The sequence below is a fragment of the Chelonia mydas genome, chromosome 25 (genome assembly GCF_015237465.2).
Source record: "Chelonia mydas isolate rCheMyd1 chromosome 25, rCheMyd1.pri.v2, whole genome shotgun sequence".
Lineage (NCBI taxonomy): Eukaryota > Metazoa > Chordata > Testudines > Cheloniidae > Chelonia > Chelonia mydas.
Genome location: NC_057858.1, coordinates 10044330 through 10183818, shown reverse-complemented (window position 1 = coordinate 10183818; position 139489 = coordinate 10044330). Strand labels below are relative to the sequence as shown.

Here is a 139489-nt window from a genome sequence, read left to right as displayed (position 1 = left end):
CGGGAGGAGTTGATCAGTGGGGCGGGCAGGAGGCGCTGGGAGGGAGGGTGAGAGCTTGACTGCCACTGGGTGCTAAGCACCTGCTAATTGGTGCCTATGAGTTCAAGTGTAAGAGATAAAGTTAGAAATGGGTACAAGCAAATGAATGGGAAAATGCATCGACAATTTCATCTGACAAGGCTTTGTTCAAGATGGCTTTTCCCACCCACAGTCTTCTGGCAAACTGATGCCTGACTCCCTCCTCCATCAGGATCTCTCCTAGAGGCCCAAACAGGGCCAGCCCTAGACCAAATTGTGCCCCAGGTGAGGAGTGTCTTTGGTGCTCTTCTCTATTTGTTAAACTTTTGAATACCTTAGTTTTTATTCGCAAAAAGAACAGGAGGACTTGTGGCACCTTAGAGACTAACAAATTTATTTGAGCATAAGCTTTCGTGAGCTACGGCCTACTTGAGCTGTAGCTCACGAAAGCTTATGCTCAAATAAATTTGTTAGTCTCTAAGGTGCCACAAGTTCTCCTGTTCTTTTTGCGAATACAGACTAACACAGCGGCTACTCTGAAACCTGTCCTTAGTTTTTTATTGCATTTGTAGCTCATTTCACCACTTTGCTGCGTGATTTGCATGCATGATTTATCCCTGTTCACAATATCACAGCTGGGGTCTCACTGAACTGCAGCTAGTTCTTTATCTCACTGACTGACTGGCGACATCCCGCCCCTTATCTACCCGCGAGGGCGTGGCTGACACCATTCTAGGAGGCTCAAGGAAAATGTCGTTTTCAGAAAGTCTGGAAAGTTCTATGAGATTCTACAAAGGTCCAGAACATTCTAGGAGGTCAATGGAAAAAAATACCTGGAACATTTTACTTCAAACGTTCTATTTTCCCTTTTGTCACTAACAACAAAAACAGCCCCCCGAGCCTGGTGCCCCCCCAAGCCTGGCACCCCCACTGGGTCATCGCCTGGGCCGTATGCCCCTAAATCCGGCCCTGGGCCCAAAGTTGCTAGTTTCTTTGTCTTTATAGGCAACAGAGCTAACTTGGGGTTCCCTGCCGTTTCTTTTTATAGTCCATTGAATCTTTGAAATGGATTCTTCTGAAAGATAACCCCACCCTTGAGTAAAGCTCCTTCAAGCTGTGAGGAAGACGACATGGAGTCTGGTGATGAAGGATGCTCCATGCTCTTACTTCTCCCACTTGCGTTTGCTGAAATGCAAATTGTTCTGTTTCCTGCCATCTCCTCCCCCTGCTGTCTTGATGGTTCTGTTTACTACTTATATGTAAATTGCGGTAAACCCACATTCCTTTGTTTGGGATAGATCCTGTTTAACAGCTTTTTGCCGAGGCAGGGCTGTCTAGTTTTGAACAAGTAAAGTCATACAGGGGGAATTCATAACTTTACGTATAATGTCGCTACGTACTTTTCACCGGGATGTTATTGACCAGCAAGTGATTCGTTTTCACACGATTCCTCACAAGGCATATTTTATACAAAGGTTAGGACAATCGTGTGGAGGGTGTGAATCCAGGGTGCTTTGGGTGTAAAAGGCCCACTTCAGCAGTACCTAGGCCTTGGGACCTTGTGCTGGGCCATCCACACAGAGCTGAATTTCACCAGAACTGAGCTGAGTTGACTCCAGCTTCTGAGCCCTGGTGGAGAAGGAGCGAATCAGCTACTATGACAACAGCCTCCCCCCCCCCCCAAAAAAGGGGGGGGAACAACGTCCAAAACCCATGGCAGCAAGTCTCTGGCTCTGGATTGTGCTAGTGAGCGCAGTAAAAGCGTCGGACGTTCCCGCTCGAGCTGGAGTTTGAGCTCTGAAGCCTGGGTAGGAGGGTGGGTTTCAGAGCCAGAGTTCCAGCCCTGGCCAGAACAGCTACACGGCTATGTTTAGCAGACTAGCATGAACCCCATCAACCCGAGTCTGTAGCGCCGGTTTCTGATGCTCGCTGCTGCCGGGTTTTTGGGGTGGCTTTTTTTTTTTGGCTGTGTAGATAACCTTAACAGCTCCCACCATTTCCCTCAGTTTCTCACGGTGGGCTCTGATTTTTCCCATCGGGACATGCAGGCCTGATTCTGATCCCAGTTATCAATCTGGAGTCACTCCAGTGATGCCAACACAGGCATTGAAATCAACAGAGCTACTCTGGTTTTACAGCAGCGTAGCAGAGCAAAGGAAGGGCCAGACTGGCTCAGACCAAGGGTCCATCTAGACCAGTAACTTGTCTCTGACAGTGGCCAGCTACAGAGGAAGAGGCAAGAAACCTTGACATGGCTAATTATGGAATAAGCACCTCCAGAGGAATCTTCTTCCTAACCCCTATTAGTTAGGGGATTGATTATGACCTGAAGCAGACAGGATTCAAAATGATTTGGAAGGGATGTAAACCAATCTGCTATAACCTTGCATATTCTCATTATGTGCATAGATGTCCAATCCCTTGTTTTAAATCCTGCTAAACTCCTGTCCTTGATAATATCATGTGGCAATGAGTTCCACAGGCCAACCGAGCATTTTGTTCTAAAAGTATTTTCTTTCATCAGAGATCAGAAATTGGCTCATAATCTTACTATTGAAACTGACCAGAGCAGCAAAACCCTTTGATTACATACAGATGGGTCCTGAAACTTGTGCAGTTTTTTGCATTTTCCAGGCTGATCCAAAGGACTGGGATTTGACTTCCCTCCGGAGCATGCTGCTGAATGAGGAGCAGTAAACATCCTCATTCCCTTTCACAAAGGGGCTGGGAAATGCAGGGGATGTGTAGTTCAGAAAGAGGGCTCCTTCAGGCAAATTCGAGGCAGGCAATTTTCCCAGCATGCCACCAGTGTTCACCTGCCAAGTTACCATGGGGTCATGGTTTAAATTCAGAATAAGATGTCGTCCCCCCCCCCGCCCCCGACCACATGGCATCCTGATTGCAGGAGAGGAAAAATCAGAGCTGGATGCAGCATCAAGGCAAGTCACATAGACCGTTAGCTCTGCAGTCACCTTTGTTTATCCCAGGCTGTCCTTAAGGGCCAAGCTGGTGTCAGGCCACCTATCTTTCTGCCTGTCAAGCCCCAGCCGCCCAGGACTGCTTGCTGGAAGAGAGAGTCTCACTTCTTCCTCCCCTTTTGTTTTTGAAATAAGCCTCTGGTAGCGGGAGCAGGTGGATTTGGGCGCACACAATGTAGCCATGCTGGGGGAGAAGAGAGGCCAGTTTACCTCCTTAGTGGCTGTTGGGCTGTCTCGGGGAGTTTGTGGGTGTGTCGGCCATTCGCATGGAAAACCCACCAGCTCCAAGCCAGGAGGACTCTCTACAGTCACAAGCCGAGTGCTTAGTGCCAAAGTCCCGATTATGGGTCTGCCAGGAGGCCCCAGTCCTGATCCCCCATCCTGCCAGGTGCTGTAGGGAGAGGCAGTCCTGTTGTTTGGCTTATCCTTGGGGCAAGGATAAGGATAGCTGGGGTTGGTCCTGCTTTGAGCAGGGGGTTAGAGTAGATGACCTCCTGAGGTCCCTTCCAGCCCTGACATTCGATGACTGTCTCTTGCTCTCTTCGGTGCCCAGCCCGAGGAGGTCCTGGCCCATGGCGAAGGCTCCCCGCCCTACCAGTTAATAATAGTAACTAACCCATTCCAGAGGCTGTTTTCCCACCGTGGGGATCTTTGGCCTAAACGCAGGCTGCCAAACCAGCTTCTGCCTTCCAGAGACTGCTTTCTGCTTTCACGATCTGTTGTCTGTCGCTAGAGACCGGCTCAGGTTTTAAGTGACATTAAGCAGGCCCCCTCAGCCCCTCGCTAATCAAGAGAAACGGGCAAACAAAACGGCCGCCTGTCGAGAGGAACAGACGCAACCTCTGGGCCTCGTCAAGTGCGTGTGCTCTGTGGGACATTAGCGCATAACGCACCCGGTGGAGACTCTGGTGGGTTCCTGTAGGCCCGTCATTAAGGGAGCTAGAGACAATTCAGCTTAAAGTCTTCTGCAATAAGATCACGGTGCATAAAATTGGTTGCACTCCTATGGCATCTTCCACTGGTGGATCTCCAAGTTCCTTTACTGTCAGCCTCGGCCTTGTTCTCACTTACTCCATTCCTGGGCTTGGGGCTTCTGCAAAGGTGGCTTTAAGCCTCAGGGCTGCTCCAACTTACATTCTGGTTCCCATGGCCCTGTATGGGCCTTGGGCAGCAGGGAATAGCCGTGGCACGGTGAGTCCTGGCCATGTGCCCAGCCTGCCCCTGATGCCAGACCCTGTGCTGGAGTCTGGGGCCGGAGTTGGAGGGGACACCCTTATACCCGCTTGATGCTGGCTGGAGAGGCCCCAGCACAGAGGGTGTTCAGGGAGGGCACGTGTGCCTAAAACCCAGACTGACTGAGCCCTCGTCCGCCAGGTTAACCCCAGGCAGCAGGGGGACCTGAGCTTTGTCAGCCGGAGTTTGTGCGGAAGGGCTGGGACTGGTTCCTGATCAGTGGCGCTGGAACGAGGGGCGCTGCTGGGGTGTGGGAGCACCCCCTGGCTTGATGTAATAATAGCAACCACGTGCCCGGCCTCCCTCACGTACAGCGCTCGCCGTTTGGTTCAATAGCTTTCAGCATCCCTGCTTTAAAGACCTTTTCAGCACCCCTGTTCCTGACCCGACTGGCCCATCCCCAGCAACAGCCGGTGCCACTCTCCTTATGACTAGTGGCTTCGCCTTTCCAGGCAGGAGGCCCGTCCCCTTGGGTGCAAACCCATCTGCCCCATACCATGGAATGGCGGTTTTCCCCCGGCGCCTCAACACTCCCCCACCCCCCCGCCACAAAGCCCTTTAGTTTCCATCTGCTCCAATCAGTGTGTTGGTGGTGGGGGCTGGGGGGGGCTCTTCCTGCATAGCATCGATCCAGGCCTCAGGAATCCTGCAAACAGTTTGCAAAGAGGGAGTCCTCGGTGAGCTGGGGAGGGGGCACCAGGGGTTGAGACCAGCCGACTGACCTACTCATGTTTGCTGATCTCATGTGTAAAAAAGAACAGGAGAACTTGTGGCACCTTAGAGACTAACACATTTATTAGAGCATCAGCTTTCCTGGGCTACAGCCCACTTTGTCAGATGCACAGAATGGAACATATCGTAAGATCTCCTGCGTGGTGCCTTTCCTTCCCCCGCCCCCCGTCACCCAGAGCTCCTTTCCCCCTCCAGGCTCCAAGGGGATGAGCTATGGATGCGGCAGGACAGATGCCCGCCCCCAAAAAGGGCCGAACTTGGGGGAGAAGTATGTGCCTTGTTTCCATGGGAACAGGCGGAGGAAAGTTTCTTGGGCAGCAGCTCACCTCTGACCCTTGAGATGAGCTCAGAGGTGAAAGAGCGGCTGGTACCCATCATACTACCCCCCTTCCTCTGATTACCACGGGTGGGGGGATTCATGGGTAGCCCACAACCCGCCTGCCCTAGAAAGCCAGATCCACCCCTCCCTGGCTGAGAGGAGATGAGGCAAACAACAGGAGATTCAAATCCCCTCATTAGAGGAGAGTCCGAGGGCTTTTCTTGTTCCCATTGCTGCGTTTCAAGTCGTGGATGATCCTGATGCTTCGTTCTGCAGCTGAACGAATATATTCTCCCCCCCCCTTCCCCTGGCCCATCTCTCTCCCCAGAGATAAAAAGCGTCCATTGTTCTGAAAAACATCAGGGCTCTGCTGAAGCCATAGAAGGGCTGGGAGGGTTTTTTTTTTTTTGAGGAGTTTAATGCCACAAGGGACCATTCCATCATAATTTCTCAGAGTCGCGAGACACCCCGGCACCGCCCCCCACCCTAGCAGGCGGCAGGTCTTCTCCCCTCGGGTGTATGGAATGGGGGATCCCCACAAACAGGGGGAACGGTTTGTCTTTGAATGGAAATACCCACTGCAAACAGGTTGTGGGGGCGGGGGGCCCCATGCGGAAGAGAGAGGAGCAGAGCGGTTTGCAGAAGAAACGGAGATAGAGATAGAAAGAGATAGAGATTTGCAGATAGAGACGCCGCTATCAGCCAGCTCTGGTCTTTTGTCGCGTCTACAGTGGGGAGGGCGCCCAGGGGGACGGAATCCAAATCAAAGCACCAACCGCTCTGAACGCACCAGACACAGAAACGCGCTTCATAAAAACAGCCCAGCGCTGTGGAGGAATAGATTAACCAGCTCCTGACACGCAGGGCCCTTAAAGCAGACGCAGCCTTTGGTCTGTGTGTCTGCGGGGCTCTCTTTTCTCTGCTCCTCTGAGCTTTCTCCCTCCAGTTCTCCCCTTTCCTCCCTCCCCCTTCCTTTCCCTTGTCCTCTATTTCTTCTTTCTCTTCTCTCTCACTAGCTCCGGCACAATGGCTGCCGAGCTCTGTACCACGCAATCCCTGCCCCAAGGAACATGCATGCAATCCGTCTTCCTCGCTCTTTCCCTCCCTAATTTCTTTTTGCTCCTTGCTTCCTTCTGGCACATCAGGGGTTAATCTGAATTGAGCACTTGCACCCAAAGAGAGGTTGAAGGAGGCAAAGACTCCTTCCCCAGCTCCCTGCCCCAGAGGAGGGGGTTTTGTCTATTTCTCCCTTTGCCAGATGCACAGAGCGAGGGAGAGCCTGGGCAGCCAGAGAGATGAACGTGATCATTTGGCCCTGCCGCTGTCTCTTGGCTTCCTTAGTCTGTTTCTGCAAAGAAGAAGAGAATTGTTGCTGGAAGATCTGCCCTAGCTCGACCAAAAGGTGCGGGCTGGATGCAGGAATCTCCACATCTGCTGGAGACAGGCTCAAAATGAAACCCCGGACTTAAATAGGCCTGGATGTTGGATCTGAGCTCCACCCCCGGCTCCTATTCTGGGATGGGCTGAGCCAAAAAGCCCAGATCCGGACAAGCCCCGTTTGCAGAATCTAAGGGATATTTCATATGATGCTGCATCCTCCCCACTGCTTCTACATGAAAGGGCACTTGCTTGCTTTCTCTCTCTGTGTTGGCCCCCTGGGGACTCCAGTTCCATTTCAGAGCTGTCAGTGCAGGTGGGCTCTCAGTCATGAGGGCAGGAGCTGACTGATGGCCCGGCGCTGCTGGGAGATGCTACTCCCAATTGGGATCGATGGGAAAGGTTGAGCAGAGACCAGAGGAGAGCACATGTCTGCTCATGGCTGGTTAATCAATCCCCAGAGCATGGAGCGTTTGATCCTGCTGATACAGGTTCGAGCCCCCTTTGGGGCATCTCTGTCTAGCCCTATAAGGCAACCACAGGTGAACGGCGCCAGTCCAGAAGCCCCGGCTGTACCTTCCAACCAACCTGAGGGAGATGAGGACACCCCAACTCGCCTCCCTCCTCAGATTCCTTCCCTCTTCAGCCAAACCCTAATGAGGCTAGAGGGAGAGTCTGAGCTGCTCCCTGGGTCATAGTGTGGGGCGGGCAGACAGGCGGTGGGAGCATGCAGGTCCCCTGCCCCAGAGAACGGGCAAAGTAAGATGGATGCAAGGCAAGAGAGGGGGACCGAGGTGGGTTACTGGGGAAGTGAGGGGAGCAAGGAGTCTGGGATGGATTTGGATTTAAGTGGAGATCTGAAGGAGGAGAGAAAGTATGTCCTCGGAGACACCCATTTCTCTAGCTAGCTATCCTTCCCCATGTACATCTATCTATCCCAGGGGTGGGCAAACTACGGCCCAGGGGCTGCATCCGGGCCTCCAGATGTTTTAATCTGGCCTTCGAGATCCTGCTGGGGAGCGGGGTCCAGGGCTTGCCCCACTCTGGCACTCCAGACAGGGAGCGGGGTTTGGGGCTTGCCCTGTCTCCCCTCTGGCTCCTACGCATAGGGGCAGCCAAGGGGCGCTGCACGCTGCCGCCCCTGCAGCTCTCGTTGGCTAGGAACCATGGCCAATGGGAGCTGCAGGGGCGGCGCCTGCGGACAGGGCAGTGCACGGAGCTGCCTGGCTGCACCTCCATGTAGGAGCCGGAGGGGGGACATACCTCAAGCAGCTCCCAGAAGCAGTGGCAAGCGCCACCTGGAGCCTGCATCCCTGACCCCCTCCTGCACCCCAATCCCCTACCCCAGCCCTGATCCTCCTCCCTCCCTCCGAATACCTCAGTCCCAGCTTGGAGCACCCTCCTGCACCCCCAACCCCTCATCCCCAGCCTCACCCCAAAGCCCACACCCCCAGCTGGAGCCCTCAGCCCCCCCCCACACCTCAACCCCCAATTTTGTGAGCATTCATGGTCCGCCATACAATTTCCATACCCAAAAGTTTGCCCACCCCCTGATCTATCCCCCTACACACGCATCCATCCATCCACCACACCCATCCATCCGTCTCCGTACACATCCTTTCATCCCCATGCACATCCATCTCTCTATCTATCCCCATGCACACCCATCTGTTTATCTAGAGGTTTATGCCACTCTCCTCAGCCTGGCAGCTGAGCCCCCCGAAGCAGAGAAGTGCCTTGAATAAAGGTGCCTAGATGAAAGCAAGCGAGGGGGATGCAGGGCGTGGCAGAGAGAGAGGATGCTGAGGTGGGTAGGGAGCAAGGGAACGAGAGCAGGGATGAGGCGCACGCCCTGGGGAGGGTGAGGAGCTAGGCTGGGCTGCGGCACAAGGCGGGGAGCCAGTGCCAAGGTTGGGGGTGGGTGGTGGGAGAGGAGGCTGGGTTTTCTGTGGTGTTTGGGCAGCCGGGAGGCGGGGGAGTTGAACTGAGGGAAGCCAAGGGTTCTAGTTGTCAGAAGCCCTATAGGCCAGGTGGTGCAGTCCCTACTGGGGAGGCTTAGGGCCACCTGGTGACCCTGTGGACTCCTGGAGCTGGGGTGTGAGACCGTAGACCTGGTGGCCGTAGATCGCCCTGGGCCCGGCTGCCGTGTTATCTATCTGCTCCAGACCTTCTTGAGACCTGGTCTCCAGGGCCTGGAACACCATGTGGTTTTGTCAGTGGTCCATCTGGAGCCTCCCCTGCCTCACCTCATTTGCATAGCGGCTCCCAGGCTGGCTCCGCTCCAATTAGCAAATCCCCCTTATTCATTCCCTCCCCCCCCCCGCCCCCAGCAACTAGCATCAGTGTCAACCGCTGGCAAGCGGCGAGCGAGCCTGCGGCGTGGGAAGAAGCTGCGTCTGTCAGGCGGCAGCAGGAGGGGAGGGAAGGACCGGGGGAGCCTCGGTGCCGTGTCACTCACCTCCCTAAAGAGCTCCCCACTCACAGGCAGCCCCCAGCAAAGCTGCAGCCCCAAATTAGCGCCGAGAGCCACCGCGCAACGGAGACGAATGCTGCTATTGAACTGGCCACTAGCAAGGGCCTTCACCCATTGCAAAGCCCCTGGCTAGTGGAGCCCTCTCCTCAGCTAATGAAACCCACGGCTACTGCAACCCTCTGGTGCCGCACAGCGGGAACCGCAGAAGCAGAAGTTCTGGGGTGTTTGGAAGTGGGTTTTGGGGGGCAGCCCAGGCTGCTCTTCGTGCCTGGGGAAAAGCCTCACGCTCCAGCTCCGTTTCCGAGGCCGGGCGCCCAAGTCGTGGCCTCAGTCACGATGCACGCACACAGGAGAGCGTGCACGCACACGCCACTGCACGAGCAGGATGGAGACCGTCGGAACAAGGGACTGCGCACAATTATCCGTGGTGCACGTGTGATTCCCTGGAGCAGGTAACTTCGGGGCGGCTTTGGCGGAGACTGAACCACTCGGCTGGAACTCGACTGCATGGGCTTAAGCAGCCACCTGGGGAAACGTTGCTGTGATCTAAGGGACACTAATATGAGAACCGTCACGCCTGATCTCCATCGGCAAGGACTGAACCCGCAACGGAGAACAGGAGCCTCCCCAGCAGATGCAGCTCTTCGGCGGCTCAGGCCGTGCGAAGTGCGATGTGGAGCGCATGCTGGACGGAAGGTTTCCTTAGCATTTGCTTTGAGTGTCCCCGAGCAACAGGCCAAGATGCGATGAGACCTGCCTCCCCCGCCCCACTGACTGGGGGGGCTCACTGCAGAGCACTGTGTGAGATCACCCAGAGCCCAGTGCATCAAAGACAGGCTGACCTTTGTACCTTTTCATTTCACCTGCCGCTCCTTTTCCCCTCCATTATCTCCCTGTGTGCCTGTGGATTTCATTTCCATATTCATGGCATTTTAATGACCCTGTGATATCTCTACGTTCTGCAATTAAATGGGGGATATTTTCCGGTTTATTATCTGCAAAGGAGAAGTTGTGGCAATTGCATAGAGGAGGGAGAGGTGTGGGTGAGGGCATTAATTACATTTCACAGGCCAGCAGCATCTGCGGGGATCCTTTTCTTTGCTTGTGCTTGGAGAGGCTGGGGCTGGAATAACCTGGAGTTCCCCTTTGGCCAAAGCTCCTACATGGATCCCTACAATGCCTCCTGCTGGGAGAGGCTGAGCACCTCTGTAGCTAGAGATACACACACATGCAAGATCTGAGCCGAACCTACCCTCATGCACCTGTGTGAACACACATAGGACCTGACCCAAGCCTCCTGCTAGTCTCGATAACAGTAATACATAACTCTCAACTTAAGCCTTCTCCTAATCTAGGGCATTTTTTATGCAGGATCTCTCTGCCCCCTGCCCCTACTTTCCTCTGCCTTACACCCTTGAATACTCCTGGGTTGAAATTAATAGAGCCCAACTGGTTGAGCTGCCAGGCTGAGTCAGCAAACTTGCTCTGCATCTATGCATAGGGGCCTAGCTCCAGGCATAAGCATGACCCAGCAGAATAGCTCTGCATCTCTCTGCAAGCTCCTAGAGTCTGATGCCCTGTTGCAGTAAATTATCCTTGAACAGTGAAAACAATTGTGGTTCCTGGATCCTGCTCTATCTAAAATGGACTCTTCCCTTTGGGCTAGCAGCTCTTCATACACATGCTCTATGGGATATGCATGTGACAGTTTTCGGAGTAGCGTTTGAAGGATATCTAGTGGTTAGAACAGGGGACGAGAAGCCAGGATGCTGGGATTCTGTTCCTGGCTCTGGTATGGGCTCGCTGTGTGACCCTGGACAAGTCGCTTCTCTCTGTGTGTCCATCTACAAAATGGTGTGAATGATACGTCCCTACGTGTAGCACATAAGCGAGTGTTGGTGAAGCGTTGTAAAGTGCCAAGTGTGATCTGTTTATCTATCTTTCAATCTAAAGTGAGTCTCAACCTTAACTGTAGCAGAGCTGCCTATCATCGTACATACTCCATTCTCTGTCTATTGTTACAGCATCCCCTGGCAGTGAGTTCCACAGGTTGACTGCGCATTGTGTGAAGAAATACGTCCTTTTGTTAGTTCTAGACCTGCTGCCTATTCATTTCATTGGGTGACCCCTGGTTCTTGCGTTCTGTGAAGAGGCAAGTAACACGCCCTTATCCACTTTCTCCACGTCAGTCATGATTGGACAGACCTCTATCCTATTCCCCCCCTCAGTTGTCTCTTTTCCAGGCTGAACAGACCCAGTCTCTTTAATCTCTCCTATGGAAGCTCTTCCATACCCCTAATCATTTGTGTTGCCTTTAATAAGTTGTCCAATGTGTATGTGGCACCCCTGTCCTCTACTAGTTGGAATCAGACTGCTCACCCATGTTTCATAGACCCCGTACTGCTAACCACGCACAGAGACTCTCTTGCCATACTACGGGCAGCCCTGCTGAAGCTGGAGCCGACTGGTCATGGTCTGCAGCACAGAGGGGGCGATGAGGTTCCTTAGTAGCCAGGGAATTGTTACAGTGAGATAGGCCTCCTGGCCATAAAGAAGAGGGGGCAGGCAGCAGCTGAGGAGAGAGCTCCGTTTCCCGCTGCTTGTGTTGATCCCACTTCCGCAGGGCGCCCTCCCCCCAGGCTTCTCCGCTGTGCAGTGATAGATGGGCCTGCAGTCGAAAACCTTGTTAAACGTTTCCACCCAGGGCAGTGCGTCAGTCGCACAGAGGGACTTTTGCAGGCACATCAGGGGAGAATCGACCCAGCTTCAGAGCTCTGGGGCTGGGCATGGCTTATGGCTAAATCCTGCCCACTCTGAACAGTGCGGGGGGGGGGAGGGGGGCTGGATTGACTGAGGGCAGCGAGGCCAAGCCAAGGGCTGGATTTAGCAAGGCCTGTGCTTGCCATTCTTTGCTGCTCCCTCACCCCAGGGAGGAGCCGGCTTCCCTCATCTATTTTCCTCTGTGAAAAATGAAGCCAACAGAATCCGTGCCCTGCAATCAGCATCCTAATGACCAGAGGGTCAACGGTGCAGCCGTCTGGCAGAAGGGGCCGTGTCCACATGAGTGGAGGAGAGGAAATAGAGAAGGATGGAGACAGCCCATTGGCTGCAAGGGCTGCCGGAGGGGCCGTGGGCTGTTAATGGAACCAAAGGGACTGATTCTCCACTCTCTGACTCTGGTCAATACAAGGGTCACTCCCAGCAAGCCATGGTGCACGGGAGAAGAGAATTGGGCCACGGCTGACCCACGGGCCCCAGCGCTCAAAGTCCCGACCCGCCGCCCCAGGAAGTCAGCAGAGCTGGTTGGAAAAGGGGATTGGCCAAGAAGCAATGGGAGAATTTAACAGGTCCCGCCACCCACGTTTTTTCATGGATGTTTTTTTGAATTTTCAAACAAACAAAAATCCTCCCCACCTTTCATTTTTCATAAGCAGCTGGAATTTTGGGGGCCCGCTCTTGACGTGGGCTAGTGGCTTTGTGCTGATTTCCGTGGTCTTTGGACTGCCCCAAGCCAGCACCGATTCATTGCTGCTTACTTTGAAAGAACCAAGACGACACAGCCCTTGAGGGGCACCGGAGAGAGTCTGAAGCTCCCCCAAATTAGGGGTTTCTAGGCCCCAATCCTGGTAGGTACCGAGTGGGATGGTGCCAGGTCATTAACACCTCCCTTATTTGGTGCCAGCATTTTTGGATCTGTAACGATCACCGTAGTCAGGACCTGAGTTTGACTTCTCATCTATTTTAACACTGGATGGCGCCTCTGGATTCAATTAGGGCCAGCAGAATAGACAGCGGAGGGTCTGAACTAACCCACTAAGGCAGGGGTGGGCAAACCTTTTGGCCCGAGGGCCACATTGGGGTGTGAAACTGTTTGGAGGGCCGTGTAGGGAAGGCTGTGCCTCCCCAAACAGTTTGGCCCTCCCCCTATCCGCCACTTCCCGCCCCCCTCAAAACCCCCCACCCATCCAACCCCACCCCCTTCTCCTTGTCCCCTGACCACCCCCTCCCAGGACCCCTGCCCCTAACCACTCCCCGGGACTCCACCCCCTATCTAAGCCCCCCTGCTCCCCATCCCCTGACTACCCCCTCTCCCAGAACCTCTGCCCTACCCAACTGCCCCCTGTTCCCCGTTCCCTGACTGCCCCCTCCCGGGACCCCCTGCCCCTAACCACCTCCCCAGGACCCCACCCCCTATCCAACCGCCCCCTGCACTCTAACTGTCCCCCAGGACCCCCTGCCCCTTATCCAACCCCCCGGCCCCGGCCTCCTTGCCATGCCGCTCAGAGCAGCATGTCCGGGAGCCGCGCCAGAGCCAGACACGCTGCCACACTGCCCTGCAGGAGTGCACAGCCCCGCTGCCCAGAGCACTGCCCACGCGGGGGAGGGGCTGGGGGCGAGCCTCCTGGGCCAGGAGCTCAGGGGCCGGGCAGGACAGTCCCGCGGGCCATAGTTTGCCCACCTCTGCACTAAGGAGCCAAGTCAATGGGAGAATCTGTTGCTCCTCCAGGAGGGAAATAGAGCCTCAAGGGAGAGCCACGTACCCGGATCAGCCAGACCGGTGGACAGGGGGAGAGGTGCCGGGGAAGCTGTTGTGTTAATGATGTAGGATTCTGTGCTCCCTGGGCTCTTGAGGCTGAGCCCTGACCATGCAAAGGGATTAGGTCTTGCTCTCCCTGTGTGTGTGTGCACGTGTGCACACAGGGAGTCTGGCTCGGTGTCTCTGTGGGCAGTAGGGGGGGTGTTTGTGTGTCTCTGGCTTTATCTAGGGGTGTCTCTATATGCCCATGTATGTGGTGTGTCTGGCTGTAGTGGTGTTGATGTGGTATGTTTTTGTGTGTCCGTGCTTGGTGTCCGTGTGTGGTGTGGAGGTTTGTGTCTCGTGTGTCTGTGTGGTTGTGTCTGTGTGCGTGGTTGCGTCTATTTGTGCGTGTATCTGTGTGTGACTATCTGTGTGGGTGTGATTATGTCTGTGGGGGGTGTTTGAAGATGGTTGTATCTGTGTTTGTATGAGTGTATCTGTGGGAGCGTGTTTGTGCGTGTGTGTGACTGTAGCTATGTGTGTGTGAGGGTGTTTGTGTCTGGGGATGTCTTTGAGTCTGGATGTGTTTGTGTCTTTGAGTCTGGGGTCCTGGAGCAGATGCACGCAGGCACGAGGGGGCCTGTCCTGCGATGTGGGGCTGGGTGTCACAGGCAGCCCCACGCTAACCCCACATGGAGCCCCGCAGTGCAGACCCTGGCTTGGGGCAGTAGCTGCTCAGCTCCAGGGCTGGCCCTGAGGTCCCCACCTCCAAAGGCCTCTTCTTTCCATACTGCACCAGGGCCCGAGCTGCCCAGTGCAGCCCCCTTCCCTCTGGGCTGAGCCGAGCTGTGGCCGGGTCCATGTGGCCGGGGGGGGAGACCGAGGGAGGAGGGGGGGATGCACCCCTTGGCGTTCAGCAGCAGGGCCTGGAGGATGCACGGCCGGAGGGTGCCCACCCTCCAGGCGCCACCCTGCAGCCCAGCTCTTCCGCACCTGGGAAGATAAGCCCTAAACTAGGGCGCCCAATGGGGAAACCTACCAGGGCTGGGGCCTGCTGGGGGTGCGCAGGGCTGATGGCTTCCCATGCGGCTTAGCCTCCCCTTGGCCCAGCCAGGCCTCTGGCCGTAACTCCCAGGCTGCGTTCGGTCTCCATAGAGAAGCCATTAAGATCCTGATCGGAGATACGGGGCGTCAGCTGCCCCGGCCATGGGGGCTGTAATTAGGTTTCAATCCTGGGAGCCGTGTGGAGCTGGAGATGGGAGGGGACGGCTCTCTTGCTTTGGGGACAAGTGGAGGCATGGAGAACGGATCCTTCCTCCCAGATCCCACCCGTCTTCCCCTGTGGGGTGCCCCTCAGCGCCAGGGCTGGGATGCAGAGAAGATAGCGAGGCTGCTGGACCCTGCCAGACCTGGCGGTTCTCTCAGTCTCCCTCGCTGTCAGCCTGCGCGGCCGGGGGTCACCCCACAGGCTCTCCCAGGGGAGACTGGGGGCCAGGCACCCTGCTAGTTCCAGCCCCTTCCCCACCCCAGCCAAAACCCGTCTGCCCATGGTCCTGGCCGGCCGGAGCACTGATATCTCGTGGGGGGGAGGAGGGCTGGGGAAGGGTAAGAGGGCGGCCAGACCATGGCAGGAGGGGCACAGAGTGGGCATGGGAGCAGGGGGGCAGTGACCCCAAATGTGGGGGATCAGGCCTGACACTGGCTGAAGAAGCCGAGGGGCCACATTCAGGTGCTGTTAGCAAGTGGGGCTGGGGATGGGGGGACCCGTCGGGGGGGGGGGGGGGGACAGAAGGCAGATCAGCTCAGCCCCCCCACCCCCCTGCCCCCAGCATTCTCCTTTCTGAGGGGCCTTTGAAGATGCAGCTACTAACAAGCTGTTTGTACAGGCGACAGGTGGCGGGGGGAGCGGGGGAGGCTGGCGGAATAAAGAGGGGGCTGAAAAACACCTTTTCATCCAGCTGTTTGATCTAAGGACAGCGCTGAATTCATTAGGATCGCTGCCAGCAAGGCCCTCGGCGCTGGGCAGGGAGGAACCTGGTCCTGAAGAGCTGGGGAGGAGGTGGGACAGGAACAGACACATGGATGAACACAGCGAGACACGCCACACAGTACATAGAGTGTACATGCCACAACATGCGAAGACACATGATACACGCCTAGACATGCAGACGCAGATGTACACACTGAGACATGAGTAGACATACAGTGTACACGCCATGACACGCCAGACACACCGACACATGCCTAGACATACAGATACCGGCACACAGATGGACTCCCCAAGACACACCTAAACACACAAAGGACCGATCCAGACAAACACATGACACACGCTAATACACAGCCACACAGGCCCAGGCCTACACACTGAGGCACACCCAGATCCATATTGTACACGCTGCGACACGCAGAGAGAGCCACAAACACACACACACCCACCCGCAGAACTACGCACAGGCCTGTGTGTACATGCACCCCTGCAGCACTCCACACACACACACACACACACACACACACACAAACACACACGACCCACCACAGCAGTCGCACACCCAGACATGTATGCAGATACACGCGCACAGAGCCACCTGCAAATACACAATTCACAGAGCCACACAAAAATACTCCGATGCCACACTACACAGATGTGCACCCGCACGCCCGGAGCAATGGGATGGGAGTGAGCACCCGGTACAGACACGCTGCAGTGTGTCGGGGTGTGTGTCCATACATGGGTGCAGGTTGTGCTGGGAAGGGCCTGCCGTTGGATGGCCATGCTTGCCGGCTTGCACCACGTGTCTGCCTTAGGGATCTGCAAACATACCCAGAAAGCGTGGCGTTTTTCAGGGCCCTTTCTGCTTCCAGCCAGGAACCAAAATACCCTGAGAAGCCCCAAGCTTGTTTGATTCCTCCCTTGCCCCCCGCCCCGCCCCCAACTTCTCCATAAAATGTCTCGACCAGAAAACGCCTATGAAAAAACCAGAAACCTAAATATTGGACACCCAAAGACAACCCCTCCAGAATTCACATCCCCCCCTTGTATCCCTGGGGGTGGAGCATGCTTGCTTGCACTGCTCTCTCTGCAGTTTGCTTCCATGGGGGTGTGCTTCTGTGCGTGCGTGTGTGTGTGTGTATAAGCTGGGGACGCATCAATTAGAAGTAACGGAGAAAGAGAAGGACCTTGGAGCATTGGTTGATCACAGGATGACTATGAGCCGTCAATGTGATATGGCTGTGAAAAAAGCTAATGCGATCTTGGGATGCATCAGGCGAGGTATTTCCCATAGAGATAAGGAGGTTTTAGTACTGTTATACAAGGCACTGGTGAGACCTCATCTGGAATACGGTTTGCAGTTCTGGTGTCCCATGTTTAAGAAGGATGAATTCAAACTGGAACAGGTACAGAGAAGGGCTACTAGGATGATCCGAGGAATGGAAAACCTGTCTTATGAAAGGAGACTCAAGGAGCTTGGCTTGTTTAGCCTAACCAAAAGAAGGTTGAGGGGAGATATGATTGCTCTCTATAAATATATCAGAGGGATAAATACTGGAGAGGGAGAGGAATTATTTAAGCTCAGTACCAATGTGGCACAAGAACAAATGGATATAAACTGGCCACCAGGACGTTTAGACTTGAAATTAGACGAAGGTTTCTAACCATCAGAGGAGTGAAGTTTTGGAAAAGCCTTCCAAGGGAAGCAGTGGGGGCAAAAGATCTATCTGGCTTGAAGATTAAACTCGATAAGTTTATGAAGGAGATGGTATGATGGGATAACATGGTTTTGGTAATTAAATATTCATGGTAAATAGGCCCAATGGCCTGTGATGGGATATTAGATGGGGTGGGATCTGAGTTACTACAGAGAATTCTTTCCTGGGTATCTGGTTGGTGAATCTTGCCCATATGCTCAGGGTTCAGCTGATCGCCATATTTGGGGTCGGGAAGGAATTTTCCTCCAGGGCAGATTGGAAGAGGCCCTGGAGGTTTTTCGCCTTCCTCTGTAGCATGGGGCCTGGGTCACTTGCTGGAGGATTCTCTGCTCCTTGAAGTCTTTGAACCATGATTTGAGGACTTCAGTAGTTCAGCCATAGGTGAGAGGTTTATCGCAGGAGTGGGTGGGTGAGATTCTGTGGCCTGCGTTGTGCAGGGGGTCAGACTAGATGATCATAATGGTCCCTTCTGACCTTAATATCTATGAATCTATGAATCTATGAATCAAAGGCTCATACCTCTGCCTATCTGTGTAAGCGCTGCATGTGCATTTGGTCCCTGCAGTATGCATGTGTGTAATGTGTGTGCTTGTCTATGCACATGTGCGGCTGTATGTTTTACAGTAGATCAAGAATCAAGGGCCCCCCCCCCCATATACTGGTGTCGAAAAAACTCCCGCACATCTGTTTGTACGCACACACAGCCAGGCAGACCCGGGCTCCCTGTTTCAGTTCAGTGCTATGTACTTCTGTAGCATGGCAGGGAAGAGACGTGGGATGATTTAGCTGGGGTTGGTCCTGCTTTGAGCAGGGGGTTGGACTAGATGACCTCCTGAGGGCTCTTCCAACGCTAATCTATGATTCGATGTGTGGCCAAAGTTAAACCCAGCCCTGCCCAGCAAGGGGCTTCCCAGAGCCCACAGGCTGCCAGACCACATGTCTGGTGTCATTGCTCTTGGGCCAGATCCTGAGGGCCTGATTCTTCTCTCGCTGCCGCTGGTGCAAGCAGGGGTAACTACTGAAGTCAATGGACCGATCCTGACCTTAGCGAGCTCAAAACCAGGCTCTTGCTCATTGTTCTGTCCCATCACCCAGTGGCCTCCCTGGGAGCAACACTCTCGGGCCAGCAGTTTCTGGCAGCACCTGGGGCTGCACCATCAGGAGGTCACAGCACCCCCTTCAGGTTAGGGGGAGAGTGCCCGCCCCCACACATGCTGAGCTCCATCTGGCCACGTCCCAGTGAAGCAGCCGGGTTGGAGCCCTGGGTTACATGCATTAACAGCCCTTCCCCCATGCACTCCGGGCTGCGTTGCCATCTCACTTGATATATTATCCAAGCTGGGCCATAGTCTGGACTCAAGGACTGGCTCCCCTGGGACCCGCAATGGATTTTTCAACAGCTTGGAATCGGAGCGGTGTTCTCCTCTTTCCTGCCAGGGAACGGTGTGTGCGTTGCCTTAGGCCTTTGATTTCCGTCCTTCCATCCCTGCTGCCTGTGACCCTCACTGCCGTTTTCCCATCCCCCTGGGTGAAGGGGTGTATGGACCCAGGGCAAGGCCTGGAGCCGCACTGGGCCAGGGAAGCCCTGCCCCTCAGCAGCTGCAGGGCATGGTGTAAGCAGAGGGGCAGTTTAAAAGGGCACTGCTAGGCCGGTGAGAGGGTGCACGGGCTGCACTGGGCCATCAGGCTGATGCCTGGAGCCACCGGCAGAGTGACTGCCGCCTTGCTTAGGCCACTCCGGGAGCAGGGATCCAGGTTTCCCTTCTCTTTGGAGCCAAGAACCCCCCCAGAGGCCCCGAAGAACGGGAGGTTGTCCTGGCAGACGACGCAGATACTGAGACTGGGACCACACCCCAAACGGAGGAGCCAGAGCCCGGTAGGCCGTGACCCAGCAGGGAGCGTAATTTGGGGTGGACCAATGAGTGGTCCAGCCACTGCAACACCCCTTAAAGGCCCTGGGTCGGGACCGGTGGAGTGGGAAGCCTGGGGCCCTTTCCCCTGCTCTCCCTCCCCTCTGTCGTGCCAGAACCCCCAAAGAGGGAACACAAAGGAGAGACTGAGGCCTGCTGTATACAGCCTGGCAAGGCCCCCTCCGGACAGGCAGACTGGAAAGACCCGCAAGGCCACTGCCTGACCACTAGGCCAGCTGGCTAGCGGGCTGAGGCACTGCATCAGAGCTCCCAGAATCTGCCCCCCCCCCCCCCCCCCCCCAGTTTTTCCTTGTGTTACAGTAGCACCGAGAGGCCCTGGCTGAGATCAGGGCCTCGATTGTGGGAGAGCTCCTGCCTCTAAGAGCTCATAACCTAAATAGATCAGATTTATTAGCCCCATTTTACAGCCTGGACAGCTGAGTCCCCATCACGGCTGAGGGCCGGGCTGCCCAGAAGGGGTTAGCACTTCGCAGTCATGCCTGCGCGGGGGAGGCATGTGAATTGGTTTCCTTTAGCCCCACTGGCGCTGTGATCTCTGCGTCTCCTCCTTGTTATTCCAGGGCTGACGCTGAGCCTGCGTCCTCCCAGTGCCCCGGGCTCTTTAACATGCTGCTCTGGTGCAGCCGGAAAGTTTCAGCAACCTGCTAATCACAGCCTGCTCCTGGAGAGGAAATCCTGGGGGGCCTGGAGCGTCTGGATCTGGAGCGTCTGGATCCCCTTCACCTGAGCTCGGAGGTGCTCCCCTGCCCCCTCAGCTGGGGTCCTGAGGACTGGCCAGGCAGGGGAGCCTGGACAAGGAGGAGCAGGTGCTTGGGTGGGATGTTTCTGGGGCCCCCATCCTTCCTGCTGGTGGGGGAAGCAGCAGCAGAGGACAGAAGCACTGTTCCAGCTGACAGCCCTGGCTCAAGGAAGATCTGGCTGCTCCAGGGCAAGGCGGGTCAGGGGTACAGAACAGATCAATCCGGCCTGGAAATGCAGGGCACTGCCACAGCGTGATTTCACATCCAAGTCTCCAGCCCATGTTAGCTACACACATGGCCCATGCACACACTTGTACATGCTACACATATGCCTCGCTCTCACCGCATGCACAGCAGGCAGGCATACCTTCTACAAACGCACACCGCACATAGCCATGGCACGCGGATGCTGGACGCACACATCCCTACACACACACACACACACACACACACACACACACACACCCCCCCCGTGGCTTGGCAGGCTATGGGCCTGCTGCTTCGAACTGAATTCTTTCCATGTATATTTCTCCTCGTGTCTCTCAGCTCTTAGCTAACACCACGGTGGGGGTGCGGGGACGGACGGACGGACGGATGGATAGATCGATGACAGGCAGAATCCTCTTCCCCTTACTGCATCCCATCTATACAGAATGATGCAACGTTCTGTCATCCCATAAGAGACCTGCAGTGACAGGCACCAGGCTTAATGACACTTCCCCCTCCCAAGCTCGTTTCATTTTAACTCCTTCCTACATTGACCAGTGCCCAGATTAAACTGCATCGCGGGAAGCAGGGTCTGCGGATACCCCTTCCCCCCAACATTCCTAGCAAGGGGGGAGATTACAGGCTCATTGCAGCTTTGGTGGACCAACGGCCTCATCTTTTTGCATGAAAGAAAGTTTCCTTTCCAAAAGAGCTTATTTAGGGGGCGGGTTTTTGTTGGAGTTGTGCTGCCCCCTAGTGGCAAAGTTAGATTCTTCCTTTTCGCAGCTGAGCTTGTAAAGATGGGCCCTGGCAGGCACAGAGGTTGCTGGCTACATGACAGATGCCGACGCGAGTTACTGATTCTGGGTACCCGGTCCCTGAGCTGGGAGCTCAGTGGCACCGAAAGCTGAACCCAATGCGGTGATGTGATAACAACTGGGGTCTAGAATCAAACGGCTTATTCCATAGCGCCCCGTCTGCGTGGGCACCACCACCTCTGGGGAGGAGGCCAGCTGCTGCACCACAGTAACAAGGGTGGCGGGTGGGAGGGGCTGGAATAGTAATATAGGGCTGGGCTTTCCAAAAGCGGTTAAGGGAGTGGGACACGCAAATCCCGTCGAGATTCGTCTCTCTGAGGCGCCTACTAATTAATTATTATCTCTGTAGTGCCTCGCAGCCCCGGTCAAGGATCAGGGCTTCATTGTGCTAGGGGACGAGAGAAAGAACAAACCACACGTGACAGAAGCGGGCCACATTGCTTAATGTGTGACTGGAAGGCGCTCCGATCGTCCGGGGATGGGTGCGGTATAAAAACCCGGATAGAACAGCATTGTGCAAGGCGCTGTACGCATAACACAAAGACAGTCCCTGCTCCACAGAGCTGGTCGTCTAAAGAGGCTTTTCCGATGGGGTGAAAAGCCGAGCGCCTGCCTTTTTTCCTCCTCCCTGGCCCCTTGTCTCACTCGGCGATGTCTGAGCTCTGACTATTCTGAGTCTATGCTGCAAACCCTGTGGGACCCTCCCTGGCAGCCCTTCCAAGCCGGGCTGCCCTTCCATGGCTGAATGACTAAACTCTCCCAAACCAGCTTTCCAAGCAAATTGCCTCCGGCCCCAAATCCGCAGCGCGGCTACGTTTGCCATGCGACTGAGTGGGTTGACACCTAGCGGATGCTTGGCGGGATTACGCTTGGCCTCCAGCGTTCTTCAAGCCTGCGCTGGCGAGAGGGAGCCCGGGCTTGGGAGGATCATCTTTCTCCTGAGCCTGGCGTTGCGAGGATTGCCAGAGGATTACAAGCTAGAGGAGGAGGTTATTACTGTCCGTGTCACTAACAGGGCCTTGGAGCAGGGGGAGAGGGTGCGTTAACATGCCAAGGATGGCGTACTGAGCGACGCAGAGGGAATCCATTTGCAGGACACAAGAAATTTTATTGGTGCTACCAAACGCAGAACAAGGGGGCATGTTCCTAGCGCCGCCCGTGTCAGCTGTTCTGTGCACACCTAGCCAGAGACAGAGCATGCCCGTCACATCCGCTAACCAGGCTGGCCGGCCACGCAGCAGGGTGTTGGTGTAGGCCGTGTGATCAGGCCGGGCTTTAAGATTTCTTTGAGGGGTAGGCGGTTCGACATTTCCCGTCCTTACCTCACCCCCCCCAAATCCCTGCTACCCCCCAGACAACCACGACCCCCTCAGCCCCAAATATCTATGTTGATGCTGCAAACTGCCCCACACCCGCATCCCCCACTTGGCTGTGATTTGCCCAAAGTCTCCCAAAGACTTGAGCACAGGACGGTCCAGCTGGGTTTCGTACAGGGTCCTTCATCCCACCCGCCTCTCGAGAGGCATATACAACAACCAGAGAGAGACAGGGAGGGTTCACGGCCCTGGTGGGGCAGGGAGACAAGGGAGCTGGCCCTTTAAGGAGAGATGGGTATCAGCCCCACCTGTGACACCTGCCCAGGTGAGGAAAAGGGGTCATGTGACCCTATCATGCCTCTGAGATAAACAAGGCAGAGGCTGGGCAATGGGGGAGAGAAGGAAAGATGCTAGAGAAGGGATCCAGCCCTGGGAGCGGCTGTGCTGTACCGGCCAGGGAGCCAATGATTGCAAAGAACCTGAGCAGGTGGGCACCTGCAGGGCCATCCCAGGCCAGATCCTCAGCTGGTGTAAATGGGCAGGATCTCCCTGGACTGCAGCCAAGTTTCCCTGCCTCTGGTAGGCTCTGCTGGGGGGGTCTGGCCTCCCCTCTGGAAAGAGGGGGTGGGGGGAAGCAGAGCGGGGGATGGGGAGGCTGCAGGCATTGGCCAGGGAGGGAGGCCAGCATCCTCGAGGAGCAAGCTCAGGTGTGGTGCACGCAGGTGCAATCCCACGAGGTCTGTGGAGTTGGACCCAACCGGGCCTGGAGCGGGCGGGGGTAGGGGGGTGTGTGTCTCTATAACTCACTGTGACCAATGCCAGGGGTGGGTGTGTGAATTACCCCTCAAGCCACACTGTGTAGATGGGGCCTGACCCAAAGCTCACGGAAGTCCCTGGAGTGGATCCCCTTCCATCGACTCTGCTGGACTTCGGCTCAGGAATCTAGCGGAGAACGGAGCCCACCCAGCTGCGCTGCTCGGGGTCCATCAGCCGCAGCAGCTGGGAGAAACCTGCCTCCTCAGTGCAGCTCACCAGCTGCCACAAGGGCCTGCCCCTCTGAACCTCCACCGGGCTCCACGCATACGCCTCGTCCTGGGGCTGCGGGCTGGCGGCCACCATCCGGGTCCCCACGGCACCCTGCAGGCTCTGGGGCGAGACCAGAGAGAGGAAGGCTGGGTGACGTGACCATCTATGAAATGAGTTGGCGGGGCTCAGCCCAGCTGACTTGTCTCCACACAAGCGCCTCAGTGCTTGGCTCTCACTGGCTGAGGCGGGGGGTGAGACCAAGCTCCCCTCCAGAACGCCCCTGGGGCGTTGCACCGAGGGCAAATTGGTTCAAGCTTGGATGGGGCTTTAGTACAGAACCAGTTCTGGCTGGGCTGGGCTGGGCAGGACAGGGCCAACTTGGGGGGCAGAATAGCCTGTGGATGGGAGAACTGGACTGGAAGCCAGGACTCCTGGGTTCTATTTCTGGCTCTGCCACTAGGCCTTAGGCAAGTTTCCTACCCTGCTCTGTGCCTCAGTTTCCCCTGTAAAATGGGGTCTCCCACTTGTGGGAAGGCCTCTGAGCTCTAGGGATAAAAAGCACTACATAAAGGTGGAGGGTTACTACACAGAGAACAGCTCAAACATTGCAGGAGTTTTCCTTTGAATCTCCCTTCCCTGGGCATAAATCCCAGGTAAAAAGTTCCATGACCTGGAACCCATACAATAGCCTGTGAGGTTTGCAAACCTCCGATTCCCTGGGATCCCCACCCGATTTACACCTTCTCTTACAGGATTTACACTCCAAACCCCACCACGCCTGGCTGCGACCCCGCAAAGGGACCTTGAATGGAGAAGCCATCCTGCGGGGCTCATGTCACTAGTGTAAGTAGTGACAGTTTCACACTCAGTGGTGAACCAGATGCTGCTGCGTTCCTAATGGGGATGGTGCCGAGCTTCTCCTGCAGCGTCCCTGTGGCAGAGAAGAGACCCGATTGGGGCTGCGGTGTCTACAAAGGGGATTTTCTATCAAGGCTCCTGGACACAGCAGACCCTGTGGGTCTCTCTGTTCTCCAGTCTCTACTGCCTCTGGGCCTCCCTGGCCTGGGTTGTACCGTCCCGGGACGGACTGCACGTCCCTCTTACCAGGGGTGGCAGCTGCCGCTGGCTCATGAGGTTCCGCTTCTTGTCCTTGCAGCGCTTGTTCTGGAACCAGACCCGGATGACGCGGGAGCTGAGGCCGGTCAGCCGCACCAGCTGCTCCTTCAGCCCGGCGTCGGGGCGAGGGTTGGCCGCATAGCAGGCGCTCAGGGCCTGGAGCTGCCGCTCGTTCAGGACGGTGCGGACGCGGGCCAGCTTCCCTGAGCCGCCCTGGGCCCCGGGGACGCTCGAGCCCATCGCTGGGGGCAGGGAAAGAGGCAGGACGTTAGACCCCAGCAGGATGGGCTCCGGCGAAACACCAGGCAGTGGGGCGCGTTGGTGAACTGGAACTCGGCGTGGGTCAGGGGACTGGGAGTGGGCTAGGGAACCGATCCCCTCTCGGGGGCTAGTTCAAATCGGGATGGCAGAGATTGGAAGCTGTTGGCCAGCTCCTGCGTGAAATACCCTCCTGGTCGCATGGTTCCCCCCCCCGGCAGTGTGTGCAGACGGCCCTTGCACCGTGGGGGTATGTCCGGTGAGGCAACCCCCCTGCCTTGCCCTGAACGGGGTTTGGCCCGGGGCTCCCCAGGAGCAGCCAGGCTCTGCCTGGGTAGCTCAGCGTGGGGTTGTACCAAGGCTGCTTCTCGTGCTCCCCACGGGAAGCCCCCTTCTGTGCAAGCGACCTGGCCCAGAGCTTACCTGACCGGTGCCACTTGGTCCATGCTGATACTGGCCTCTCCGGCCCCACCCCTTCCTGCCCAGGCCACTGGTGCATGGGGCAGTACAACCCGTCCTGCCACAGAGCGAACTGCTCGCCGGGCAGCAGCCGGCGTTGGCAGCGGGAGCAGCGGAAGCAGGCCTGGTGATATACAGCCCCTCGTGCCCGCAACACCAGGTCAGAGGGCAGCAAGGTCTCCTGGCAGCGGGCGCATCTCATGGAGAAGAGCCTGTAGGGGAGGGCGGGGGGCAGAGAAAAGGGGATGCTCAGACAGATGGGCATGGGATGTATAGGAGGAGGGATCTCACTACAGCAAGCCTGGCATGGCTGGGGGAGCCTCTTACCCAAGCCTGGCACTGATGGGCATGGGGGGGAGGGATCCCATTACAGCAACTCCAGCTGGACAAGGGGCAAAAATCCAGCTGCCTAGCCGGTGTAAATGGGCCTTGTTCCCTTGATAGCCTTAGAGCCAGGGCGATTTAGACCAGCCCTTTCTGGGTCCTGCCCACATCCCATGGGCCTCACCCAGGCTGGCTTCGAGAGGAGCCCCAGGCCGGTGGTCACCCAGCCTCTGACCATCCTGCAGCACCCATGCAAGGTGAGTGGGGGTTTTTGTTTTGTTTTTTTCCTGTTTCAAACCAGCGTGGGAAGGCGCAGGCCCAGGTGCAACGAGTTGGCCGGTTCTCAGCCGCCTAATCGATGTCGGACGCCCGCCGGCCATGATCGCTCAGTGCCGCGGCGTGGGAACCACCAACAGGGGGCACCATGGGCGGCAGCCGCCGCCACGCGCGCTGAGCTCCTCTCTCGCCCCTGGGGCCGGCCCCAGTGGGGTTGGGGCGGAGACGCGGCCCTGGGGCCGCTCAGCCAGCCGCTACCCAGCATGCGCCTGGTCGGTGGGTCGACGTGGGGCTTTGTCGCCCCCTAGTGGCTGCTCCACGGAGAGGTTAAAAGGAGCTGGCCGCAGGGCGGAGTCCCTGGGCCGGAGCTGGAGGCCCCGGGGTCAGTCCCCCCCCCCCCCCCGCGAGGCGGGGCCTTACCTGAGATAGTCGGCTCGGCAGTAAACGCTGCCGTCGCGCAGGAAGCAGGTGGGGCTGTGGGCCAGGCTGAGCCGGCAGCAGCTGCAGCGGAGGCAGCCCACGTGCCACTCTGTGTCGGGCGCCACACGGAGCAGGAAGGGGCCTCTGATCTTCCCCCCGCAGCCAGCGCACGCCGGCCTGGCACCTAGAGAGAACGGCACCGGAGCCTGCACTCAGCAGCCACGCCCCACCAGAATTGGGGCGCCGGCGGGTCCAGCAGAGAGCAGGGCCGCCTTGCGCTAGGCGCTGCACGGACGCAGAGCGAGAGAGGGCCCTCCATGGCCGCATCTGGGTCGCCTCTCTTTATCCTTAATCACGAGACCCTCCTGCCTCTCCACAAGGCAGGACCGGGGGGATCGGGCCAAGCAGCGAGAGGAGCCCCCCGAACGGCCGCCCGAGCTGTCTCCCTCTGGAAGAAGATGGATTCACGGCTCTTTTTGAACAGGTTTGGGAAGAAGCTGCTGGCCAAATCCCAGCACAGCTTGGCCGTCACTGGGAATCGTGACCAGTTGGGGGTGCCGTGGCATGAGTTTGCTGGGCCTCATCACCATTCCTAGTGGACAGGCGTCCCCGTCACCTATGCCTGGCGCTGCCTGGCCCCTTGGTGATGCTCTGGGGGTCTTGGAGGTGGAGCTGCCCTCTCCCGCCTAGCAGGGTTGAGTCTCAACAGCAGGGGGAAACTGGCTCTGGGGTGCACCTGCCCTGTGACCCTTTGCTGTGGGGTAGGGGTGGGATCAGACCCAGCCCCTGTCTGCTCTCCCTGCTGCTGCTTAAAAGCGGGGTGTTTCCTTCCTGTGGCTGGGGGACCGGAGGCCAGAACGCAACCACCTCTGTGCCATACGGAGCCAATTCCCAGCCACACAATCCCTCCCCATGGTCATTATCAGGGTTACTTACCCTGGGAGCCTTCCCCACAGTCGGGCACACAGACCCTCTGTCCTGCCCTCCGCTCCTCCTTCCCAGAGAAGTGGGCTCGCTCTGGCCCCCCTTCCATGAGGCTGGCTCCCTGCCCTCTCCTCTAGGCTTCTTCCTCTCCTGCCTCCATCCCCTCTTCCTTTCTTTGGCTCTTCCCTATTCTCTTCCACCTTCTCTCCTTTTTCCTCGGCCCTCTCTGCTTCTCCTGCCTTGGGCCTCTTCCTTCCCTCTCTTTGGCTTTGCCCTTCACTTTCTCTGGCTCAGCCTGGCTCTTTCTCCTGTCTCATTCCCTGATCTTCTCCCGTCTCTGTACAATCTCGCTCCCTGAGAGTCCATGGGGGGCCAGCCCCCCTTTATAGCCACTCAGCCCCCATCTGTTAGGTTAATTCCCTGACAGGCCGCCCGCCCCTTCATTAAGGAGACGCCACGAGCTGCCTCCCTCTTAGGAAAATTACCCTTCACGCGGCACAAACGTCACTCCCCTTCCCCCCCGCCGCGCTGCCAGCCCCACTCCTTGCGCTCTGTTCTAGAAACCCCCGGCCCAGCGCTTTGACTCCTCTTGCTGCCAGCCTTGGGCCAGCTCTCCTGCTGGTGCCAGGCGGCCCCGCTGATGTCAATGCAGCGCCGTCGATTCCCAGCCACCGAGGCGCTCTCCAGCCACCGAGTGACACTGCTCCAGAGGAAGACCACAACCTTGACTGTAAGCTACCACACAGTCCAAGCTCCCTTCGCCTCCCCTGGTTCAGAGTTGGTTCCCCACTGCACCCATCGCCATGGTGTATGAACAACTGCCTCCCCCGCCCCCCGAACCAGGAACTCCCCCAGAGGAGACAGATGTGGAGCCCCATTTTATGGGCCTAGGGCAGAAATAGAGAGAGAACCGTAAAATACAATGAAAGGGATGCATCCGTGCCCAGACGTAGCCATTGGCAGCTCTGCCTGGTTGGCACAATCCTGACGTGACAGCCATGGCAGCGGACAGGACCCAGATCCAACATAAAACCAGCCTAAATCCATCCCAATGGGTCCTTTACCGTGTGGCTGGGAGGTAGGTAAAATGGCCTGAATTTCAACAGTGACCAATACCCAGCAGCTCCCACTGCCAGCAATTCTGAGCACTCCTGGAAATCCATCTGTTTCGCTGAGGTGCCTAACTGGGAACTGAACTGTTCGGCAAGTCTGGCCGGGCCCATGCTAGTCCGTGGGCCTGAGCCTCTTGGCTTTGAAGCAGGCCAGCTTTTTGTTCTGATTCAGTCTTCCTGTTGTAGCTGTCTCTCTCCCCTCCATCATCCCCCTGCTTGGTAATGTGGCTTATCTTGCAGCAGAGACAAGGCAGGAGAAAGCTGTAGTGAATATAAAGGGGATTCTTTACAGAGGCTGCTGGATGGAGACAGACCCTGGGGCTCTCTCTGGCTGCCGGCTTACAGGGGCTCCCTAAATCCTGCCCTCGATCCTGCAGTCGTGAACTGGACAACAGAATCTGAAGCCTGGGTCCCAGCGCAGAAGAGAGGGTGGGTGGCTGACATGGTCCATTCGGGGGTGTCGCTGGTAGCTAGCTGATCAAGCCCCTGCGGGTGACCTGATTGCAATGGAACAAAATCCAGATCATGCCCTGAACTTTAGGGGGGCAGGGGACAGAGCTGGGGTGATCCCAGCCCTTCCCCTAGAATTTACCATGGATGATCCAGGACAAAGCAAAGGTGGGGGAAGTGACAAGTGGGTCTTTTGTCTCTGCTTTTGCTTTTTCCAACCTCCTGGGGTGATGGAAAGAGTCCAAATTAGAGCCTTGAAGGGCGTCTCTCCCCTTTGATTAAAGGCACCGTCAGGCCGGTCATGGTGATTAATATAAATAAATAATGGGGCGCTCTCTTTGCCTTGCAAATTAAAACCACGCCTCAGCCCCTCCTGCCTTTATTGGAATTAGGCAAAGCAAGAAGTGGATTGGGGGGGTGGGGGATGGACACAGAGACTTAAAGTACAGGAGAAAATTGCTAGTGTCCTCTCTCTGCTCATTAGCATATGCATCCATCACCCAAGCGGGCACGAATCCCAGCCTGCTCTTAATTACCTGGTCTGTGCTGGGTGGTGGGGGGAGATGGAGGAGGGCGGGGAGAATGTCCGTTGCTTGTTACAGATCAACCTCTGAATATTAAATCAATTTCATTATTAGCCCTTGGCTCCAGTGAGTCATTCAGAGAGGAGGAGGTGCGGGGGGGAGGTTGGCAAAGTTTGGGAGGAAGACAAGGAAGGACTTTGCTAAGGTCGTCCTGCAATGGTGCGTCTCCTGGCGTGATGGAAGGGGATCCGCCGGGTGAAGATGACCTTTTCTGCATGGAGGTTTGGGTTGATGCGTGACATGGATCTGAGCTTCCAGGGGCTAGGTTGTTTGGATGCGTGGCTTCAGTTCAGAACCATCTCTAGCCACCAGTGCCATGGGGTCTTGCCAGGCTCAGCGTAGCCCCGGTGGCTGCTGGATTGCGTCGGACATGATTCAGTGTGAGCTTTGACTGCCTTCCTAGGAAAGGCACAGGGCTGGAAAAGCAAGGTGTCAGTATCAAGGGGCATTGATTGGCCATGCTAGAGGTGCGTTGGCCGAGTTGCATGCAAGCCCAGAGCTGGAATAGCAGAGGGGCAGGGGCACTGCAGATCTAGACTGAGGTACTCCTTCTCTGGTACTCCCTGGCTGACATTCACTTCAAATCCCGATTCTTCACATTCACGTTGAGGATTGAAAACTAATAAACAGCGAGAGGAAGTGAAGCGTGCTCTCCAGTCCCCAGGCACGTCCCTACTAAGCAATGCTACCACCAGCCTCCTCGATCCATGGGCCACAGCCTGTCTACCTGAGCACACGCCAGCTGCATCCCTCCCCAGCTGGAGCGTGAGCGGAGAGGCCCAGCAGGGTCCAAGCTTGGTGCAGGTTGACACTCTGTGCACCCCCAACATTTGGCTCCATATCCTCAAGGGAATTTGGGTTGGTGATGGGGAGGAAGCTGATTCTGCTCTGAATTGCCCATTGGAAATGGGGGTCAGTGGAGTTAAACCCTGGTGAGAGGCGAATTGGACCTGGTGACTCTCACCCAGAGCCTGTGCCTGGTAGATCACTCACCTACCGACTGATTAGCTAATTGGGGTTTGGTCCTTTGTTCTTTGATCCAGTATCTCCAGGGACCCCATGTCACGGAGTGTGGGGGAGTCCAGGCCCTGCACCCCTCTTCCTGGGATTCACTGAGACTCTCAGCCAGCCAGTAAAACAGAAGGTTTATTGGACAACAGGAACACAGTCCAAAACAGAGCTTGTGGGTACACCCAGGACCCCTCAGTCAAGTCCTTCTGGAGGAGCAGGGAGCTTAGACCCCAGCCCTGGGGTTCCCTGTGTTCCTCCACCCAGCCCCAAACTGAAACTAAACCCCCCCAGCAGGCTCTCTCCTGCAGCCTGTCTTCACATTCCTGGGCAGAGGTGTTACCTCCCCCTCCCCCTCCTGGCTCAGGTGACAGGCTCTCAGGTCTCCCACCCCCAGGGCACATTCCCAGGTCAACACTCCCCCCTCCCTGCTGCGTCACATCGTCACACCCCAGATCCAGCTCGCTGTATGGAAAAGAAGCTATTTGATTCACAGACCAGTGACAGAGCCAGGATCAGAACCCAGGTCTCCTGAGGGCCTGGCCAGGGCTCTGTCTTGTGGGCCACCAATGAAAACGCATGCTGCTAGGCCGGGCAGCTGAGCGCGGCATGCGGGGGGTGGGGGTGTCTGATGGATGGGTAAGGTTGGATTTACGGAAAATAGAGCGCCCTGTGTGTATTTCGAGCATGGACAGATGTTTGTGGCTATCGCTGTGTGTATTGCAGAGCCCTCGTCATGGAGCAAGACCCAAGTGTGCGAGGGGCTCTCCAAACACAGAACAGCAAGACACCCCTCCACTGACTGCCAGGGAGAGCAGGAGTCCATAGGATGCTTGAACCAGTGTGACCTCCCCCTTCATCCTTGATGGACCCTGACTGTTGAGGACATGGCTCCAGTCCTGCCTGCTTGGCCCGGCCGGGAGGAAAGCGATCCTCCCTCACAAGCTCATCTCCCCACAAAGCGTCAGGCCTGGCCTACCCTAAAACAGAGGTGTACCTAGCAGTGTTGCTCCGGGTGTGAGAAATTCACCCTCCCCCCCCCCCCCAAGAGCTGTCGGTAAGCTGATGGGAGCCCCGTTGTAGATGGCGCTAGGTCAGTGGGAGGACTCATCCGTTCGCCTTTCGGGGAGGTGGATTAACAACGGCGACAGAAAAAACCCTTCTGGGGTGACACCCAGCGCCCCGGCCACAGCAGCGTAGCTGCAGCGCCGGGAGTGTAGACACGGCCGCAGTGAGTCCGAGCCTGTTGCGGACTCGGTCTCTGGTGGGGGTGACTCTCGCCATGGGGGCAGGGGCTATTTACTGACATAGGCCAAAGGGGAGGGGGAGGCCTGAGCACAGAGACCAGCTGCTGTATCACTGGGAAGCAGCACGCGATCCTTGCAGCATCCGGAGGGGTTGCTTACACCGCCGGCTTCATGCATGGGGAGGGATTTCAGCACCCGGGGAAGGAACAGCTCCGTGAGCTGATCCATCCCAGGGGCAGCGATCCAAGGGAACTGTACAAACTGCTGAGGTACTTGGACCACTGGGCTCATCAGCTCCTTATCCACGGGCTGATCCTACACCTCTGGGTTCCCCTGGGTTTCCGCTCCGGCCTGTTTGTCCTATAGCAGCGTTACTTGGCCTGTAGGCTCGTTGGGGCAGAGATGGCCTTTCCCTAAGGTGGGCACAACCGATGCTTAGCACAATGGGGCCCTGTTGTGCTGGGCGCTGCACAGACAGAGTAAGAGCTCCCAACCTAAATGGACAAAGGGTGGGAGGGAAAACAGAGGCACAGAGAGCCTAAGTGACTTACCCAAGGTTTTGTAGGAGGACGGTGGCAGAACCAGGACTTGAACCTAGGGCTCCCAAGTCTCTGACACTGGGCCACACTGAGGGATCCTCCCTCAGCCGGGGGTTCCCCGGGGAACAGAAGGTGCAATCCCCCTCCCCACGGCAACCGCCTGTCCGCATCACTGTGTGTTCCATGGAGGAGGAATGCCATGTGGGGACCCAGGCCAGGTACGTGGTGGGAGCAGCATCCGGGACCAATGGAAGGGAAAGTGGGCAGACAGGGTGGGGGAAGGAGTCAAGGGGTGAGGGACAGTAACCAATCCTGTAGATTGGAGCAAGGATCTTTGTGGGACTCCAGAGGGAGGAGATGCATCCACTCACCCCCAGGGATGGGGAGACAGTTGGGGAAGACTCTAGACACCTGGGGTGAAACCCGGGTCCCAGTGAAGTCAGTAGGAGTTTTGCCATTAACTTCAATGGGGCCAGGATCTCACCCCTGCTCTTCAAGTTCTCCTGATGGTTAGTGTAGCAAGCAGCCTCCCAGGCAATGGGACTGATTTTAGGGCAGCATTTCAAGGCTTCCCCTCTGGTGGTTCCCTGGCAAAAGATGCCCTCACTGAAACTGTTACAGCTTGAGCGGCCTGAAATTGACATAATCATGTGTTACTGACAAACCCTCTAAGACTGGTTTCAGAGTAGCAGCCGTGTTAGTCTGCATTCGCAAAAAGAATAAATGGACACAAATCAGATGTCAAGAATTATAACGTTCAAAAACCAGTCGGAGAACACTTCAATCTCTCTGGTCACTCGATTACAGACCTAAAAGTGGCAATTCTTCAACAAAAAAAACCTTCAAAAACAGACTCCAAGGAGAGACTGCTGAATTGGAATTAATTTGCAAACTGGATACAATTAACTTAGGCTTGAATAGAGACTGGGAGTGGATGGGTCATTACAAAAGTAAAACTATTTCCCCTTGTTTATGCCCCACCCCCACCCCCCACTGTTCCTCAGACCTTCTTGTCAACTGCTGGAAACGGCCCACCTTGATTATCACGACAAAAGGTTCCCCCGCCCGCTCTCCTGCTGGTAATAGCTCACCTTAAGTGATCACTCTCGTTACAGTGTGTATGGTAACACCCATTGTTTCATGTTCTCTATGTATATAAATCTCCCCACTGTATTTTCCACTGAACACATCCGATGAAGTGAGCTGTAGCTCACGAAAGCTTATGCTCAAATAAATTTGTTAGTCTCTAAGGTGCCACAAGTCCTCCTTTTCTTTTTCCCTCTAAGACTGTAATTGTGGTTTTAATCTTGTGTATCTTAGCCCTTTTAATCCGTATTAGTCTGATAGGAAAATGTCAGCCGTAGGACAGGGGCTGGGTAATTACAGCATCGACTCTGAAGATTAACAAATAATGGGCCGCATTCTGTGGTCTTTAGACATGAAAAATCACTATTGATTTCAGCGAAAGCTGCAGTCAGCAAAGGACTGTTTGATCATCATAATCATCCGCCTTGTCTTGCAGTGACCCCTAGAGATCGTCACTAGCTACTGGGGGGCTCCATTGCGCTAGGGGCTGCACAAACACGTAAAACACAACAATAGACGGTACATTTAATAATAATATAACAAGTGGCTATTTGTCTAAATGCTCTGCCCTAGGAATTATTTTGAGAAAGTTCTCTGGCCTGTGTTATGCAGGAGGTCAGACTAGATTATTATTATGGTGGTCCCTTATGGCCTTGGTATCTGACATAAATACTGTTATATATTGTAATATATAAAATTATGTGATATATGTAATATATATTTATTTCAGAGCTGAAGCATTTAGAGCAGGGGTGGGTAAACTTTTTGGCCTGAGGGCCACATCTGGGTATGGAAATTGTATGCTGGGCCATGAATGCTCATGAAATTGGGGGATGGGGTGCGGGAGTGGGTGAGGCTCTGGCTGGGGGTGCGGGCTCTGGGGTGGGGCCAGAAATGAGGAGTTCAGGGTGTGGGAGGTGGCTCCAGGCTGGGGCAGGGGGTTGGGGTGCAGAGGGGGAGGGCTCTGGCTGGGGGTGCGGGCTCTGGAGTGGGGTTGGGGATGAGGGGTTGGGAATGCAGTTGGGTGCTCCAGGCTGGGATCGAGGAGTTCGGAGGGCAGGAGGGGGATCAGGGCTGGGGCGAGGGGTTGGGGTGCAGGAAGGGGTCAGGGGTGCAGGCTCCAGGTGGCACTTACCTCACGCAGCTCCCGGAAGCAGCGCCATGTCCCCCCTCTGACTCCTACGTGGAGGCATGACCAGGCAGCTCTGCGCGCTGCCCTGTCCGCAGGTGCTGCCCCTACAGCTTCCATTGGCTGCAGTTCCCGGCCAATGGGAACTGTGGGGGCAGCATGCGGAGCCCCTTGGCTGCCCCTGTGTGTAGGAGTCAGAGGGGGGACATGCCACTGCTTCTGGGAGCCGCGCGGAGTGGGGCAAGCCCCCAATCCCACTCCCCAGCTGGAGTGCCGGAGCGGGGCAAGCCCTGGACCCCACTCCCCGGCGGGAGCTTGAGGGCTGGATTAAAACATCTGGAGGGCTGGATGCAGCCCCTGGGCCGTAGTTTACCCACCCCTGACTTAGAGAGTCCTGTCATGGATCAAGGCTGTATTGTGCTAGGGGCTGTACACACCTATAATAAAATACATTTATTATTATTATTGATTCTGTCACCCTCTTGCTGCACAGCACATTACTCCGTGGGGCTACTTACGGTGATTCAAGGTAACAGAATGCCTTTTGCCCTGAGAGCCTGTCGATCCCCATGCAAACCCCTCAGGTGTGTTAGTCACAAAGTGGTTGTCTTTGATTCAAAAGGATTTCCACAGCATGCATCCGATGAAGTGAGCTGTAGCTCACGAAAGCTCATGCTCAAATAAATTGGTTAGTCTCTAAGGTGCCACAAGTCCTCCTTTTCTTTTTGCGAATACAGACTAACACGGCTGTTACTCTGAAACCTTTGACTCAAAAGCATCTTTATCGTCCCCTCAGGTATGCGATAACACGAAGCTGGCACCTGAAAGCATCTCACATCATCTGGAAGGGAACTAAGCTCTGGAGCATTTCCCGAGAAGCCGATTGCTATGGTAACTCATGCCCAGGCATGGGACAGCACCAGGGAGAGATGCATCAGTTCCCTCGCCCGGCCGAAAGTCAATCACCAGCTCATCTGCAACAGGCGAGTGCAACTATGCCCTGTTCCTAACCATAAGGGTGATCTCAGCCCTGCGTCTTCCTGCTTTCTCCAGAAACAAAACTGAGGGATCGTATTCTGCTCTCCTGTACACCAGTGTAAATCTGGAGTCACTCCTTTGACTGCAGTGGAATGACTCTGGAGTCAGTCTGGTGTGGGTGAGATCAAAATATGGTTTTAGGCAACTCTGGGATTCATATACACCCTGCTTCCGTTACCAGCATATTCTACATGTCTGTTACTCGTTGCACTAAATAATAATGCTTGGCACTTACATAGTTGCTTAAGGTAGGTAAGGATTATTAACTAACCTCATTTTATTGATGGGGAGACCATGGCACAGAGGAGTGAAGTGACTTCCCCTAGGCTACCTAACACATCAATGGCACAGCTGGGAATAGAACCCAGGCGTCCGGACTCCTCGGTACCCTTTAAAGATTCCGAGTGTCCTAGCAACAGAGCTTGTTCTCTAATTAAACCCATCAGCAGCACAGAGAGTTTACAAAACAACTCAATGGGTTTGCTAGGGTGCGGTCTGATGTGGGTGCAAAGAGCCCAAAGTTGCAAAAAAAAAAGAGGGCCACTCTCTGCTGTGCGGTGTGGGAGGGAAAAGCATCCAGGGGCACAGAGAAGAAGGTCACCCCGAGAGTCAGTGACAGAGCCCAGAGCTCCTGAGTCCCAGGCCAGTCCCTTAACTAGAAGACCATCCTCCAGCGACTGACTTATTGCCTTCTCCGGCTACTGTCGCAGAGGGACTGTCTCTCTGCAGGTAAACCACCCTGGTCTGACAGTGGTTAGATTAGCAGTGTGGGCCGGTGGCTGGGTCACAAAACCAGGAAATCAGGAGCCCTGGGTACGATCCCTGGCTCTTCCACGCATAAGTCTTTTTGTCTCCCTGTGCTTCAGGGTATCCGTGCCCAGGTGGGAGCAGCCACACGGCAAAGCCTGGCCTGAGTTACTGGCTCTGTGCTCCCCGGCGGGGTCGCTAGGATTTCTGGGGACACGTCCCATGGTTTTCTCTGCTGCAGTCAGCTGAGCCGCTCTGTGAATCCCAGTGAATTGTGGGAGAACTTGTCTGTCCTTCTGGGCACACAAGGGGAATTATGGGAAGGCACTGGAGGACTTATCAGCACTGGAGTGGTGCACTAGCCCACGTCCTCACTGCAACCTGGGTGGGTTACCGGCCCAAGTAGAAGACACATCTGGACTCTAGCCGAACCCCCAGCTGGGCCAGCTACCCCGGTGTAGTTGTGTGGACAGAAGGGGTGTTAGGGCCAATACCTGAGCTAACTATAGTATAGACAGACCCGCAGTTCCCCCACTGCAAAATGGGGTTAACTTTGTAAAGTGCTTTGAGAAGTAGAGAGGAAAAGTGCCCATGTAAGTCCGATGAATTATTGTCCGTGTAGGCGTACGTAGCAGCTGGGAGGTGTCATTCGCAGCAGGGGCGGACATACCTGCTTGAGCTCTGCTCGAGATATCTCCTAAAAATAATGGTGTGGCTGCTGTATCTTAGGCTCGCCGCCCAAGTACGTATCCAGCGGCTCAGGCAGGATCCCATTAAAACCTATGGGAACTTTGCCAATGACTTCACTGGGAACGGGATTAGGGCCTAGATGAAGCTTGGACTGAGACAGGGGCGTGCGCAGACATTTTACTTTGATTCCTTTTTGGGGGGGTGCCCCCCTGCCCTGGGAGGAGATTGCTCTTCCCCAACCCCCCAGCAGAAGCTTGCTCTTTCCTCCCAGCCCCAGCAGGGCCCCCCCTCCAACGCTTCCTTCCCTGGCCAGGCAGGAGCTCGCTCTCCCCCACCCTCACCACTGCAGCCCTGGGGCCGGAGAAGCTCTGTGCGTCCAACGATTATTGGGGTGCCCCCGCTTGCCCTCACTTCTGCATGCCCCTGGGTTCAGAAGGTCTGAAGAATGGGGATAACACTTCATGTTCGCTGCCAATAAACTGACTAGGTGTTCGGTGGTTGTTGCAGGATTTCAGTATACTGGACAGATAAATTGCCTTCGAAGACTCACAGATTCACAGTCCCGGGTAAGATGACCATTTTACCGCAAGATGAGACATTAACCAGAGAGTCTGTATGATCTAAAAGCGGGTTAAATGGTAAATCTAGGAGGAGTGCATGGCTCCGGGGACTGGCAATGGGATACTGAGCTTTTCCCCTCTGTCGGTCCCCAGTCCGAGTCCGTCATGTCCAAAAGTCAGCTCCATGTGTAAGGATGTTTGCTGGCCTCAGAAATAAGTTGTTCTTAGTCCAGGCCCCAGACGAGTAAACAAGGGCCCATACTGCTCAGAGTGTGTAGTGTCCTAGGGTCATATCACGCATTACTCACGAAGGGGTGCACCCTTTGCCAGCATTTTGAAACAGACTTCGGCACTTGGTTTTGTGTAGCTTTCCACTGGAGTCTAATCTCAGCTTTGCAGTTGACTTCAGATGCATCTGTTCAGCCAAGATACGGTTAGGATGTTCAGTGGCCAGAATCAATCCAGTGGGCTAATGCTAGGGAGAAGCACGCTTCTTTTTGCCTAATGTCACACCCACTCAAGCACCGCACCTTCAAGAACCCAACCTGGAATCCGGTGTCGTCATGCAGGCACGTTCAAAGTCGCCTTTCAAGATGTTTGCTTGCATCACGTGGCTTAAGGGGTCATTTTCTTTCCCCTGAAATCAGTGGGAGTTAGGCACCTAAAAATACTTTTGAGGACCTGGTCCTCAATCTTCTAGGGCTTCAGTCAACAAGCTGCTATCCTTTCAGCTAAGGACTAGAGAGAAGTCCCTTTCAAAGCCCATCAGGACTGCTCTTTCGTCAGCAGAAGGGGGTGTTGTTTAATATTTATGCCCCGGGCTTAGTGCCAGATTCGCAAGTGCTCACCTTCCACAGTCGAGGCCAGCTTTCCAAGAGACCCCAGCACTCAGCATCTGCAGCTATGTCAGAAAGCTGACCCTTGGTGTCCTGAATAAACCTCCTCCCTCTTGCTCCCGAATCCCTGCTGGGCCAGGCAGAGAATGTCTCACAGCAGAACGTGCATTCATGTCTTTCATGGGATGTTGTACAGCGAAGGTGATGGGATTCTGTCAGAAAAAGCTCCGTGGTTTACAGTTTACTTTTCTTCCTCCCCAGTCTTAACGCCACGACAGGCCGAACTTTCTCGATCCAAAAAGATCTACCGAGGATTTGAAGAAAACAGGTGCGGAAAAATTGACTAGAATGATTTCTGTGTCATGCGTAGATCCGATTGGATAGGGGGTTTTTTTGTTTTTGTTTTTGTTTTGTTTTTTAAATTCGGATCCATGAATATTTTCATGAATTAAAGTTCCAAGTTTGATTTGCTGTGAGACCATATTATTCATTGTGTCTCTGGGCAGCCGCTGTGGTTATGGGCTGTATAAATACATAGACTGGCAGATAGCTAGATGATGGCAAACCTTGAAAGTTTCATGAATTTTAGCAGAAACGTTTACAAGTCTGAAAATCCAAACTGGAAAGTGGATTATTTGTTATTCCCCTGCTTACGAAGGCTCAGCTACCCATCCAGGAAGCAGAAAGAATGCCAGGTGATTTGAGGTCACCAACAGGAATACCAGATAGTCATAGGAAACACCCAAGACAGTGAAATGGGTCTGACTACGCCTCGAGCTGGAAGGCATAATTTCTGGCTTGAGGAGACATACCCACACTAGCTCTGATGAGCTAGCCCACTAAAAATAGCAGCGTAGCCATGGCAGCACGAGTGGTGGGAAAGGTGTATGTACCCATCTGAGATACTAGACATGGACCTGGGGGTAGCTAGCACCTCCCACCACTTGCACTGCTGCGGCCACACTCTGTTTTGAGCAGGCTAGCTCAAGCAGAGCTAGCGTGGGTATGTCTCCTTGAGCTGGGGATCAGACCCGCAGCTCAAAGTGTAGACACGCCAAACCCTTTCAAAGAATTGTTGGGTAAAAACTGACAAATATGGATCGATGCATGGAAATTGGGGGTGATTCGCGGATGATTCGCTACCCAAAAACGGCTCCATTTGTAACCCAATGTTATTTCAAATGGTCAGATTGACCATTTCTGACTGAGCCGCTAATGGGAACTTCAACATGGAATTTATGAAACTAAGCCATGGTCTACACTACAGACTTAGGTCAACGCAAGGCAGCTTACACCACCCCAACTCTGTAAGTGTCTACACTAAAATGTTACCTGCCAATATAACTCGCCCGCTATGCTGACTTAATAACTCCCCCTCCACGAGACGCATAGTGCTTTGGTCAACGCAGCATCTGCGTAGACACTGCGTTGCTTATGCTGACGGTTGCTACCTTTCAGAAGCTGTCCCACAATGCCCCACGCCGACATTTAATCGTTGCAAGCGCTCCCGGTGAGGACATGAACCCCTAACACAAGGAGCATAGTGTGGACATGTCAAAACAATTTAATTCCTGCGATGGCTGTACGTTGACCTAACTTAGGTCGACATAATTTTATAGCATAGACCTACCCTAAGGAAGCACATACAGCAGTACTCATTTGACCTGTGAGCCTTTCAGATCTTGCAAGTTAAGGAGGATTGGCCTGGTACAGCAGTTGTATGGGCAACCTCTCGAAAGCCCCTAGGTGTTGCAGGAAATGCTGATTCCGCAGATTTGTGAGGTATGGAACTGACACCCCAGCATAGCGTGGAGGGTGCGTAATGTCTCGTGGCAGCAGAAAAGAGGCAGATGGTCTGGATGAAGCAGTCATGGACTGGATATTGTACTGCTGAGTGGTACTACACATGAAGAATAGACCTGCGGCTTGGAACGCTAAAGATCCGGGGGGCGGGTGGGGAGGGGGTGTTTGTTAGATCCTCAGAGTCCTTGCCTGATATTGACCTAGTTTCTTCCTGTTGCTTCAATCCGATACAGGATCCTTCTTCCCTTCCAGCCCTAGAGAGATGTATGGTGTTGCTGTGTGCTGTTAAATTGCTACCTCACTCTACGCCAGAGGTGGCTGCAGTCCAGCAGCTGGATGAACGGCGCCCTGTCTTGTTTGCTAAGCACTTTAGGATCCCGTGGGTTTGAAGGTGGTGCGTATACGCAGAGTGTTGTTGCTTCATGGGTCCTAACCAAATCACCACCCTTCCCTCTTCTGCTGAACACAGATCCTTCCCAATATGGCCAGTGAGTGTTGCCTCCAAACGTGCTGTGGCTTCCCCCAGGGTGAAGGAGCTGGCGCAGCCGAAACTTGTCAACAATGCCTGGGAAGCTGACTGGCCTGTCTACCCCAGAGTACGTACATCCGTGGTGCTGTGAGTCTGTCACCCCTCTAGCTGCAAGGTTCTTTGTGTTTGACAATGACTCCTTATTGACAACAGGGGTATTTGTGTGTGCATGTGTTGGGTTTTTACTCATTTGCCTGCATCAGCCATAACATTTTCAACCATCAGCCTCTACAGTCTCCAATTCTCCTGCCGCAGGGTAGGAGTAACTCCCACTGAGGATGATGGCCCTGATTCACTGCTGGTCTCTGCCTTGCACGTTCATTTGCACCAGTGCAAAGTGGACGTGAAACTATTCGTATCACTAACTACTTCTATTACAGTAGTACCGAGAGGCCCGAACTGAGGTTGCACTAGGTGCTGCACAGACGCATGGTGAAAGACGGTCCCTGCCCGGAAGAGTTTACAAACAATGGGGTGGAAGGGGAAACTGAGGCAAGGAAGCGATTTGTCCAAGGTGTCACTGCAGGTCTGTAGAAAACCAGGAAGAGAACCCAGATCTCCTGACTCCCATTCCCAAGACCCTAACCACAAGACCATGCCATGTCCTCTTTCCAATGTGGTATTATTTGTATTCCTGTAGCATCTAGAAGCCCTAATCATGGACCTCCCCTGCGCCAGGTGTAGCGTTTTTCACACTCACTCTGCACTGGAAGGTGCAAGGCAATGAAAAATCAGGCCCTTCATATCCTGTAGGAAGAGAATTGGGCCACAGGGCCAAATAACAAAGAACATATTTGCAGTTACCAGCAACCTACAGCATAGCCCACAAGTCATTAGTTCTACAGGGCCCCAGGTAGGCATGATGCTTTGCCGACAAATAAACCCCAAGCAAACGTAATCTCCATGTAATGTTTGAAAGTCTCTGAGCAAGTCGCTCTGCAGCTGACTCACCCCATACTTTTAAATCTGGTGGATCTTGGGGAGGGGGAAGAAAGGGGCGTGAAGAGGGACATAGGGCAGCCGGCATGTCATCATATCCATGCATTGCAAAGTTTCACGTGTTACATGCATGGGTAGCTGCTCCATTAATGTGACGTCTGCTGTTGTTTGTTTGCCCAAAGTAACTGTAATCTTGGAAACTTGCAGCTCATGTTTATGTTCCATTTTTCCTCTTGCCTCTGGAAAACTCGGCGCTAAAGGAACACCTGGTTTTTGCGAGAAGTTGCTGATCTTTTTGTTTTCCCTTTTACCCAGTTTTCCGTCTGAGTTGAGTTATTTACCTATTGTCACACAGTAAGTCATTGGCTCAGTATAGAGTCTCCTAGCTGTCCTGGTATGGTGATCTAATCACAAGCCCGCACTGGGGTGGGTGGGTGTGTGTGTGTGTGTGTAACCACAAGCCTGCACCGCTGTGTGTGTGTGTGTGTGTGTGTGTGTGTACACAGCACCGCCTTCTGCTGGATGGAGTCAGAACTGTCCACGGGAATGTCATAGGCCTTATACTGCTTGGTGAACCTTTCCTGTAGCACTCGTGAGGAGTGCTGAGTGTTGTTGATCTGACCCCGCTGAGGAAATGCAATTCCAAATGGCCACCCCGTGCACCATCAGGGAAGTTCGAGTTCATGCTATGCAAGACTGAAAAGTTTCATTTCTTTAAAATATCCACAGCCGGGGGAGCTGGAGGAATTCCAAACTGACCCGAGCCTAAGTCTAAGCATTTTGGTTTCAGGTGAGCAAAGGAGCCATGACTGCCGCTGCCCGGGAACGGACCACCCAGCTGGCTAAACCAAAGAAACGGGACTTCTCGGCCAAGCGGGACGCCCCACCCACGCCTCCACGAAGCATCACACAATTCACCAGGACTGCCTACTTAGCCCGTAAGAGACCGTGCTCCCCTCCTTGTTGATAGTCACAAGCCTTTCGCCTCCAGGTTCTTTCTGCTGCACCCCTGTGAGAAATCCCATCAGCTGGGGCTGTGCAGCAAAAGAAATAAATCTTCTAGAGAAATATCTGGGTCTTGGGGAAACCAACTTTCCAAACAAAGCTCATTGTGTGTACTCCCAAGGCTGGGTAGCTTCTCCTGCCTTCCTCCAAGTCCCTTCCCTGCTCAATCAGAGAGGCGGAGGAGGGGCTGCCTGTGTCACTGAGGGATAATCTGCCAATGATCAAACCCAGAAGCAAAATCAGAGCCCGTCCCTTCTGCTCAGGAGATGGCTCAGAGCTCCCCCCACTTCACCCCCCGGTCTTAGCCAGCGTCTCTCGACAGCAAGTGGTTTTAAAATGTCACATCTCGAGTTCAGGATGGATTAATCAGAGCCTGTAGAACAAATGCACGATATCGGTGCTGAGTATTAGCCCTGTTGTGAGGAGTGTTGTCTAGTGGTTAGAGCACAGAACTGACAGAATATCTAGGTTCTAGACTCCAGCTCTGCAATTGAGTCAATGCGTGGCCTTGGGCCCTTCAGTGCCTCTGTTCCTCCATCCACAAAATAGGGATAACACACCTGCCTCACTGAGGTGCTGTGAAGCTTAACGAATGAATGCTTGTAAAATGCCTTGAGATCCTCACAGGGAAGGGGCTAGAGACACTTAGGATCAGCTTAACTAAAAGTGTATATTCCAGCCTCAAGACAGAAACCTCAAGAAATTTCCCAGTGTTGAGCCTCAGGTTAAAACATGAAGCATTTGCTCTCTCTCTTTCCACTCTGCTCTCGCAGGGCCGAAAACAGAACATCCGTCCTATCTCCATGACAAACCCATCCGGTGGGCCGTGTCTGCGGGCGCCAGGAATGCCGTCATGTCACCGAGGCTCTCTGAGCTCGCCCGACCCAAGGTCCGCAAACAGATCTTTGAGGGCTACAACCCGTACAGGATCTCCAGTGCTGCCCTGCACACAGAGGCGAGTGCCCGTCTGCAGGAACTTAGTATCCCTCAAAGAGTAAGAAAAAAGAGGTAGTACGTTTTTGGGCTCCCCTGCATTTGGCTTTGACGGCCTTCGCTTGCACATTAAACGTTCTGCAGCATAGCTTGGCCTGGTGCCTTGTGTGTTCAGGATCCATGGCGGTAGGTAGCTGGAGGCTGGAAGTTGCTGCGTGTGCTGACTGTGATGGCAGTCGCTCGCACGCTGGGGAAGGGAATTGTTGGGGGGGAAGACCCCACTGTCCCCACACACACAAGCACAGATGCTCTGAGAATGCCAGCCCAGCTATTGGCTTTGCAGTCATTAAAAACAAGGTGAAAACTGGCCGGGCTGTCACTGTGGTGTCAGGAGGAGTATCCGTGTCTCGCAGCCAGCACCCAACTCCTGGGCACAAGTGGGTGAATGCTGCAGAGGAGTATTAATTGCAATACAACTTGTGAATTTGCTCCCGGGGTACCCACAACCCCCTACTATTCATTTGTGCCAGCGAAATTTAGTTTGCAAGAATATTCCTGGAAAGGGAAAATGTCAAAAGGTGAATGTGTGTTTGCCCCCCGCTCCCGCCCGGTGTGCTCGCACGGCCAGCTTGCATGCGCTTTGCAGGTTTAGGGGTCAATCAGTCAAGGAGTGGAAGCGATGCCGTGTGACACAGATGACCAAGTCCACCGTGCAGAGTCTAACTAGCGAATGCTCAAAGCAATAGCATGGCAAATAGCGGGTGTGAGAAATGTCCCCATGAACCATTCATGAAATCACTTTGAATGACAAACAAAATTGATAAGTCCATTTCTGGGTAAATCACAAAGAGAGAGAGGTGCTAAATTCGGGGAATGGAATAGGACCCCCAGCTAAAGTCCAGTTCCAAAATCCAGACTCCTCTGCTTTCGCGGTGAAAATCCCATAGACACAACATGGTCAGGAGTGAGAGAAAGCAATGATTCTTTTAGAAATGGGTTTGGAAGCAAGATGTGGTTGGGTTCTTTTCGATTGAATAAACAGTGTGTGTAATCTGGTGGAGGCCTTCAAATAGACCTAGACAGATCTGCAGTGCCATGGGATAAAGATCTGCTGAAGTGCTCTAGCTCTTAGCTCAAGGGCAACCACCCTCACTTCAGAAACACTTGATAATGCTTTGCTTCCCGAGCTCAAACGCATGAGTGAAAATGAACAAGGAGCAGATGGCTGGGACGCCTGGTATGAAGTCCTTCCGTAATAACTAAATGCTAATAAAGCTTCCGTAAGTACATCTTTGTAGCTGACTCTTTATGCTCTGTGGCAACTCTGGACTAGCCTGAACAAAACCGTTTTACTGGCCTGCAGAAAATGGTGAGATTGGTGGCGAATGCAGAGCGATGTCTCGTGTACTACTCCTCAGCAGTGCTGGCTCCTTATTAATACACTCCTTGAGAGGAGACGCAATTGGCCCTCTAGCTGCAATTGTAAGTCACAGAGGGATGCAGGGGGTCCCCTCACAGGACCCGTTGGCTTCAGAAAGCCTTGGAGATGCATGGCATTAAACGGGAACTGATTGCATTGGATGGTTTTGCCATGGAAGTCTGTAGGTCATGACCATATTAAAAAGAACTTAAAGGATCTTTGTAACAGCTGGCAGCTAACTCCTAGCACGGCCACCACAAGAAACTATTGAATAGCATGTCACCTTAAGATAGGAATATCCTTCAGATATGAACCCCAACTAACCTATCTCTTCTGTGCTCTCCTTCTAGTTCAATTAACCATTCTCCTTTTTCCAATAATTAAAATAGAATATATTTAAATAAAAATATATTCTATGTATAAAAATGTACGGGGTGTGTATATATGAATTGTACATACTGTGCTAATATCCCTCTCCCACCTGTTTGCAGTGTGGCCTAATGGCTGGCGTGGAGACTAGGGCTCTGCCACCGGCCTACTGGATTACCCTGGGCAAGCCACTTCACCACCCTGGGCCTCAGTTTCCCTCTGCAGAATGGGAATAATGATACTGACATGATACTCCTTTGAGATCTAAGAGCCAGGGATGATTGTTGTTATTTTCCTCAAGCCTTGGGTAATGTTTTCAGAAATGCTGAAGTGATTTAGGAGCCTGTCACATTGACTTTCAATGCAACTTAGGCACCTATGTCACTTAGGTGCTTTAGAAAATGTTAGCACTTGTCTAAACAAAGACACACTGAGTTTCAGAGTGTGTTGCAACGATTTAGCTTAAATTGGTAAGTAGATCTGGTATATAGCATCTGGAAGAAGAGTGTTCAAGCAAGGTAGTTAAACCGATTTAACTAAACTTGTTTCTAAAACTGATTACGTTAAACAGGAACAATTTCCTCATGTATAGAAGGCCTTAGATTGTAAGGTCTTCAGAGAACCGACAGGGGTTTGACTCTCCGCTGCATAGCACCTTCCGCTGACCTTTACACCAGTGAAAAGTGGGTATCAAATGCTAGCAAATCAGAAATCTGCACTCACAATGGTGCTGGTAGACTTTTACTCTCACAAGTTTACACAAAATGCAGGATTATGAACAGCTGGTCCTTGTGTCTCCCTGTGTCTGTGGACAGTAACTACCCACCTTGTGAGTGTTACCAGAAAACAACATATAAAAATATTTCCCACACCCACCAGCTAATACCTTAGTATTAGCCCTCTAAAGTTCATACTGGCCTTTTGAAATGGACTCATTCATTTCAAAGTTTGAATAGAGATGTTAGCCCAAAGGTCACTCAGATTCATGGGCCAAAATCAGTGGAGCTGCACCAGAGATTAATATTGTCCCATAACAGAAAATTAGAGTTTTCATATCCAGCCCCCAGCAACACCACAATCCAGCTTGGATCTCTAATCAGGGTCTCCCATTGTCCTCCAGCCGGGGACCCCAGGAAGAGCAATTCTACAAGACTGAAAGCACCAGACTTCTCTCTCAACTTGAATTGTTCCAAATGCAAAGCCCACTCTGGTTCAAAAAAGGAGGCATTTGCAGAGATGCCTCTGCAAAAGAAACTCCACTCAGCCCAGTGGCCTGTGTTTGGGCACTCCACTGAATAGAACGACATTTTATGTGTGGGCAAGGTGCTGAGAAGGCTCAATTTTCATTGCAGTCACTGGAAGCGGAAGATGCTGGGCATTTTGCAGGATTAGGCCCTAACTTCAGAAGATCATTTTTTCTGACCTTTCCAGACACAACTGATTTTCACAGGCTGTTTCTGTTTAAATCTAAATGCCCGCAGGGTAGGATAGGGGATGGACAAGATCTAAAAATCTGCTCCTACCTCTAATTGTTTTGATAAAATACCCCTGTATTATCCTCTCCCTAATGAGGTAAACTGTCCCATGGCCCTGTCAACTATCTACAGAACCCTTGTCTATCAAGATTGCAAACAACCCCCAAGTCTTCAGCCCTTGAAAACTGCCACTTCAATTATGCACCCAGCCCTCCAGATCCACCTCAGTCTCTTTGGCTTGTTATTGATCAATAGAGTCTAATCATCTAGTCTGACTCCTTGGATAACACCAGCCATTACATTTCGTCCAGTTACTTCTGGATTGAGGCCAAAAACTTGTGCTGGCTAAAGTATAACCTCCAAAAAGGCCTCCAGTCTTCATCTGAACTTCCTGGCCTGCAAACTGCCACTTTATTATCACTAGTAAGAGTCTGCGTCCCTTTAGCTGCCAAGCCATGCCCTGAACCTCTCTCTCTCCCGCCCTGGTTTCCCTCATTGCCCCAGTCCCCCTATTCCTGAGACACTTTGGTCTCTTTTTTCCAGATCCTGGTAACCCCTCTCACCCTCATGCCTCCATCTCTAACCTAATTCATTCTAGCCTCCCTATCACTTCCTCCTACAACCCGTTAGCTAACCTCCACCTCCAACCCACCCACTTCAGATTCCCTCCTTGAACCCCATCCAATCTCCCCCACCCTGTCCCCTCAACCCCTCACCCCAGCCTTCCCCTCCCTGCCCCCAACCCTCTTCCCAGCCTGCTCCCTGCAACCCCCCAACCCAGATTCCCCCTCCCTGCCCCCTCCAACCTTCTCATCCCTAACCCACCCACACACTTTGTCCCAGTCACCTTCCTTTAACTCCGTCCCCACACAGCACCTACTCCTTCCCTTGACTCCCCTGCCCCATTTATCCCCTCCCTCTCCTGCCCCCACCACATCACTTCACCCCTTGCCGCTCTCTCTATCATCGTCTAACCCCCTACTCCTCCTTGACCCCTCCAACCCAAGCCTCCCCCCCACTCCAGCCTCCCCCTCCCTGACCTCTCCCCATCACTTCACCCCTTGCCGCTCTCTCTGTCCTCCTCTAACCCCCTACCTCAGCCTCCCCCTCCTTGACCCCTCCAACCGCCACCCCAGCTTCCCCCTGGCCCCCACACCTCCCCCTCCTTGACCCCTCCACTCCAACCTCCCTCCAACCCCCCACCCAAGCCTCCCCCTCCTTGACCCCTCCAACCCCCACCCCAGCTTCCCCCTGGCCCCCACACCTCCCCCTCCTTGACCCCTCCACTCCAACCTCCCTCCAAACCCCCACCCAAGCCTCCCCCTCCCTGACCCTTCCAACCCCCACCCCAGCTTCCCCCTGACCTCCCCCACTCCAACCCTCCCCCTCTAACACCCCACCCCAACCTCCCCCCCTCCAGCCTCCCTGACCCCTCCAACCTCCCACCCCAGCTTCCCCCCTGGCCCCCCCACCTCCCCTCTCCAGCCTGCCCCACCCTGACCCCTCCAACCCCCACCCCAGCTTCCCCCCAGCCCCCCCACCGCCACCCCAGCTTCCCCCTGACCCCCCAGCCCAACCCTCCCCCTCCAACCCCCCCTCCAGCCTGCCCCTCCCTGACCCCTCCAACGTCCCACCCCAGCTTCCCCCCGGACCCCCCACCTCCCACTCCAACTGCCACCCCAGCTTCCCCCTGACCCCCCCAGCCCAACCCTCCCCCTCCAACCCCCCACTCCAGCATCCCCCTCCCTGACCCCTCCAACCCCCCACCCCAACCTCCCCTCTGGCCCCCCCACCTCCTCCCCTGTCACTTCACCCCCCCCCCCGTTTGCCGTAGCCCCCCTGCTCTAACCCCTCCCCCCACCGGACCCCCCCCTTGACTCCCCCGCCCGACGTGCCCCCTCCCCATCACTTCACCCCCCCGCCCCTCTCTCATCTGCCCCCCCCACGCGCCTTCCCCCTCCCTCCTGGGCGCCGCAGCCAATGAGCGGGCGGCCCCGCATCCGGGGCTCCCCCGCCCGCCCGTCCGTCCGCGCTCCCCACACGGCCATGGCGGAGGTGAGTGCGCCGGGGGGAGGGGGCAGCGGGGGGGGCAGAGCCGGGGCCAAACCTCCCCCCATCACCCCGCCGGGCCCCCCTGCCGGGGGGCGGGGCCCTGGCGGGGGCGGGGCGGCCGCCACTCGGGACCCCCCCAGGCCCCGGGGGGGGGCTCATAGGGACCCCCCCCGGGCCCGGAGGCTGCTCCGTGGCCTAGGCCTCAGGCCGGACAGGAGGGCCTGGGCCTGGGGGGGAGCTGGGGCATCGAGGGCTGGGGGCCAGTAGGGGGCAGCAGGGGCTGGGGGCATCTGGTGCAGGGACTGGGGGGGTAGCCGGGCTGGGGGGCATCTGGGGCAGGGGGCAGTAGGAGCTGCAGGGTAGCTGGGGTGTCAGGGACTTGGGGGGAGCAAGGCCTGGGGGGCATGGTGCAGGGATAGCTGGGACTGGGGGGGTAGCTGGGCTGGGGGGCATCTGGGGCAGGGGGCAGTAGGAGCTGCAGGGTAGCTGGGGCGTCAGGGACTTGGGGGGAGCAGGGCCTGGGGGGCATGGTGCAGGGATAGCTGGGACTGGGGGGGTAGCTGGGCTGGGGGGCATCTGGGGCAGGGGGCAGTAGGAGCTGCAGGGTAGCCAGGGCATCAGGGACTTGCGGGGAGCAGGGGCTGGGGCATATGGGTCTAGAGGTGGGGTAGCCAGGGCATCTTGGGCTGGGTACCAGTAGGGGGTAGCTGGAGGGGGGTAGCTGGAGCTGTGGGGCAGCAAGGTCTGGGAGGAAGCTGGATCATCCGGGGCTGGAGAGGCCCAGCAAAAGCTGTGGGCGTGGGGAGCAATGGAGGTTGGAGGGAGCAGAAAGAGCTGTGGGCAGGGATGGGAGGTGGCTCGGGGTAGGGGGCATTGGGGCAAAAGGGGATGGAGGTGGGGCAGTAAGAACTTGGGGGCAATGGCTGGGGAGGGCAGCATGGGTGGATGGAGGTGGGGGGGGGTTGTCGTGTGCATCAGATGGTTCAATGGGAGGGACTTGAACTCTTGGAGTGTGTCATTGTGTCAAGACAGCAATAATTATGTTGGTGCATCATGCAGAGATGTTACCACGCTTACGCTGGGGCATCGCACGGTGATGTCATCCCCCGTTCTGTCTTGATGTCACTTTGAAACATCATCCCTGTTGTGTCACACCAGTTACATGGGGCATCAGGATATCACACTGCAAGATCCTTATTGTGACGTTGACTTGGGAGAATAGCATTGAGAAGCCAGCGAGAGGCCCACCTGTTGCATTGCAAGCTTTTCCTGAGCACCACTCATGGAGGCATCTTCTCCACCACAACGAGATGTCATTCACATGTCACACTACAACGGTTGCACCAACATGTCACATCAGGGAGTTTTTCCTATTGGTGTGAGACTGTCCCCATTACATCTTGTCAATCACAATGGCCCTTGGATGCAGCATCCCTGTTGCATTACCGTGTTTGTTCTGAAACATCATTTTGAGACTTCACCATGGCATCCTCAAGTTCACCCCCAGCATGTGGCATGGAGACGATGTCCCGGAGCACTGTGATGGTGCCCCTATGATGAGATGTGCATCCCAAGGGGAATTTGGGGCCAGTTAACATCCCACAAACTAGATTTGCTATAGATGGGATCACCGCAATGAAATTGTGACCGATCCCAGCGGGAAATGGACCGGATGGCCTAATATGTCTTTTCCATCATTAATTTTATGGACTTGCAGAGAAAAACTCACTATGTGGAGGTTACAAAATGAGTGAGATTCAGACATGCACCTTTGCTCAATGGAAAATAGCCAACAGCACTCTTTCCCCAAAACATCAAGGAATGTGCACAGGACAGGAGCAACAAGGAGCAGTTCTGTAACGGGCCAGCGCTGAGAGGTACACTTCACCTAGCCATGGAATGGCCTAAACTGGCCTGAAAAATCAACACTGTTATTAAAGCAATGAAATCTGAAGGGAAACTCTCCTCTTTCCATTTGTCTCGCTTTCTTGTGAGAATAGTTCTAGCCTGAGGTGTTTTCTGTGCTAGTGCTCTGGACAGACACACAATCACCGTTGCACTTGAACAACTTTGACAGGGCATGAAATCCACTACTGCATGGAAAAATCCCGGCATTTCTTAAAAATCATTGTTGCTGTATCTTTTGTGGAGTTCCTGGAATCTTGACTCTGGAATCAGGGAAGGGATGCTCGAGTCTTTTAAGACTGATAAGCCAGCAGATGTGTTCATAACTGCCATGTGAGGAGGGTCAGTTTCAGGCAAAAGAAGCAGCGATTTGTGTAGAGAGAAGCTGCCAAGAGTCCTAATCCAGGTGGCCATCCAGTTTTGCAGGCAGCAGAGCCAACTTCAGCATCAGCTCGGGCGCTATCGGAATCATCTGAGGTGACCACCTTGGATTCTGGAAGGTGATCAGAACTATCAGCATCACAAATGACAGAAGCATCTTCATCAACATGTCTAAGTACCATTCTTGACCTAGATGTAGCCATTCATACCTTGGGGCCATCTAGGTCAGTTTTTCTGACCCATGCAATGCTGCTGGGTTTTCTACTCCCTATCTCACAGTAGGATTTTAAGCGTCAGACGGCAGCTCTCTCTCTCATGTTAGAGAGAAATAATTTTACATCGCATGCTATTAACAGTCAGTTCAACCAACAACATTTCCCTCCAAGGGTCACTATCTACACATATGAGTCTGATCTTGCTTCTTCACCCATTGCTTGGCTCTGCCTGGATTTCTGTTACGTGGTCTTTCAAATCCAAAAATAATTATGGTGTCGGCCATCTGTATGCTCCAGCTTCATCCACGTTTATGTTAGGATGTAAGAATTGGCCATTGGCTCTGCCTGCCATCTCTTTGGTCCCTTCTCAGTCCACATACACCATTGTGATTTGATTTACTTTCATTATTACCATTGTCTTCATGGTGATTTTCAGCACGGGCAGTTTCCATGTCCAGTGGTGTCCTGTTACTGCTTCAGCTTTGAGTCTTCTCTTCATCCTCATTAACCTGAAGATGTTCATAAGTATTAGTTTGTATCTTACTATTAACTAATGTTACTCTTCATTTCACCTAATGGTCTTCGATATAATGTATCCTCATTTATCCAGTGTTCTGATTGACATTTTTTCCAACCACCATTTGTTAACCGAACAATATTACTTAGTAGAAACTTTCATTTTTGAAACATTTTGAACACATTTCCTTACTAACCCTCTGTGAGGTAATACAGTCCGTAAGTAGATTGTCTCAGGAAATGGGAGACTACATTGAATTATGTTCCCAAAGCTACAGAGTGAATGATTGTAGACCACACCTTGATCATCTTCATACAACCAAGTTTATTTACGGGAAGGATATCTATTAAAATAGTCTTGTTCTTCATCATGTCCCATCAATCCCCAGCAGAGGGGCATCTCCCTTTTGATATGGAGCCATCTTCCCAAGTGCAGGAAACATAGAAATGCCCAATCTTAGAACAAAGGCAGTCCTAAATCTTTTCACTCCTTTCTCCTTTATTATAAACTCCTCCCTTCTCTTAGTACACACAGGTCCTGCGCTATTTCTGCAAGAAGACAAGATAGTCTCCAGAGGATTTTGTTGCTCTATAATCAGACACTAGGGGATGGTGAATTGCAATACACATTGCATGTTTCACTTGAGGCTAAAGGCATTCTCTTTGCATTGTGCCTAGTAGACAAAGAAGCAGTAGTTCCAAGGTTGCTTCAGCTCTTGGATCTCTCATGACAACACCCCGCTGCCTCCTAGGTCATCAGTCATAAAAAATCATCACCATCATTATTTCAACAAAATAACTGGCACTGCTACCAGATTTACAAATTTTTAAGACTTGGAGGCATTAGTTCTAAGCCAGCAAACTGCTATCTGGTTGGAAGGACTTGTGTGTGTGAGTGAGAATATGTACTTTGTCTCATCTAGAATGGGGGATGGAGGATCTCCCGTTTTGATTTCAACCTATCCTTTGCTTCCTTAAAAAAATAAGCTATTGAAGTCCAGTCCTGCAAGGTGCTGAATGCCCACAACTCTCATTGACTGAATGGATGGTGAGAGTGCTCAGCACTTCCCAGGATCAGGGCCATGATATGTATTAATTAAAATGTAGTAATGCCTGTTTGGGGACTGACACCACAGTTCCGTTCCACAGCTATGATGTTCTTAGTCAACATGGTTGAGTCAGTTGATTACTCACTTGCTCCCTTCCTAGACCTAACAAATATACAGCAATCCCAGAAATAACAGGCATTCTGGATTGTTACCCAGACTGCAGCCCACATTGCTGTTTGAACTTCTGACTGAACGCTGGCTGCCAGAAAGTAGATGCCTACACTCACATCCACCTGTCCTATCCATTATCCATCTTACCCTTGCTGCTTGCAACCATTGGATTCCCTCCCTGCCTGCTCAGTTGTTAATGCCATTCATGACCATTCTGAGTCTTTAAAGTGCTTTGGAATGGGGGAAGATGGGAAGCACATGGACAGATGTCCTGCTTGGTGGCCAGATCATTTCTGATTCTACCTCTGATGGATTGCTCAGAGGTTAAGGAAGTGCCACATTCAAACAAAAGGGCCGTATGCTTTTAGAATAAAGTTTGTGGCAGGTTAAAATCTCCTGTCATGGCAATATAAGTCCTAAGGACTGTGGTTCTCAAATAAACTGGTGAGAGACTAGATATCAGTGATGTGATGAAGAAGAGGCACCCATGCATGCACTTAGGGATTCTGAAGTGATAAATACAGGGCAGGGGAGGCTGCGGGGGGAGGGTCCTTGAGTACACCTGATCAGAAGCTCTCTTTACTTGGTTTTTAAACTAAGTGAATTGCATTTGGGGGCTGGAAATGTGTCACATTATTAGGAAGATGTTTCTCCTCCATGTTCGTTTCTTTTTGAAGGCCTCGGTCGGCAGGCAGAGTCCGAGGGTGGTTCCATACCCAGCCCACAACCTATGTCCTGGAGAGCCTGGTCTTCAGACTGCAGCAGGTACCAACAGCTTGAGTGTGCTTATGTTTGTTTTCCCCATCCCACTCCCATTTCTCTTCCATCTCGTCTCTTCCCCCTGACATTTTCTGGGCATGCACATGAACTTAAGCACACACACACACAATGGAGGGCAGGTCTATATTACAGCGCTACATTGGCGCAGCTGCATCAGTCGCGCATGTGGTGAAGACATGCTATGCCGACAGGAGAGAGCTCTCCCATCGGCATAATTACTGGTGGAAGCTATGTTGGCAGAAGAGCATCTCCTGCTGACGTTGCGCTGGTGTGGACAGTGCTTAGGTTGATGTAACTTAACGTCACTCAGGAGTGTCTTTTTCACACCCCTGAGCGATGTAAGTTACATCAACTTAAGCGGTAGGGTAGACCAGCCCGAAGTCTCTCCAAATTTTGTTGCTGTGGTCTGCAGTCAAGCGTGGCTAATGGCCAACTTTCTAATCCCTGCAGTTGTGTCAATGGGCTCATCTGACCACCGATTCACCCTAGCTGAGATCCTGTCACAGAACTATGGTGTACGAGAAGAGAGGGAGGAGGAAGAAAATACGCAAGAGAAAGAAAAGTCTTTAGAAGAGCTGGAAAAGAGTTTCAGTGCATCTCAGGTAAAGGCAGCAAGGGTGGGGAAGGGGAATTATCTGTTGGATTTCTTGTCTATCTTGATAGATGATTGAGATCAAATATCTCCACTGAGCCAACACTCAGGGAGATCGGCTGGCTGTGCACTATATTTAAGTCTCCTAAGCATAAGGCCTTGCTTTGACATTTGGATGTTGGGGATCAGATTGCCCAAGGGACCAGTCATGAGCTCTGGAGCCCTCCACTATCTAGGTTGCCAGTTCAAATCCAGTCTGCATCCCTGGTGACGAAAAGCTGTTGGCTGTCTGGTCCATGTGAAATGAGTTGTTGCTGTGCCGTCCACTTCATGATAGACAGGTGTCAGTTTCTGAGAAAACACTGGTGCATCTATTGGCTCCTTTGTGGGCAGCCAAGAGGCCAAGAATTCAGTAGGTTATGGAGTGTGAGCATCCTTCTCTGACAGAGACTGTACCTTCAGGTCAGTGTCAGTATACATAAGGGACCTTTGTGCTGCCCTGTTCTCTGGGTAAATACAGGGATCTAATCTCCAGGGCTGTTAACTGGAACCTCTTCACCAGCATGAAAACCCAGTGTAAAAAAGCCACCCTTGAATCTGTTGCTTTGGGATAATTTCCCAGGTTTGTCCACAACTTCGGGAAGTACAGATTGTCATAGCCCCGTTAGTCAATACCTTTTGGTTTCCTGCATGATAAAGCAGCGCCAAAGACAGATCAGAGCCAGCCCCCAGAGGAGCAGAGCTGCCCTGACTGCCTCTGCATATCTCTGTGTTTACTGCAGCTGGTGTTGTACTCGGTGGTTGTTCCATTCCTGATGAAGCTTTGTCCTCCTCTCGCTCAGAGCAGTGAAATGCCATTCGAGGAGCTGCTTGCACTTTACGGCTATGAGGCATCTGATCCGATCTCAGAGCAGGACAGCGAGAGCAATGACATCCCTCGCAACCTGCCGGACATGACCCTGGATAAGGTAAGGGCAACTTTGGGCCACGTGCTAGCTGCGAGCAAGGGGAGAAAGTAGTGCACCCCAGGTTGGTGTAGGGTCTAGAACAGGGGTCATCTATGGGGTCCTTCATTCAGGGGTCTAGTTTATTCAAGATTCTTGAATTCCAGCAGGTGGGAATTGGCTAACCCACTGATCCCAATGTGCAACCGGGAATGTCAGCTGCAGAGGTGCTAACACAAACAGGAAATTCAGAGGAGACTAAAGAAAGAGTAATTGTTACAAAGAGCAACAAACTGCAAACCCTATTTGGAATGTAGATCCCTCCTGTTCTGCGTGTGGTGTGACTCTAGGGAGATTCGCAGGAGGCCTCATCTCTGCCTGAAAACCTGGATCACCCTCTATTCCCAGGGAAGCCAGGACTCCTGCCACTCAGCATAAGAGCCACTAAAAAAGTTTATTCCCTGCCAGCCCCTCAGAAAGTCACCCACTCTGGGATGGGCTCTGCAGAAAGTGCTCCTTACCCTTTCTCCCTGTAGCATCTGCAGGAAGCCACTCTCTTCTTGACTCTCCCAGTGAGCCCGTAAGGAAACAGTCTTTTGGGGGTGTGGATAAGGAAGGTCTATGGGAAGCGCCTGTGGGGTTGGGGAGATGCACGGAGGAAGGGATCTTGGCCAGGGATGGTTTACTCTAGGCGTCCCCTCCCTTTTTTTTTTAAATTTAAAAACATTTTTCACTTTCTTGTTGTTGTTAAAAGGAACAAATAGCGAAGGATTTGCTTTCAGGGGAAGAAGAGGAGGAGACGCAGTCTTCGGCCGACGACCTGACTCCATCCGTCACGTCCCACGATGCGTCGGACCTTTTCCCAAACCAGCCTGGCTGTATGTGCCCCTGATTTCTAACAGACCTTTTGTATTTGGAGGTGGCTCAGGAGGAAAGGCCAATTTTTAAAATTATTTTTAAATTTTTGGTTACTGAAATTCCTGAAGTAGCAACTTTTGAGGTTGGTCCGGGGAGCTGGAGATAAACTCAGCCCTCCTGATGTTACTGCACAGACAGAATTAGGCCGTAGTGATAAGGGGAGTAGAATTTTATGGTTCAGGGTGTGAACTGATCAGCTGTAGGGTCAGGAAGCAGTTCTCTCCAGCTGCAGCTCATAGCCTCAGGGCGGTGAGGACTTCTGTTATATGCCCAGCGTGGACTTTTGGGGCAACTACACAACTGAGGAAGTGCATGGGATGTTGGGGTTTTTTGCCTTCCTGAGAAAAATATCACTTCCAGATGCCCCCTCCGCAGCATTCACTCTCAGAGTAGCGAGAGCATTGGTCTCATCGAGTATGACAGCAAGCAGGATTCCTGAGTAGAAGGACCAGTGGTCTGATCTAGAAGGGGATGTTGAAGATTAGTAGAACCAATGGTCCAGTCTAGTATGGCAACTCCTGTGTTCCTCGGACTTTAATATTGGGGGTTTGTAGGGAGCCAAAGCAAGGGAGAACTCAGTGTGGAATGATTGATTGGGCTTCTACCCCTAATCCTGCAAAATTTGGGAGCCTTGGCTCTGCTGAATGATCACTGCTCATGTGGCAAGGACTTGGGTATTTTGCCTACAGAAGAGAATCTGGGTAAGTTGTTCTGAATAAACGGAGCAGGCTCAAAACAACTCCAAGATGGGAAATGAGGGAAGGAGAGAGAATCTAGAGGTATTGAGGCTGGGTGTTAACCATCTTGTAACTGAACAAGTGAATTCTCTTTCTTCAAAGCAAACTTCCTGGCTGATGAAGACAAAGAGCCCTGCTCTTCTCCATGTGCCTCCTCCTCGGCTGAGGATTCCGAAGAGGACTCCATCCCGTCCAACGAGTGCAAGAAGGTAAGTGATCTGAGCCAACTGCACCTCCCCGGGGGGCTAATGCTCTGCATTCAAGCGTGAGAAAGCCGAGCAGCTCAAGAAAACGACGAGACCCCACCCTGGGGGTGCCTTCTTGGAGAGCTCAGTGTCAGGCGCCTGTCTTCTGGGTCTTCCATTCTGTGCAAGGCTATGGCAGGCGTATCTTAAAGCATGCCCTGTGGAGCCTGTAGCTGAGATTATCCTCGCAGTGAGGGGGATGCTGTACCTCAGAATTCAAACCGGCAACTCGTAGCCTAGGGGAGGTGAGGTCTGGTGTTGACTGCCCAGGATGGGGCTTTGGAGAACTATCTTGTGGAAGACGAGAGTAGACTCCTCTTTGGACGCACACTGCCTCTCCTCCTCTGCAGCCTTGGATGACATAAGCTTTCGGTATAAATATTCAGCAGTGAGACCAGGCTTCAAATCAGAGGGTCCACAAACTAATTTGTTTGAAAACTCCTTCATAATTGTTCTAACGAATAGGAGGGATCCCCCTAGAGCGAACCCGGACAATGTGGTCCGCCAGTGTGTTTAGTGAGGCAGATTAAACTTTGTTCATCACCAGGTCCCTGAGTTGATTCCAGTACAACCACATAACGCAGTCGCCTTATATTAATTCCCTTCTCTGTGATGGTTTTCAGGAGATCATGGTTGGACCTCAGTACCAGGCAGCTGTTCCTATCCTCCACTTAAACAGGCACTGTGAAAAAGGTGAGAGCCCTTCCTCACTCTGACTGTAACATTTGTGCTGTATCTTTTCTGGATATGGGGTCCACTGATCTGAGCTGCTGCCAGAGTGTTGGCTCTGTCGCTGAGGTTTGTATCCCTAGATATGATGTCTGTATGTCTAACAATACTCATTCCTCCAAACAGAAGTGGGGCTTTTAGGAAAAGGGTGGTGGATTAGTTGTCGCCAGTGTGCTCTCCTTTGGTTCACGGTGTGATCCAGTATTTTAACAGGACTGTGCGTAGCCCTAAAAGAGCCAGCAGTTTTAGCTGTTTGCAATGCAAACACACTTGCAGTTTGCTTTACATGATCTGGCAGTTTGTAATCACTGTAAGTTTACAATGAAGGTAGAGTACGAAGGCATCTTTCATTTTTGGAGTCTCTGATAATATAGTTTCATAGATTTTAAAGCCACAAGGGACCATTGTGCTGATCTAGTCGGATCTTTTGCACAACACAGGCCATAGGACTTCCCTGAATTTATTTTTGCTTCAAGTCCAGTAGCTGGGGTGGAACTAGAACGGATCTGTTAGAAAAACATCCAATTTTGATTTAAAAATTGCCAGTGATGGAGACTCAGCCACAATGGTTAATTACCCTCACTGCTAAAAATGTGCTCCTGACTTCTCCTCTGAATTTGTCTATCTTCAACTTCCAGCCATTGATTCTTATAGACACCTGTGCTCTTTGAGGATCACATTGTCTCTACATTTCTGGCAGTGAAGTGCAGCAGAGTTAAGATTTTTCAGATTATTTTATTTTCCATAATTTTGGGTGTTTGGGTTTTTGTTAAAACTTTGACTTTACAGGCTTTCTAATTGATGTGGGTTTTGTTTTTAGAAAGCAGTGTTCACTTGATTTTGTTCCTGAACAGCAGTGTTAGATTGTTTTCGTGCTTAATTCCAAGTGAACAAAGTTTTTACCCTGAGAATTTACTCCCCCCTCAACCCCGCCTCCGAACATTTCACAAATAATCACCAACAGGAGCTTATTGTGGGTTCAGAAGTCATGCAGAGATGGATCCTGCTTCTCCCCTACCGTTGGTCTTATATTTGAATCTCTGTCTGCCAAACTCTTTGTCTTATTTGCCTCAAAACTTTCCTGAAAAATCGTGATATCAAGCATGTGAAATTTCTGATGGATTGGTCTGAGTTTGGCAAAGTTGGGGATGTGAGTCTCAGCCATGGCCAAAGAAAAATTAATGCCTCACAGTAATATTGTATTTATATTTCACAAACTGGCAAGCGATACCATTTATCTATACATTTTCATCCTAAATCCCCAGTGCTGATCACAATTTCCAGCTAGATAGGATCTCTCAGAAGCAGAGAAGCATTTTGGTTTTCAGATTGTGTCCAATCATTTATTAGCTCAAAACTCTGCACCCGTTAGCTGGAACTTAGATGCAGTCTGCTACCCGGGAGTCTGCTCTCTAGAAATGACTCACTTCCTCCCTCATTCTCTATGCCAGGCAGACTCTGGGCAAGTTAGTTTAAAGGGTTCACTTCCTGCTAGTTTTAAGCTCACATTTAGGACTCTATCCTACAAGGCACTGGGTGCCCTTAACTCCACCTGAAGTTAATGGGAGCTGAGGGTGCTCAGCACGATAGATCTTGGGTCACGTTCTCCATTGTCCTGCACCATATGCTTCATGTGAACACCAGTGCAAAGTGGATGTACACCTTCTCTGCACTCACTTTGCTCTGGCGTAAATGAATATGCCAGGTGAAGGGCCAAGGAGAATCAGGCCCTTTGTCTTGAAAAACAAACAAATAAACAAACGAAAAGTATATTAGGTGCTAGTGGTTACCAATCCTTATATTTTAATAGAAATGTTTCCTTGCCTGTTGTTTTAGTTCATTGCAAGTATTTGTTTTCTGTTTGTTTTCATTTAAACAATTTCCCGCATTGCTGTGAACATATAACTGGTTAAAAGATAGGAAACAAAGGATAGGAATAAATGATCAGTTTTCAGAAATGAGAGAAGTAAATAGTGCTGTCCTCTATGGGTCTGTACTGGGCCCAGTCCTGTTCAATATATTCATAAATTATCTGGAAAAAGGGGTAAACAGTGAGGTGGCAGAATTTGCAGATGATACAAAATTGCTCAAGATAGTTAAGTCCCAGGCAGACTGTGAAGAGCTACAAAACTGGGTGACTGGGCAACAAAATGGCAGGTGAAATTCAATGTGGATAAATGCAAAGTAATGCACATTGGAAAAACATAATCCCAACTATACATATACAATGATGGGGTTTAAATTGGTTGTTACCACTCAGGAAAGAGATCTTGGAGTCAGTGTGGATAGTTCTCTGAAAACATCCACTCAATGTGCGGCAGCAGTCAAAAAAGCAAACGGAATGTTGGGCATCATTAAGAAAGGGATAGATAATAAGGCAGAATATATCATGTTGCCTCTGTATAAATCCATGACACACCCACATCTTGAATACTGCGTGCAGATGTGGTCGCCCCATCTCAAAAAAGGTATATTGGAATTGGAAAAGGTTCAGAAAAGAGCAACAAAAATGATTAGGCGTATGAAACGGCTTCCGTTTGAGGAGAGATTAACAAGACGGGGACTTTTCAGCTTGGAAAAGAAACGACTAAGGGGGGATATGATAGAGGTCTATAAAATGAAGACTGGTGTGGAGAAAGTAAATAAGGAAGTGTTATTTATTCCTTCTCATAACACAAGAACTAGGGGTCACCAAATGAAATCAATAGGCAGCAGGTTTAAAACAAACAAAAGGGAGTATTTCTTCACACAATGCACAGTCAACCTCTGGAACTCCTTGCCAGAAGATGTTTTAAAAGCTAAGACTATAACAGGGTTCAAAAAAGAACTAGATAAATTCATGGAGGATAGGTCCATCAATGGCTATTATCTAGGATGGACAGGGATGGTGTCCTTGGCCTCTGTTTGCCAGCAGCTGGGAATGAGCGACAGAGGATGGATCACTCTGTGATTTACCTGTTCTGTTCATTCCCTCTGGGGAACCTGGCATTGGCCACTGTCGGAAGACAGGATACTGGGCTAGATGGACCTTTGGTCTGACCCAGTATGGCCGTTCTTATGTTCCTAGAGCACAATACACAGCCGTGTGCCAATGTGTGAGAGTGGGAGCAGTGAGGGGGATGCCCAGGCCAGAATCTGACAGAAACAGTGGCTGCTTAAAGCCACCTTTGCCCTCCCACTCCTATGCCCAGAGCAGGAAGGGGCATTGCAGAATCTGGCCTTTTAAAACCACATGCATCAATTGACAACATGTTCTCTAATAAGCCTAGAGAAGTCTTGAGCATCAAAAAGTCTCCCCAGCCACCCCTTCAGGAAAAGCCTGAGCAAACAGAGTCACTGTGCTCTGACAGTCAACAGTCTTGGGCTAATCAGACAAAAGGGGGAATCTGGGATCAGCAGCCCTACACTCTCCAGATTCAGGAGAGAAAACATCGTGGCTTTCAAATCTAAGAACTCGCAGCTGGAGCATCCCGTCTGACCATAACTGCCAGGCTGGAGCCCAGAGACTTCCTCTCTGATCCACCCACATCCCACCTCTTGAAAACCAGGGGTGCTCTCGGATTGACCAGCTCATTTCAGACATGCCCTGATGTTCCCATTAGCCTACGAGAATGAAGATCAGCTGCTGTGGGACCCAAACATCCTCCCTGAGCGGGAGGTGGAAGAGTTCTTGTACCGAGCAGTTAAGCGGCGGTGGGACGAGGTCTCCAGTGCCAGTCTGTCAGATGGAGAGATGGTGAAGGACAATGAGCAGGTGAGCCTGGGAGCCAGGGCTATGTGCAGTCACGAAATTCTCTGTTGTCTTAGTGTTGTGGACAGAAGTCAAGTAGCACTGGCCATGGGAGCAGGAAGTATCAGCAGGGAGTTTCAGAATTGATCGCTTGTTTGTTTCAGAGGGGAGGGAGTGGATCTCAAAAAGACCCTGGGTGAATGAGACCTCCTTTCTAGATGATACATCTCCCTCTGGGGCCCATCACTGCTGCTCCATGGATCAAACAGAGGGAACCTTTCTTGCTGAGCCTGCTGCTTTCTACTGCCTCCTGCTGGGTTGAGGAGCAAAAGGAGTGCTCGGGACTTGCCTCAAATACTCCATGTGGGTTGTGTTGCCACCAGGTTGCTGAACTGGCCCGTTCAGACTAGTATTTTAATTACAGCTGTATGAGGACACATGCACACCTACTGTCTCTAGACTCCTCCCAGGATAGCCCCGTGCTTCATAATTTAGAGCCTCGAACTGTGGAGCAATCCTTGCTGACGGTCCAAGTGGGGCGGTGTAGATAAGTGGCTCCAGAAGAGAACGTGCTGTTTGGGCAGATGCAGTGAGTCACAGCTGAGTTGGTTAGTGGTATATGCGGCCAGTGCATGTAATCAGCAGTTCTTTATTACATTGCATAGGCTCTGTATGAACTGGTTAAATGTAACTTCAATGCAGAAGAGGCACTGCGGAGATTGCGATTCAACGTGAAGGTCATCAGAGGTGAGATACCCAACTGTTCAGATTCTCTTGCATGCTGTATCCCAAATGTCCAGATTCCTTCTGCAACTCCAGCAGCCCCTGGACGTGTCTGTTTCTCAGTAATCCTGGGGTTCTGTGGAACTCCTAACATCCTGTTTCCCTGTGCTGCAGATGAGCTTTGTGCCTGGAGCGAGGAAGAATGCAGAAACTTTGAACACGGGTTTAGAGTCCACGGGAAAAACTTCCATCTCATACAAGCTAACAAGGTAAAGATTCATGTTTCTGTGTCACAGACTGAGAGGAGCTGCAGGAGTGCATGCTAGTGCTGGGAACATATGTTAAACCTTACTTAATCTGGGGAAATTCGGACTGCTAAAAGTTGTAATCCCAACTGATTTGCTGTGTGGTCGTTGTCAAGTGCATGGGTCCAGTGCATGTAATCAGCACTGTTTGCTTGATTTCTCCCATCTGCGCTACAGGGAAAACAATACGGACGTCCATAAGAGATTGTGAGGCTTAATTTATTAAAAATTAGCACTGGCTAGCTGAGGATCTCAAAGTGCTTTGCAAACTGTCTTCACCATCGCGATGTTTCTGGGGGGTCAGTGATTGCAGGGTGTGGGTTGTTTGTAGAGTTCAGTGGGATCCTTCGGGATGAAAGGGGAGCCAGGTAATCCAATGAACAGGGCACAAGACTGAGAGTCAAGAGGTTCCAGTTCCTGCCACTGACTCACCATGTGTCTTGGGTCAAGTCACTTGAATGAACTTGGTTTCCCCATCTACAAAGCGGGGTGATGGTGCTGACCCTTCGTAAAGCCCTTGGGGCTTTATGGAGGGACTCTGACTAATCGCTCCCTGCAGGTCCGCACCCGGTCAGTGGGAGAGTGCGTGGAGTACTATTACATGTGGAAGAAGTCGGAGCGCTATGACTACTTCACCCAGCAGACTCGCTTCGGAAGGAAGAAGTATGTCCTCCACCCTGGAGCCACGTGCGTGGAATATTCTCAGACTAAGATTAGTAAACGTTACTTACCAGCGAGGCTCCCTGTCTCGCTCAACTCCCTGCTTCAGGGATCTTGATCTTAAAATAACGTTCCCCGCCATAAACCTCATGAGATAGGTCTTCTAGTTGGGAGGGTGCTGGGGGACGGCAGGCCAACTGATGCACACGTTGCATACAGAGTGTAGCCCACTGTCCCGCCACAAAGGAAAGCAGCCGTTTGCCAGTAGCGCTGGGTGGGCATTTTTCCAGGAAATGTTTTTTGTTGGAAAACAACTAATCACAGGTGAAACTTAGTGGGAAATGGTAGGCTTGGGCCAGTGTCTCAGTTCGAAAAACGGGAAAGGAGAGGATGTTTCAAAATTGTTGAAACATCCCGTTTTGACTTTTTTTTTTTTTTTTTAACCGAAAAATTCTGTTTTTGTTTGAAATGATTTTTTGGATAGAAATATAAGCTCATTATAATAAAAACCATTTTTTGGAATAAAAGAAGGTCAAAATTGAAACAAAATGTTTTAAAAATGTCAAAACAAAGCTTTGGACCCAAGCCCAAAAATTGCTCTGCTTGTTGGTTAGCAAATGTTTTTGAGATGTTGATCTTTTGTCCCACTTTGGGATAAGAAAAAATGTCAAAATCATGACAGTTTTCCAGGGACCAGCAAGCCATTTCCCACCCAGCTCTGTCTGCCAGCATGCTGACGCTGCAGCAGGCCGGGACAGCAGTTCTGTGCAGTGGCCGTCTCACTGGGGAGGGTGTTTGCCCGTTGAGTACACTGTGGGAGGAAGAGAAGTCCATAGGTCTCTGGAATTTCAGAGTTCAGCAAGTGTTGGAACCTGCGAGGGCCCAATTCTGATTTCACGTGCACTGGTTTAGCTCCACCGATTTCAGGGGGGTTGCGCCCATGCAGGAACAGCAGGGGCCCCACAGACCTTGAGGGGAAGGATGTTTTCTGCACAGCGAGCCTGTTGCTGATTGCTCCCTGTGTATGGTGCTGAGAATGTCCTTGTTACCTCCTGCGTTGTCCCTTGGCAGTGTGTTAGGGAGGGTTGTTGATTCCCCCACCTGCTTAACCCCACTGAGTGGATGGTCACAGCGTCGTCTCTCCCCCTGCAGGGATTACGTGGATAACGACTTGGATGGGGGTGAGGCGGAAAATGCCACCCGCTCTCGGAACTCCCCACCGATTCCCTCTGCCACCAGCTGCCTGGACTCTCGCTTCAATCAAGATCACCTGGCAATTGAGAGTGCAGGTAACTCCTTTGCCTTCCTCCAGTGCCAGAGCTGGAGGATGGAGGCCTCTCCTTCCCACTGCTCTGGGGTACGGAGCTTCCGTTTGTCCTTCTCTCATGACTTCCCCTGGCATATTTGCAGGCGTGCGCCTGTTATCGTAGCTCCTTAAGTTCCACTGGTTGGAAGCAGATCCTGGGAAAACCATTGAGAGGACACCCGCACAGCAGGAAAGGGCTCAGTGCTAAGGGAGGGGCCTTGTCTGTCACTAAATCAGCCCATCCCACGGTCAGAGCATGAGGTTGGGAGTTTAGCGCTAAGGGTGAGCTCTGGGGAGAATGTAAAGGAGTGGGGAATAATCTGCCTCTCTTACCATCTCCTAACAAACCTGGACCTTTGCGTGTCCACGTCCGGGGGAAAAACACCCTGGGGTATGTTTGGGGGTGGGGGTTCCTAGCATCAGGCGCATCTTGGAGAGTCACATCAGAGGATCATCTGAATTTCCATAGAAGCACTGATGTATGTCCCGTCCCCATCCCCGTCCCCGTCCCCCCAATGAACTGTCTTCCCAGTCTCCCCACTCCACACATGCATTCCACACAGGGGAACCACATAAGAATGGCCATGCTGGGTCATACCAATGGTCCATCCAGCCCAGTATCCTGTCTGCCAACAATGGTCAATGCCAGGTGCTTCAGAGGGAATGAACAGAACAGGTCATCATCAAGTGATCCACTCCATTCCCAGTGTCTGGCAAACAGTAGCAATAACAGTGATAAACTGTGATGGATCTTGGCTGATACCATGAAGGAGCGAGGGATCGTGGCCATGTACAGTCTGACTAGATCGTTCTGGTCAGTGGGTGTGAATAAGACCCTGTACAGTGTTATCTGCATGTGTGTACAATGGACTCACTCTAGCTTTCTCTCGCCTGCTTTCCTCACCCTGTCTCTCTGTTCCTCCTCCGCCCCTTGGGCCGTGCAGAGCCTCTGAGCGTGGAGAGCGCAGCCTGCAGCTTGGGCAGCATGAGCGAGTCGGGCCAGGCTTACGAATGCAGCACTCCCTCAGAGACAAACTGTTCCTTTGACCCTGCAGAGGACACGTCCTCGGGCGGCATCTCAGCCACTTGCACACGGCATCCAGGTAACCCCTCGGAAATGGGGCTTTATCAGCTGCCACCGGCAGGACCGGGCCTGGCAGAGAAGCAGGAGACATTGCAGAGCTCCGGCGAGACGATAACTATGGACTTCACTCTCCCCGGAGACATTAACGAGGGGTTGCCTTTAATTTCTGGCCGTGTGGATTTGGACAGGGACCCAGAGGCACTGGTGTCCCCTGCTCAAGTGTCCTTATCGGTCACAGATTTTGGCATCATCGGCATTGGAGATGTAAATAGTTTCCTGGCTGCTCACCAGGCCTGCCCGGGGCCTTTGTCACAGTGAGAATTTCCAGTCTTGACCTTGTCACAGACCGAGCTACGACTTTGACCCGACTGAGTGAATTCCCTGGGCTTCCGTGTTCCACGGGGCCAGCTTGGAGCTGTCGGTCGGAATCTGTCTTTCCATCCTCCTTGATGTTTTGGCGTCTGTCCTTCCAAGGCTACAGTGAAACCAAACACCTTTCTGCTTTAGTGCTGTCTGACACACCTGTGCAAAGCTGATGGGAGGTTTTAGTCGGGGGATGAGTCCATGAGCCCAGCCCCTCCCGGTGTCAACACAAGCAGCACCATGCAGTTCAGACAGCCTCTGGCCTAAGGACAGTGGAAGTGTCCAGTGACCCCAACAGAGGGGGCTTTCTCTAGGGCAGGCCGGTTGCACAGTGGGATGTTATTGAGGATGAGGATGTGTCGTGGGCACTTTGGGGGCTGGGATGGAGGACGTAATGTAATGTGCTTAGGAAAGTGACACGAAGAAGCACAGTCAGTCCAGGCTGGAGTGGCCCTCTGGATGCAGAGATGGGCGTGTTTGTGCCGAAAGAGGGGGTGGACAGGCGTGGCCATTCACCCTCGGATTTTGTGTTGCAATAGAAGTAATTCTCTCACCTTTTCTTTTCTAACAGCTGTAGTGTGCCTGTTGATTTGTTAATCTGGGGGCAGGCATGTGTATTGAGACTGTGTTCAGACCTAGAGCACCATCAGCGTCCGTCTGTCTTCTCCACTGCCAGGTCCAGATGAGAAACAGCCTGTCCCATCCCCTCCCACACCTCTGACTACAGCCTCAGCTCTTGGAAAGTAACATTTAGGGTGGGCAGCCTGTCTGCACATTGCTCAACGCTCCCTCCCTTCCAACACTTAACCGTTGGTTGTGCTGCTCCATGGAGAACCCGAATCCAGGGATGAGGCTGCATTGGCAGCAGAGGGAGTTTCTAGCGAGGCTGGCAGTGGGCGACATGGTCTGTAAAACCCTTGCTTGCATTGCAAAAGGGTTAAATCTGAATGAGCTGCCTGCAGAACTGCCTGACTGGTTCCAAACTCATTGATCAGCTGGGGGAAAAGGGTAGTAGTGATCAGTGAGTTGGATCTTGGGACTTACGTTAGAATCCTACAGAAACTGAAACAGAAGCTAGCAGGCTGCCTCCGAGCTCATGGTATACGTGGCCAGGAGGTGGGCGCACCAGCCCGCCCATCCGGTGCTAAGCACGGGCCCACACAGGTGCCAGGCAGGTGCATCAAACCTGGGCACGTCCCTTGTATCCTGTGCAAGCACAAGGCGTGTAGCTGTGTGCCCGAAAAGGAGAGCTCTCAGCCCTAGTAACCCATCCGAGCATATGACACTCACCCCTGGTAGGACCGCTTGTCTACCCTAATCATCTCCTTTGCCAGCCTGTGTGAGCACATGGAGCACAGCCCTGGCAAGATGATGCATCAGCCCTCTGGGACATCAACCCTGGTATTCAAAAATGTAATGTAAAGAAACTCTCTCTTTTGTAAGAGAAAGGAATGTGTTTACCCTTGCGAGAGACGTGACTGAGGTAACCAAGATTGTGTCCAATGGCAGCAGGGCCGTTAGTCACTCCATAGCGTGCCAAACGAGACAGCGCCGTCTGTGGCTTGCAGGAGCCCGTTACCTCTCAGCTGCTCCGGCAGATTTGGGGTTTGGTGCTGGCTGAATTTTCCCCACTCCTCCAGGAGCGCGCGCGCACACACCCACGGTGCGTCGACGCTTACGGCGTACGCACACTGCACACCCAGCGAGCACGGCTACACATGGCAGTGTAGACAGGGAGGCACCGCTGCGGGAAGTGGTACAGAGTGCCAGACACACCTCAGCCCCCATAGTGTAGACCCTAGGCAGCTGCTACCCACCCAAACGGCGCCTTCCCATCTTTTTCTGCTACTTTTACCAGTGGAGCGTCCTGCTGTCAGAGCCTTTCCCCACCGCAGTGAAAGGCTCTGACAGCTCCCGCGCGCTGGAACCTTTCACTGCGGCGTGTGGCTACTTGTGCAGTGCCTGTCCTCCGGGCTGCGGACATAGTCATATGCACACATTTCCCGCAGGCTGCCGGCCGTTCAGGACTCCAGTGACAGACGCCCTTCATCCAATTGCCTTTTTTTTTTTTTAAATAGCCGCCTTCAGGCCACCACCCTGAAGCTCGTTCTGCTGCTGCTGGATTTGAAATGACGTTATCAGCCATTGTGGGCTGGGTCCTCCCCTGAACAAACAGGCCGTGTTCACCTGTTCACTCTGAGCGTGAAGAAGGTGGAAAGTGCTAGTGTCCCAATGCATTTTACACCCACTTTGCACTGGAGCGGGGGAGTGGCTCCCCAAGGCACATGGTGACGGAGAAGCCGGCCTTGTCTCACATCACCCAAACCCCAGCTTTGTGTCACCCACTCTGTCAGGGACCCTGCCCCTGGCTGGCTCAGCTGAGGTGGTAAACTCCAAAGTACAGCTGCCTTGACCATGAAGTCAGTTTGTGAGACAGAGGTGCTAACTCGGGGGGGTCTCCCCACCCTCCGCTCCCGCCTGCTGGAGACGGGACACAAATGTGAGCTGCCAGCCCCTGGCCCGAGCCCCCAGACTGTGATTCCCTTTTGGGGGCCTTTCCTTTCTGAAAGGAAAAGGAGTGAGTAGGGGGAGGGTGTGGGGAAGCTCTGAGGCTTTTCCAGGGAGTGGGGAGCTCCCAGCACCACTCCAACAGCCAGGTACATTGGAGGAAATTGATAAACGTTTTTTCTTTCATTTGTTTCATTTTTGAGTCCTAATGAGGAGTGGAGGGGGGGGGAAATGTCTCTTATTTATATTCTTCAATGTTGTTTACAGATTCGAGCGGGGGCTTAAAGTGAACGTGGCATGTTTTCCGCATGCCCTGTCCGGGGAGGGACGGAAATGGCCGGGGAGAGGGAGTCAGTTTTTGGTTTGGTTTGATTTTACTCACGAAGCACATTTACTTTGAGCTGCCCCCAATGCCGGACTCTTCCCCTCCCCCCCGGAGGCCCCGCACTGTGAAGTGATACTGCCTTGAAAACCCCTCGCCGTTATTTATTTAATTAAAAAATCTGATTTGAAAACGAACAGGGAGCTCGTCTTGTTTTCCGAGGCATTGGGCTGTCACAGCCCTTTGGGCACCGGTAGCGAGAGGGGCTGTTGGCTTCTATTCGCTGCTCTGCACTAATGAGAGTGGCAAAGCATCTCCAGAGGCCAGCGCTCGTGTTACCAGGAGATGAGCCCCGTGCGTGTGGCTGGTGGAGAGAGCACTGCCCAGAGCACGTAGACGGTTAATCTTAACAGGCTGCCGCTGTGGATGCTCTGTTCCCGGGTTGCCATAGTGGATTGCAAATTCACCTGTGCTATGGCTCCGTTACTGTCCGTGGAGTGACTGCAGGGATTAATTCAATGGCCCAGAGAGTACCATGACTGGGGCCATCAAAGTAATAATAATAATCCCTAGATCTCAACGCACTTTAGAAAGGAGGTCAGTATCATTATCCCCATTGTACATGTGGGGAAACTGAGGCATGGAGCGGGTCTGTGAGGTCACTCAGTCGCAGAGGCAGGGCTATAACCCATGTCTCCTGAATCCCAGGCTAGTGCTCTGTCTACCAGGTAATGCTGCCTCCCCTGAGGTGGGATATTATGATAAGACAGCAAGGTAGCCAGATAAGGTCCTGGAACAATGAGCCCACCCCCTGCCCCAAGAATGCCTGCCAGCTCTTAACCTTTTCACTGCCACTCTGTCTCTCAAGAGAAGATGTCCCAACTCCTGGATTTACACATAGGCCCTCGCTCTGCCTGGTGCCTCCTCAGCATACAGCTGGGCTGGCTGGCTTGGGGGCTTCCCTGCTAATAAGTAAGCTGAGATGTCTGTCCCCAGTCTTCCTGTGCCTTCCCTTGCAGGCTGTAAGGGGCAATTGAATATGCATGTGAGAGGGGAGTCAGAACAATTGTAACCTGGGGCAGAAAGAATGCGGTTTGGCTAAAAGTTCTGTTAAATTGGGAGAGCTGGAGTGCTTCAGACCCAGTTAGCAGTGGGTGTGGATGCCCAGAAACCCAACCCAACGCTTGTACGCAACGTGTATCACAACCCACTTGAGTTAGCAATGCGTTCAGTGGGGTCCGTCCGCAAAGCAGGAGAGCTATTGCATAGCCTACAGGTCCGAGCTCACAGTTCCTATCTTGATCCAAAATCCAGCTTCAGGGACTTTGGGCCAGGTTTTTAGGCGCCTAATGATGGCGTTAGGCATCTTTAAAAACCCCATTAGGGGCCTGTGACAACGTTCCTCCTCTGCCTTGGTGGGTCCTGCGCTTATTGGCGGATTTTCTCGCCTCAGAGGTTCACGGCAGCCCTCAGCTTGGCCACTTTCGTGGCTCAAACCTGCCGTTCACTCAGCCTCATCACTGGCCAGCATGGGGAAAAGAAGAAGAACAATCCCCGCAGTCTCTGCTGATCCACCTCGTGGATCGGGGAACAGGCCAGAGACCTTCCCGTCTGGTGGAACCCACAGTCCAGTTCAACTCCTCCAGTATCAAGTACGGAGTTGGGGGGAACCCGGGCCCACCCTCTACTCCAGGGTCTAGCCCAGGGCCCTGTGGATTGCAGATTCTACAGTGGCTTCTGTAACAGCTGCGTGACAGCTACAACTCCCTGGCTACTTCCCCATGGCCTCCTCCCAACACCACCTTTATTCTCACCACAGGACCTTCCTCCTGATGTCTGATAATGCTTGGTTTCAGAGTAGCAGCCGTGTTAGTCTGTATTCGCAAAAAGAAAAGTGGCGCCTTAGAGACTAACAAATTTATTTGCGCGTAAGCTTCCAGAAGTACGCCTTCTCACTCTCAGCTTCTTGCACCTCTTGCTCCCAGCTCCTCGCACACACAGCACAAACTGAAGTGAGCTTCTTTTTAAACCCAGGTGCCCTGATTAGCCTGTCTTAATTGATTCTAGCAGCTTCTTGATTGGCTGCAGGTATTCTAATCAACCTGCCTGCCTTAATTGTTTCCAGAAAGTTCCTGATTGTTCTGGAACTTTCCCTGTTTCCTTACCGCACTACGAACAAGGCAGACAGGCGTGCCTCTTAAATTACGGGAAGAACAAATCTGCATTCTCCCAGCCAGCTCCGAACCTCTTGCGGCTTGGTGTACACTGAAAGTTATAGCAGCATAGCTCCACCAGTCAGAGGTGTGCAAAACCCACCCCCCAACCAAATCGCGAGGCTGGCAAAAAAGCCCATGTCGACACAGCTCTGTTGATGGAAGATGGCTTACGTCGTTTGGGCTGGTGCTGTTCCTACACCAACAGCCTATCCCCTTCTGTCGGTGTAGGTTGCATCTACACTAGCTATGCCATATAGTCTCGGTAGCGTACACATACCCTGTGAGTTCGAGGGTCTTTCAAATAGCCTCTTCTGTCCATCTGACCCACCCAGTTCAAAGGGATCTCAGCTGGAGCCATTGAGAAGGCTACGGTCTCTGACAGCGTCTCATAGAGCCCCGTTCAGTTTCGGTGGCTCGTAATCGCTCCTCTCAGGATGGTGGTTTTGTCTTCACTGTCCAAGAAAGGTGTGTTTTTACTGTCTAATGTGTATTAGTTCCTCTGCTGCAAAATCCTAGTGTGGACAAGGCCCTGTCGTGTTTACCACAAAGTAGCTGGCTGAGGGCAACCACGCGCAGGGGGGGACCCCTCGTGGCAAAAACCACAGGTGCCTTGTTTCCACTAGGATTTTACTGCTAGAGCGTGAACGCACGTGAGTCATACCGTGTAACCCCTCCCTGCATCCACCTCTTATGCAGTGAAGTCCTTGCCTGTCTCTACCTGTGGGATCAGGTGTTGCAACTGTCTGCTCCCCTCTGCTAGTCTAACATGCTGTCTTAGAAGTCAAATCCATCAATCACAGGTTGGGGTACAGGTCAATAATCCTCACTGAGCAAGCCCACACTTGTCCCACCCTCGCTATAGAAGCAGCCGTGTCCCCTGGGAAAATATCCAAGATCTTGTCTACATACACAAATTGCACCCCTTTAGTAGAGTGGTAGAGTTAAAGCACAACTCCCCTAAGTGTGGACACACTGCCAGCGGAACTAGTTGGACTGGTGTAAAATCTGTGTGTAGACCAGGCCCAACTCAATTACTCTCCCACCCTCCCTTTCACAGAATATGGGAAGCAGCAAGGCGGTTTAAAGCCACTCCCATCCAGCTCCCCGCCATGCCCAGGAACAGGGGCACTGAGAATCAGGTCCCAAGTGTCTCAAATTACACTGCCTATATCTACCTGGATCTGAGTGAAATCTCTCCCCAGATCTATCATAATTAATTAGGATAAAAAGTTCAGAAGGGATATTAAACCTCAGGCTTCAGGGCTTAAGCTAACTATTAGGGGACAGGATAAGATCCAATGAGGGGGCCAGATTATCCCAGATCTGCTACTGTGGGGTTCTTACACCTTCCTCTACAGCAGTGGCTCTCAATCTTTCCAGACTACTATACCCCCTTCAGGAGTCTGATTTGTCTTGCATACCCCAAGTTTCACCTCACTTAAAATGGCTTGCTGACAAAATCAGACATAAAAATACAAAAGTGTCACAGCACACTAGTACTGAAAACTTGCTGACTTCCTCATTTTTACCATATAATTATACGATACATCAATTGGAATATAAATACTGAACTTATATTTCAGCCTATAGTGTAGAGAGCTGTATAAACAAGTGATTGTATGAAATTTTTTAGTTTGTCCTGACTTCACTAGTGCTTTTTATGTTGTAAAACTAGGCAGATATCTAGATGAGTTGACGTACGCCCTGGAAGACCTCTGCATATCACCTGGAGTACGTATCCTCCGGTTGAGAACCATTATTCTATGGCATCTGGGGCTGACCACTGTCAGAGATGGGATACTGAGCCAGATGGACCTTGGGTCTGATCCAGCCTGGCAATTCCTGTGTGCGCATTCTGTCTGGCCCTCTGTCCCCTTAGGATCTCCAGGATTTGGTCTGCTGGGAATTCCTCAGCCAGTAAACCCATGCCAAGCTTATCGATTATTTCCAGAGATAATTCACACCTAGACACTGATCATTTTCATGCATTTGCTAAACGCTGGAGCTGTTTTTCTCAGCCTTCCGTATTTTATGCAGCCAGCCCCCTGAATGATTAGGCTTTAGCTGTGAAATACAGCTCTCAGCTCCCCTTGTTACCTTGCAGTTCCATGGCACCAGCTGTACTATTCACCCTGGCTTTATAGGGATGTTCAAAGTCTACTCTGCATCCCACGCAGCCCCCCTACTGATGTGCGGCTGGCGAAGTTCGCTAGTCATGGGTGGTTGGAAATTAACAGAGCGTCAACTTCCGGGCATGACAGTTCGTGTGACTGTCTCTGTCACCTGCCAGCCTTTCTTCTGATATAAGTTCTAGGTAAAGCGGGGCAGCAATACACAACTAATTCTAGAGGCCCAAAGCTCGCGTTGGGAGAGCAGCCGTCTGGACAGAACCATGGGCCGCTGTTAAGGCTCAGGAAACTCTGCAAAGTAAAGTCTAGCTGAGCCTTTCCCTTTTGTGGCCCGAGTGCCTACAAAATGTTGGGATCTGTCCATAGACTCTACATCAGGTGGGAAATGCTTAAGAATCTCTTCTCACCTGTCTGTTTTCTCCACTCTGCCTTTACAGCCCATGGAGAACTGGTCCCACCCCTCTCGGGTTCCAGTCAGAAGTGGTAGATGTGGGACGGGGATTTTTTCTGCAGTGGGTATCTTCATCCCTGCAGAACACAGTGGAATCCAAGGGAATTAACGGTTGCTGAGTTGCCCAGGTGATGGAAGGAGTGGACACTGGATCATGGACAACAGACCCTAACTCGAGAGGAATTTCCCTAAAAGTGGGCTGGAGGCCAAGCATGGCTGGGACTTAGGAGAGCCTGAGTTGTTAGCACCAGGCAGTACAACCCAGGAGCCAGGGAGCGATCCGGCGTCAGTCTGTGTCCAGCAGCCTCTGTAGAGAATCCTTTGTCACAGGGCTGGACCTTTAAGAGGAGATGGGGCTCAACCCCAACTGTGACACACTAAATCTGCCTCTCTGGATCATGCGACTCAATCAGCCCTCTGGGATAGATAAAGGAGCAGACTGGGGAATGCAATAGAGACTTTAGCAGAGAGCAGGCAGGCTCCTGCTGCAGGAGACCCTTTGGATAAGTTTACACTGCATTAAACCTGGATCTGTTGGAACTGGGTTCGTAGAGCTGGTATTTCCAAGCCTGTGCTTGAGCATTCACACTGCATGGTAAGCCTGGGCTTACCGCTGCTGGACCCGTCTCTCACAGCCGTGCTAAGGCATCCACTCTGCACTGCATGGCCCTTCTGACTCAGGTCTGTGGCTTGAGCTGCATCCACACTGCAAAATGACAGGGCTTGGACCTGAGACACAGCAAGACTCGGGCTCTGACCCCTGCCCCCAAGCAGGGTCCTAGGACCCAGGTCCTGAGTGCTTGCTGACCCAAGTCAGACTGATTTGTGTGTGGATGGAAGCGGGGGGGCTTGGGCTCAAGTCTGAGTCTAACCCGAGCTTAGTGTGCAGTGTAGACACAGCCAGGGGGACAGGACTCGCTGAATAGTGGGGAAGGACGAATGGCTGAATGCTGAGGGCTTCGTTTTGAAGGGCTGTGATAACCCAGGGCTTTATTGGCCAAGTGGGTGGCATTTATGGAGGAGCTCTGAGGAGAGGGAACTGCAGGTGAAACAACAGCTGGGCTGCCCCATGCCAGGAGGGAGGTGCTCTGGAAGTGGCTTGGCTACCCCCTGTATAATCACTACAGCTGAGACCCAGTGACCAGGCGCGCTCTGTGGATAGACGGGGCGAAGGCCGTGAGGGTGGAACCAGCTTTGCACACTGCACTGGGACCACTTCCCCCACCTCGGAGGCGGAGCGGGGAACAGCTGTTTAATGCCCTGAACTGAACACTAGGGGTCGGCCGGTCATCCCCAAACTCTGGGCAAGGTCAGATCCAAATCCAACCTTTGCAGCTGAGCCCTCATCGTCCCAGAATGGGCTGACCCAAAGCCTGGGACAAAGACAGCGCTGATCTGCACAGGGGGTTGGATATGGAGCCCAGTGACGTGCTTGTCCCGAACGGCTTAGGCCAGGAAGGGAAGGAAACTCCTGTGTCCAGCTCAGCCCCCTGGGAGCAATTCAGGAGAGGTCGGGGTAATGAGGCCGTTGGGAATCTGGCCAGGATGCAGCTCTGGTTCCCTGGGATGTGGGATCAGAGCCTGTAAGAGGGAGCTAACTACCTGCCCTTCTGTGGTGTCCGCAGGACAGAGGAGAGGAAAAAGCACCTGGCGGCTGCAGAGCACAACTCCGGAGCGTGGGTGGCTCTCCCCCAACCTGGGCTGTGCCCGGGTCGCGCAAACCCAGGAAGCTGCTCGGTGATGCTCAGCAGAAGAAATTGCTCATCCCTGGTAGTCTCCTCCTCTTTATATTGATTGGTCAGGGCCGAGATTTACTCCCCACCCTCGCACCCAGCCCTGCTGCTTTAAACCTATAGTCTGAGAAGCCCCCTCCTCACTGTCCCCTGTGGGCTGCATGTGGGGGTATTTATAGAGGGAGCCCGGCAGCCCCAGCTCTGGGGCTGCAATCTCCTCTGTTGGGGGGACACTGACAACTCTACCCAGAGAGCAGCAAAGGTAAGGGCTGCCTTTAAACCGACACTGTCCACAGAAGAAAGTGTTGGCAGATCCAGGGTGTGAGGGATGCAGAGCTCGGGGCTAGGAGCTCTGGACTGCACCTGCCAGGAGAGTGTGCAAATGTCTCGGTGGCTGCTAGAAAACGGAATGAATGTAGCAAAGTCTGTGAATGGGTGAGGAGGAGAAGCGAGGGAGAGAGAGAGAGAGAGAGAGAGAGTGTGTGTGTGTGTGTGTGTGTGTGTGTGTGAAAGAAAATATGGGTCTCTGTTAGGCACAGACATCCATTTCTCCTATTAGAAGTGTGGGTTACACTTAAGTTAAGGCTAAACCTCCATTCCTAAAAGGGTTGTTAAGTGATTCATCGCTCTTATAAATGTGTAGCCAACAGAAGTCGGCTGTGTTCTAGCTGCTTATTGCCACATCAATAGAAAGTGTTATAGGCAGTTCTAAGCTGCGGTTATAAACAACAGGCTGGACTCCAGAACAGTTGAATACCCATTTATTAACCCTTCATGAACTATTTGTAAATGGCATGTCAATATCCAGTGTGACTGAGAGGGGGGTGTATTTTGGGAGCTGTACGTGTGTATTAGGTGGAATGGGTGTCTCTAGTAGGAGAAGTATGGGGGGGGGTGTTAGAAGAGGAGGAAAGGATCTGAAACTTAGTGGTTTGGAGTTTAATTAAAAAGAAAGAAAGAAAGAAAGAAAGAAACCCACCGTTGAATCTGGCTGCCTCCCTGCCCCTCCCAAGTGCCCGTGGCCCTTCAATCTCTGATGTTTGTTTCTCTGATTTCCCTCTGGCTGCGATCAGGGCCGCTGGGAGGTTTTCCTAGCACCACATCCCATCCAGGCAAAGAGCACCAGACTCTCCCGAGGAATCTGTGCCCATCAGCCCCCATCTCCTCCCCAAAGAGCTCTGCCTCGCTTAGAGACGCATTTGAATCAGCCCCCTCTGAATCTGCCCAATTCACCCACCCTTGTATACACCCCACTCCAAGCTAGGTCTTCCCCAGATTGCCATGCCCCCAGGACCCCCATCCTCTGGATCCCCAAAGCTGATGGCCAGGGTCATTCTGCCATTAAGAATTACATTAGGTGCGGTTTATTGAGTAGGCACAGTAAGTCCCACCCTCTGGGGTAGTTATCTGGACCCCCCCCCCCAACCATAGTACCTGAGCGTCTCACAATATTTATCCTCCCAATGTCCCTGTGAGGTAGGGCAGTGATCTCCCCATCATGGTACAGATGGGGAAACTGAGGCACAGAAAGGCTAAGTGGCCTGCCCAAGGTCACACAGGGAGTGTCTGTGCTGTTGAAGGACAGGGTTGTGGACAGCTGCTGCCCATTGACTGCTAGGGTGGGTCTAGGTCAGATTTCTCAGTGGCTGATCATTGCTGTGAAGTGGGTGATGGTGTTTAAGGCTGCACCCCAAGGTTGAACTGCAGCCCCTGCCACCCCAACGGGGTTACCCAGGTATAACTGTGGGCAGAATTTGGCCCTGGCAATTCATCTATCTTGGGGTCTTACTCTGGCACCGATCACCGTGGTATCTGAGCGCCTTTCATGTAAAATCAATAGGGGGAGTTAGCATAGTGCAGCAGTTCCCTGCCACCTCTGAATCCCAGGGGGGCACCTAATGCTTCTGCTCATCTCAGTGGGAATCCGAGGGGCTCAGCTCCTGTACAGATCAGTCCTCAGCTGACACAAACTTCTGTGGGAGGAATAACATTAGGACAGAAACATCTCTCCATTCTCCTGCATAATATCCCTGTAATGTGCCTTCCCGGGCTCCGTAACCCCAGTCCCCGCCACCAGCGCTCCACATCTGCCCCCAGCCCCCAGAAGTTTTAAACAGGGAGCGTCGTTACCAGCCACGATTATCCGTTTGTCACAAAGCTGCCGATCCCAGCAGAGTGACTAAGCCGCCTTGTGCTTCTCATCAAGCTGCTGCTTTTGTAGCTTTATGGCTTCCGCTGAAGACTTAATCTTTGATTGGGGACTGGGTAATATCCTGCCCCGATCCTTGGTGGATGTTTAAAATTCGCTCCTCGCGCCGCCGCGTTTTAATTGACGGGGCTTTGTTATTGCCTGTCGTTCTAATTGTAAGTGATTTGTCCCCCGCGGGACAGAAATATCAGAGTAGTTGTTATTTCCTGGGGTTTGTATTGTTCTTTGTTGTGTGCTTTTCTTTCCCCCGTAAAGAGGGAGGTTTGCTCATAAAAATGTAAGAAGCGAAATAAAGGGCAGAAAAGTAGCTTAAAAATCATCAGCATCATCCATTGGACCTGGGGGCGAGAGCTCAGCTGTGTCACTGGACCAGATTCAGAGGGGATGTGAAGTAGCTCTTGGTGTGCTAACAGGCTGGTCTTATGGTTAGGGCCCTGGGATGGGCTTCAGCGTGCTGGGGTTCAGTTCCCAGCTGTGCTACTGACAATGTGCCAGACCTTGGGCAAGTCATTTGATCTCTCGGGGGTGGGGGCTCAGTCCTCTATCTGCAAAATGAGGGACACCAATCTGTGCCTTCTGTTTTGACCATAAACTCTTCAGGGCGGGGGCTGTGTCTATACGGTGCCTAGTGCAGTGGGGTTCGGCACTTGGCCTGGAACCTTGAAATGCTGGTATAATTCAAATAATGATCAGCTATGAGCTATCCCTGGCACTAGGACTAGCTTGGCCATACTGACACCTGTCTGCCCATCCCCTCTGAATTCGTCCCTTTGCGTCTCCAGCGTAAGGCTCATCTGTGCAGCACCTTTCTTTCCAAAGGATCCCAAAGCACTTTACCGAGCTGGTTCTGAGCAGCCTTCGATTGAGGGCTGGTCTGTTTGCACAGGGGCAAGGGCACACCCCTCGCTGGTAACGTCTGGCCGGTGAGGCCGCTCATTTGACATTTAACTTGTCTGTGTCTAACTCTGGGGCCCGGCCAAGATGATATGTGCGTGGATTAGCCAGTTCTCATGTTACATGGCGTGTGCATCTCATTTCTTTTAATTTCCAGCAGCAAACCAGAGGGAAAAGTGCATTTGGTACCTGATGCTGTAGGATAACGATGGGAAAGCACCGGTTTTAGGAAGAACCCCTCCTCTCACTGATCCTGACTGTTCCTAGCAGGTAACCCCATTGGAATGGACTACGGGAGAGATCCCACTTCTCAAAAATCAACCTTCCCCCAGTGGGAGGTCGGTGCAAGGAAAGATGCAAGAGCATTGGCTGGGTGGAGGGGGGGAGGCAGATATTCTGGTGCCGTAAGGAATGGCCTGGGAGTGCTAGCTATGGGGGAGCAAACAGCTGCTCCAACCCCAGCTTTACCCACCAGGTGGTGGTGTAGGAGGTGGGGCAGGATGCTGGCTGTGGGAGCGGTTAGAGCTTTTCCAGGCCCAACCCTAGGGAGACTCGCTGGGGGGAAGGGAGCGGGAGCAGTGCTGTGGGGGTGAGGTAAGAGCTCTGGCTGCATCGGAGGGTGGGAGAGCACAGGGCGTAGCTGCTCCTCTCGGGACCGGTGAGTGAGCCTGTTGCAGAGCTGAGCGGCTGGGTCACGTCGCCGTGATGCGGAGGGGACGGCAGAGGGGCCTGGTGACCTGCAGTCATCTGGACAAACAGAATGAACCCAGGGCTTCCCCCTCCCTGGGGCTGCTCACTTGGGGCCTGATTCAAAACCCACTGAAGCCAGCTGGGGTCTCGCCTACACTGGAATTTTCCTCTTTGAACCCCAGACAACGGCAGAAACGTTCCGGTTTGGGTCCCCCAAGGAAAGCCCCTCGCTCTGTGTTTAAATCGTCTCCGTTTTCCCTGGGTTCCTAAATCGCGTTTAGGAGCCTGATGTGAGGCTGAAAAGGCTGGCGAATGTTCTTAAGCATCCTGGAAGGGATACAAGGTGGTCTGGGGCTGTGGAGCGACTGGGGCTGGGCTCCAGGGGCTTTGGGGTTTTATTCCTACCTCTGCCACTGACTCAACAAGCATCGTTGGACAAGTCACTTCCCCCTACTCTGGGCTTCCGCTTCCTTGTCTAAGAATGGAGTAATAATATTTCCCTAGTTCCCAGGGTGTGCGGGGGTGGGCAGTGAGTCTGTAATTAGTGTCTGAAGTGCTCTCCTTGGCAGAAAGGAGCCATGTGAGTGCAAACTATTATCATGACTAAAGCTTCAGTAGGCATCTGGGCTTAGTTGCCCATAAAACTCTCCTCTGTAATCACTCTTAAAATCATTGAAGAGCTAGTAACTTGCTGTACTAACTGGAGTTTGCCATTCAGTCAAATCTCCCATCTTCACAGAGCTTCCTTCTAATTAGAATTTAATTCCTGCAAGGAGCAGGAGAGCTCTTGCTTTTGGACTTGGATTTTAATCCCCCCCCACCCCACCCCCCCACTAGCTTTAGCACCCAAGGGCCAGTGCATTTCCTCTGCTTCCTGTTGGAGTCTGAAACTGAGTTTTATTACCGGCGGAGGGGAAAGAATCGACACCAAATACATGTCTGGGAAGAGACGCGTAAGCAGATCTTGTAGTGCAAAGAGACCAGAAGCCCAACGACCAGGCTCTCATCCCGAGCGTAGATCTGGTTTTCTGACGTCCCAGCTCTTGGTGGGATCTAGTCCCAGTGCAAGCTGCTGGAAGACCAAAGGCACTGAAGCGCCCAAGGGCTTGCTAAGCTAAGGGTGGCTTCAGTCCAGCCTTTGGTCTGTCAGTGCCAGTAGGAGAGAAGCAGCCGCAGCGTTTCATCTCCTCGTGCAGTGCTTGGAAGAGGCTAATGGTGTTTCCAGCACTCCAGCCACGTTCTGCAGCTGTCTGCTATTCAGTGAAGGGAGATTTAAACCCGTTGCTGCCTGAGCTGGAGATGTTAGTGATTCATTTAATTACAATAGGGATCCTGAAGGCATATACACATCACGGTGCAGGGTGTCAGGAGACCCGCTCCAGGCTTCGTTAGCCTGAGGGGAGCCATCCCAGCACCATGGAAATGCCTCCTTGGCTGGCACCCAATTCCATGTGGCTGGTGGATCGAGGCAGATGTGAAATCACTGTCCCTGCTTCCCCAAGCCCACCCTGCGAGACAGTGAGCAAGGAGCATCCCATGGGCCTGCGCTCCCCACTGCTGAGGAGTTCTGTATACTCCAGGGATCTCAAACTCGAATCGCCACAAGGGCCACATGAGGACTAGTACATTGGCCCCAGGGCCGCATCACTGAACCCGCCCCCCCACTGCGCTGCCCCCGGCCCTGCCCCCACTTCACCCCTTCCATGAGGCCCTGCCCCTCCCCTGCCTCTTCCCACCCCTTCCCCAAATCCCAGCCCCTTCCCTGCCTCTTCTCCGCCTCCTCCTCTGAGCGCACGGCTCCCCGCTCCTCCCCACTCCCTCCTGGAAAGCACTAAGCACCTCCAAACAGCTGTTTGGCGGTAGAAAGCGCCTGCAGGTAGGCAGAGGAACGGGGACATGGCATGCTGGCGGGAGGGGGAGCAGGGGGAGGGGAGCCTGGCGGGCCACAGGAAATAACTCCGGGGGCGCGGGGAGCTTGGTGGGCCACAGGAAATAACAGAGCGTGTTTGAGACCCTTGGTATACTCTCTATGTATTCCGGTAGCACCCAGAGGCCCTAGTCAAGATCAGGGCCCCTTTGTACAAACACACAGTGAGAGACAGTCCCTGCCCCTAAGCACTTACAATCGAAATAGCCCAGAGAGACACAGGGTGTGAGAGAGGGAGGATTAGCCCCATTTTACAGGGGAAGAACTGAGGCAGACAGAAAGTGGCTGTTGGATTTATTTAGGCTCTTATACCATGCCCATCATCATGGTATCTGGGTGGTCCCTACAGGTTCGTGGCATTAAAGCTGCTTCTGTGTGTAACTTTCTAGCCCGGCTTATCCCAGAGCTGGGAGGCAATTCTTGCTGAAACCTGTTGCCTTGGTGATACGTCTGAAGCTTTTTGAGGGCCAAGGTCTCCTCTTACACTGGTGTGAAAGGGCGATAAGTTAACTGGCTTCCATGGTGTTACTCCTGATTCACACTGGGCTAAGGGAGATCAGGATCAGACCCCCCCAGGTCTCCTTTATCCTCTTTCTCCGCCCAACCCCCATTTATTTTTTTTTAAAGGTTTTCCACCAAAGCTGTAATTCACGAGAATGTGGCTGAATCTGATGCTGTCCTGGATCTTCTCACTTGGCATCTCCAGATCCGGTAAGAAAGAGAGAAGGGAGGAGGCAAGTGGGGGGGAAGGGAACATGAGAAGCAGAGTGTAAATTAAAGCAGCCCAGAGGTTGCTCTAACTCACACCGGCGGCCAAGCAACAAGCCCAAGGATACAGTAGGTGCAAAGGTGGCTTAAGGTAGTGATTCTAGTGCCCCTGGCAGTACGCAGAGGTCTTCCGGGGGTACATCAACTCATCTACACATTTGCCTAGTTTTACAACAGCGCATATAAAAAGCACTAGCAAAGTTAGTACAAACTACAATTTCATACAGACGATCACTTGTTTATACAGCTCTATCTACTATACACTGAAATGTATGTACAATATTTATATCCCAACTGATTTATTTTACAATTATATGGTAAAGATGAGAAAGTCAGCAATCTTTCAGAGTAACAGTGTGCTGTGTCACTTTTGTATTTCTATGTCTGATTTTTGTAAGCACGTAGTTTTTAAGTGGGGTGAAACTTGGAGTATGCCAGACAAATCAGACTCCTGAAAGGGGGACAGTCATCTGGAAAAGTTGAGAGCCACTGGCTTAAGGCCACCTTATCTTTTGCATCCCCGTCCCTCTCCCAAGTGCAGGAGTGGAGTCACTGAGACCCGCATCCAAAGCATGGCTCAGGGAGACTGAGAAATACTCAAGGAGCGCAAATATCTTGAACACAGGGAGCAACGGAGGAGGCTGAACCGGATGGACCAGGTCACCTCTGGCCCCAACACCTACTGACAGCCCCATGAAGCTTGTTTATCCTAGCTCAAGATACTTTAGTAATGTGATGGCTATTCTTCCATGGATCACTGCTATTTCGAGGACCTCCCTTTGCTGCTGATGTGTTGTTTCTCTTGGCCAATTCTGCTGTTTTGTTACATATTTTAAGCCCCCACCTCTCCCCCCATGTCTTTTTGAACAAGAAGGTACATTGTGTACGTTACTGGCCTAGGGCCAGCCCTGCTCCGTGGCTCTACAGGGATTTGCTTTTGATTAGCGCTGAAAGGTTTCTTCTTTTGTGGAAAAAATATGCTGGGATTAGCATGCGGACCGGAGGTGGCATCCCAAGGGCACCAGATTGGCCCTGACGGTGAGCAAATGAAGTCTGCCTTACCACAGAAGTCAGTTCTTCCCCATTAGGCCATATTGACATGTTTCCTGGGGGAAGGAATGCCATTCCCACCTACCCAGCAACGCATGGGATTTGTTTAAGCAATCACGATATTTCAGGAGATTTAAGTTCATGGTTCCATGCTCCATTGAAAGGAGGGGGGCAAATCCTGAGAGGGAGGAAATTGGTCTAGTTTGGATGTACCCAGGCTGAGAGTCCATGTGTCACTTGCAGAAGGTGGCCCACACCCTGTGCAGATGGCCGTCACCAAGCTTCTGCCCCTCGTAAGTCCCACAGGAGGGACGTAGATGATGCACGGAGCTTATGCCGGCCCTCTGCACAGGGTGAATATTGCCCCATAGTGCTTTACCTCTTCCAAAGCCAATCTCACAGTGCCCTTGTGAGTTAGACAAGTGGCCCTTGTACCTCACTTGTATAACGAAAAGTGTGCCTCATTCCAGATCCCATGAATGCTGAAGTGTCTGATGCGATCTGTTTTATGACTTCTTCATAATGTTAGGGCAGGCGCTGCCGTTACAGAGTCTTCCAAGTTCTTAGCGTGCGAGCAAGGTTTTAGTCTTGGAAGAAATGTTTGTGCTGTTTTGATTACACACAGTCCTGAGTGGAAGGAGCTGTGTGGGAGTTTGCTTTCAGCCGTGGGCTCTGGTTAACAGTCAACCCTTGAGGCAGAGTTACTCCCCGGGAACCTGGCCCTGGGGTTGGGCTGAGATGCCTGGAAGAATCTAAGCTGGGCTGGAGATCTCCACAGAAAACATGGGTGGTGCTTTTCTTTGGCGTTGGTACTGAACCCTGGGAGGATGCCATAGGAGGCTCTGTGCAGCCGGAGGGCTCTCTCAGACGAGAGGTAAAAGTACGGCCCGGACCATTTGTGCTCGTTACAGATCCTGCAGGTCTTTTTGCAGCAGAGGGCAAATCTTCCCTCGTGTTGTGTCTTGTCCCTGCAGCCTCTTGATGTCAAAGGCAAAGCGCATGTCAGAACCTCCTCCTTCCTGTTCCTGGTCAGTGCTTGGGATGTTCCCACCTGCACTAGGAGTTCCTGGTTTCCTCCACCTCTGCAAGAGGCTGTGGTGAGTCCCTGATCCCACTCTGGAGTCGTGTGGCACTGTGGGGAACAGGCTCCTACCCCCATCGCTACCCATCCCTGGCAGCAGGTTGTCTCCAGTCTGTTGCTGTTACCCCTGCTCACTGCTGATGGCTGTTTCCCATTCCAATCCTACCCCCGTAGAGCTCACGGAACATCCTGCACTGCTGTGAAATTCTCTCATCCAGGTGAGACGATGAGCCTTGAATCCAGCCGGCTGTCCGCGCCCGGGCAGGCTCGGCCTACGGAGGAGCAGGGATGTGCGCGACAGGACCTGGCATCCTCTCTCCATGCTGAGATCAGCCCCCCTCCCACACGGCCGGCTAATCCTTTCTCCTACCCGCTTGAGAGGCCGGGCACTCGCTGGGAGCCACAGGCAGCTGCCATGAAGATGGACGGCAGCCTGGCTGTCATGGACACTGACGCCTGCTCTTGCTGGAGACAGGGTAGGGGAGCTGGCTGTCTCTGCCCCTTTGTGCCGCCAGGTGCAGCGCGGTCCCTTTGCTTTCTCTCCGCGTGACAGCGTGGGAGCTGCCACTGTTCTCGATTCCCTACTGAAGGCTGGAGCGGATTGGCTGAAGTGAACAGTGCGGAGAGAGGAAAGAACGCCATTGTTGTATCAGGGCCAGGGAACGCATCCAAACCACTTGGGCGCCGGGGATGTGTCTGGCTGAGGGTTACATTGCTCTGGCAGGCTGCAGGAATAGTCTATTTGTAGGCTCTGAAGGCCAGAAGGGACCATTATGACCATCTAATCTGAGCTCCTCTTCGAGCTAGATTCTTACACCATCCCCATCACTGCAGAGTCTGAGCGCCTTCCAGTCATGTCGTAAGCGACGTCAATAATGGGGTTTGTTGTCTCTCTCATCTGCTCCCCAGGGGTGGATTGTGTGTGGGGGGCAGGGTTTTGTTTTGAGAGGCAGGGAAGCTTTTACACACCATCTATCTCCCTTTGTACTATTACACACTCAAAAAAACTACAGTCAGGGAGTGTTATGAAGGTTACAGAGCCAAGCATGCAGAAATCAGGAAACACCAGAATTCAGGCCGCCTTAATTCAGCCCCCCTGTGTGTGCGCTTTATTGGCCACACTTGGAAGGCCCGTCCACTCAACTGGATGACGTTGCTGTGTCGGTTTGGACGCGACCCAGTAACTTTTCCACAATGCAGCTGATCAATTCCAAAGTTTCAGAGAATGAGCAGAATTCTGTTTATTTTGGGGGAAATGAGAAAAACCAAAAGAGGGAAGTGGGGGACACTGGGAGCCCCTTGCATCTGGTTAACAGAGCCACAGTGTCAAACACCTCCGTAATTCCCTGTAGGCCAAAGAACGGGGTCGTGGCAGAAATGGACGCATTCCAGAATAACAGTAGCTCGGACCAGGCCACAGTTGAGCCGTTCTCTGGCCTCTCCCTCACTGCTGCACACCTTCCAATTTCCTCAACAAATGAGACTGGCTCCTGCAGACAACAGCCTCTTTCACAATCCTGTGCCCTGCATCCTGGAGGCCTGCCGGGGGGGAAATATGATTGTTTAATTAAAGACTGTATCATATTACACGCAAGGGGGGCAAACTAAGGTTGCATTGGGTTAATGCTCTATTCTTGTATGACCTTCTTGGGATCTTTAATAAGGGCACGTGGTCACCCCCTTGGTTCTCCATGTCATCCAAACACTGGTTGCTTGTGAAATGGACGACTGCGCAAAAGAGAGCTGGGTGACTGTCGGCTGGGGTGAACAGACTAGCTCCATGGACTTCAACAGAGCTGTGCCATTTACAGCCGCTCGGGATCTGGCCCTGCTGACTTGAGTGGAGCCAGGCTATTGACACCAGTTTGCCCCCGGAAACTTTTTTTCATGTGGTACACACATGAGTCGGGGAGATCCCAGGCTTCGCCGCCAAGTGGTCCCATCCCAGCACTTCGCCCTCCAAGTCCGCACCTCACTCAGCCCCGGCTGGGTTGGAGAGCGAGCCCACCCCGCGCTCACCCCGCTGTGGTGACTCCTGTCCTGCAGGGCTGAGCCTGGCTCCCCACTCTGGGCTCTGCAACTTGGCAAACTGGGTCACAGCGCCACTCAGGTTTGGCTCGTCTGCTCCTCTGGGCGGGCCAAAGCGAAGTGGCGCTGCGACCCCCATGCTCCAGGTTGCAATGCCGCTCGCTTTGGGGGCCCTCTCAAATGGGAAAAAATTGTCCCTCCCCTGCCCCACAGTGCGCCTATTAGACATATGGCTGCAAGTGCCACTGGCCGAGGATCTGGCCCCCAATCTTGTTTCTTTTTCCTCAATTCAATTCACCCCCCTCCTGCCTCTCCCTCTCCCAGACAGCCTGTGGAACTATCCGATGTCTTGGTTGGAAAGATGGCGCGCGTTAGCGGTTTGATATTGGACTTTGCTGAGCATCCTTTTGTGACGTGCTCCAAGACAGATGCTTTGGTAGCTCCGTGGCAGCACTGTTATTAAAGGCTTGACCGTGTGTCCTTCTGCTCTCTGCCTTCCCCAGGCTAGGTGCATGCAAAGCGGGATGCAAATTTGCCTGACACTTTTGCTATTGTAAATGGGTGGCTGATGCTTGGTGCAGGGGAGCTGGAACAATTTGCATAGCGGGGGTGCTGCTAAGAGCCATTGAACCAAACTGTAAACCCTGCATATGATGGAAACGCTTCCAGCCGGGGGGGCAGCAGTACCCCTAGTTCCAGCACCTATGGAATGATCAAAGGAAATATGTAGCATTCTTGAGCAAGGGTGTAGACATGATTTCAGCAGCTTTTAGGCCAGTGGTTCTCAACCAGGGATCTGGGGGCCACAAGCAGGTTTCAGGGGGGCTGCCAAACAAGACCAGTGTTAGACTCTCTGGGGCCCAGGGCGGAAAGTTGAAGCCCCGCAGCATGGGGCTGAAGCCCTGAGCCCTGCCACCTGGGGCTGAAGCAGAAGCCTGAGAAACTTAGCTTCTTGGTGCCCCCTGTGGTTTGGGGCCCCGGGCAATTGCCCTGCTTGCTACCTCTTAACACCAGCCCTGGCTTTTATATGCAGAAAACAAGATGTGGCACAGGGGGGCTGTGGAGTTTTTATAGCATGTCGGGGCGGGGGGCCCCTCAGAAAGAAGAAGGTTGAGAACCCCTGTTACAGGCCATAAACTGCCTCCATTTGGACAAATGCCCTCTTGAAAGTGGTGGGTTCTCAAAGCAGATCCTTGTACTTTGGTTGGAGTAAGCAGTTGCTAGGATTTAACGAGAGCCTCAATGAAGCAAATTCATAAAAAAAGCTTATTGAGGCCTCTCTGAATTCTTCCCAAGGGCCCCACCTAGTGCCCACAAGCGGGTTCTGCATCTAGTAACTTCTGCTCTGTCCACACTGTTTAATAGAGTTGGCTGGACACTTCTCAGTGGAGCAGTTTTCACTCGGAAATGCCATTTTATTGAAATGTTTTGCAATGTGATTTCAAGGAAGTTTTCGAAGAACCAGGTAAAAAATCACTGATTGGAAACAAGCTTTTGACACTTGCAGACCGTCAGCTTCTGAGCAGTGAACAGACTGTTTCAGATCAGCAGGGAGGACGGTTTCAGTGGGCAGTCCTAGAGATGAGTATTTTATAATGTGGACTTTAAAGAGAGAGGAAACTGTGGCACCGATTCCCTATGCTGGAAACCTGTTGCAGGGAGCAGAATATACCCTGTCAGTTTCACCTCCTGTCCCAGTACAGTTTTGGTCCTAGCTTAACTCAACCATGGTAATCGGGGAAACCGACCGGCTTATCTGGTTTTAGGTTTAATAAGGCGTGGTGATTGCATTGGTCAGGGAAAGCACTGAGCATATCCCACCTGTTTTGGGGCTCCAGGCAGCCAGCCACTGCAGGTTCAGCATCCTAGAAACGGGGATGGAGGCTAAACTTAGCCAAGAACAAAGCCCAAGACAGGCACATTCTGGCTCCTCGGGGTCAGAGGACCCCCAGACAAAGTGCGTCTGCATGAGAGAGACCCCAGCTCCCCCCTTTTGAGCTGTCCTGCGTCTCTCCCCAGGAGCGAACAGCCTGAGGCCTGGCCCTGGCAGCAGAGTCCCTACACCGCAGCCCAGCTGTGGCATGCTAAGCCTGCACCCCACAGTGGCCTGTCTTGGAACCCCGTTGAGGGCCTCCTGCACCCTCAACCCCAGCTGCCTGCAGATCGGCCAGGCCCACCCAGGCGATATTGTCTGGAGACTGAATGGAGAGACTAGGCAGCTGCCACTGAACCAGAGCATTGCGGGAAACGGCACGGTCACTGTGGTCACCATTCTCCGGGCAGAGCGGCCCCGTGGGGAGCTGAGCTGTTACCTATCTCACCGGAGCAATCTGTACCTGCTGGGTATGGCTGAATACCAGGCTGGAGGTGGGTGCAGTTCCCTTACCTCCCTGGCTAGGGGAGGAGGTGCACTAGGCTTGACATTCACGAGGACTGGGTAGGGGCCCATCCTGGAAAGCCCGGCGGGTGCTCGGCTCCCATTGGGGGCAGTGGGAGGGAGGGGGGCACTGAGCCCCTGCCAAGCCCATTGGCTCGTGCTGCAGTCGTGGGCTGGGCTGGTTGGATTTTTTCCATCCAAACGTTTTTTCCGCTGATGAGTCGTCCAAAGCAAAATGTTCCGGGGCAATGTCGGGGGCGGGAGAGAGGAATGCTCTGTTCCGGTGCCTCTTCAGGATGCGATGTTTCAATTTGTCATCTCAAAACCACGCTGAGTTTCAAGTTTTCAGTGTTACATTTAAGTTGAAATCAGAGTGAAATGTTTTGATCGATCCAAAACTCGCTTTTTCTGGGATTTCATTAGAGGTGTCAAGTTTTGCTTTCTTTTTGTTCTGTTTTGGGATGGGGGTGGGGCGGGAATGGAAGCCACGGAGCTTCTCATGAAACGGAAAATCCAGTTTGCGCCCAGCTCTGAGGGTGCTCTGGGATCAGCACCCTGCAGTCAGCACCGTCCCCTCCAGCACTGAACTCTGGTTCTATTGGCTGTTTCTCTTCTCGTTCTGAAGTCCCACCAACAAATCTGCAGGTGAAACATTGCGTCAGCTTCTGGGGCGGGAACATCACCTGCTACTGGGACCCCGGGCCAGAGACCTACCTTCCAACCACCTACACCCTCCACGTCACCGAGTGAGTTCTCCACCTGGCCGTAAGCGTGAGGGGGCAGGGGAGGGAGCGGGAGAGGATTGACATCCCAACACCTGACGATTAAAAGGGACTGTCCCTATAGATGTAGCTATTGATTTTCTCCCTCCTCCCCCCGATGTCCCTGCTTAGAGCTGTCCAATGCTGGCAGGTGCGAGGGTGGGGTTTGATCTCTGCTACTCGTGTTCCTAGACCCGGCAGCTGCTAACCTGGGCTCTCTCCCTCTCAGAGAAGCAGGCCGCTGCCTCTGGAAGTTCAGAGACGCCGGGACGTGCGTCTCCAGCCGGGAGAGCCGTTCCTGCACCATCCCTGTGGAGAACCTCTTTGCCTCTTTCCAAGTCAGGCTAACGGCCGTGAATCTGCTGGGCCAGGCCAGTGCCACAGACAAGTGCCTGCATGGGATGAGCGTTGGTAAGACCCGCTCGCCAGGGGAGGGGAATAGCGGCCCTGACACAAACCGAGCCCGGGCAGGTGTGTCTGCTGGACTAGGGCCACAGGTGGGGGCGTTCTCAGGTCCGACTGGGTTCCAAGCTCGTCGGGCCAGCCAAACTGAGCTCGCCCAGCTTTGCCCAAGTGGATTTCTGGGCTGAGCTGGAGGTATCACGAGACTGACCTTCCCTGCGACGTGGCCGGGTGGATCGCACTGGGCTCTCCTTCAGAAGATCCGGGAGCTAGTCCTGGCTCTTCCCCTGACTCTCCATGTGCCACTAGGCCTGTTGCCTCCCGCTCTGTGCTTCTGAGAGGGGGCTGAGTGCGGCTGCTTGTCTCTGGGCGTTGCGGGAGGGGCGTGCAGAAATGCCGCCCACGCTTGTGGCTTTCCTTTCCCAGTGAAGCTGAGCCCCCCCGAGGTCAGTGCCACGGCGAACAGGAGCGACTGCTTCCACGTGGCGTGGCGGCAGCCCAACGAGGAGCTGCTGCGTGTGACGGACGCGCGGTATGAGATCCGGTACCGTGAGATGGACGGGGCATCCTGGACGCAGGTGGGTGGCTGTTGGTGGGAGGAGTTAGTAACAGGACTGACACCTGCTTCATAGGTGTATCCCCCCCCCGCCCCCCTTCTGGGGATGTGGAGGGTGTTAGGGATGCTGGCTGGCTTTGCCGTCTCTCTCTCCATCCTAACCACGCAGTTACGCAGTTATCTGTTCGTCCATCTAATCTATGCACCTGGCCCAGAGCTCTTGGGCACGCGTTTGACACTTCCTGAGAACAGATCCATATGCTTGAAGCAGTTGGCCCAATGGCCAAAACGTGACCTCTTTAGTTCTACCCCATACCCCTAGTGAAGGTCCCCCCCACTGCACCTTCTGCTCAGCTCTCCCCACCCCGAAGAAACCTGGCTCATCCTCTGCTCTCCATCAGCAGCGGAGCAAGGCTAATGTACACAAGCGAAAGGGCTGGCCCAGAAGTCTCAGGCTCAGTAAGTCTGGGCTCGGAGAGATCAAGAGAGGGGAGGCAAGTTCCAAAGGCAAGGAGACCCTCGCTGAAATACCCCTGCATTTCGCCACCTCCTGCTTAAGCTGGGGGGGCTAGTGTAACTCACTGGTGCTTGTGTCACAAATCCCAGCCCCATGGCTGACCCACAGAGGGATGAGCCTGTTACAGGCCTGCTTAGGGAGGCTTGACTCTTTAGCTCAAGCTGTAGCAGCTCCTCCATTTAGCTCTGGAGGTCCCTGGTTCAGTCCCCAATGTGTCAGACAGGATGGCGGCCGTCACATTGGCTCGGGTCCCTCTGCTTCTCTCAAGTGTCCTGTGAGAACAGAGCTGGTTTCTGCTGAACCCAGTTCCTGTGTCAGGGGGAAGCAGTCCCCCGTCATGCCCCTTGGCTGGGGTTACTGGGGAGGAGAGAGCCCAGCTTGAAGAGCCTCTAGCTGGTTTAGGCTGAGGTGGAGAGTCCCTGAGCCGCCCGCTCTGCACAGCAAATCGGTGCTTTAGGGCAGAATCGGGGCGAGCTGCCAAGACAAGAGCTAAAAGGGACCCCGTCCCGCCCCCCATGAAGGTGGATGTTACAGCCGCGGAGGACGTGCCCGCGTCGAAGGACATCTGTGGCGTCTCGCCGTTCACCAACTACTCCATCCAGGTGCGAGCGCTATACCAGAGCGACGCCTCCCGCTGGAGCGACGGGGACCCCTCCTGGAGCGCCTGGAGCCACAAGAGATTTGTGAAGACTCTGCCTGCGGGTAGGGAGCCATGCTCACCTCTCCAGCCCCCTCCTGCCTTCACCCCAAGGCTGCTGCCCACCCTGCCATGGCAGGTCCTGTCCTCCTTCTCCCTCCTGTCTCCAGTAGACCGGCCATGAGCTGGGGAAGCATGGACAGGGAGGGAGACAGAACAGGATGGCAGGACCATCCACCACACCCACCTCAGACCCAAATTTCAGGAGCAGCAGCCCCACTCTGCCCTGAGGTCTCTCCCATGGGCCTCCTCCTCGTCCCGTGTGCACGTGCATAAATGTGAGTAACCCTGATTGTGCCAGCACTTAGCTAACACGCCCAAACCATCTGCCTGCTGTCACCCCAATCTCTCCCGGCTTGTATGTTGCCCCTCTTCCCGCCACCCTGTGGGTACCATCGACCGTCCGCTCCTCCAGGCAGGGAGTGTGTGTCTCTGTGGGGCTGTGCAGGTCCAAGCTGAGTGTTCCTGTAATACAAATGATATTCACCGCGAAGGGTTAAACAAACTCCTCTGTCACTGATGGCTGTGAGAGTAGCAGCAGTGGGTCTGGAACGGTCTCCCCCAGGTAGCAGCACAGAGCAATCGACACCCTCTTGTGCCGGGCTGGATCACAGAAACCCCCTGGGAGCTGCCACCTGATGTGCCAAGCTTTCTGCTCCTGCTTTCCTGCCCTGCCAGCTTAGGACTCCAGCACCCTGCCTGGTCTGAGCCAGACCCGCTAGCCTGCTGCAAACCCAGACCCAGGTCTGAACCACGTCCCCTGACAGCTGTAGGCTTAACTGAAAGCAGCTTACAGAAGTGTTCCCATCTTTAACACTCAGATGCCCAACCCCCAATGGGGTCCAAACCCCAAATAAATCTGTTTTACCCTGTATAAAGCTTATACAAGGTAAACTCATAAATTGTTCACCATCTATAACACTGACAGAGAGATATGTACAGCTGTTTGCCGCTCCCCCCCGCCCAAGTATTAATACATACTCTGGGTTAATTAATAAGTAAAAAGTGATTGTATTAAATACAGAAAGTAGGATTTAAGTGGTTCCAAGTAGTAACAGACAGAACAAAGTGAATTACCAAGCAAAATAAAATAAAACCCACAAATCTATGCTAATACAGTAAAAAGCTGAATACAGATAAAATCTCACCCTCAGAGATGTTTCAATAAGTTTCTTTACAGCCTGGACGCCTTCCTAGTCTGGGCACCATCCTTTCCCCTGGTACAGTCCTTGTTCCAGCTCAGGTGGGAGCGAGGGGATTCCTCATGAGGGCTCCCCCCTTGTTCTGTTCCACCCACTGATATCTCTTTTGCATAAGGCAGGAATCCTTTGTCCCTCTGGGTTCCCACCTCTCCTTCTCAGTGGAAAAGCACCAGGTTAAAGATGGGTTCCAGTTCAGGTGACATGATCACAGGTCACTGTGAGACCCCAAGCCTTCATTCCTCCCGGCCTGACGCACAGGAAGGCCTGCCTGCAAACGGAGCCATCCACCGTCAATTGTCCTGGCTGATGGGAGCCAGCAAGATTCCAAACCACCATGAATGGTTCACACTTTGCATAACTACAGTAGGTCCTCAGAGTTATATTTCTAGTTTCAGATACAAGAGTGATACATTTATACAAATAGGATGACCACACTCAGTAGATTATAAGCTTTGTAATGATACCTTACAAGAGACCTTTTGCATGAAGCATATTTTAGTTACATTATATTCACACTCTATATATAGAGTGCGTCACACCTCTGATATCAGCTCCCTCCCTGCAGGACCCTCTCTCAATGACTTCATTTCTCTCCTTTGCATCTCCCTCATTGCCCTTGCCTGCCCACGGCCACCTCCTAGCCCCGTCCAGAGGGCCGGCTCTTTGGAGGCGAATAGCCACGCCCGACTCTGACGAGAGGAATGAGATCATTCTGATGTGGAAGGTAAGGGGCCAAGCAAGGATCCAGCGCAGACACACCACCTGGGAAGGGGTTGGGATAAAGAGTTGGGTTATAGTCCTGCATTGCACGTGTCATGGGTGACTCCAGGCCTGACTCCATGTGGTTGCCCCTGCAGCAGTTAATGATCAAAAAAAAAAACATGAAGTACAATTAACAAGAGCTATCTGCCGCAGGGTCCCTGACTGAGAATCCCCAGCTTTTAGGGCTCGGTCTAAGGCTTAATTCTGCTGGCAAAGCCATATTGACATCAATGGGCCTGACTTCTCCTCTCACTTGTTTCACTCTGATTTTTAGCAGAGCTGCTCCTGATTCATGCCGGCATGAGCTATTCATGCCAGACATGAGTAGCATCAGAACCAGGGACAAGCCCCAAGGGATAGACAAAGTTCTGCAAATATGACCAGGCCAGCCCCAAGAGAGATTGGATGATCCAGGGCACATTGGGCCTTTGCATTCCCAGATCGTTACTTGTTTGCCTGGGAAGGGTTGGGAAAGGATTTAGGAGCTGGGCTGTATGTGGGTTTGTGTCCCTGCTAGGGCTGGGTGGAAAACAAGAATTCCGGTTTTTGGTAAAACAAAAAAAAAAAAATTTGAGGGTTTGAAATTTGTTTTCATTCCACATCAGGACTAAGCCACGACCTTTTGAAACTTTTCATGAGAGACCCCCACCCATGATAGCCCCTGCTCTGCCTGAGTTAGGACGTGGGTCACACCTCCCAGGTGAGGGCCCTAACCAATTAGCTATTCTGGAGCGGGCACCCAACAACCCCGTTGGTGAGGGGGACCAGGCACTTGTTACCTAGAGACGGCTCATAGGGCAACTCTCCCTGCCCCTAGTGGAAGCTCTAACAACCAGTCCATTGACTAGTCATTCGCATTCTCTCTCTCTCTCTGGTTTTGACTGAAGGGTTCGTTGAACCATCCCACTGAAAAGTTTCGGTTTCAACAAATTGACATTTTCCGACTGGAGGAAAAAAGTTTCAGCAGCTATTTCTCCACCAGCAGCAGCCCCAGCCTGGACACGTTGCTATCTCCTGTCTCTTCAAGCATTATGCAAACAGGCACATTGGTGACACAGTACTGAAGCAGCATGGTGTGTAACTGCGGGGGTGTCGACACTGCACACTAAGCCTGCATCTCTCTGTCACCCAAGCGTGTGGACTTCAGTGTCCACGCTGCGTTGTAAACCTGGCTTTACGGTTACTGGACCCAGGTCTCACAGCTGTGCTTAACCTGTCCACGCTCCACTGTGCAGCCCTTCTGACTCAGGTCAGTGGGTTGAGCCGTGTGTCCACACTGCAAAATGACAGGGCTTGAACCTGAGTGACAGCAGGACTTGTGCTCTCACCCAACCTGTCCCCAGCAGGGTTCTAGGACCCAGATCCTGAGTTGCTTGTGGACTCGAGTCAGACTGATTTTGTGTGTGAACAAAGGGGAGCTCGGGCTCAAACCTGAGTCAGACTGTGGGCTTAGTGGGCAGTGTAGACGTACTGAGGGGGGCCATTGCCCTGAGGCAGACTGCTCCATAGGAACAGGGACATCAGCATAGCTGATTCTCTCTCTGAGTCACTCGGACTTTCCATCTCCTCCTCAATCACACTTTCTATTGGCCTGTCTTGGTCCCTTGTTCTCTCCTGAACTTGCTCACATTCTCTCACTCACACTTTCTGGTTCTCTCTCTTTAACACTCACCTGTTCTTTCTCTCCTATGTTTTCTGTGTATTCGATGCTTAGATTCCAAGGCCAGCAGGGACCGTTGTGATCACCTAGTCTGACCTCCTGCATGGCCCAGGCCACAGAACTACCCCCAAATAATTCCTGTTTGAACTAGAGCCCATCTTTTTTTTTTTTTTTTTTTTTTAAATCCACCTTTGATTTAAAAATTGTCACTGATGGAGAATGCCCCATGACCCTTGGTAATTGTTCCAGTGCTTAATTAACCTCACTGTTAAAAATTTACACCTTATGTTCAGTCTGAATCTGTCCAGTTTCAACTTGGAGCCATTGGATCTGGTTACACTTGTGTCTGCAAGACTGATAATGGGCTCTGTTCCCCGTGTAGATATTTATAGCCTGTGATCAAGTCACCCCTTTATCTTCTCTTTGTTAAGCTAACTAGATACTCAAGGAGCTCCATCGCTATCAGGCAGGTTTTCTAATCCTTTAATCATTCTTGTGCTTCTTCGCTGAACCCGCTTGGATTTATCATTATCCTTCTTCAATTGTGGACTCTGGAATTGGACACACTGTTCCTGCAGCAGTCACACCAGTGCCAATACAGAGGTAAATCTGCCTCCCTGCTCCTATTCGAGGTTCCCCTGTTTATGCATCCAAGGGTCTCATTAGCCCTTTTGGGCACAGCATCAACTGGGAGCGCAGGTTCAGTCGGTTATCAGCCATGACCTCTAAATCTCTTTCAGAGTCCCTGCTCCCTGGGATAGAGCCTGTTGTAAGTTGGGCCGACATCCTTTGTTCCTAGGTGTAGACATTTACATGTAGCCGTATTAAAACGCATATTGTTTGCTTGCGTCCTGCTTACCAACCTATCTAGATTGCTCAATGTCAGTGATCTGCCCTCTTCATTATTGACCACTCCCCCAGTCTTATAGTCAGCTGCAAACTTTATCAGTGATGATTTTATGTTCTCGTCCAGGTCATCGACAAAAGTGTTTAAAGAGCATCGGGCCAAGGACCGATCCCTGCAGGACCCCACTAGAAACACACCCACTTGATGATTCCCTGTTTGCAATGGTGTTGGAGCTGCTAGGAAATTAAACATCCGAGTGTTTTGTTTGGGACTGGTTTGTTTGTTCTCTCCAGAAAAAAGGGTTTGTCGTGATAAAATTTCCATTTTTGTCCAAAAAAATAGTAATGGCGGCTTTTCATGGAGACTCTGAGAAACAAGAGGGTTATTTAATGAAAACATGTTTCATAGGGAAAGTCATTTCTCAGTCAGTTCTACTGCGTCCTTCCTTCAGTCCAGTCCTAGCAGGAGAGCTCAGCCATCCACCTAACTCCTGCACCGCCGTGAGGCTCGGCCTGACGCGGCTTTTTCCCTCCCAGCCCTTGCAGCCAAAGGAAGCCAACGGCAGGATCCTGACCTACACCCTCCGCTGGCAGCGAATTGGGCAGCCGGCTGTCGTGGCATGCCTCACCCTCTCCCTGCAGTGCGCGCTGGAGCTGCCGGCCTCCGAGGAACACACCTTCTTCCTCACTGCCAGCAACTCAGTGGGCCAGTCCCCCGCGACCAAGCTGTCGATCCCGGCGGGGCAGGCCCCAGCAGGTGAGGCCCAGCCTGATCTCCGCGCCCCAGGCCTGGGTCTCACTCCCGAGGCAGCGTTCAGCAGGATGGGGTGGTGGCCGGCCCGGCCCTTGGTTGTGCCGTTGAGCTTGGCCTGCAGGGGGATGTGGGAGGGGTTCTGTGCCTGGCGGGGTGAGGGGGGTCAGGCACTTATCACTATGTGGGGGCGGCTCCCAACCAGACGGGCCGGGAGCCCTGGGGCGTTGGGCTCCCACGGGGAGGGGAGATGAAGCCCATAATGGGACCCCGGCTGGGGAAGTCTCAGCTGCACCCCCAGCAGGGGCTGATACAATGGGGAGCCCCACTAGTGCACTGCCCTCTTGGAGCACGTGTGGACAGCACGGGGCCCACAGCGCAACGGATGCTTGGGAGCCCCCAGGGACCCTGTCGGCTCCATCTCTCCCCGCCCAAGCAGAGGGACCACCGGGGGGGGGGACATTGCACCACCTGACCCGAGTTCCCCTTCAGCACCGGGTCTGAGGGGAGACAGGCAAACGGTCCTTCCCCCTACAGAAACGTGAGCACCCGAAGCCCAGCCCTGGGCATGCCTCCCTCTCCGCTATCCCTGTGTTCCTTTCAGTGCCGCGGCTGCCCGTCCTGGTCTCTCCGGCGAGCGACTGCAGCCTCCTTCTGCGGTGGGATCCCCCTGGCTTTGCTGCAGTGGCCTATGTCGTCGAGTGGGGCCGGGCGTCTGAGAACCGGGGGCAGAGCAGCAGCTGGCGCTATGAGCCGGGGAACATCAGCAGGGTGGTCCTGGCAGGTGACTGGCGGGTGGGGGAGTGATTCCAGAAGTGACAGAGCAGGGGGAGGGAGGGGGGAAACAGAGGCAGGACCCTCCTCCACATTCCTAGCTAGGACTTCACATCAGAGGTAGTGTCATGAATAAGCCCCTGCAGAGCACTGTCAATGCCCGCAGCACCGAGCCAGCGAGAGGCGGGTCTTTGTCCTCCTCTAGGAACAGATGAGGAGAAGACCCCACTCCTGCTCCTAGCTTGCAGAGTTACTCCTCTAGCTCCGGTGTTACGGCCTCAGGCTGTTAGTACTGCAGGTCCCAAGTTCAAACCCTGTCGTCAGCCCACGTCCCCCAGGCTGGGTGTGAGGTTGGATAGCCAGGCAAGGCAGGAGTATAGGAATTACCAGCGGGGAACAGGCAAGTCCAACAATAGGTGATGCTGACGGCTTCGTAGGCATGGGGCGGGGGGTGGATTCCTTCCTGATCCATTATGGTGATCAGTGGATACCCTGAAGCATGTGGGCTGAGTCTTCTTGTCAGATGTGCTCCAGCTTAGAGAAATGTCCGTTCGTTTGTTTGGACCCACTTTGCCCCCAAGCTCTCCTGCAGCCTCCCACCCCATGGGGGACTGAAGCGGGAAGCAGGGAGGCCATGCTCTGGGGTGCACGTCCCCTGGGGCTGGGATGCGGAAGAGATGGGAGGTTTCACCATCGCTTGTCGTTGTCATGTCCCCGCAGAGGCAATTGAGCCGGGGTATCTCTACAGTCTGACGATCTCTGCCCTGAGCGACGGAGCCGTCCGGGCTGCAGGCTCTACAAGCGCTTACTCAAAGCAGATGGGTAGGTGCTGAGCGTTCGGGGCAGAAGCGGCCAGATCCCTTCCACCCCTAAGAGAAACCTGGCAGCGCTCCAGCCAGTGATGTGGGAAAAGGTGCAGGGGCCACTGAAGAGTGCCAGTGGCTTTCCTGGGGAAGCATTAGTCTTGTGTCTCCTGCTGAGCTCATATCTTCCCCTCCCTCCCTGCAGCCAGAGGATGGTTTGGGGAGCTCCTAAGAGACATGGAGTTGGTTTCTGTAAGTCTGGAACCCCTCATTCCTGCAAGGAGGAGGGAGCGGGGTCTAGTGGTTAGGGCGGGACTCCTGGGTTCTATTCCCAGTTCTGCTACTGACCTGCTGCATGGCCTTGGACAAGTCACATAGTTGCTCTATGCCTCCATTTCCCCATCTGTAAAATGGGCATTAATGGAGTTGTGTGGAGGGGATGGAAAGGGTTAATATTTGTGGCAGGCTTTGAGATCCTGCTGATGAAAAGCCTGAAATACCACAGCTGGGAATGAAGGGAGACGGGATCTCGGCTTTGGGTGCCTGGGATGGGGCTGGTTAACCCTTTCCTCGCCACCCCTTATGTGGTTGCAGCTCCATTCCGTGCCCCAACTCTGCATCCCACCCGGGTCTGGCCATCCCAGGTGGAGGTGCAGTGGGAGGAGGTCCCACTGGAGGAGCAAGGCGGCTTCATCCGGAACTACACCATCTCCTACGAGGAGCAGGGGAAAGACGCCCAGGGTAAGGCACCAACCGGCTTTGTGACCCATGCTGGCTGGGCCTGGGCTCACCAGCTGGGACTGAGCAGCGGCATCTCCTGTCTTACAGCCGTGGTGGTGAACGGCTCCGTCCGTCGCTATCTCATCGTGGGCCTGGCTCCCGACTCCGTGGTGAGGGTGGGCATCTCCGTCAGCACCGATGGGGGAAGCACCCAGGGCTCTGTCCTCTCCATCCGAACCAGCAGCTTTGGTGAGGAAAGTGGAGAACCGGGAGCTATGCCCTGGACTGGGGGTGCTGGGAGGGGTCAGCAGGCACTGAAATGAGGTGACAGAGACCTGCTTGGGCACATCTAGCTTGTCCCTTGGCCAAGGTAGGATGGATTCCTACCAGCATCTGCTCCAATCAAGCTATGGGGCTTCCACTGCTTCCCTGGGGCAGATGATTCCTTCGCTGGATCGCTCTCGATTCTGCACTTCTGCCTACATTTTCCCCTTTGCCCAGCTCCATCCCATTGCTCCTGTTTCCATCCCCGTACTGGTCCTCTCCCCCTTGGGGTGAGCATCTCCCCCAGACCCCCTCCCCGTAAGCTAGAGTTTCCAGGCTTCCTAAGGCTTGAGATTGGTCACTCCATTTTGCATCAGGTACATTCACAAGGCCTGTGTCCCCGCTGCCGTGCATGGCCCTGTACGCCAGGGCCAAGTGTCCCCCAGCCAGAATGTTCATGTCTTACACCCACCTTGCATGGGTGCAAAGGATCATGCCGGGCAGCAGAGAATGGGAGACAGTCCCTGTGGACTGCCGTTGGTCTTGGGCTTTGTGCTGTCCCTGGGCAGACCCCTAGTGTGTCAGCTCATGCACCGTGGGGGGGCTGCAATGCAGGCTCCCAAGGGCTCTTGCTCGTTGGTCCCCAGTGGCTTTACACCTAAAGCTTTTCCGTGCTTTCTTTACAGACAATGGGAAGGTTGAACTGTTGCTGTCCTCCTTGTGCGTGGGGCTAGTTGTCCTGCTCATCACGGCTGCTCTGGCCTGCGTCCTCAAGCACCCCCTGTACGTATGTTTGTGAGTCCCATCTGGCCACCCTTCTGCGTGTCTGTGGGTGAGGGTGATTTCCCTCCCCCAACCCTCCCGTTGGATCCTGTAAGCTAAGGAGGGTCAGGCCTGGTTAGTGCTTGGATGGGGGACCACCAAGGAACAGCCAGGTACTATACTGCAAGGAAGTGGCGTTCGAGAAGTGAGTGCCCTCTACCACGTTGCTGAGTCAGCGTGGGGCTGGGGAGGGTGGTGGGTAACTCAGCGGAGGATGCTCTTCATGCTGAGACGGCACTAAGCCCCGTACCCCATCATGGTGCTAGGGCAGGGGTCGGCAACCTTTGGCACATGGCCGCGGGGGCTGCGGGAAGCGGCGCGGGCCGAGGGAGATGCTGGCTGCCACTTCCAGCAGCCCCCAGTGGCCTGGAACGGCGAACCGCAGCCAGTGGGAGCTGCGATCGGCCGAACCTGCGGATGCGGCAGGTAAACAAACTGGCCCAGCCCGCCAGGGACTTTCCCTGGCAGGCCACGAGCCAAAGGTTGCTGATCCCTGCGCTAGGGAATGCTGTTCTGCCACAGAATCCGTCCTGTAGCTGAGAATTTACACTCAACCCGCAGAGGGCTTTCGGCCATGAATGATCTCGTGGCGCTTCCTGCCAAGGAGATTTTAGCCCTGGTGTCCTACGTGCCCTTCCACCTCCTTAATTGTTCCTGAAGTTCTAGGTGGACACAACGTTCCCCTCCACTCCTTGTCCTGAGCGGCAGGATAGGGGCGCCGGGTGCTGTTAAAAAGCCGCCACGTTCCCCTAGCGGGGACTCGCAGAATCCTAGAAGTCAGAGCTGGAAGAGACCTACGAGGTCCCACCCCGTCCATCCCCCAGCCAGGGCAGGATTCGTCCCCTCAGGGCAAGTTGCCAAGCCCCGGGATCTGCATCTCCGTGGTGGGTGCAGGAATCCCTGTGCAGAGTTTGCCGAGCCCTCTGGGATGGGAAGTGCTCCGATAGGAATGTGGGCTCTCATCGTTATTTTCCTATCTACAAAAGGGCTTTCATCTTTCCCTTTAAAACATTTAGTGTTCCTGTGATCTTAGCGTTCCCTTCAGGACTCTTGCCACAGCTTTGGAGCAGCCAAAGAGAGTCCGTTCCCACAATCCTTCACCCTGAGCCCGGTGCATCCTAGGACAGGACTTTGGGAGGTTAGTCAATGCCGTAGGCATCCCTAGGCAATGCAGACATAATCAGCAAAGCTCAGAGGGCCTGCTCCAAAGCCCACTCAAGCCTGTCGTTGATTTCAGTGAGTGCTGGACCAGCCCCCTAGTCTGGTACCTCTGGATCCAGTGTCAGGGCCCTAGCTAATGGAGCCTCCAGTCCCTGGGGAGACCATGCTAGTCGCAAGAATGTAGAGAGAGGCCTTTCCCTCCTCGACGTGGTCATCTCCGTACCAATGCAGGGTGTTGTCCTCCGCAGAATACAGGGCTACCTGTGGCCACACGTCCCTGACCCCGCTAAAAGCCACCTGGCCAGCTGGCTGCCACAGAAGCTGCTGCTGGTGAGTACACGTTTTTCTGCAGAGATGTGGTGGGTGCTGTTCAGTTTGCTGCCTCTCTGCTCCTCTCTGCTCTGCAGGAAGTTGCTAATTAACCAAAAGCTGCCAGTAAGAGGAAGGCCCCTGCAGTGTGGGGCAGTCCTGGGGAGTTGCGGTGCCGCACAGCAGCAAGGAGAGGGTTTACTGCTGGACGCCAGGCTTTTCCCCAGGGAGCCGGGGCACGGGGAGGCCATAGGGCTGCATGGTACCTCCCCTGTGCTCTCCAGGCTGCACCCTGGTCTGGCACCAGGGTCTGGCGCACATTCCAGTGCTTCCTTCCCTGGCTGCAGCCCCACAAGCCTGCCTGCAGTCGGGGCTTTCCACAAGGAGCTGGGTGCTGGGGGCCTGCAGGGCTGCAACTAACAAAAAATAGTGTCAGGAAGTGGCCAGGCAGGTGCTAATATCCAGATCCCTTGAACGTGAAAGCCAGGGGGTCGGGCTCTGTCCCCAGCCAAATGTTGCTAATAACTGAAAATGGTCAATGTGAGGAGTGCTAATAGCTGGCTCCGCCTGCCTGATGGTTTCCTGCGCCCTATTCTGGGAATTGGTCGCCGTCTCTGGCAAATGTACGAGGAGCAGACTGTAATCTTCTCCATCCCCTGGCCCCCCAGGCTGTTTTCCCAGTGCCGTAAGAGCTGGAGGTCATGTCTCCAAGGAGCACAGAGAGAAGGCGGGAGTGGAAGGGAGAGAGGCTACCCAGGCTGGGAGATCTCCGGGTCTCTGCCAGGTCCCCTGTCACACCGAGCCTCCCTCCCCACGGGACAAGAAAACACCCTTCCCCAATGACTTGACATCTCTCCGTGCTGAGCTTCCAGGCACGACGCCCATTGTCTGACTGCCCCACCACTGCTCTCTCACTGCATTAAGTCCCTTAAACGTAGCAATATGTCTCCTGCCCCTGCAAGGTCTTAAAGGTGCAGGTCTCTGTTTTTCTTCAGCCACGGGCACCCGGTGGGTTTTCTCTGCAGGGATGCGCCAAGTTCAGCTGCTTGCCAGCCACCCATTCCCTGGGCCCTTCCTTTGTGCACCATTGACTGGCACCATCATGTTATGGGGGGGATGGGAGGGACACATGTAATTTGCCCGCTGGCTGTCGCAGTCATAGGTCACCAGCGGCTGTGCGCATTACTCGAGCTGTGGGGCATGTTTTTGGCAGATAGTAAAGTCACGGGAAAAATGCATTTGGGAGGCAGCGAAATGACGTGTGAATTTCGGTTGCATTCAGCAAATAATTTTGGCCGGAAAAACAAAATGAAGCAGGAGTGCCGGGGGCGGGGGCGGGGGGGGGAATTGAAAAAGTCAAAACAGTTTGGCCATTTTGAAATGAAATGTTTTGGCTTCTTGTTTCCAAACGGCATTTTTCTTTTGAAATGTTGGTACCCTTTTTTTTTTTTTAAAAGGTGGGTGGAAAATACCCCAAAATGACCTGTCCCAAAAAACTTGGGGGGGGGGGCGAAATTCATCAGAGTCAAACAGAACATTTTAGTTCAATCCAAAATGAATTTGTTTGTTTATTTCAGTGAGAAAACCCCCAAATAATTCAGTTTCAGTTGAAACCAAACCATTTACTTTCTTTGAAGGGGGGGGGGGCATCTGCCCGTAAACCAAAAAAATCAATAATTCGTTCAGCTCTCCATGTAACCTCCTCACCCTTGCAGGACTTGGGGAACTTCCCAGTGGAGCCGAGCAAGAAGCAGAGAGCGGGGTATCCCGACTTTCCGTTCCATGGGGTCTCGGGAGTCATCTGTGCCCAGCAGGAGGAGATGATAATGTGCAAGTCCTTCGTGGAAAGCACCTGGCCAGCAGAGACCTCCAGCGCCGGGGATAAATACAGTCAGCCCCTCCAGACCATCCTCCGTGGAGACGTGACCACCCCAGACCAAACTCAGGCAAGACGCCAAAGCAAGGTGGAGTATTCCACGGTGATCGTCTGGGCATATCCCAGTGGCGCACCACCAAGATCTAGTGCTCCCTGGTCCCAACCTACCCCTCAGAGCCCAGAGAGCTCTGGTCCCAGCCGTGAGCCTGGCTTGAGGATCTGCTCCCAAAGCCCATCCTGTGAGCCCCTGGATGGGTCATGCTGGCAATGCGGCCAACAGCCAGATGGAGGGCCAGCTTCCTTGGGGGCATTTCCGCTCCTGAGGACCCTGGTTGTGGAGGGATCTGGAGACCTCCAGCCTAATGGAGATCACCCTGCGGGCACGCTCAGCCCAGTGACGCCCTAACGGCCTCTGGAGAGAGACCTCCGCTCCCGGGGCAGGTGTACGAATGAGGGAGGGTGATAAGACCGTCTCGGTGGACTCTCACCCCACCAGGCAGAGGAGTGGGGGACCAAGCAGAGCCCAGCTCCTCCAGGGGTGGGAGTGAGAGCCCTGCTGATCAAAACACGGCCTTAATGATACCAGGGAGGGCTGAAAACGGGGCCGGAAGGAGCCTTGTGGGGCTGGATCTCCATGCAATAGTCACGGGCGCAGGGAGGCGTTCCTCTTCCCCCGCCTCTGCCGGCTTTTGCCCATGTTTCGTGCTTAGCCAGTCAGGGCCAATCCTTTCCCACTAACGCAGCCTGCTGATCCGTGTGTGCCGTGTTGCTCTCTTTGCCTGAGCCTGGGACGAGCTGAGCGTCTCCCAGCCCCTGTCTGCGGAGCCTGGCTCCTGCTCTTGAGATTCACGCTCAGTCCAGTCCCCCGTGATGTCAAGCGAGACAGCGACCGTCCAGCTAGCAAGTCCTGCCAGTGTGTTTAAAGGCCTCCCCTCCCTCTTGCTACATGCTCCCGGCTCCTGTTAGCAATGATCGTAGGCGTTGGAGCTGTGGGGATTGTTATCCATTCCCTCCGCCTGTCTGGGTTTGTTCCCCGCAGTACGTTGTTGGGTCCCAAATAACTTTGTTTACTAAATGTACCCCTCCCCTCCCCTCCCCCCCCGCAAAAAAAATAGAAAAGCCAGGTCAAGCGCCACATGCTGCTGCTCTGGCAGCTTCTGCAACACAGAACACGGTGAGCGCCCCTGGAGGGCCTACGAACCATTTAAAGGGATACGCCTCTATTTCCATACATTCCGTGTCTTAAATAACCCACAATTAATTGAACTGCCACCGCTTGGCTTGGAAGCCCAGCAAACCTCACTGGCGGGGAGCATTTGCCAAGGTTTAGCTGACTGACACAGGATTAAACTGGATTCCTTTATGGAGCTTTCTCTCCGAATTTCACATGAGCTTTGCTATTTGTGGGTGCTTAAGACTTACTCATTTCCCACCCCACCCTCAACCAGGCGTGCAGTCTGCATTTAAAACCGAGTGTGCATCACGCAGATATAAGTGCTGTGGAACAATGAAGCCATGCGTGTTTGCTGGTCTGTGTTGTGTCTGGTTTTGATAGGGATTGGATTGTGTCTTATTGTAACTGTTTGCTCAGCACCAGAGTCTTTGGCAATGGGGGGCATGTGTAATAATTTTACCCCCCAGTTATTAAACGTCCAGAGGAAGCCGATCTTTTGCATTTTTCCCCCCTCCTGTTTTCTAGGAGGCCGTGGGTTTCAAATCCCACCTTAGACCTCCCCTCTGCCAGGCCGTGACTGCTACTTATCCCATTGTCCTCAGTGCGACCTTGTGTTGTTTATAGACACCTGTTGTGTCTCATCCTCTCCTGCCCTTGTGAGCGCTGCAGGGCAGGGAGCGTCTCTTGGTTATGTATGTACAGCGCCTAGCGCAAAGGGGCTGCGGCCTCTAGGTCTATGCCAATACAAGGAATTACAGTGGGCGGCTGGTCTCAGGTGCAGGGACATCCTCTCCGATTAAGCCTCTGTCTGCGGCATCCTTTGAAACCCAGTGGAGCCTGGAGTTACCCCCTTCCCTTGCAGCTTGTGTCACCGCTCACACCCGTGCAAAGTTGCTGTAAATTGTGAGTGTGGGTGGAGAACGCTGAGCGTGGGGTGTTATGCACCTGCCTTGCCCGGGTGTTGGTGACAACACAAACTGCAGGGGCCAGGACGAGTTTGTTCTCACATGGTGGGTGGGGAAACTGCTCCCGGGGAGATGAGCCATCAGCTTCGACCCTCTGAGTATGTCTACGCTGCAAAGAACACACCCTCCTGCCCCATCCTGGTGTCCAGGTCAACTGCCTCTGGCTCAGGCTACAAAGAGCAGCGTAGACATTCCCGCTTGGGCTGCAGCCTGGGCTCTGCACCCTCAGGAGATGGGGTGGAGCCTTGGCTCCCAGGCTGTGGCCCGAGCGGGAACGTCTACACTACTGTTAGCCTCTCTGCACGTCAGTCAAGCTGGGCTCTGAGCCTTGGGGGTGGGGTTCTTTGCAGTGTAAATATACCCCACATGGCAGAGCTGGGAATAAAATTGGAGTGTCCCAATGTGATGAAGCAGGACTGTTCTTAATGTTTCCTCTGAATACTGTGGGGGTGCCTCAGTTTCCCCTAGGTAGTTCTTAAGTCTCTAGTGGGTGGGATGAGGGGTGTAATTGGTGCAGAGCAAAGGGCCAGGGTACATAAATGGCCGACACTGTCTCCTGGCAACAGATGGCCTGGGCCCTTCCCCGCTGCAAGGTGAGAGCTAAAGGGGTTGGAGAACAAAGGAATCCGGTGACCTCCTGGCCAGGGAAAGGGACAAAGCCCAGAGGAGTGGGGGGGCTGGAGAGTGAGTCAGTTTGGGGCTGGCTGGGGACGAGGAGTGAAGTGCAGAACTGGTTGTCTGGCTCACTGCTCCCCAAAATGGACTCGGATGAGGGGGTCATGTTCTCTGTACCTACAAGCTCTGTTTTAGACCGTGTTCCTGTCGTCTAATAAACCTCTGTCTTACTGGCTGGCTGAGAGTCCCGTCTGACTGCGGAGTTGAGGGGCAGGACCCTCTGGCTTCCCCAGGACCCTGCATGGGCGGACTCGCTCTGGGAAGCGCACGGAGGGGCAGAGGATGCTGAATGCTCCAAGGTCAGACCCAGGAAGGTGGAAGCCGGGTGAGCTTCTTGCCCTGAAGACAGTCTGCTCACAGAGAGGAGACTTCCCCAGAGTCCTGACTGACTTCGCAGGGAGCAGTTCCTGAGCATCGCCTTAAGACTTAAGAAATGCATAGGGGAAACTGAGGCACCCCTACAGTATTCAGAGGAAACATTAAGAACAGTCCCACTTCGTCACATCCGACTCCCTGCGTGTCAGTGACGAAGCAGAACTGCCCCATTGAGAGGAATGTAAATGTGCATCAGTCATTGTAAGGGGCAGGGGGAGGCTGGAAAGCCTGGGGCTAAGCCAACCTTACCCCAGGAGGATCCCGCCTTTGGGGAATCGGGCGATGCCCTCAGACAGAGCTGCGCTTAAAGGGGAACCCCAGGAAACTGCAGCTAAGTCTGCAGCTACTGCAGGGAGCAAGAAGGGTCCTGCGGGGACATGTGAGGAACTAGCTCTCCAGGCAGTGGGTGGCCTGGCAGAGACCCTGCCCAAGCAGGAGAGAAACGGTAAAAGCCAGCTGGGCTGAAGACTGACCTATTCGTATAGGTCACTGGCCTCAATGAGGGAGAATGTTTGAACCACCCTTGCGCTGTGGATTCTTAAAAGGCCCTAAGGGGGGGGGGGGACAGGAGCAGGGTGCCATAGAGCGGCCCCTGCCAGCAAGGAGGTACATGGGAGGCAGCTGCCCCTGTTACAGTCCCACCAGAAGCAGAGCAGGACCTTCCTTAGGTGGAAGGGCTGGTCTTGGGATTACGATAATGGCCCGGGCTGCAGGAACTCTGGCTTCAGTCCCCAGCTCTGACACTGACTCTGTGACCTTGGGCAAGTCACTTCAACAGGAGAGAATAAATTCAATAGCCAGAGTGTTGGACGTGCTGGCCCCCTTCGCCAGGAGCCATTTGACACATGCCAGTGTTTTTAAGAACACGTTAGCCATTAACCATGGGTCAGGAGTTGTCTAAACATACTTAATCCTGCCTCAGGCTGGGCGGATGGACGGCTTGAGCTCCCTTTCAGCTCTCCTCCGTTTGTGTGACTCTTATGTGCCAACACACTGGGCCAGCGCTCTCTGCCTCAGTTTCCCCATCTGTAAAACAGGGCCAACCAGCCCTCCTTTCCCCCTACCCTTTGTTGGTCTTGTCTATTTTGAGTCTCAGCTCTTTGGGGCAGGGACTGTACCTTGCTCTGTGGCTGTGCCGTCCCGATCTTGGATGGGACCTCGTAACTCTACCGTAACACAACTCACGAACCGCAAAGAATTCTGTTAGCTAAATGGAGGAAGGTCAGAGCGGAGTTGATAACAATCTAGAGTCACTTGTTTAAACACAAATCCCCCACTTCCTCCCACCCCATGCAAATGAATTATTTAGAAAAGACCTAAATATAAACCCCAAAGAAAAGAAAGTTGGGGGGATGCAAACAAAGGGATGACTCACTTCCCCAGGGGCCAGGCGGGAGACACTGCTGTGGAGGGAAAAGGACAGACAGTTGCCTCCGGTTACAACAATCCTTGTGGCCCTGCATTGTGCGAGAGCAAAGAATCAAGGCTTTCGAGCCAGGAACCTCAGCTGTGAAGGCCTTTGGCAGGGACAAGGCCGAGCGAACAGGGAAACAATTGAATAGGGGAACAAAACCGCTCTGAAGAGGAAATTAATTAAAAGGCATTGTGGGAGAGAGAGAGAGCATATAGACTGATGTTTCAATTCAATGGGCTTTATAAGAAGGGTGAAAATTGGTCCCCCACAGCTGTGCTACAGAAACTCTATGGGTCCCAACGGCCATGGCTTGCACTGCTCGGGTGCTTTTCCCCTGAGGAGCACTAGTACGTAGGAGTTGTTACAGTAGCACTGCGGGGATCAGGGCCCAGTTGTGCTAGGTGCTGTACGTTTGTATTAAGGGTCTGTCTACGCTTGGAGCGGAGCATGTGACTCCCGGCCCATGGAGGCGTATTCCCGCTCACTCTCAGCCAGCTAGCTTGCTAAAAGCCGAGCCTAGCCACCCACCGTCCGTGCTATATGCTGTTTTGATGCATCACCCCTAGAGCTGGGACTCGCACCCCTAGCTTCATGGGTAGACCCCCAGCGAGCCCGTTCCAGCACCAGACACAGGCCGGGAGAAGGGGGTAGGGATCTTCCCTGTTTTACAGATCGGGGACCGAGGCGGCCGTGTAGGGAGAAGGTGGCTGATTGTAGGTGTGGCTGCGTCCCCTCTGCTCGTGCCAATGGGTACACGAAGTCGCGTGGGTGAAGCTGGCGGATGTGACAAGGAACGGTGCAGGTAGCAGAGCTGCTCAGCAAGGAAGCATTGTAACAAAGCGAGCACTAGCCGGGAACTTGACAGCTGTTAGCATGCAGCATACCACAGCAGCAGTGGGAATAGACCTGACCCTTCTGGTCCAAAAAGCCCAGGTGCTAATGGTTCGAGCTAACAGAGGATCGTCATGAGCTGCTCGCAGTATAGGGCTTATGACACACTCAGTTCAGATTACATACAGCAGAGGGCAGTAGTGTAAATGCACACGCCAACGCGGTTATTATAATATTTGCCCGAAGGTCATTCTTCAGCTGAGCGATGTGATATAAACCTGTTGGTCTGGGAATCAAAGCTTTGCAGGTTCCCTGGTAAGGCAGAGCTGCAAACCGGCTAATGGCAGGAAATGCAAGAAGCGCTGTCTGGGATTTTCCATCCTCGCTTCGCTCCAGCGTTCGTTTTCACCCACCTGCCCTTTGTGGAGTTAATTTTCGAACCGCATTGGCGCTACAAAGCCCTTTCTGTCCAGATTTCCCCATGGGACAGACTCCTGTTTCTTTTGTCAAGGGCGAGCGCATTAGCGCAGCTATAAAAGGAGGTGGGTATTTTCCAGGAGCTCAGCGCAATCTGGAAGCTGCTTTTCCATTCTCTCTCCATGCCGGGCGTTAGAACGGGTGCTGGCTCACTCCGGGGTGTTTACCGAAGAGCTGGGACTGGCTTTCACTGTCACTGTCTGTTTAGAACGGGCCAATGCACATGCCCACAGGCCTACGTTTTCAAAAGGCACTAGAGACACTTGAATGGGCTTGGTCTGTCAGAGGAGTGGGTGCTTGGCCCTTTCTGAAAATGAGGCCCCTTGCAGGTGGCTCACGGTGGGAACTCAAAATCACTAGTCTGGTTTGAAAATCGTGGCCCTGCTTTTCTACCTAACTTTTAGCACCGGCATAATCCCGTTTAAACGCCATCCTGTGCTTAAGCCCCTTGTTGAGTCAGGTCCATAGGAACGTTGTGGGAAGAGCTGCTTTGCCAGCAGGCGCTTTGTGAAGGATGGCTCGAGCTGTAGGGGCAGCGGAGGACCTGGTCTGTGTTACTTGCCCCTTGATGTCGGTAACACTCACCGTATGGCGAGGCTCCAAGTCACCTGGCCGCACAAAGCACACCAAGAGCTACCTTTTCCAAGGGCCTCTTGCAAATGCATTGGAAATATTTGAGGGTTTGCAGGCAAAAAAGGGGGGGTGTGCGTGCCAACCAGAGACCTGCTTTGTGCCCACAGTTCTCCAGTGGGTGCAGGGCTAAGGCCATTTTGCATGTCTTTAAAAAACCCCAGCCGTGCTTAGCAAAAGTACACTGCCTTTCCTGACAGGATGTTCTTGGATATCGGCCTTGTGTATTATTTTGAATCTGGCAACCGGAGGGTTAATCACATCTGCGCCTGGAGCACAAGGGACAGTTTGCTCCACGGGCGCCTGCTGCCTTTCTCGGCAAAGTCCCGAGGAAACAGACAAAACACGACACGTCGTTCCAGTGAAACAAAGTACGACACATTGTTCCAGCAAATGTTCTAGCCTGGACTTGTGGCTAATTATTGTAGAGAACAGCTTGCAAGCCGCTGCTAACGGGAAGGGTAGGGATGCGTCAGGACGCAGCAGCTGTCATGGTGGCTGCGAGGAGAATGTGTTGGAGAAATTCTCAGCCTAGGAAATCAGAGATGTTTTCTGCAGAAAGAAATTGGCTGCAGTTTTTGGTTCTTAACCTTCCCCAAGGTCCATGGGCCCTGTCTGGGCCTGGCTTATGGCTCTGTATCTGTAAGGGCCTTCGGCATGGTAGCCTGCAGGAAAGGGTTCTAACATTCACTGTGTATTTTGACTGTAAGCTCTTTGGGGGCAGGGGCTGTCTCTCATGATGCGTGTCTGCAGCACCTTGCCGTGTGGGGCCCTGAGATTGGTTTGGTTCTATAGAGCAGTGGTTCTCAACTAGGGGTAAGCGTCCTCCTGGGGATATGCAGAGGTCTCCAGGGGGGTACATCAACTCATCTAGATCCGTGTTTCTCAACCGGGCGTGGGGGGCGGAACAGGTTTAGGGGGGTCACAAGTGCAAGGCCGGCCTTAGGGGGTTGCAAGCAGGGCAATTGCTCAGGGCCCCACCCACAGAGGCCCCCTGAAGCGAAGTTACATGCGTCAGCCCCGGTCGGCTCAGGCTTCAGACGAGGCTCACAAGTATCACACTGAAGTGCAAGCACAATATGTGTGTTCCAGTCGATTTATTTTATAATGATATGGCGAACCTGGGAAAGTCAGCCATTGTTCAGGGCTAGTGTGGTTGTGACACTTTTTATTCTTAAGTCCGATTTTGTCAGCAAGTCGTTTTGAAGTGAGGTGGAACTTGGGGTACGCGAGACAAATCAGACTCCTGAAATGGGGACAGTCATCTGGAAAGATTGAGAACCCCTGCTCTAGAAGCTACTCCACTACACATAATAAGGATGAAACTGACCTAGATTACTTTACATACACCAATTGTTTCCAGCCCTGCATCGGCCATATGCCAGCCTGGCATAGATTTCGTGCACGGCCGGAGAGGTTTGTAGCCGAAATGCAACCGCAGCAGCAATAGCTCACTATGCTCTAGTCACCAGGTCAGGTTTTTTATCCTGTTTCATTCAGTGCCCCAATGAAACCCAGCATTACGCAGCCATTCAGTGCCAGAGGGTAGCCTTTCCAAAGTTCCTAAGTCTCACGGAAATGGGATGTAGACGTCAGAGAGCCACAGGGTACGTCTAACGCCTCATGCTTTCTTTCATAGGGTCTTGCCTTACCATGCATGAAAATGGAATGGCCAGTGGTTTGATTCCAGTCCTGGACTGGTTTCTTCCGCTGCCGTTCTGCTGTTCTGACACCGGAGGGCAACAGAGCTTCAGCTTCTCATTGCTCTCAACTCAAAACCCCAAAGTGAACCTACCTAGTCCTGCTAGTTCGGATCCTTTCCTGGGCCTTTGTGCCTAGACCTGCCCTGCTCCCTTCGAACAATTAAAGTCCTGCCTGGGTTCCACAGCGCCATCCCCTTTTGGCCAGTCTTGTTCTAGGACCTGTCTCAAAAAAGCCCAAGTTTTCCACTGTGAATGGGATTTCTCGTCATTAACCCATACGGATTATTTAACATTCTCGCTCCCTGGACACCTGCCTCTCTGCCCCTACTTTTGCCAACCCCCCCACCCAGCCATTAGCTGGCACTACCCCTTTTAGATTGAAGTGTTAAGGTCAGACGTGACCTTTTTTACCTACTATTACAAGAAACACTGAAGACGACGCTAATGGGAAGAAATTAGAACATAATGATTTCTCGCCCTTTGATTTGTGCGTCTGAGAGCCCTATGTGTAGCATCAGTTTCACTGAATCTCCAGTATCCGTGCTTAGTTCCTCGGGTTCCCCTCTCCCCTGGGAGGGGCCGGGGGGGAGGGGGAGGTTCACAGAGCAACCGAAGGAGCAAAAGCTTGATTGAAAATTGGAGACTGTGCCTGTCATAGAATCATAGAAGGTTGGAAGGGACCTCAGGAGGTCACCTAGTCCAACCCCCTGCTTGAAGCAGGGCCAATCCCCAGTTGTTACCCCAGATCCCTAAATGGCCCCCTCAAGGATTGAACTCACAACCCTGGGTTTAGCAGGCCAATGCTCAAACCACTGAGCTATCCCTTCCCCTGTCAAATCACCAAAAGTGGCAGGCGGTCTCCGGGGCAGAATGGGGGCATTCCACACAGGTGGAAGTGCAAACCACTGGACCTCGTGCGTTAGGGGTCCCTCACCCACAGCAGGTGTAAGCCTATTCCAGCTGCAGCCAGAGGCTGGATCTTTAGCTTAGCCAGGAGAGACTCACGCTTTCAACAGACCCAGCTTTGAAATGGACTTCCCCCGGAGCAGACCCCTGGGCCACACAGCCCTGTCCGCTTAATTATTAATTAAAATGGACAAGGCCAGAAAGAAAACATCTTGGGGCAAAACCCTCCCTGGTGTAAATCAAAGGCATAACTGGTTCCACAGCAGAGATGAATTTGGCTTATTAAGTGCGGCATTTCTAAGCAGCTGCTTCCGCCTTCGACTGGCTGTTGTATCCAGCTGCCAGGCAATAAGATGTGGCCACTCAGAATGACTAGGCTGATGAGTTCTGTTTCAGGATCTGTTACGGATCCCAGCTCATGGCCCCTCTGTCTGCATCAACAAATAATGGCCAGTACCTGCGGGGCTCCTTTGGATTGTAAATGCTCTGATAGGGCAAATATTTAAGACCTCGCTCCTGCAGTGAGCTCTCTGCAAATGGGCGCCAGGTGGGTGCAGTGGGCTGCCAGTGCAGAGTTCATTGCAGGCCTGGGGCTGGGGGTGCCAGGCCTCCAGTTTTCGACTGGAAAGCCTGGTCGAAAAGGTACCCTGGCGGCTCTGGTCGTCAGCGCAGTGGAGGCCCGGGGCTAAGGCAGTCTCCCTGCCTGCCCTAGCTCCACGCAGCTCCCGGAAGTGGCCACCATGTCCCTGCAGCCCCTAGGCACATGGGCAGCCACGGAGGTTCCGCGCGCTGCCCTTGCTCCAAGTGCCGGCTCCGCAGCTGCCATTGGCCGGGAACCACAACCAATGGGAGCTGCGGGGGTGGCGCCTGCAAGCGCGAGGGCAGTGCACAGTGACCTGGCGGCCGCTTCCCAGGAGCCACAGTAAGTGCCGCTGGGACCCCAACCCACTGCCCCAAGCCGGAGCCCTTTCCCGTACCCAAACTCCTTCCCGGAGCCCGCACCCCCAGTCAGAGCCTTCACCCCCCTCCTGCACCGCAACCCACTGTCCCAGCCTGGAGTCCCTTCCTGGAGCCTGCACCCCCAGCCGGAGCCCTCACCCCCCTTCTGCACTCCTACCCCATCCCGGAGCCCCCTCGTTCACCCCAAACCCCTCATCCCCAGCCCCACCCCAGAACCCACACTGCCAGCTGGAGCCCTCACCCCCCTACACCCCCCCCAACCCCCTGCCCCAGCCCAGTGAAAGTGAGTGAGGGTGGAGGATGGAGCAAGCGGGGGCGGGTTGTCAGAGAAGAGGCAGGGCGGGGCGGGACAGGGGTGTTCGGTTTTGTGCTATTAGAAAGGTGGCAACCCTACCTGGGGCCTGAGTCACTAGAATGGAAACACCCCTTCGAAATAAGGCTGGGGTTCTCCAAGGACCCATGAGATTCACCCGCAACATCCTGACTGGAGGAACAGATTTACAGGCAGGGCCTCTCGTGGCTAGGTCCACCCTTTGCAGCTCTCCGCCCACCCCTCCACCGGCATTGGTTGCAACCTGTGAGCACCCTGTTCTGGGCAGGTTCTCGGACGCACCACCTCCCTCTAGGCAAATCAGCTCATTGCTGGGAAGAAAAGCTGCACTATTTTGGTTGTTTAACTGCAGCCAGGCTAAGCAAACAAGCCAGGGCCCTGGCAGGATCCACTTCATTTCCAGTAGAAAACAGGGCTGCTGGCTAGAGAATTTAGCAGGAGCACGTCAGGTTTCAGTATGTTACAGCCCCGATTCTGCTCCCCGCAAGGGCCTGTTAGCAATTCCGATGCCAATTAGGGCTGCTAGGTGGCTTAGTAGTAATTGACGTATACACGGTGCCTTTTCTGCCAAAGGACCCTTCCCCGCAAGCCCCTTCGCGGGCAGAGCTCCTGCTGGAGCTCCGCTCATCATGCCCTGCAAAGAGACCGTGCCGCTCCGCCGTAGCACCTCCGGGACAGAGGCCACCAACTTGCACATTGTACCATGTGGGTGTGGGGAAAGGTTTGGGCTAAGGAGAGCAGGGGAATCCCCCTGTCCTCATGGAAGGTGATGTTGGATCTTCACTATCTGCACAGAGCCGGCAGAGAGCTCGGCGGCCTCTTAGAATAAGGGGCGTGATGCTCACTTTATCAGCCTTGGAAGGATCAGCTGTGTGAGTCTGGTGGGGTTTGATCCTGTCTTTCCAGGGAGTCTAGAGATTTCAGGGCTGCTCAGATCACGGAACCACGGTCCAGTCATTTCAAATGTCTCCATTCAGGGCACTGGAGGAGCTGGGGGAACCGGTACTAGGGGAGGGGATTACAGGGTTAATACCAGAGCCCGATGGGGACCTAAGGCCTAGCAGAGCCGCAAGAGCGATCTCGGGGAGCTTAGTGTCAGATGAGTGGGAGAGAAAGGGTTAGTTTAAATACGCAGGAAACATTCCCCCACCTCCCAAAATGCCTCCCTGTTGAAAACGTCTCCTTTTCACCTCCGCCCCCCGCCCCCCCCAGGCCATACATGGCATCCTGCTAGCTGGAGATGCTGCCCCAGCCGGAGCTGGATCAGGGGCTGGAGAAAGCACTGACCACGGGGTCACCAGGCCAGCTCAGAAACTGCCCTTTAAAGAAGCGACGAGGAGAGCAGCCATGTTGGAATGACTGCCCCTCTCTGGGGGGGGGCGGGGGGGATTGGGGGGAGACTTGGCTGCCCACCGGAGGCACCCAGGGTGTGTCTACACTTCCGCATGGGAGCGAGCCCCAGCCACCCTGCCACCTGCTCCTAGATGCAGCGTAGACATCCCCACAGGCATCTGGGTAACCACCCCGCCCTGTCCTGTGTGCTGACTTCCATGGCATTCAGAGGGAGGCACGGCTGTTACACGCTTGGGAGCACATGTTACACCCCACCAAGGAAAGAAACACGGCATGGTTACCTAACGAACGCCCTGGGCCGGCTGCCAGCTAAGTGGCCCTGCCTCTCCCAGGGGCTCTATGGATCAGCTCCTCCCACAGAAAGACCTCAAGCGAGAAAAGCAAATAGGCAAGAATCTAAACTCTTAGCAGCTGGCAGGGGGTAGTTAAACACCTAGAGAGATGGAAAGGCTTTGTAGCTGGGGGTCCATGCCCCTGGGAAGGGCAGCAGGGAGTCTCCAACGAAAGGGAGGCACTGCTACCGACTTGGTACTAGCCAGGGTTGTGGCACTAGAGAACCAAGGGCTGGAAGTGCAAAGTCCTCCGTGACACTCCTGCTTTGTGCCACCCCCCTCAATGGGGATGCAGAGCACGCAGCCGGATACGCTGCTGACCTGCTGGCTGGGGAGGGCTACGAGGAGTCCGGCGGCACCTTAAAGACTAACAGATTTATTTGGGCACATGCTTTCGTGGGTAAAAAACCCCACTTCTTCAGATGCATCTCGTGCAGCTGAAGAAGCGGATTGCAGGATCCCTTGACTTGGGTTGCAGGCTTGAGGCCTAAAGGTAGTGGGCCTGATTCTGCAGTGCGCTGAATCTTGTGCAGCCATTTCCACTAGTGCAACATGGGTGCAAAACACAACGGGCACGTCTTACACCTGCTGCACACCCACTTTGCCCGGTGGGAATGACTGTGCAGAGTGCAGGGCACTGCAGAATCAGGCCCACTACCTTTCGGTCTCAAGCCTGCAACCTGAGTCAATGGTCCCTGCAGCCAGCCCCTTGCGCCCCCATGGGTTTGCACTATAATCAACGGGGTTCCTTCTGCCCAGGTGGATCACGTTGTGCGTGTTGAGTGAATGGGACCTTCCAGGATGGCCGTGAGCAGTGACACTTCTCTCCTTAAACCCTGGGGCATCCTGCAAGAGTTTCCAGGCCTGCTGGCTTCCCACAGTGACCCTGAGCATCCTTTACAAGCCAGCCATGAAGTATGTAAACAAACTGGATTGGTAGCTATCATCTGGGTGGTTTCTACATTATTATTACATTTCCTTCAGTTTCTAACCAAGGATCAGTCCTGGGGTCTGGGACTTTCCTGCAAGGCTGAAGCAAACAAAATGCAACTGATGAGAGAAATGCAATATAGACAACCATCACCATAAGAATCAAATGTTTTATGGAGCCCCGGCATGCTAGCCTTTTACCTTCACTGTTTTAACCTTTGCATTGTTTGAGTTTTCCATTGCAGACTTTGTCCCCATCTCTAGGCTAACTTCTGTGCCCTGCTACCTAGATTCAAAGAATTTAGATTAATAGATTTTAAGGCCTGAAGAGACTTTAGATCATCTAATCTTGTACAACACAGGCCATAGATTTTCTCCCAGTTATCCCCGCACTGACCCCTAACATCTCTTCCTGGCATCCAGTCTTGATTTGAAGACATCAAGAGGCGGCGAATCCATCACTTCCCTTGGAAGTTTGTTCCAGTGGTTAGTCACCCGCACTGTTCAAAATTCATGCCTCAGTTCCGATTTGAATTTGTCTGGCTTTAACTTCCAGCCCTCGCTTCTTGTTATGCCTTTCTCTGCTAGGTGAAAGATCTCTTTAGTACCCAGTAATTTACTGCCCCAGCGGTACTTAGACACGGTAATCAAGTCACTTCTCAGTCATCTTTGTGGTAAGCTAAACAGATAGAGCTCCGTCAATCTCTCTGCGTCAGGCGTTTGCTCCAGCCCTTGGATCATTTTTGTGGCTCTTCTCTGCCCCCTCTCCAATTTTTCAACCTCTGTTTCGAACTGAGGAGACCAGAACTGGATACGGCATTCCTGCCTCGGTCTCACCAGCGCTGTGTACAAAGGGCAAATCATCTCCCACCTCACTATTCCCGTCTGTATCCCGCCAAGGATGGCAGGAGCTTTTTTAGCCACAGCAGTTTAGAGCTGGAAAAGACCCATTATAAGAACATAAGAACGGCCACAATGAGTCAGACCAAATGTCCATCTAGTCCAGTGTCCTGTCTTCTGACAGTGGCCAATGTCAGGTGCCCCAGAGGGAATGAACAGAACAGGGAATCACCAAGTGATCCATCCTCTGTCACCCATTCCCAGCTCCTGGCAAACAGAGGCTAGGGACACCAGCCAAGTTGGTGTCACCAGGAGTCATGGGATGAAATTGAGCACAGGGGAAGATGAGACACAGGAAAAAAATGTCCTAATGCTGAAATCTATCAGGCAGCAGAATCATCTCCCAAGGGAAGCGTCAAGACCCCCATCGCTGGAGTCATTTAACATTTCTCTGGACAGAGCGCTCTGGAACACAGTACTCCAGAGGGAACGGTCTTGCACAGGCCCAGGGGTCAGGCATGATGGGATTTGCCCTCCCAGATCAAGCAGATGGCCCATCAAGTCTAAGATCTTGCATATTCGCGATGCTTCTTTTCCATCTCCAGTTTCTGTGAGGTCATCTCGTCCTCCCTTTCGCAGCCCCTGGCAGGGACACAGGAAAGTTTAAACAAACAGTTCCCTTTCTTTGGCCCGGATTTACAGCTGGCGCAATGGAGGTTGTCTCTCTCCCAGCCTCCGGTTGAAGGCCCCACTACCTGCCTGGCTGGTTTGGTTTCTCCCTGTAGGGGTCAAGCCTTGCACAACTGGCCGGGGGCAGGAGAGTTTGCTTTGCCGCAGGTACAGGGCACTCTAGGAGGCAGGATACCAGAGTGAAGGGCCAGTAGCGTGTCCCGCACAGCACAGCAGGGGAAGTGGAAATGGGAGCCATCCTAGAGCAGGAGAGGAGGGATTTCAAACCACTGTGATGGGCAGCCAGGGAAAGCGTGGGTGCTAAGCAGAGCTGGGATTACGACTCAGGAGTACTAGGTAACCGGTCTGAAGCTTTCCCCTTCCCCATGTGACCAGAAACATTCTTGCCTACCCCTGCCCCCATCTTCTGCCCCATAACCCCCCCTGCCTCCCATCTCCCATGCTAAAAGCCCTTACCCCTCATCTCCCGCCCCATCACTCCCTGCCCCCCATCTCCAGCCTCATAATACACCTGTGCCCTGTCTTTGGTCCCATCAACAGTCCGTCAGCCCCTGCCCCCAACCTCTACCCCACAATCCCCCAGTCTCATTTCCTGCCCTATCTTCTACATCATAACCCCCACTTCCCCAACTCCTGCCTCATAACCCCCACCTCTTATCCTTGCCCCATAACCCCCTCCCCTCTCCTGCCCCACTGCTCCCTGCCCCATCTCCTACCCTATTACCCCCACCTCTCGTTCCTGCCCCATAAACCCCCTCCCCATTGCCTCCTGATCCCATCTCCTATCCTATAACCCCCCTCTCATCGCTGCCCCCTTCTCTTGCCCCTCTATTCTCCTGCCCCATCGCTCCCTGCTCCCATTTCCTACCCTATAACCCCCCACCTCTTATCCCTGTCCCATAACCCCCTCCCCCGCCACTCCATCGCCCCCTGCCCCATCTCCTATCCTAAAACCCCCTCCCTTCTCCTGCCCCATCGTTCCCTTCCCCTATCTCCAATCCTATAACCCCCCTCTCATCGCTGCCCCATAACCCCCCTCCCTTCTCCTGCCCCAGCGCTCCCTTCCCCCATCTCCTACCCCATAACCCCCACCTCTTATCCCTGCCCCATAACCCCCCTCCCTTCTCCTGCCCCAGCGCTCCCTGCCTCCATCTCTCCCGTGCTCCCCGGGGGGCGGTGCTGCCCCCTGGCGGCTGCAGGCGGCAGGGGAGGGCGGTCCGCTCCCAGCCCGGCCCGGCCCAGCCCAGCGCGGCTCCGCCCCCGCTCCCGCAAGCCCCGGACTTTAAGTCCTCGCCAGTCGCTCGCTCGCTCGCCCTTCTCGCGCGGTGCCCGCGGCCGGGGGCCATGTGAGCCGGCTGGGGCCGAGCGGCGGGCGCACGGGGGCCGGGGCAGACGGAGCCGCAGCCAGCATGGAGCGCAGGAAAGTCTTCGTGGTGCTCGATGTGCTCTGCGTGGTGGTCGGTGAGGGACCCCCCCCCCGCCCCCCGTCCGGTCCTGGCGCCAGCTGCCCGGTTCGGAGCCAGCTGGGAAACTTCCCCCCGCCCCCCGGTCCTGGACTGGTACCAGCTGGGCAGCCCCCCCCTTCCACCAGCGCCAGCTGGGCAGCCTGTCCCCCCCCCCCCCCCCCCCGGCTCCAGCTGTGCATTGCTCGCCGCTTTCCGAGCCAGGGCCGGGCTCGGCTCCTCTCCGTCCCCGGCCCCAGCCGAGAGAGGAAGAAACTTCTCCTCCGCCCGGCCCAGCTCCAGCTGGCTTCGTTTCTGGCTGTGCAGGGCTGGGGGTGGGGAGGGCCTGGAAGGGGGTTGGAATTGGGAAGGGGATGGGGAGCAGTGGGGCTGGCGTGGGAGGCTAGGAAGGGGGGGCTGGTGTGGATGGGGGGGCTGGTTAAGAGTGACTCTCATAACCCCTACTTGTGTCTCTTCTCATTTCCGACCTCCTCCTATGGCGGGAGTTGTCCCTAGTTCCCCAGAGCAGACCCCACTCCTTATGATCCCCCCCTTTACTCCCTGGGGCTTCAGGGGGAGCTGGGGCTAGTGGGCTGCACCGTGCCCAGTGCGGGAACCTGCATCGCAGGAGGGAGCCCTGCTGCCCTCCTCACCTGGGGGCACGACCCCCATGGAAGCAGCTCCCCTGCCGGGGGGCAGGTGTGCTGGGGGCGGAAGCCAGCTGTGTGGGAGGTTGTGAGTAGGTTCTTTGCTGGGTGAGCAAGCCACCTGCACATGTGTCCCTGAGCTGCCACCCAGTTAGCCTTTGTTCCCAAAGGCCATTAGCCAGCTCGTAAGGGCACAGGACGAGTTTATGGCTCAATAAGGAAGTGGTTTCCCTCAGCTCCACCAGCCTGGAGCCACCGTGCGGGGAAGGGGTGATAAGAATGAAGGTCTGTGGCCTTCGCATCCGTGAGGACCATTTGCACAGGTGGGCAGTGCTGGCACCCTGCCACCCCGAGAGCTTTTTTGGTGCCAGATGCTGGGGAAAGCAGGCAGCGTCGGTATGCATCACAGCTCTGTGCACTTGCATGGGGGTGGGGAGAGATGGCTGTGGATCCTGCTCCAAAGAATTGGACAGCTGGGCCTTTAAAGAAATCCACGTGGAGGGGAAAGTCCAAAGGTAGACCAAAGGCACGGGCCTTGATTTAGGCAGTTGCCAGCCACCGATTCTGTTCTTAAACTGGCGTTCTTTGGGGGCGTTAGCCAGGGAAGCGGTTTGCTAGGGCAAGGTGCTGACTTGCCAGCAAATACAGGGTTAAATTAGAGAAAAGCTGGGAGCCGTTTTTGTCCGTAAACAACAAAGTCAGGCCCATCCAAACTTCTGCTCTGGACACAGCGGCACCAAGGGGCAGCTCGGCCAGTGCAGCGCTGGCCTGCTGTCTCGGGCGGCTGGCAGGGCTGGGGAGTTTACAACGTGCCTCTGAGGAGAGGTGCGGGGCACGGAATTGGCGGGCTGCAGAGTGACTGACTTTCCCCTTCGCCCTCACCCTTTCCCAGCACTGCCAGCCAGTGCACGGGTGAGGGATACTCTCCCCTTTGAGCGTAGGCTGCTGCCGGGGGCCGGATTGCCCTGGCTGAACCAACCGCCTCGCTCTGTGTCCCTGTCCCGTTGTGGCTCAGAATGGTGGGCCGCTGGCTAGTATCCTTCTCGCCGTGATTTGCACGCCGGCAGATGCAAGAGCCAGGCCTGGACTAGGCTGGCATCACGCTGGATTTTGAGGTGTGTGTGCGTCTCCCCCCAGTGCACGCGTCTCCCCCCAGATCTCTCATGAGCATCCAGTGCTGGTGAAAGGTGCTGGATCATAGACACCTTATCCTCAGACCAGCTACAGCATTGGTACGCTGCCCGGCCAATGCACCTCAACCGTGCCCCAGAGGGAGAGGGACCAAGATCTCTGGTGACCCGGACACTGTGAAGAACTGAATAGAGACCCACCGATCTCTTGTCGCCCAATGGCCACCGGATGGTGGTAACTTCCCTTTGCTACCAGTCTGGTCTTTGACCCAGGGTCTTGGCGCTGTCTTCCCCGTGGGGGAATGGGTTAACCGATGGGTTAAAAATATTGAACATGCACAAGCCGGTTTTAGCTCCCTCCCGTGCCCTTTTCACTCCCTGAGCAGACAAATGCTGCCTCTAAAATAGCCATCTACAAGTCCATAATTAAAATACCCTTAAAGTAAAGGCACAGGTCTTAATTTCAGCTTGGACCTCCTCTGGGATCCGTGTAAACCACAGGTGGAAGGGACCGAGGTTCCGGGGTTTGTTTAGGTCTCTCTCTTGCATGGCTCTTTTATTTTTAGTGGCTGTGGATTAAATTATCCTGTGAGGAAAATTGGTGCCTAATTTGAGCTGCAAATGAACGTCTTGCCGATATTTTTAAGAAGCTGCTGTGTGTACAGTTCACCTGGAAGCCCTGTGCAGCTGGGGAGGGTGTCGGGCACAGCGGGCCTGTTGCTGTTTTGTCCCTCCCCCCGACCATTGTTTCCGCCAGAGACAGTTGCAAGGGAGAATTTTGCATGTTGCTGGAACCAGCAGGGTGAGTTTTTCACCTGGGCAGGAGGCTGCACCATGCACGCAAGGGGCTGGCTCAAAGGAGGGTGGCGGTGACTCTTCCCCACCTCCTTGATTTTGCCTTTGTGCAGCAGGGAGAAGACCAAGGTGGCCTGTTTACCCACAGAGGCCTATTAAACAATGGACTGGATGGACATATTTTTAAAGGTGGAACTTGGGAGATAGGTCCCTTTTAAGGCAGCCCAGAGCCTCCCGGCCTTGGTTTCTCGCGCAGACACCTTGGCTTGCTGGCGCTCAAGCGATGGTGGAGGGCTGGGATCCTGTGTTCAGACACGGCACGAGCAGATGACTGCCGGCTGCCTCGGGCTGGGCTGGAGGCGGGAGCGGTGCACTGGGATTCTCTGCGGGGATTGCTAACCAGGAGGCAAATGAATGTCTGGTGGTGGTTTCAGTGATGGGATTGCCTGCCCTGCGGGGGGCTGGGCAGTGCCCCTCTCCACCAAATCCACGCAGCCGTGGGATGGTAACAGCCTGGTTGAGGGATTGAACTCCAGAGGCCTAGATGGGAAACACTCCCTGTTCAGTAACTGGGCCATCCAGTTCCATGAAGTCTGTTCTCTAGCCCAGAATTGACCTCTTTCCTCTTCCTCCAGTGCTGGCCTTGCTTCTTAACCCTTGAGGGCCCATGGCATGGGGTGGATTAGAACTGATGCTAGGAGAGGCTGCAGATCAGAATGCAACCTCTGTAATGCTTTAAAACAAACCTGCTTAACCTCCTGCAGTTCCCCAGCTCTGCCTCCGATGCACCTGGTGCTGGGTCCCATGGCCAGGAAGGCTCCTGCAGCTGAAGGGGAGTGTGGATGATCCTGCAGCCTGTCTATGCTAGGGTAATTTGCACTGGTGTAACTTCACCAGTGCAGCTAGGCCTGTGCAAGCCCCCAATGCAGACACACACACCCCCCCCGGTGCAAAATGAGGCTTGCACAAGTGCAATGTATGCTGGTAGTTTACAAGGTAAATCTCACTAGTGCAAGCCCCACCCTGCACCAGGGCAGCATATCCACTCTGGGGGTTTGCACTGGTGAAAACACAAACAAGCCACTCACCCCAGTATAGACAGATCCCTAGTGTTAAACCAGATGGCTACTGCTGCCTTGTCTGCATTGGGATCTCAGCCTCCAGCATAGCTGCATCAGCGCAAACCTCTAGTCAAGACGCTACTTACACTGAAGCCACGTGAGGGGTACAACTTATCCTTGTCTTAAACCAGTGTAAGCGCTACTGGTGTAAATTGTGTTTCCACGAGGGATTTGCACTGCTGCGGCTGCACCACTGACTGAAATCCTAGGGCTGACAAGGCCTGGCTTGCCGCCTCCAGGTGGCCGATGGTTGCTCTGCAATCTTTGCTTGGACAGGGAAACCGCTCTGCTTTCCAAGTGCTTATAAACCAACCTGCAAAGCCCTGGCTGATTCCAGGGACCAGGCACAACAAGTTGTTGTGAAGAATGCAGCTGACTGGAAAGTTTCAGTTAACCTGGAAATGGAATTTTTTTCTGATTTTTTTTTTTTTCCCCTCCCTCTTTCCCTCTCCCCCCTTCCCATTATCTGACCAGCTCTGTTAACTGTGCTCTGTGCATGGCAGTGGTCGCTCCAGGCCTAGACAGTCCTTGTGGCCCTATACGGCTAGAACCAACCCATTAGCCCCTGCAGTCTCCCCTATATGACAGCAGACACTGAGCTCCTAGCTGGCTTCCCCACTCGCTGCAATGTGTACGGGCCAGGAAGGGGTCAGGGAGGAGAGATGCCAGTTGCTAGAGCGCCTCTTAGATCGGTCGCAGAAGGTGGCGGGTGCATCCTCAAGGGGTTAAGTTGCCTGTGTGGATGGCGCTTGACACCAGGGGGCGCCACTCCCACAAGTGGGAAGGCACCGGGGAGGCTGGCTCCCAGAACAGCACTTGGGTCCACGAAGGTGGCCGTGGGACCCTGCTGTAGTGGGGGGTAGGGCTGGGTGGGCTCCTCCAGCACATGCAGGGGCTGCCCTTGGTCTGGTCCTGTCGCTAAATCCTTCCTTTCCCGGATATCTCCCAGCGCCGCCGGCTTCCTCCTCCCCCCGTGTCGCCATAGGGTCACCACTGGGAAAGCGCCGTCCCTTGCTGGGGCAAAGCATCCGCAGAGTAAAGGGGGGTGCGGGAGAGCCCTGTCTCCCAGGTGTCACTGCAGGGCTGGAGCTGTTCTGAGAATGAGGTTCGAGCCCCTTGCGGAGTTGGGGGAAGAGAGGGGATCCCCCAGTGTACCGGGCAGGGGGATGTGTGTACCCACAACTGCCTGGCTAGGGCTAGTTCTGCTGCGACCCAGCCAGCCCTGGAGCACGTCTGCTTGTGGCTTTGCTCTGGGCTCACGTCCTGCCCCACTGGAGTGCCCCTGCTGCCCCTCCTGGGAACCCCTCCCCTTGCTCTCGGGCTCCATCGCACCAGGGCTGCTGTGTGCCGAGCCGGGGCTGGCGCTCCCCAGTGCTGCAGCCTGGTGACTTGTTCCACTGCACTTCGGAGGCAGCAGGCAGGGTTCAAACCGTTTGGGTGGGGTGACCGTCTCTTCCTGCCCCACCCCGGCACCGACTGGCAGGCCTCTGCTCCGTCTGAGCTGGCACAGAACGAGACTTGCCCCGCTGCCCATTGGACCCGGGAGCTGGCACGGCGGCATGTGTTGTGTGCGGGAAGGTGGGGTAGCTGCGGCCTGGTACCTGTGATGTGGAGATGCCGTGTGAGACAAAGACCTGCGGGGCCTGTGTAAATATCGATCCGGCCTTGCTGGGACGGAAGCAAGCACAGAGCATGATCTCCGTGGGGAACGGCTCTGCTGCGGGGAGGGGCTTTGGGGCGATGCAGGGAGCAGCACGTCTGATCTGGGGGGCTCCTGCCGTGCCCCACGCGGGGCGCAGAGTGGGGAATGTTGCAGCGGGGTCTGAGCTGGGGGATGGCGTGCAGGGGGTAGACAGGATTGGGGTGAGTGATTTTATTGGCACTGCCCCGGCACTCAGCGCCTGCAGGGCACGCACCGTGGCACCATCTATAAGGCAGAGCACGGCTAGTGAAAACGGCTCCTCGGCGCGCGTTCCTTATCCCCCTCCAGATTCCGGCAGCCACAGGTAATTGCTGAGAGGCTGCAAGCTGTCACGCTAACGACCGCTTGCTCGTCCGGCCAACGCAGGCGCCGGGGCTGCTATTTTGGGTAAAACCTCTGGGGCTGAAAATTGCCGTCTTAATTGACGTGAATGAGCCAGCTCGCTGAGGGGACGACGTGGGGGGTGGGGTGGAGCCTCAGCTTGGGGACAGAGACGCCGGGGGCTCGTTATGTTCATCCTGACCCGGGGGCTCGTTACCTTCATCCTGATCCAGGGGCTGGTCCCGTTGCAGGCAGAGGGAGCCTTCTGCCTTTGGCTCGGAAGAGCGCAAAGTTAGGTTGGGACCTCCTTTCCCTGTCGGTCGAGAGAGGCTATCAGATCCTGGGAAAAGCGGCTCTGTAGGAGGGCGACAGGGTCTTTGGGGGCAGCCCCAGGGATGTGCTGTCTGCCCAGGGACTGGGGGGTCTGGGACCCCATTTCTAAGAGCACTGCGCTGAAGGGAAGCAGGTCGACTGGCCAGGAGAGAGGGTCACTGCCCTGCTCGTCCAGCTGTGGACAGGAGACGGAGGGACTGGGGCAGCTGGAGGATTGAAGAAGGCAAAGATACGGGCGACCAGCTGTGTTGATTGAGGGGGGTTGGGGCGGGGGGTCCCCCAGAGTCTTGGCCCTGCGTGGGGGAGCCTGCGTCTGGCTGACTGCATTTCAGAGCGAGGCTTCGGTGTCTGCTGGTAAGAGGCCGCACACCATCCTGATTCTGAAACGCAGAAGGCGCGTGGTGGCGTTGGCCTGGGGGCAGCTCCAGGGGATGATACCCTGTCCCTGGGTGCAGGCCTGTCGAGAGAAATCTGGGGGGCCTGGTATGTCACATTCGCTGGGGCCCCTCTTGTTTCGCTGTATGTACGCAGGTGTTAGATGTTTTGGGGAGGCCCTGAGCTCGGGGGCCCTAGAACGATTGTCCTCCCTTTTCCTCCCCTCTCGTCAGCCCCGCCTGGGTGGGTCTATACGGTGCAGGAGGAAGGTGCAGATGAAGCCAGCCCCCACGGGGAGCTGGCAGGGCCAGCTTTCTCCGAGGCCCCCTGGGCACAAGGGGAGCTGGCAGCATGTTGGTGCTGGGGATGGCTGAGTTTTGAAATCACCGGCCCCACCTCCTTGGGCTCTGTGCCCGGCCCAGGCGTCGGCCTGTCCTTAGTCAGCGCCTCGACTCCCCAGCTGGGAGGACGGGGACCCGTGGATGCCTCGTCCCGCTGGATGCTGTGGTGGTGGGATGAGGAAGAGCCCGGACGGGACGATGGGGAAATCCCCAGCACGGCCACCTTCAGCCTGGTGGCTTTGACTATTTGCTAAGAGTCCCCTGTGCCCCTGGTCCTGACCACAGTAGCAGAGTGGGGATAGGCTGCCACCCCCTGTAGTAGTGTAGGTTGGGGGGCAGTATAGTCTGGTGGTTAGAGCAAGGGGCTGTGACTCCAGAGATGTGGGTTCAATTCCTGGCTCTGCATAACCATGGGCAGTTACATTAGAAGCTTTCTGGGACGGGCACATGGGGGCCTCATTCCTGGTTGGGGCCGTGATATGAGCACAGTGCTGGCCATCAAAAACTCTAATCCCAGCTCCTGCCACTGACCTGCTGGGTGACCATGGGAAAGCCACGTCCCCGTTTTGTGCCTCAGTTTCCCCATCTGTAAAGGAGAAACATTTACAGGGGGAGCTGTGAGGATTAACTAATGTCTGTGGAGCATTTGGAGAATAGCAAGTGTTGGACGTCTCTCTGTCTATTCCAGTAGCACCTAAAGGCCCTAGCGCAGATCCGGGCCCGATTGTGCGAGGTGGTGTATGTACACAGAGTAGAAGACAGCTCCTGCCCCAAAGACCTTGCAATCTAGGCAAGACAGGGAGAAAAGTATGACCCCGATTTTTACAGGTGGGGAAACTGAGGCAGAACCAAAGTGGCTCTCCCAGGGCCACGTAGGGCATCTGTGGCAGGGCTGGGCCCTGAACCCAGATCTCCTGAGTGCCAGTGTGGGGCCTTAGTCACAAGACCACCCTTCCTACCTAAATATGGCTGCTTGACTTTTGCACTGACCGAGGGTTGGTGACTCTGTCCGGTTTAGACCATTCTGCTGTGGTGGCTGAATCCGGAGCCGCAGGTGAGGGACATGCGGGTCCGTGGGATGGGGGGGCTAGTGCCGAGCGGCAGATGGGAGAGACGATCCTTGCAGCTGAGTTGCAATTCCCGCTCTGCAGGTGGTTGTGTTTACAGCAGCGTGGCAGCTGCCAGGGCCTGATAACGGGGCTCTGCTAATCAGCAGCAGCCAGGGAGCGGACGGGAGGGCCCAGGGGGTGCCAGCTCCCCCGCCAGTTGCCTTGGCATCCCTGGAAGGCAGAGTCCTGTGAATCAGGGCAGCTGTGACTGAAGTCGTGACCTCCCCGGGGAACGGGGGGTGCCTGGGAGTGATTGGGCCCATCCATGCCGTCCTGCCGGGGACCCCAACCCAGGGCTAGAGAGACCCTTGAGAACAGCCGTACTGGGTCAGACTGACGGTTCTTCTGGCCCGGGATCCTGTCTCCGAACTTGGCCAGGTGTTGGGTAGTTCGGGATCCTTCCCTGGCATCTCCCCCAGCCTAGAGGCGCGTCTGCATTGAATTAGACCCCAGCTACCCCCCTCCGTGAGTGACACGTGGGCATGTGGGGGAGAGGGCATGGGTCAGGGTTGTAAGTGACTCTAGTGCGAGCCGAAGGGGCTGCCTTGTCCCCTCTGGATTCGGGAGCCCCCTCTAGGCAGAGAATAGGTGCTGTGTGGGCAGTGAAGAAGCAGCCTTCCCCCGTGCGCTGCCCTCTGCCGATACCCCTCAGCCTCGCCGTTGAGGGGCCCCATGTCTGGTTCCTTCCAACCAGGAGCCGGCCGACTAGGGGTGAGGATGCTCCGAATCCCACCGCAGATCCAGGCAGGGGCGGCTCCTCTGCTGGTTCTGGTGCTGTCTGGATTTGGTCTGTGGCCCCCCGAGCCCAGGTGAATGGGGGCGGCTGGGCCGGGAGCCGGCAAATCTCGGAACCAGCGAAAGGGACTTCAGTTCAACCCGTGCCAGGCAGGATGGGACATGAAGCCCAGTGCGGGTATCTCCCTGCTCTCCAGGGGGGAGGAGGAGGGGAGCGAGGGAGATATACCCCTGGAGGGGGACTGTGCCCCCTCCTGCAGAGAGAGCCTCCCTGACTCCCCTCCCCGCTCTGCCTTCAGCCTCCCTGCCCTTCGTCATCCTCACTCTGGTGAACTCTCCGTACAAGCGTGGATTCTACTGCAACGATGACTCCATCCGCTACCCCTACAGGCCGGACACCATCACCCACGGGCTCATGGCGGGGGTCACCATCACCTGCACCGTCTTCATTGTAAGGAAACCTGGGGGGCTCCCCCTTTCACCCCCCCCCTTCCTCAGCACCTTCTTAGACAGCCTTGCTCCACCCCATCCCGAAACACCTCGACCTGGCTGGTCTAGACAGCAGATCCCTTCGCTGACTCCCGCTCCAACCAGCCAGCCCTGCCGGGGCTCAGAGGGCATCTCTGGTCCCACTGTGCGTCCGGCTCCCTGCGGGGAGAGGCTAGGGCAGGGATAACTCTCAGGGCCTCCCTGTCCACTGCTGGGAGCTTGCCCCAGAGCCAGCAGCTCCCTTCACCACCACCCCGCAGCAATACTCTGGCCGCTCCAGCTGGGATTGGCTCAGCCGTCCTTGCCGCCCACGACTTCGAGAGCAGAGCCAGCATCGGGGCCGCTCCTCTCGGGCGGCCGCTCACTGGCTCTCCCTTGGCTTCCGCAGGTCTCCGTGGGCGAGGCCTACCTGGTGTACACCGAGCACCTCCACTCCAAGTCCGAGTACAACAACTACCTCGCCGCCCTCTACAAGGTGGTGGGGACGTTCCTGTTCGGCGGGGCCGTCAGCCAGTCCCTGACCGACCTGGCCAAGTACATGATCGGCCGGCTCCGGCCCAACTTCTTGGCCGTCTGCAACCCCGACTGGTCCAAGGTGAACTGCTCCGTCTACGTGCACCTGGAGAATGTGTGCCGGGGAGGCGCCAGGAACATCACCGAGTCCAGGTGACACGAGGGGCTTCACGGGGGGACCTTCTCCCGGGTGCTGGGGGTGGGGGAGGGCAGCTTGAGACCAGACCAGACCCTGAGAAATGCCCCACCAGACTGAGATCCATCGGTGGGGAGAGCTGGAGGCTGGGCAAGGAGACATGGACCCTCCTGGCCGCTGGATGACGGAGATGAGGTTGGGAGAGAAGGTCTAATGGCCGGTGAGGAGTTGGGAAAGCAGCTCACTGAGGCTATATGGGGTGGGAGGGCAGAGTCGGAAGGAGCGTGCGAAGGTGGAGGGAAAGCATTGCTCGGCATCCTGCTCCAGGGACCTATCCACAGGGGATTGAGAGCGTGAGAGAAGCCTGAGGGAGGGCAAGAGGGGTCCCGTGGGCTTATTTGAGGGCAGGGTGGAGGTCTCTCATCCTGATCCTGGTCTTTGTTCTTCCAGGTTATCCTTCTATTCCGGACACTCCTCCTTCGGGATGTACTGCATGGTGTTCCTGGCAGTGAGTAGTTCTCGCTAGGCGTGCGTGTGCAGAGAAAGGGGGCAGTGGGGTCCAGTGGGTAGAGCCAAGGAGAGGTGGGAGTCAGGACTCCTGGGTTCTATTCCTAGCTCTGGAGGGAGGTGGGAGTCAGGACTCCTGGGTTCTATTCCTAGCTCTGGGGGTAGGTGTGGTCCAGTGGGTAGAGCCGGGGAGAGGTGGGGGTCAGGACTCCTGGGTTCTGTTCCCAGTTATGCCCCCGATTGTGTGAACGTGGGTTAATCCCTTTGCCTGTCTGAGTTCTGGGGGCAGAATTGAACGGTATGCCCACCATCACTGTTGCCCCCCCCAGCAGGGTCGCACTGCCCCACACGTTTCTCGCCCTGCGTTTTTAGGCCCCTGTGTGTGCTCCACGTGGCGATCCCCGGCTGGGAACGTCTGGGTAAAACGACCCTGCCGGCACTGGGCTGGGGGGCAGCGCCGGGGAGACTGACTAACCGTCCCTTCTCTCCCCAGCTGTATGTCCAGGCCCGGCTGATCGGAAAATGGGCCCGGCTGCTGCGCCCCACGATCCAGTTCTTCCTGATCACCTTCGCCATCTTCGTGGGCTACACCCGGGTGTCCGACTACAAGCACCACTGGAGTGATGTGCTGGTGGGGCTCCTCCAGGGGGCGCTCATTGCCATCCTCACTGTAAGCGCACGGGGGCATCCCCACCCCTCCCTCCATGCTCACCCCGTGCTCTCTGGCTCTGCCTTGGGGGCCGCCTGCTGGTGGATGGATCCTAGCACCCCCCCCCAACCTTGCAGACCTGTGCCCCCCCCCCCCCCCAATCTTGCATGCCGGGCAGCTTTGCTCTGGATGGTGGTTTTGACCTCATCCAGCATCCTCCCTCTGTATCGGCCTTGCCCAAATCCAGGTAACTGCAGGTGCCTGATGCTTGAGGAAGGCGACCTACCCGTTCTGCCATCACATTAGCACCTGGTCTGTTGTGCCCCCCCCTCCCCCGCCCGTCCCCCAACCGATCGCCCCAGGGGTCAGCGGGAACGGCCTAAAGATCTGGGTTGGATGATCTCCGGTCTTGGCAGGGTCGTGAGCTGGAGCAGCAGCATTAGCGCTGAATTCCTGCCCCCAGATCAGAGTCTCGGGTGCTGCTTGGCTCCCAGCAGAGGCCGCCGAGGAGGAACTAAGAAGCTAAGCCAGCAGCACCTGTTCGGGATGCTCTACGACATTGCTTCACACCCTCTTCCTCTTCCTCCCTCGCCCCGTGCGGCAGAGCAGGGCATCATGGTCCCAAAGCACAAAGAGTCGGGACTCCTGGGCTCTGTTCCCAGTTCTGCCACTGACTCGCTGCGTGACCTTGGGCAAGTCACTCGGACCAAAATTTTACCGAGGCTGCTGGACGCAGCCAGACCCCGTGGCCCTCTCTGGGCCTGTTTTTCCACACAGGATCTCCCTGAGACCTGGCCTGGATCCACTGAGAGATGTTCCCTCAATGGAATTATCCCCTAAAGCCTCGTTCTTTTCTCTCTTCTTCCCTCCCCTGCCCCCCAGGTCCTCTACGTCTCTGACTTCTTCAAGCAGCGTCCGCCTCTCCAGTGTGATGAAAAGGACCCAGAGCGCAAGCCCAGCTTACCGCTGACCAGGAGCGAGCCCGATCGCAACCACTACAGCTATCCGGGAGCTCCCTGAGCTGCGGGAGCTGGGGGGGCAGTGCTGCTGGACAGCTGATGGCAAATCCCAGGCCCCACCAGGCTGCCTACCACGGCTTTGGAGGGAAGAGCAGCTTATCTTGTTAATTGGTTCCACGGCTAATGAGTTCCTTATTACTGCATGGCGCCACGGCACCCGAGGGACCCCCTCCAGGGGGAACCAAGCGAAGACTTTTAACGCTCATATGGAGTGCTGTGTGCTGGCCGATGCCAGAAGAACCTGCCCTCCTGCCTCTCAGGTCCAGGGGCTCAGATCTCTCCCTGGGTGGGTGGGTGGGTGCGTCTCATGCTTCTGAGGGTGGCTTTCCAGCCCTCTGCGTGGAAGAGGCAGAGGGTGATGGCACAGGGGTGGGACTGCTTGTGAAGCAAAGAGTAAACTCCATGTGAAGCCTGAGGTGGTGTGGTGCCGAGAGCGTCAAATTGTATTCGTGTTGACAACTACGGATCCTCGCCGGGACAAAACCAGGAGGACAATGCCACCGAAACATTGCCCGGCTAACGATTTCAACCCATGTTCTTCTCTGCAGCTTGATCACCTTAAAATATTCCCAGTAACCAGCAGCCGATGCAAATGATCAATGCACGGGGAGGGTCTGCTCCCGTCTCCCCGCCACGCCGGAGTGAACTGCCACCCGAGTTTGTGACGAGCCCGCATGGGGGTGAACTGGACGCTCCATAGGAAACGCTTTGCAGCCGTTTCGGCTCATTCTTTAATGGGGGGATGGGGATGGGTGGGAATCTTCTGTGGTAAAGGAAACAAATTGCTGTCTGGAGACTGACACGGATTCTGGCCCTTTGAGAGCGCACGTTACCTGGTCCATCTCCTGCTAACAACCTCGCCTCCACTGCACAGCAGCGTCTGGCACCAAGGATTTTGGGCCTCCTTTTAAACTACATAAATTTTCATGATGATGTGTTTTTTGTATTCAATGTGTTTTTATTTTTAAATTAGATCATCCTTAAAGAATGGCAGTGTCAGGTCTATTCTTTTACTCCATAGATGTTTGTGGCCTCGAAATACATAGGTTTAAATGTCTTGTTTCGTTTTTTTTAAAAACGGGGGATTTTTATGAAACCCCAAATTAATAGACATGTTTGCCTCAAATTATATATTTTTAACATTTCAGTGGGAATGGGGGTTGGGTTCTTGACATCAATACCCTCCCCCCATCCCTTTCTTTGGTGGCTTTGCAAGGCAAGCCCCAGGAAATTGGGCGAGGCTATATGAAAATGACTAAAAGCAAGAGTGAGTGAAACTGACCAGTTCTGACTTTCAGCAGCCCCCCAGCGATCCTAGAGGAGTGAAATGCGAAAGGAAAACAAACGGGAGGAGTGGTGGAAAGCAAACACAGGCACGGATTCTGCGGTTGGCTCTGTGTTATGCGCTAGCTGCTCGGATTGCACGATCCATGCCTCAGATTCTGTAAACTGCATTCACTCGCCGTGTATCAATTTTCTTTTCTTTTTTAATTAGGATTTTTAACCTGGCTGCCCTTTTAAACAGGAGGTGGACCGATGGGGAAACTGCCACCGACGCTGAGAGGAAGCATGGTCCAGTGGTTAGTGCCCTAGGCTGAGACTTAGACCAGAGTTCAATTCCGTGCTCTGCAACTGACTTCCTGTGTGGCCTTGACGGAGTCGCTTAGCCTCTCTGGGCTTCAGCTCTCCATCGGTACAATGGCAATAATAGCACTAGCCTCCCTCACAAGGGTGTTGTGGGGACCAGTACGTTAAAAATTGTGAGATGCTCAGATACTGCAGTGATGGGGGATCATGTGCCTAAGAGATCAGGGAAGTTGAGCAGGTTTCTAGACGGCTGTTAACTTCTTGTGCCTTAATGGTTGCTAGAGCAGAGAGGTGCCATAGGCCCCTTGCTAGGCAAAGGCAGTAACCATTCAAGTTTCTTGGCTCTGTGTAATGGGACTAGGGTAGGATTATTATTTTTATATCGACGTTAAAAAAAGGCCTAAAAGCTCGCTGAATGAGAACTGTTTTTCTTGCATTCCCCCGTAAGTCAGAGCTGAGTGACTCTTTCCAAGCAATCTTTCCCTTTTGGCATTCAGGCCTGCCACGGAAAAGAAATCTCAGTCCAAACGCTGTGGTCAGGGGCGGAAAGTAGGGCTTGCTGTCGGGTTTCTTAGCGTGTTGTAATTGGCAAGGAAATCGGTGGTTTAGAAAGAGAAGGGGGTGATATGCTGGGCACTTGGCAGAGGGTTGAAATGCATAGGGCAGCAGGCATAAAAATGCTCCTCCGATGATAAACTTGGAGTGGTGGAAAGCAGTGCTCAGTAATGGTTAGTGCACTGGGGAGTTGAAGAAACCAGTTCAGTTCCCAGCCCTGCCACTGATTTGCCATGTTACCATGGTCATGTCATTTTAAGCCCAGGCATCCAGCACGGAACAGCTCTTGTCAATGAGGAGAGAGGCGCTTTTAACTGTCTTGGAAAACCTGGGCCTGAATATCCATGCGTTGAGCTTCACCTGTCTGTAAACCAGAGATGATGCTACTCACCTACATCCGAAAGGTGCAGCCGCTCAATTAGCGCTCGCAAAGAGCGTGGAGATCCCGCTGGTGCCCTCCAGCAGTAAATCGTTGGCCCTCGAATGATACGTGCCTGGCCTAGGAGGGATAGATGGTGATGTCTTGGCTGGCATCGGGAATGCTAACGCGACCCTCAGGTGGGTAAACACCTGCTCCTCCATTACTCGTGCACACCAAGGAGTTCATAGGGTGCAAGGAATGCAGGATCCTGTATGGAATGGTGTGCAAGCCTGTCCTTAGCTGGACACCATCCTCTGGGCCTGATCCTTGCACGTCCACCCCTGTGGAGCTGGGCTTCAGGAAAGTGAACAAATCCCCTGTGTAAAGCCTTCCTCACGTCACAGCTGGGATGCTGCAAGATGACGGCTGGGGCAGGCGTGACATTCGCCCCTTGGAGTGGCAGGCTGAGATGGGACTTGGCTTATGGGCCATGAGAGCCTGATTCTGAGCTCTGTTACACCTGACCAAATCAGGAGTTCAGGCCATGTGAGATCAGAACAGGGCACGTGGGAGGGGCCGAGCTGTGCAAACCACTCCCCCTGGAGCCCTCTGCAACCCGCAGCGAAGCGTAGCTGTTTGTGTTTTGTTTCAGGCGCTCGTCTGACCTGCCCGACTCTGTAAAACTAAGCACAAAACACAAAGAGGCGCAGAGGCTTCTGCCTGGTATTTCCAAATGTTTCTGCTGCCCGGCTAGCAGCGCAAAAAAAAAAAAAAAATCCCTGTAAAACCAGGATCTTGCGTGGTGATTTATTATCTTCCAGATTTCCAATTAGCCTTTTGTAATAAGAGAGAGAGAGAGACTGAGCAGTAATCATTGCCTCTTGTGATTCTTTATTGCCCATCTCTGGTAAGAGCCATTTGCTCAGGTCTGTTCCCCTTTTTGAAGGATGGAGTCTGAATCTACCTGTGATACTCCTTGCTCTACCCAGCCGCTGTTGTGAGTATTACAAAGAGATCCTTGCCCCCGCCCTGAGATCCAGGCCCCGGGGAGAGGATGGGAGGGGACCCTGCCCAGTTGAAATTGACCAGACAAATTCTTCTCTCCCTGTTGGACATGGTGAGCGGAGGCTCAGAGAGATCCAGGACCCTGTCTGTGGCACAGCTGGGAATTGAACTCTGGTGTCCTAGGCCTGCTGCTGTCCGTCCTCACCTAGAGGTTGGGGATGATCATTTTTAGGGCCTAGTGCTGCTCAAGCTGAACATGGGACTGGCGTGTTGAGAAACCAGGGGGTTTTCGGCTTTGAGTCAGAGGCACGGGTGCAGCAGCCTGGGTCCGGCTGGGGGGGCGGTGGGAGCAAAGGGGCTGTAGGGAGCTGGGATAACAGTGGCTTGCTGGGGGGAGTTGGTCCAGGCTACCAGTAATCAGGGGGTGAGGGGTTTCTTGTCACTGGTGGCTGCTCGTATTTTTCACAGCTGTTTGCTCCCGCTCAGCTGGACAAGCTGCTCCCATTGTCAACAGCATTGGGCAAGGTGGGGCTCCCCGTCTCCCCCCCGCAACCTCAGCAGCAGGAGGGCAGGATGGATGTGGTGCCGATGCTGAGAGGAGCTGGGGCTTGTCCATATGCTGGCAAGTCCGGCCGGACCCCTCGCGCCCGCATCACCCATTTACAGCATGGCTGGCGTTTCTGTGGCCTTTTACCTGGAACAAGCTCAAAGCACGGTGATGTTAGCAGGTTGGTACCCACCCCGTTTTCAGGTGGGGAAACTGAGGCATGGAGAGGGGACGCAACTTACTGGAGCTCACCCAGTTGGTGGCAGAGTGGCTATGCACATGCAGCTGCTCCTGACGCAGCAGCTGTGGGTGCCCAGCACCTCTCATGAGGAGGGGCCAGAATGGGGAATCCTGCCTCCTCCTGGAACAAAACTAGCTTTACCTTAACAAGCAAAGCGCTGTGTCCAGTTGGATCTAAACTCTCTACCCGAGATTCTTGATTTTGCAGCCAACGCGAGATGCTGGCTATGAACGAATGATGCCACGGCTGCAGCAACTCTGATGTTGCATGCAATTTGTTTTACGCGGTCCCCCATGCTGTCGGTTTTCCATACGCTTCAGCTCTGTGCATTACCAGTGGACAACCCCGTCCTGTAGAGGGAGTGGCTGCTGGGCAGGGACCAGTCAGCCGTTCAGGATTTGGGGGTAAGCACCTTAACTGGATGTGAGCGACCGTGAAACAGCTCCCTAAGTGGTCATCTAACAATTGTCATCATGCCTCAGAGTCAACACTCCATTGAGATGAATGGGGCCGTCTCTCGAGTGCTCATTCCAGGCTTGCTGCAGACTCAGACTTCTGCAGTAGGGGAGACCCGGCTTCCGGAACAACCTCCCCACCACCTTGAGCTGAAATGGCAGTTCCCAGCCCTGGCCTAGGGCTCCAGCTGCAGAAGCTGGTCTCCATCCTTGCTCGGAGGTGGCCCCTGGTTGACACAGAGAGTCTTGGAATGGGAACGGCACCAGCTTCCATGCCGAAGGCCCTGTCTACACTGGGGTTTGTGTTCATTGATGTGGTTACAGAGGGCACGTGTCTAGTCGAGACAAGCCCTGACCAGCCACTACCTACCCAGGAGAGCACTCCCCTGTGGACTGCATTTGCTCACCGGGCCGTTATGCTGCTTTGGCTCTTTACATCCAGCTTCCCTCTCCCCACCCCTGCCCGTGCCCCCACTCACTAGGAGTGTTAGGCCAGGTACTGAAGCATGTGTGCGCGGGGAGGGGGGTTCTCTCTGGCCTTGTTCCCCTCTCGAGGAGGCCAGGTCTGCACTACAACCTGCCAGTGTAGCTCGGTCCGTCAGATGTGTGATCAGAGCTGCCCTGGCTAGGCCGGATGCAGCAATATGGGCAGACCAGCGCTGGCACCAGTGTAGTTTGGTTCAGTCAGAGCAGGGCTGGAATGAGCTACCCTGGCAATGTTGTCGATATAATCTCCGGCTGGACGGTGGTGGGATGGTATGCCAATATACCTACCCCAGCAAAGCAGGCTGAGCCTGGCCTGGGCCAGGGGGTGGGGATCTGTCTGGCTGACTCCTGGGATTTTATTGCAAGTCTTGGGGTATTTGGGGCTCTTCTTCAATCCCCAGCTCCTGGAGTCAGGTGACTAAGGGGGGATTTCAGCTTAGGGTTTGTTTGTTTTTGTAATAAAAACAACAAGGAGTCCGGTCACGCCTTAAAGACTAACACATTGATTTGGGCATAAGCTTTCGCGGGTGAAAAACCCACTTCTTCAGACGCACCATTTCATTTGTTTGCAATGAAAGTTTCTAGCCTTGGGGCTCTGGAGAAAAACTCGACTGCAAGGACTCCGCCTGCAACTAAACAGAACCCTGTGTGGCTTAGCTCTAAAGTCACATGCTTTTTGCAAGCTAGTCTTGTGATTTTTTTTCAGTAGGCTGGACTTATGTTTTGGGGGTTTTTTTTCCCCAATGATCACAGCAAGACCGTGGCAGCAGCTGCTTTCCCCCCCTCGCCCCCTGTACGCACGCACGCTCCAGCCCTCGGTTCCTGCACACTGTTGGCATCCCCATTGCAGTCCCACTGTGAGCACAGCCAGGTATTCTTATCTTCCCAGGCATGGAGGGGGCCAGCTCTCAGCCATGGTTGAAATGCCAGCAGCTGCCCTGCTCCAGCCTGGATCCAGCCTCAAACTGCCCCTTGGCAGCTTCCTGCCTGGAAGCCGCCTCCTGCAGCTGCAGGCACAAGGGGCTTCTCTCTCTTTTCTCGGCGCAACGCAATGGGGCTGCTCCCTTCCCCCAGGACCAGAGCTGGCTCTTTGGATGGATCACTGGAAAAACCAGCTGGGCCACACTGCTCTGCCTCTGGCTCTTAAAGGGCCAGGGCCCCCCTGGCTGGGCGCCAGTGCACTGCCATGTGAGTGCAGGGGAAACAGGGCAAAATACTTGGGGGGCGACCACAGCTGCCCTGGAGTCACTGCCAAAGGCTGGGCGGGGGCCCTGTCCCGTCCCTGGGGAGCCGTGAGCTGGGTTCTCCCGTATTCCAGGCCGGAGCGGGGGGCGTGTTGCACCTGGGGCTCTGGCCCACTGGCTTTCCAGCAGGGAGGGAAGGAGCCGGCTGCGTTTTGTGCCTGGCCCAGTCAACATGTTCCTGGCGGTTTTGTGCAGAGCTGCATAAAAACCCTCACAAACCTGCTGGGGTGGGGGGCAGCCTGGCATGAGCAGGATGCCACCAGCCCCAGCCTGGACAAGGGAGAGCTCTGCTCCCCCTGTGCCCCCAGGGGTGAGGTTGGAGCTGAGGATTGTGGGGGGCACGCTGGGCCTGAAAGGATCCATAGAAATATGGGAGCCGTGTCTAGGTGTCAGAGAGGGGGAGGTGCTGGGAAGTCAGGACTGTTCTCAGCCCTGCCAATGACTTTGGGCAGGTGCCTTCCTCTAGCTCTGTGCCTCGGTTTCCCTGGGTGTGAAGTGGAATTGATCCTGGCCATACGGGATGGGTGAGGCTTAATGCATGCAGAGAACTCCGAGCCTGTTGCATGGAAGGGGCAGGGGCAGCTCGCGTCGGATTTAGGGCCTGATGCTTCTTCGTTATGCTGGAGTGAATTCAGAGTACCTGGTTCAAGCGCATGGGAGTTACAATAGGGGGAATCAAAAGTGACTCAGTGGAGTTACACTGGAGTGAATTGGGAGTAACTGGATCAGGCTCCTTGGAGTTACAATGGCCGGGGTGGGGGGGGAACAGGAGTGATTCAATGGAGTTACACTGGAGTGAATCTGGAGTACCTGGATCAGGCTCCTTGGAGTTCCACTGTGGGAAGCAGGAGCGATGGATCAGGCTCACTGGGGTTTTGCACCAACGGCAGCCAGGGCAGACTCGGGCCCTGCTGTCCTGCCTTCGCTCTGGTTTGCCAGGCCCAGGGAGAGAGCTCAGAGCTAGGAGCCCTGCTTGGAAATTCCACTTTGAAACCATTCCCTTCCCCCGGAGCGAACGCTGTCGGAAACTCTGGGCTCCGAGGCGCCCAGCCAGCTCTCCCTCTTTCCAAAACAAGCCGCTTTCAGCGGCGTCTGGCAGGGATCCTGCCTCCAGCCCCAACCAGGGCTCCAAGCCAGCGGAGAGCCCCCCTTTTACGTGTCACTCTCCCTCCTTCCCGCGGCTCTCTGCTCATGCGCTCCCTCCCCCTGCCCCCACTCGGGTGCCCCCCACTCCCTCCCACCACCCTGTTCCAGGGGAGAGGCTCCCCAGCCTCGTGCAATTCAAGGGGGGAGCTGGAGTCCCCACACTGGGGGGTGCCTGCTGTTGAGTCTCAGGCCTGGCCCTGGTTGCAGCTGCTCCCTTGCTTCCAAAATCTTTTGGCAGGGCGCCCCTGCAGGCGGCAGTGCAATTCCAGCTGGGCAGGGGAGGCAGGGCCCACCCTGCAAAGGGGCAGGCGGGGAGGGGCAGGGTGAACGAGGTAGCGCCTCCAGGCGTGGGCAAGGGAAACGGGGCGTCCCCTGGTGGCGTAGGGAGGCAGTGCACCCGGGCTGGGTAAGTACACAGAAGCCGGTTTACTGGGCTGTTCAGGAGGATGCCAAGAAGGGGGGAGCATGCTCAGCCCCCCACACATCCAGGGACAGAGGCCCTAGCACTGTTTCCCCCGCCTCCCCGTCCCTGGGGGCGCTGCTCAGGCCCCTCTCCCCTGGCAGGGT

General features: G+C 54.2%; 4 protein-coding genes across 16 annotated transcripts; 3 read left to right on the top strand and 1 right to left on the bottom strand.

Moving 5' to 3' along the window:
* Nucleotides 1–23314: 23314 nt before the first annotated feature.
* On the bottom strand, nucleotides 23315–27769 carry LOC119564483 (insulin gene enhancer protein ISL-1-like). The gene is made up of 5 exons (XM_037886016.2): nucleotides 27188–27769; nucleotides 26252–26435; nucleotides 25196–25443; nucleotides 24503–24756; nucleotides 23315–23518 (listed from the first exon to the last, which is right to left on the bottom strand). The coding sequence occupies exons 1-5, from the start codon at nucleotides 27282–27284 to the stop codon at nucleotides 23315–23317; spliced, it is 987 nt and encodes a 328-aa protein (XP_037741944.1). The 5' UTR covers nucleotides 27285–27769.
* A 20841-nt stretch (nucleotides 27770–48610) lies between these two features.
* On the top strand, nucleotides 48611–74238 carry MIER2 (MIER family member 2). Of its 8 annotated transcripts, none has more exons than XM_043535878.1 (13): nucleotides 48611–48729; nucleotides 53641–53728; nucleotides 54194–54345; nucleotides 55178–55303; nucleotides 56034–56157; nucleotides 57037–57143; nucleotides 57803–57872; nucleotides 61511–61662; nucleotides 62304–62385; nucleotides 62536–62630; nucleotides 63226–63353; nucleotides 64479–64615; nucleotides 73692–74238. In XM_043535878.1, exons 1-13 carry the CDS (start codon nucleotides 48655–48657, stop codon nucleotides 73739–73741), a joined length of 1386 nt encoding a protein of 461 aa, XP_043391813.1. In that variant the 5' UTR covers nucleotides 48611–48654; the 3' UTR covers nucleotides 73742–74238. The 8 variants fall into 8 exon arrangements, with proteins under 8 accessions (XP_043391813.1, XP_043391812.1, XP_043391811.1 ...); XM_043535877.1 differs by having other exon boundaries at nucleotides 55118–55303; nucleotides 73692–74195; XM_043535876.1 differs by lacking the exon at nucleotides 73692–74238 and adding an exon at nucleotides 65577–66649 and having other exon boundaries at nucleotides 63226–63329.
* A 1323-nt stretch (nucleotides 74239–75561) lies between these two features.
* On the top strand, nucleotides 75562–105814 carry LOC114022447 (granulocyte colony-stimulating factor receptor). Of its 6 annotated transcripts, none has more exons than XM_043535870.1 (17): nucleotides 75562–75700; nucleotides 78699–78811; nucleotides 81786–81869; nucleotides 88105–88452; nucleotides 89088–89208; nucleotides 89453–89634; nucleotides 90052–90203; nucleotides 91220–91400; nucleotides 93239–93321; nucleotides 96403–96622; nucleotides 97221–97400; nucleotides 98111–98212; nucleotides 98788–98934; nucleotides 99022–99162; nucleotides 99864–99972; nucleotides 101409–101490; nucleotides 103185–105812. In XM_043535870.1, exons 3-17 carry the CDS (start codon nucleotides 81815–81817, stop codon nucleotides 103749–103751), a joined length of 2670 nt encoding a protein of 889 aa, XP_043391805.1. In that variant the 5' UTR covers nucleotides 75562–75700; nucleotides 78699–78811; nucleotides 81786–81814; the 3' UTR covers nucleotides 103752–105812. The 6 variants fall into 6 exon arrangements, with proteins under 6 accessions (XP_043391805.1, XP_043391806.1, XP_043391810.1 ...); XM_043535871.1 differs by having other exon boundaries at nucleotides 99864–99960; nucleotides 103185–105811; XM_043535875.1 differs by having other exon boundaries at nucleotides 99864–99964; nucleotides 103185–103310.
* A 13361-nt stretch (nucleotides 105815–119175) lies between these two features.
* Nucleotides 119176–132364, top strand: PLPP2 (phospholipid phosphatase 2). Its single transcript, XM_037885635.2, has 6 exons — nucleotides 119176–119392; nucleotides 128282–128433; nucleotides 128860–129137; nucleotides 129571–129628; nucleotides 130121–130297; nucleotides 131159–132364. Exons 1-6 carry the CDS (start codon nucleotides 119341–119343, stop codon nucleotides 131294–131296), a joined length of 855 nt encoding a protein of 284 aa, XP_037741563.1. The 5' UTR covers nucleotides 119176–119340; the 3' UTR covers nucleotides 131297–132364.
* Nucleotides 132365–139489: the final 7125 nt, after the last annotated feature.

Bases quoted from the DNA above. Each gene is read 5' to 3' on its own strand.
- PLPP2 (XM_037885635.2), top strand. From the start codon at position 119,341: ATGGAGCGCAGGAAAGTCTTCGTGGTGCTCGATGTGCTCTGCGTGGTG. The intron at 128,434-128,859 runs GTAAGGAAACCT...TGGCTTCCGCAG, and splicing joins TCACCTGCACCGTCTTCATT to GTCTCCGTGGGCGAGGCCTA. The intron at 129,629-130,120 runs GTGAGTAGTTCT...TTCTCTCCCCAG, and splicing joins ACTGCATGGTGTTCCTGGCA to CTGTATGTCCAGGCCCGGCT.
- LOC114022447 (XM_043535870.1), top strand. From the start codon at position 81,815: ATGTGGCTGAATCTGATGCTGTCCTGGATCTTCTCACTTGGCATCTCC. The intron at 91,401-93,238 runs GTAGGGAGCCAT...GCCACCTCCTAG, and splicing joins TGTGAAGACTCTGCCTGCGG to CCCCGTCCAGAGGGCCGGCT. The intron at 93,322-96,402 runs GTAAGGGGCCAA...TTTCCCTCCCAG, and splicing joins AGATCATTCTGATGTGGAAG to CCCTTGCAGCCAAAGGAAGC.
- LOC119564483 (XM_037886016.2), bottom strand. From the start codon at position 27,284: ATGGAAGGGGGGCCAGAGCGAGCCCACTTCTCTGGGAAGGAGGAGCGG. The intron at 25,444-26,251 runs GTAAGGCCCCGC...CCTCCCCTACAG, and splicing joins TGCCGAGCCGACTATCTCAG to GCTCTTCTCCATGAGATGCG. The intron at 24,757-25,195 runs GTAAGCTCTGGG...CCCTGCCCCCAG, and splicing joins GACCAAGTGGCACCGGTCAG to CGATGGGCTCGAGCGTCCCC.
- MIER2 (XM_037885808.2), top strand. From the start codon at position 48,655: ATGAGCGGGCGGCCCCGCATCCGGGGCTCCCCCGCCCGCCCGTCCGTC. The intron at 62,631-63,225 runs GTAAAGATTCAT...CGCTCCCTGCAG, and splicing joins ATCTCATACAAGCTAACAAG to GTCCGCACCCGGTCAGTGGG. The intron at 63,354-64,478 runs GTGCGTGGAATA...CTCCCCCTGCAG, and splicing joins GTCCTCCACCCTGGAGCCAC to GGATTACGTGGATAACGACT.